Here is a 144179-nt window from a genome sequence, read left to right as displayed (position 1 = left end):
GCTGCGTCTCCCAGCACAGTCTCAAAGACATGGAGGAAATTCTAGGAGACAGGCAGTTACTCTAGGAGAGTTGGACAGGGCTGTAGAAGGTCCTTAACCCACCAGCAGGACCGGTATCTGCTCCTTTCGGCAAGGAGGAACCTGGATGAGCACTGCCAGAGCCCTACAAAATGACTTCCAGCAGGCCACTGGTGTGAATGTCTCTGACCAAACAATCAGAAACAGACTTCATGAGGGTGGCCTGAGGGCCTGATGTGCTCTAGTGGGCCCTGTGCTCACTGCCTGGCACCGTGGAGCTCAATTGACATTTGCCATAGAATACCAGAATTGGCAGGTCTACCACTGGTGCCCTGTGCTTTTCACAGATGAGAGCAAGTTCACCTTGAGCACATGTGACAGACGTGAAAGGGTCTGGAGAAACTGTGGAGAACATTATGCTGCCTGTAACATCATTCAGCATGACCGGTTTGATGGTAGGTCAGTGATGGTCTGGGGAGGCATATCCATGGAGGGACGCACGGACCTCTGCAAGCAAGACAATGGCACCTTGACTGCCGTTAGGTATCGGGATGAAATCCTTGGACCCATTGTCAGACCCTATGCAGTGGGTCCTGGGTTCCTCTTTGTGCACGACAATGCCCGGCCTCATGTGGAGAGAGAATGCAGGCAGTTCCTGGAGGATGAAGGAATTGATACCATTGACTGGCCCCCACACTCACCTGACCTAAATCCAATAGAACACCTCTGGGACATTATTTTTCGGCCCATCCAACGCCACTAGGTTGCACCTCAGACTGTCCTGGAGCTCAGTGATGCCCTGGTCCAGATCTGGGAGGAGATCCCCCAGGACACCATCCATTGTCTCATTAGGAGCATGCCACGACGTTGTCAGGCATACATACAAGCACGTGGGGGCCATACAAACTACTGAGTACGATTTTGAGTTGCTGCAATGAAATTTCAGCAATGTGGACTTGCCTGCTACATGATTTTTTCACTTTCATTTTAAGGGTGTCTTTGAATTCAGCCCTCTGTAGGTCAATAATTTTCATTTCCATCAAATGATGTGGCATCCTTTCGTTCCTAACACATTACCCAGTCCATATCAGTATAGATACCCAGCATAATATTTTCCCCATTGAGATTTGATGCGTTTTCAATGTGCTCCTTTAATATATTTGAGCAGTTTATATTTTCTATGATAGATCAACTTGCAGTCTAAAATAAACAGTACATAAAAATACTATACCAGTGGTGGGCAACCTTTTTTTGCACTAAGGCCACTGACGACTGCTTTAACTCGAACAAGGCGGCACCATTATGAAGTCATTAACAACATATATATGCATGCTTTTATTAATTATTTATTATTAAATTTTATACTGACCCCAAAGTGTGTAAAAGTGTAAGAATAATCCATATCACAAATTCTGTAATTTTCAATTACTTTTTTTTGAGTCTGTTTGTTGGTTGACAATTCATTAAAACTTGGCTCAAAAGTTGTTGTTCTTAAACGTAGCTGGCCTTCCAAAGGGTCATCTGTCAGGACTGTGCGGTATCGATTTTTAATGTACTTCATATAAGAGAATGTACATTCACAAATGTACGTGCTACCAAAGCGTGTTCGCGCAGAATGGGGTAGATGTGAGCATCACACCAAAATTAAATAATTTTTGGGATAGCTTGTGTTGAGCATTTGGATCTTCACTAAGTTCCAACAATTCCGTTTGGAACTTCTCTGGCACATTGTCAGGTTCCATCAGGTGTGGCTCTTAAACCAGCCATAAATCACTGTCATTGACGTGGATATCGGAGAATCGAGCCTCAAGTTCAGCGACTAGTGAACCGAGCACTTCACAGAACTCATCAAAATGTATTTTTACAGATGGGTTGTTACTGGCAAAATTACTCAGACATGGAAAGAATTCGGAGAGCTGCTGCTTTCAACTTGCGCTGAAAAATTTTTTATACTCCACCAGAGGTCACAGACACTTTGATTTCTGCCTTGGTGTTGCTTATTCAGACTGTTGAGTTCACTCAAAAGATCACTGAGAAAAGCCAGGTTCATGTAAAAGTTGATGTCATCGAGTTTACAAACCATTCCTTTGGATGCATAGAACTCTTTGATAGTGCCTTGCAATTCATAAATTCTATTTATAACAGATCCTCTTGACAACCAACGAGCGTTTGAGTAATATAAAATGTCCTCTTTATCAGTTGAATCATCATTTTGGAGGAGTTCTCTAAACTGGCGATGACTGAGGGCTCGAGCTCGAATGAAATTCACAATACCAACGGCGTCTTCCAATGTGTTGTTCAAGGTTGCAGACTTGGCACATAGAGCTTGTTGGTGTATAATACAATGCAGTGACAATAATGTGGGAGATTCCGGATATTGAGAGTGAATTCGTTGTTTAAGTAGAGTCACAAAACCGCCCGTTGTTCCTACCATTGCAGGAGCGCCATCTGCACACACAGCAACAAGTCTCTTTAGATCCAATTTCTTCTCTACATAAGTGTTATTAAATCCTGTGAGAATATCTTGTGCCTTTGGTGTTGATTTGAGACTGATTAGGGACAACAACATTGTTCTGATGAAAATAAGCAGTTGTGCCGTATCTGTTGTATCGCAGGATTCATCCAACGCTACAGAATACAAAGTATTGGACTCTTGACATATTTTGTTCAGTTGATTTTTTAAGTTTTGTTATTGTTTTTTTATTTATTTTTTTTATTTTTTTTTTATTGTTTTTTCGGTGTTTTGTTATTGGACTTCTGTGCTCGTCACGGATTGTCCATAACGAACACCATGTTCAAGCATAGGGGTGTTCATATGTGCACTTGGCACCAGGACACCCTTGGCCTCAGTTCGATGATCGACTTTGTGGTCGTGTCGTCGGACTTGCAGCCACATGTCTTGGACACTCGGGTGAAGAGAGGGGCAGAGCTGTCAACTGATCACCACCTGGTGGTGAGTTGGCTTCGATGGTGGGGGAGGATGCTGGTCAGGCGTGGTAGGCCCAAACGTGTTGTGAGGGTCTGCTGGGAACGTCTGGCAGAGCCCCCTGTCAGAAGTAGCTTCAACTTCCACCTCCGGCAGAACTTCGACCACATCCCGAGGGAGGTGGGGGACATTGAGTCCGAATGGGCCATGTTCCGTGCCTCTATTGTTGAGGCAGCTGACCAGAGCTGTGGCCGTAAGGTGGTCGGTGCCTGTCGTGGCGGCAATCCCCGAACCCGTTGGTGGACACCGGCGGTGAAGGATGCCATCAAGCTGAAGAAGGAGTCCTACAGGACCCTTCTGTCCTGTGCGACCCTGGGGGCAGCTGATAGGTACCGGCAGGCCAAGCGGAATGCGGCTTTGGTGGTTGCTGAGGCAAAAACTCGGGCGTGGGAGAAGTTTGGGGAGGCCATGGAGAACAACTTTCGGACGGCTTCGAGGAGATTCTGGTCCACCATCCGGCGTCTCAGGAAGGGGAAGCAGTGCAGTGTCAACACTGTATATGGTGGGGATGGTGCGCTGCTAACCTCGACTCGGGACGTTGTGGGTCGGTGGGGGGAGTACTTCGAAGACCTCCTCAATCCCATTAACATGCCTTCCAATGAGGAAGCAGAGCCTGGGGACTCGGAGGTGGGCTCCCCCATCTCTGGGACTGAGGTCACCGAGGTGGTCAAAAAACTCCTTGGTGGCAGGGCCCCGGGGGTGGATGAGATACGCCCGGAGTTCCTCAAGGCTCTGGATGTTGTAGGACTGTCTTGGTTGACACGCCTCTGCAACATCGCATGGACATCAGGGACAGTGCCTCTGGATTGGCAGACCGGGGTGGTAGTCCCCCTCTTTAAGAAGGGGGATCGGAGGGTGTGTTCCAACTACAGAGGGATCACACTCCTCAGCCTCCCTGGAAAAGTCTATTCAGGGGTCCTGGAGAGGAGGGTCCGTCGGATAGTCGAGCCTCGGATTCAGGAGGAACAGTGTGGTTTTCGTCCTGGTTGCGGAACAGTGGACCAGCTCTATACCCTTAGCAGGGTCCTGGAGGGTGCATGGGAGTTTGCCCAACCAGTCTACATGTGTTTTGTGGACTTGGAAAAGGCATTCGACCGTGTCCCTTGGGGAATCCTGTGGGGGGTACTCCGAGAGTATGGAGTACCGGACCCCCTGATAAGGGCTGTTCGGTCCCTGTACAACCGGTGTCAGAGCTTGGTCCGCACTGCCGGCAGTAAGTCGAACCCGTTTCCAGTGAGAGTTGGACTCCACCAGGGCTGCCCTTTGTCACCGATTCTGTTCATAACTTTTATGGACAGAATTTCTAGGCGCAGCCAGGGCGTTGAGGGGGTCCGGTTTGGTGGGCTCAGGATTGGGTCACTGCTTTTTGCAGATGATGTTGTCCTGTTTGCTTCATCAGGCCGTGATCTTCAGCTCTCTCTGGATCGGTTCGCAGCCGAGTGTGAAGCGGCTGGGATGAGAATCAGCACCTCCAAATCCGAGACCATGGTCCTCAGCTGGAAAAGGGTGGAGTGCCCTCTCAGGGTTGGTAGCGAGATCCTGCCCCAAGTGGAGGAGTTCAAGTATCTCAGGGTCTTGTTCATGAGTGAGGGAAGAATGGAGCGTAAGATCGACAGGCGGATCGGTGCGGCATCTGCAGTAATGCGGGCGCTGCATCGGTCTGTCGTGGTGGAAAAGGAGCTGAGCCGCAAGGCGAAGCTCTCAATTTACCAGTCGATCTATGTTCCTACCCTCACCTATGGTCATGAGCTATGGGTAGTGACCGAAAGAACGAGATCGCGAATACAAGCGGCTGAAATGAGTTTCCTCCGCAGGGTGTCTGGGCTTTCCCTTAAAGATAGGGTGAGAAGCTCAGTCATCCGGGAGGGGCTCAGAGTAGAGCCGCTGCTCCTCCGCATCGAGGGGAGTCAGATGAGGTGGCTCGGGCATCTGATCAGGGTGTCTCCTGGACGCCTCCCTGGTGAGGTGTTCCGGGCACGTCTAACCGGGAGGAGGCCCCGGGGAAGACCCAGGACACGTTGGAGGGACTATGTCTCTCGACTGGCCTGGGAACGCCTTGGGATTCTCCTGGAAGAGCTAGAAGAAGTGGCCGGGGAGAGGGAAGTCTGGGCATCTCTGCTCAAGCTGCTGCCCCCGCGACCCGACCTCGGATAAGCGGGAGACAATGGATGGATGGATGGATGGATGATTTTTTAAGTCAACCGCGATCTCACCTTGGAGCCTCACAACTGTCCTTCGTGATAGTGGTAAATCTTTAAATTTTTGAAGTTGAGATGGTTCGAGACACTGAACAATTTCAAGCATGCATGATTTGAATAGCTCTACATCAGTATGTGGTTTTCCAGCGGCACCCAATTTGAAGGCGACTCAAAACGTTGCCTCAACTTCCGGATCGTGAGAGGATGATTTGAATTTGGCGAACATGGATGTTTCTTTTGTATGGCTCTTGTTCAAGGAATCATACGCTTGCTTTCTGGCCTCATCTTTTAAATTGATGTACTTCATGTGTGACTTACAACTCTCATAGTGCTGTTTTGCATTTGATCTCTTTAATGTTCTTATTTGCGTCTTGCATCTTAGGCACATCATGGAGTTTCCTTGGTTTGACATGAAGAAATCCAACTCCCATTCACTGTTGAACTGTCAATTTTCATCGTCTACATGTCTGGATTTCTTTGACGGTGGTAACTGCATTATATGGCCAGTAAAACACAACGATAATCATCAGATGAGGAAATGATGGATCTGACTACTTTCGTTGAAATTTAAGCATGCTGAACTTTAACCCTTTTCGGTGCCATTTGATTGGCCACTTTAGTTACTGTGGGAAATAATTACAGAGGTACTCACGAAAATCTACAGTGCGCGTGCACCCTGTCTGCAGTAAATATCTAGCTTGACTGCTATTGGCATAACTTGCATTCAGTTTGGCTGTATTTCGTTAGCTGTCATTGACCATTCCGTCAGGTATGAACATGGAGACCAAACAAATCTTCGTTTACGTTGTTTGTTTCGTTGAACATTTTCGGCTAGTGTGAACAAGCCAAAAGGCCGCAATCACTTGTTTCACTGATACCTTCATGACGGCCACAAAAAAAAAAAAAAGACCTCGAAGGCCGCACTTGCCCACCTCTGTACTATACTGTATGCATAAAATGTACGCATTTATATATACAAATGTAGTATTAGGTGAGAAAACACATCAGGTATGTTTGCTTTCCATGTTAAAAACTGGTTCTTGACAAAATGGGGAAGAGCTGGGACACTTCAGTCACATTTTTTTTTATCATCATAGGAACATACTAAAACAGACTGTTAATATTAAGCAAGGTATATACAAAGGTAGTGCAGCTGAAGCATCTCTTTTACAAAAATCAATTTAAGATAAATAACTTTTGAGCTTTGTTTTTTTCAACATGTACAAAGACAGATTTTTTTAAATAACATTTTGGCAAATTCAACACTTAATCCAACATGTGTAAACAGAAGCTGCATTGTGCAGCACCAATTTTTAAATTAGAACCCAGCTATTATAATGCATCCAGATGGAATATGCCCACTTACTGCACACAGTCAGAGGCACGTCCTTTCTGCTGGTAATCCACAATACATCGAATCAGTTGGTCATTTTCATCAAGTAACTGTAAGGAAAAATACAAAATTTGACTTGTGGCAGGTACTGTACAATTTTCTTCAGCCAAAATGAAAATATTTTCTGCCTGATGTATGCTGCAAGTATGATATACAGTACTGAACTGCCAGGCACATGTGCACTTATTCACTATAACCAGTCCATCAATTATGAAATTTACTAACATTTCTTCCACTTTTTAAACGCAATATATTTAATAATTTCAAAAAATGACATAGAATAATTATTCTACCCTCCCTGACAACCAGAACTGGTTTAACCTCCTTAGCATTACATTTTTTCTTAAAAAAACTGTAAAAAGTGTTGCATTTTTTAGCTTGAAAAATTACATATTTATTAAATCTCATCTTTATACTGTAAAACATATAAAACACTAAAGATACAAAGTCAGAAGTGTAAAGAGTATAATAATGATAAAATAAAAAATAATGGTAATACTGTATATACTGTCAAAATGCATCGTTTGTGTGGTATATCTTGAAGCACAGTGAAATACACAATCCAGCGTAACAGTTGGGATGTGATTCTTTGCAGATTTTCTTTCCACACTGTTCATTTCAATTTCATTGCCTGAAGACAGATTCAATTTTTCTTCATTGCTCAGATCAATGTCAAGAGCATGCAACACCTGGGCTGCAGAAAAACGTTTCTTATGAGATGGCATTATGAGGCTAGGAGAAGACATGTCTGCACCGTTGCCTGGGTAACACTTGAGCCTGTTGCTTACACAAGACACACCCATATAATTTCCTGAGCAACGCTCCACACTAACGCTGTTGGCACTTTTACAGCTCAATTGAACCTTGGAGCTAACGCTTATGAGAGACGCATCTATCAGGTGCCCGTGTGGTGCTCGGGACTAACGCTTTTAGCACAGAGTTTACAGCCTGAATGACACTCTGGTTTAATGCTAAGGAGTTTAAGTATGTTTAATAATGGTATTTAACAAATTACACCAAATATATTTGGTTAGAATGACAGTGTCATGAGACTGTAATTATGACATTTATACTACCCAGTCAAAAGTTTTTAGGACATCCCAATTTTTTTGTTGAAATTTAAACAGTTCCAAATCCAGTGGCAAACCTTAAATGCTACAAAAGGGAAGCAGTGAACTGCCAGAAATTTAAAAAAAAAGTTTAGGTTACCAAAAACAGAAAAATTATGTAATTTCCATATTTATGCAAAAAGGCCTTTTTCAGGTGACAAGTGATGGATTAACAACCTGTTTTTTTGCAGCAATGAAACTTAATTAAGACTTGAAAGATGATGCAAACAGTTCCTAAAGTCTATATAAAAGCAGTGTTGAAACAAACTGTGTGGCTACAAACTCTAAAGCATTATTTGGACAATACTGCACTATATACTGCTACTATTATGTCACGAAAAAGGCAATTAACAAACAAAGAAAGACCATTATAACTATTAAGTATAGATGTTACGGCCAAAACCCGAAGTTCAGCCAGTTCCCGAATTGACCGGCCATTTCGCATTTTGGCCGCGAGGTGTGGCCAAAGTCCGAAGTACTAGAAATGACCAGCATATATGCTACTTTGGCCAGCCATTTCACGAAGTGGCGAGAACTCCCTGGTCAAAATCCGATGTGCTGATGTAAGACTGTCCGCTCAAGGTGCGAAGATGCTTAAAAATTTTCAGATGCAGATTCAGAAGTGAGTTTTCCATTCGGCACGAGAAACTGCTCAAGGCGGGTCATGTTCAGCAAAGCGGACGCCACTTGAGACAGCCTTCCCCTCGCCCAAACACTAACCTTAAGGTCAATAAAATAGGTCCCTGATGTTAAGTCACTATTTTATTGCTAAAATGATAACAGAAATGTGAAATCTACTTATATACCTGATCTTAATTATTGTGAAACAACCAAGTGGCGTCCGCTTTCTGAACATGAGCTGCCAAGGCTACACTCAACACAATTGCACTACTAAGTGCGCAACAAATCGCTGCTCATGCCTTTTTCCTTCCGACTTTGGCCGATCGCCCCATGCCATTTTGCAAACTGGCTGGCCAAATCCTGAAATCAAGGAAAAGATCGGACATTGGCCGGTCAATTTACAGCGACATTGGCCATTTCCCGATTTGGCCGGACATTTCCCGCTTTGGCCAATTTCGGGTTTTGGCCGTAACATAGACATTTCTTATAGAAAAAGTGCACAGAAAGCCAAAGGTCCACTGAGTACAAATTTCTACACCATCAAATGGAACTTGAAACTAAAGGGAAACTCTGACAGGAACAGGTCAGACAGACCCAAAGCCACAACAAAATCAGAAGACAGGTTTCAGAGAGTCAGCAGGGTTATTTTCAGTTTTTGATAACCTTAAAAAAAAAAAAAACAAACTAGTAGTTTACTACTTACCTTTGTAACATTTCAGGAAAAATGGGAGAGTCCTAAAACTTTTGACCAGTAGTATACATATACAGTGGTGTGAAAAACTATTTGCCCCCTTCCTGATTTCTTATTCTTTTGCATGTTTGTCACACAAAATGTTTCTGATCATCAAACACATTTAACCATTAGTCAAATATAACACAAGTAAACACAAAATGCAGTTTGTAAATGGTGGTTTTTATTATTTAGGGAGAAAAAAAAATCCAAACCTACATGGCCCTGTGTGAAAAAGTAATTGCCCCCTGAACCTAATAACTGGTTGGGCCACCCTTAGCAGCAATAACTGCAATCAAGCGTTTGCGATAACTTGCAATGAGTCTTTTACAGCGCTCTGGAGGAATTTTGGCCCACTCATCTTTGCAAAATTGTTGTAATTCAGCTTTATTTGAGGGTTTTCTAGCATGAACCGCCTTTTTAAGGTCATGCCATAGCATCTCAATTGGATTCAGGTCAGGACTTTGACTAGGCCACTCCAAAGTCTTCATTTTGTTTTTCTTCAGCCATTCAGAGGTGGATTTGCTGGTGTGTTTTGGGTCATTGTCCTGTTGCAGCACCCAAGATCGCTTCAGCTTAAGTTGACAAACAGATGGCCGGACATTCTCCTTCAGGATTTTTTGGTAGACAGTAGAATTCATGGTTCCATCTATCACAGCAAGCCTTCCAGGTCCTGAAGCAGCAAAACAACCCCAGACCATCACACTACCACCACCATATTTTACTGTTGGTATGATGTTCTTTTTCTGAAATGCTGTGTTCCTTTTACGCCAGATGTAACGGGACATTTGCCTTCCAAAAAGTTCAACTTTTGACTCATCAGTCCACAAGGTATTTTCCCAAAAGTCTTGGCAATCATTGAGATGTTTCTTAGCAAAATTGAGACGAGCCCTAATGTTCTTTTTGCTTAACAGTGGTTTGCGTCTTGGAAATCTGCCATGCAGGCCGTTTTTGCCCAGTCTCTTTCTTATGGTGGAGTCGTGAACACTGACCTTAATTGAGGCAAGTGAGGCCTGCAGTTCTTTAAACGTTGTCCTGGGGTCTTTTGTGACCTCTCGGATGAGTCGTCTCTGCGCTCTTGGGGTAATTTTGGTCGGCCAGCCACCCCTGGGAAGGTTCACCACTGTTCCATGTTTTTGCCATTTGTGGATAATGGCTCTCACTGTGGTTCGCTGGAGTCCCAAAGCTTTAGAAATGGCTTTATAACCTTTACCAGACTGATAGATCTCAATTACTTCTGTTCTCATTTGTTCCTGAATTTCTTTGGATCTTGGCATGATGTCTAGCTTTTGAGGTGCTTTTGGTCTACTTCTCTGTGTCAGGCAGCTCCTATTTAAGTGATTTCTTGATTGAAACAGGTGTGGCAGTAATCAGGCCTGGGGGTGGCTACGGAAATTGAACTCAGGTGTGATACACCACAGTTAGGTTATATTTTAACAAGGGGGCAATTACTTTTCACACAGGGCCATGTAGGTTTGGATTTTTTTTCTCCCTAAATAATAAACACCATCATTTAAAAACTGCATTTGTGTTTACTTGTGTTATATTTGACTAATGGTTAAATGTGTTTGATGATCAGAAACATTTTGTGTGACAAACATGCAAAAGAATAAGAAATCAGGAAGGGGGCAAATAGTTTTTCACACCACTGTAGCTATCTATTACCTTGGAAACCTGAATTAGATTAATTGAATTCGATGATCTAGTTACATATGTATATTAGGACTATCAGACTTAGCGCCACTATTCAAATACAATTTAAATTAAAAAAAAAAAAAAAAACTCATTTGAAGGCAAAAGCACACGATTGTATAAGAAGGGCTGTTTAACCCCATCTACTTTTGGCATTGAGTTATATCAGATGTGCTATGCAAAGCTGAAGTATTTTATAGATGTTTTATGCTTCATTTCTATAATCAGCCTTTTCATAATTTTGAATAGTGAGCTTGTTATCTTCATTATTAAACTTGCAGCTAACCCCTTCACAACAGTTTTTTTTTTTAATAATATTACTCTGCATGTTGATAACCAGGCATATTCAGAGACATTTTTCTAAATACTTCTGATGGCCTAAAAGTATCATTTTGCATCTGATTCTGATCCCATTTACTCTAAAAACATGAGAGTCCTGAATACTGTTTAATACTAAGATCTTCTCATTAAAGCAGATATAAATTATTCTGATTTTCCTTTTACTACATTTCTTTAAAATACCCACTTTAACAAGCCTCAAGTGTCAGCCAACATAACATGTCCCAGAATTACTCTGTCTTACGTGGCTGCTAGACAGACACCTAATGCCTACAAAAATGAGATGCAATCAAAAATACTGTGGTCACCTTTACTAAAATATGGCTCCGTCTACAAAGTAGAAAAACATAAGTATTGCGATGATCCAACTTTTTCAGGTAAGACCACATGTATTAACTGACTTTTTACTCTGAATACCAAGAGTGGACAAATCCAAAATAATACAAAGTCCACATTCCACCTATCTGCACCCTTACTTTGCTCACTACTTTCACCCCGTCGCTGCCTTACTAACTAACCCGTATTCCTCCTGGACTAAAGGTGTTGTGCATTTTATTATTTAAAAAAAAAAAAAAAAAAATCTGGTGCAATTTCCCCCCTAAGTCTTGTTCTTTTAGGTTGATGTGAACAAGCCAAACACACTAGTGACAAAAGAATATACCAAGACCTTTTAGAAAGGGTGGTCTTGGTGTGGTACCATGTAAATACTGGAGCTGTTCACATACACTATGAATGTGATCCACGTTCATACCCACATTCATCCATTTCAAGAATGTGATTGTTTCATTAAAGGGTTGCTGTAAGTCAGTCAATGCCAGCATCATAACAGACATGACAAAATTAAGGCTTGTACAAAAAAGTGGTACACCACAGAGCAGGTTCGCATATCCCTTTGTAGCTGTTATACAGCTTAAGTAAAACCAAGGAAGATCTGTTTAAATGGAATTTTTATGAAGGAAGGTCAGCAGTCTGACAGTCAGTATTTAAGAAAGTCATTAACAGTTTAAGTAAGGTAAGAGACAGTATGTGAAAATTGCTTGTCCTTAAATATAGGGAAACAAAAAATGCAAATTATCAAACAGTAGAAGAGTACTGACCGCTCCACATTCAAAATGCTTGTACTTAAGTTTGGCTGAATATACCGTGCACTCCATAATGTTTGAGACAAGGACATATTTTTTCTTGATATACCCCTCTGTTCCACTGTTTAAAATTAAAAAAAAATAAAATCATACCATGTAGAAATGACAACACTTTTTATACATGGTCTCTTCATTTCAGCGCACCAAAATGTTTAGGGCATAGCAATGGTGGGTATATTAAAGCACTCCTATTTAGTTCTTTGTTGCATGTTCCTTGCATGCAAAGACTGCTTGAAGACTGTGATTCATAGACATCACCAGATATGGAGCATCTTCTCTGGTGATGCTCTGCCAGGCCTCTAATGCAGCCATCGTCAGCTCCTGCTTGTTTCTTAAATTTTAACTTTAGCATATGAAATACATGCTCAACTGGATTTAAATTGGTAGACTGGCTTGGCCATTCAAGAATTTTCCATTTTTCGGCTTTGAAAAACTCCCAACTTGCCTTAGCAGTATGTCTTGGATTATTATCTTGTTTTCAGATGAAGCTCAATCCAAAGGGTTTGGAGGCACTAACTGGAACTTGACCAAAAAAAAAAAAAAAGATGTTTTTATACACTTCAGAATTGATTGTGCAACTACCATTAGCAGTTATACCATCGATAAATACAAGTATGCCAGTACCTGTGGCAGTCATAAATATCCAAGCAATAATTCCCCCACTACCATGATTAAATGATGAGGTGGTATGCTTTGAATCTTGGTTAGTTCCTTTTCACCTCTGCACTTTGCTGTCAATCTGATACAGGTTCATCTCTGTCTAGTCTGTCCACAAGACCTTCTTCCAGAATTCCGTAGGCTCTTTAAATATTTTTTTGCAAACTTTAATCTGGCCAGTCTCTTTTTGTTGCTATCTAGCGGTCTGTATCTTGCAGTGTGGCCTCTGAATTTTCCTGTTAATGAAGTCTTCTGCACACAGACATACACAGACACACACCTGCCTCCTGATCTGCCAGACAGGTGTTTGGGCTTTTTTTTTTTTTTTTTTTTTTTTAACTGTAGTGAGGATTCTTCTGTCCTAAGCAGTGAAGGTCTTGCTTGACCTGCCAGTTCCTTTGCGATTACGGAGCTCACCAATGTGTTCTTTCTTCTTAATGATGTTTCAGACAGTAGATTTAGGTAATCCTAAGGTTTTACTGATGTCTTTAATAGTTTTATTCTTCTTTTTCCTGTCACATAATGACACATCATTTCCTCATATTGAACAATGAAAACTATAGACCACAAAGGGTAGAAGCAACAAGCCTCGGTATCTTATGCCTGCACTAATGAGTAATCACAAACACCTGTGATGCCAATTGCCCCAAAAATTGTGTCCTGAAATTGGGGACTATGTATCATTTCTACACAATGTGACCTAAATGTATGCAAATACACTTAGTCTGCAATGTTCATTTTAATCATGTCTGAATTATTTGATTTGTAACCTTAAACTGTGGAACAGAAGGATAAACCAAGGTAAAATCTGTTTTTGTCCCAAACTTTATATGAGGCACTGTACCTGTAACTTAGGTGCTAACTCTCCCACTCATTAAGTCTTCAGTTGTTGCACTGATTACAAGTAGCTGTTTTCCACAGCATCTAAATACAGCAAAAATTACATAAAATCTTGAAAAACAACCTCATTCATATATATCAAGCACAAGTGACTATTATAATTATATCACAATCGGTGAAAACCCCCTAAAAACGTGTGTGCTTTATAGCACACTGTGAACTTTCCAGTGGTGGACAATGATCTGACAAAGGGATGGTGCAATTTTTTGTGACGTGGAAATGTTTCTCTTGTTATTAGCTTAGTCTTAGCTGAATATATTAAATTGCTATTTATTTAAAAAAAATGAATATAGAAATACATGAAAATGCACAGCAAAGCAGCCTTTATCAGCAAAGCAGAAAAAGGTCAAGAGGTTTACTTCCATGCTGAAAAAGAAAGAAGATTAAAGACCCAGCATTTAAGCTGTATAGCATTCATCAGGGGTGCAGCTGAAATGGAAAGAGCAGGTCACTGTGCTGCTGCTTTGCAGTAAGGAGACTGTGGAGGATTGTGGGTTCGCTTCCTGGTTCCTCCCTGTGTGGATAGCGCTTTGAGTACTGAGAAAAGCGCTATATAAATGTAATGAATTATTATTTATTATTATTATTAGGTGTGAAAAAGCTGCCATTTGTGAAGAGGGAGGGAAACATTAAAAAGTTAGTTGTTCATTAAGATCTGGAGAACATTACATCTTTTGAATACATGGTTGTTAAAATCACTGGAAAGGCTTTGCTGCACATTATATTAATCTACAGACCTCCTAAGCTTCAGCTGGATTTTTTCTCTCAACTTTATGAAATACTCACTTTTGTCTGTAGAATGTCTACTGCTGTTATTTTACTTGGCGACCTTAATATTCATGTGGATTCTGACGGTCCATCTGCTTGCGAGCTACGTTCAGTACTGGATTGTTTCTGCTTTGTGCAGCATGTTGGTTTTTCAACCCATGCTAAAGGCCATATTCTGGATCTTGTATGTTCCACTGGTCTGCAGAATGTCTGTACATCCGGTACTGTTATTGGTATCTCCGATTACAAGCTGATTGAATTTAGCTTCACTTATCCCCTCCCTAAAATAAGTCTAAAATCTAAATTAATCTATCGTAATATCAAGAACATTGATCAGTTATCCTTCTCTATGTCTGTTGGTGCTTCTAGTCTCCATGATGTTTCTGGGTTGTCTTGCCCTATGCAGACTTTATCTCTATATAATTCCACATTGTCACAAATTTTGGATCATTATGCACCTATTAAATCCTTGGTTGTTCCTACTACCCGGTCATCTCTATGGTTTACAGCAGAATTGCATACCATGAAACAAACTGGTCGCTGCTTGGAAAGGTTCTGGAAGAAGACTGGTCTGGCTGTTCACGCCCTGGCTTACACCGAACACCTGAAGGAATACAGATGTGCCTTATCGGCGGCACGTTCAAAGTACTATTCCTCACTTTTTGACTTTGGTACTTGTCGCCCTAGATCTCTTTTTAGTACAGTTAACAGACTTTGTCAACCTGCTGTTAAAAATCATTATTTCTCTGTTGAGCACTGTAATCTATTTTTGGACTATTTTCAGTCAAAAATTATGACCATATATCAAAGTTTCTCTACTAACCATTCCTCATCTCTGTTGACTGATTATACTTCTAAATCTACAGTTTATCTAAATTTAACCCCACTACACCAACTTATATTGCTGATGTAATATCTAAATTAAATCAATCTACCTGTCACTTAGATCCTGCCCCTACTTTACCGATTAAGGCTTGCACTGACAAACTTTCTGCCCCCATTTCTCACTTTATCAACTGTAGTTTCCACACCTGTGTTGTTCCAAGTGATCTAAAAACTGCTGCTGTAACTCCTGTTTAAAAAAAAAAAAAACCTGTCTCAGATCCCTTACAGCTAAAATTTTATAGCCCAATTTCTAATCTTTCATTTATGACTAAGATCTTAGAAAAGGTTGTTGCTTCTCAACTCAATGATTATTTAAATTTGCATAACCTGCTTGAGCCTTTTCAATCTGGATTCAGAGCCCTACATAGCACTGAAACTGCTTTACTTAAGGTAGCCAATTTCTTACTTATAACCGCTGATTCTGGGATGGCCGCTATTCTAGTTCTTTTGACTTGAGCGCAGCGTTTGATACAGTTAACCATAACATTTTACTGTCCCGACTTTCAGCTATTGGTTATCTCTGGTGCTGCTATTTCTTGGTTCACATCATACCTCGGTGATCGACAGTACTATGTCTTCATTAGGGAATACAAATCTGCCACTACTTCATTCACACAAGGTGTCCCTCAAGGGTCAGTTCTCGGTCCAATCCTCTTCAACATCTATATGCTCCCATTACGTGAGATTATTCGTCAGCTGTAGTAAATTCTAATACACCTGTATCTAGGGTTGCCACCCGTCCTTTAAAATACGGAATTGTCCCGTATTTGAGAATGAAATTGCGCGTCCCGTTTTGAATCAATACGGGACGGGTTTTGTCCCGTATTTTTTTTATCATTTTTTTTAAAGCAGCGTCTCATGCAAATCATCCCACACGCATTTTATGAAGATGCCTCCTTTCCTACTTTTGATTGGGTAATACTTGATGTCATCGTTAGTTTGATTGGTCTTTTTAACTGTCCAGTGAGGAGGGCGGGTCTTTTAAGTAGAGTCTGCAAAGTGTTGGCAGAGAGTAATATTAAAAAAATGGCAGATGCTTCTCCAGGTAACCCCCCGCGTCTTAAAGTTTCAGAGCTTAAACGCAAGCGGCTGCAAAAATACCGCAGAGAGTAGGAGGAAACAAATACTTGGCTGCAGAGTGTTAGCGGAAATTGTTATCAAGCCAACTGCACAATTTGTCGGAGAGCGTTCTCTGTGGCTCATGGTGGTCTGTCAGACGTGCGACAACATGCCTCCGGAGAGCAGCATTCCCGCAATGACAGAGCTCACAAAAATCAAAGCACAGTCAGACAGTTCTTCGTACCCCAAGTCTCTCCCGAAGCAGACATGGTAATGACAGTATAATAATTATCAACAATATTAATTAATTAATTAATTAATTGATTGCTAAATAATGTTAAAAATGTGACCCAGTCTGTGAAAACCTAGCTGGAGTCATTTTTTTTGTAATTTACTGTTTTCTACATGAAAATAAAGAACAGTCTGTGAAAATAATAAAAATATATGTATTTAATATTAACTGAGTAAAACCATGTCAACAACTGAAATCACAGTGAAATGAATGGCTAAAATCAAACTTTATCTCAGAATTAGATTTGGCCTGGTTTTCACACACTGGGTCACAAATTGTAATTTGTAAAAATTCTGTAAATACAATGTAAGTGGATCACATTCCAATGTAATATTATGATTTGTTTGTTAAGGTTAAGTCAGACACATAAGCATTAATTTATTACATGAAACATTACATTTAATACATTAATAAACAACATAATGCCCATGTAAAGAAAATAAACTAGTAAATTGCAACTTTCCATATTTTAAAATTAGAAATAGGCTATATAAAAACTTTACTAGCTAATGTTTGTAGCTAGTTTATGTATGTGCTGTTTCCATGTTTGGATAGGTGTTACTGCAAATAATGACAAATATTTTAGCCAAAATCTGTTATCAATACCACCCTTTAAAATTAGGTTCATTAGTATTTTCTCTTCTCCTCTAGGTTACAGCAGCTGAGTTGACACAGGTGTACCACACTATTAAACACAACATCAGCTATATCAGTGCTGACTGTGGACACAAGCTCAACCAAAAGATTCTGCATGACTCCAAAATCATAAAGAAAATGTCTGTTGGGAGAACAAAGGCTGAAGCAATGGCCAAAGATGTCCTTGCTCCAAAAGCAGTGGCTGATGTTGTAGATGTCTTAAAGTCAGACAAACCCCTCCCATTCTCCATACAGATAGATGCATCAAATAAAGGGAACAGGAAGATGTTTCCCCTTGCAGTACAATACTTCAGGCCAGAAACGGGGATCTGTAACAAAATGCTTGATTTTGGAGAAAATGCCGATGAGTCTGCTGCTGGTATTATAGGTTTTATAGAACAATCCCTTGATAAATTTGGCTTATCATTAAGTCAAGTTACTGCATATAGTGCAGACAATACTAATGTTAATTATGGAATCCACAACTCTGTCTTCACTAACCTAAAGAAAAAGCAAAAAGATCTGCTGCAAGGGAACTGCCATGCCCATATTGTGCACAACACGGTGAAGCATGCTCTCGACCAGCTCACTGTAGATGTGGAAAATGTTGTGCTGAAGGTCTATGGCTACTTTTCCACATCTGCCAAACGAAGGGAATCCCTTAAAGACTTTTGCCAGTTTTGTGATGTGGAGTTCCATGAGATTCTACGACATGTTTCAACAAGGTGGCTGTCTCTCAATCCAGCCATCTCCCATCTTTTGCAAACCTGGACTGCTCTCAGGTCTTATTTCATCAGCCTCGGAGAAGAGTGTCCCAGACAGATCAGATCTTTGTTAAAGCTCAGTGAAGCCTCAACTGAGGAAGATCCGGATGATGTGGAAGTTTATCTCCTGTTCTCCAATAACATCCTCTCCCTATTTGAGGAAGTGGTCAAGAAGCTGGAAAGTGATTCAACCACCTGTGTTGAGATATATTCCATTATGTCTACCTTCAAGCAAAAACTCACACAGAGAAGAGATGACCAATTTTATGGCTACTTAACAAAAGTAAAGCTGCAAAATATTCTCCCACATGAAGCAGACAGGGCAAGGGCAGATTTTACAGCATTTTTTCAACACAGCAATCTCAAACATTGAGAAATGGTTTGACTTTTTTGTGGACAACTGGCTGTTCTTCCTGCAACCTCTCTCTCTGCAACATGGCATGCTTTCCTACAGTGACACTAAGAGGATCACTAAGCTCAACCTTATCCAAAATGTGAACATGGATGACCTCTATGAAGAATGCACCACAGCAATAACCATTCTGAAGAGGCTCAAAGATGATGTAGAGGATGAATGGAAGTCCAAAGATGTGGCTGCCAGGTGGGTGGCTCTCTTTCAAATAGCTGACCTGCCTAACATGCTGTACATAATCAGCCACATCTTGAGCATCTCAGCATCAACTGGCTATGTGGAAAGAATCTTTTCCATAATGACCAATAAATGGAGTGACAGCAGGGACAGGTGCTCTGTGGAGCTCATTAGGAGTGAGCTCTTGATCACCCTCAACTTTAAACAGTCCTGTTCAGAGTTTTACTCTAGCTGTTTAAAAGACAAACAGCTACTCAGTGCTGCACGGAGTGACAAGAAGTACACTTACAAAAGAAAGTAGACCTGACATGCTCCAGTACTGCACACTTATAGTTCTGGTCTACTGGTGTTCAAGAAAGGTTCCTTTGCAGTTTTGTGCACTTTCTATATTTTTCCAATTGTATTTCTGAATATAAAATATTTAACTTAGAGTTAATAAGTTGTGAATCTGTAAATTTAATAAGTTATTAAAATGTGGTTCACATATCACAAGGTCATCCAAAGCCTGTTTTTGTGGTTACTGTCACACATTGTTTGACCTATTTTGGCCTATGTTAATTATTGTCAGCTATGCCTATGTGTTCAGCTACGATTATCATTAGAGAAGTCTGTTGAGTTGTAAAAGAGAAAGACTGACTGCATTTCAATAAAAGACAGTTTATTTTAATGTCCAAGTGTTCATACTTTCCTGAAAACATATTTTAAGTTGCGATTTACCACCACTGGCATGCCATTGGGCCTGTGATCACTGTGGTCTTGGCCCCCAAGGGATGTGGCCCCCGCTGCAGTATGCGTCCCTTATTTTTTTGTATTAAAAGTGGTAACCCTACCTGTATCTCGCTCTGGGTGTACAACATGGAATGCACTACTTAATAAAAATCACTATGATGAAAAACAGATCATTAGAATAGTCTCATCAATGAATGACCTATAGTAATTATGTAAGCTGGGAGTACTCTACATAGAGAAATAAAGAGACAAGTCTAGTGTGTATTGCAATTGTTAACGGTTTACATCGCTTTGCTCACGATCGTGTTTCACACCATAAAAATTAATTGTTTTAAAGAGAAGCCAGACGTAAGTAGTTTATTGCATGTCTTAAGTACACACATCTGATACCATACAACTAAAATCAACTGAAGAATTTACAGCCCAGCACAGGCAAAGGTAATTTTAATTGTATTTCATTTCACATTTCTTACTAAGGTTCATCCAAACAAAACCTCGAACGTCAAACCTACCTGTTGTATTATATTCTGGTTGATCTGGACATTTTCTCGCAACCTCTCAGGTACAAAAACCACAGACATCTCACATTTCTCCCCAGTTGCCTATTACGAGGAAATACAAACACAGCACGCAGCCATGCTCCTTACGTCACAACTAAGACGCAACCAACTCGAGAATGGGGGGGGGGCCGAGTTAGAGTTTCCAGAAAAGTTTAAAGTTAAAAACACAATCAAAATGTGTTTTGTTAAATTAACATATATTTAGTTAATGATATAATCAACATTATACCTAAGGAAAATACACAAGTACGCAAACATCTGGAGTATAAGATATTTTCCATTTAAACTAAATATTCGTTTAGTCCAGCAGTGGATAGTATTGGTTTAATTGGGCCCTCATAGGAACAGATGTTAATAAGGTCGGTATTGTTAGTGTGCAGATTTTACAAGAAGTTTGTTCTTGCGGGTGCTAGTCAACATGTTGCACGTCGCCTGTTCCCGGTACCATGGTACTTATACAGAATAAACATTATTTGATTTATTTACCACCATTTCATACTTCACGCTATACAGGAAATATGAATTATTGTACACAGACGAGAAAAATAAACAGAACGGACCTCACCGGTATAATTACTTCACGCTATGCAGGAAATATGAATTATTGCACACAGACAAGAAAAATAAACAGAGCGGACCTCACCGGTATAATTATGTGAATGTACTGGAAAAACAACGGCCGGGCCCTGGCACTACAGTATATGTTTGGACGTTTATGGTTTTCTTTTGAAAAAATGACTTCGTCTCAAACAAACATGAGGGCACCGGCTGAAATGTCTGAGGTGTCTATAAACAGTGCGCAACCATCTGATCAGTATGTATATACTGTATATCGGCTACACAATTTGTGAAATGATGGGGTGATGCGGGTTCATTTTCAGTAGGCCTACCTGTATGTTTCTGTAGACTTCAAGACTGCGAATTCTTCTTTATACCTTCTCTTACCTGGGATGAATAAACATTTCAGTCGTTTTACCAAACGATTCGTCTACCACACTCGTTAATATTGACTTACTATAAGTAAACCAACTCTTTTTTCTCGCTTTTCAACACAACAGGGACACGACTGCCCTCTAATGGCTGTGTGTTATGTGCAGAACGTCCTGGATCCTTGAAAAAACATAACTTCATATTAGGCAGGCGTTGTGTTGATGACATGATGTCAAGAAACAACCGTGTTGCACAGGTTTTCAGCAATTAAGCTGGAGACGTAATTTTTGATCTAGGTGTTTTCCTCTGAAGATTGATGATGGTTTCTGGTAGTATTTGTCAATCTACACTTTTTGAATCCTCTGAGACAGTCTTTAAGCAAATCGTGTCCGTAAGCCTCCTTATTCCCTTCACAGGATACTATCTCAAGTTATCTACATAAATCCGGGAGGATTTGTTTATATAAATTATCCTGGAAGTGAAAGTGAACCCTGTAGTCGGTCTCAGGGCAGGATTTCTATAGCTTGACGGCTTAGTGCTGGCTTATATGGTGGGTTTTGGGGCGGTCTATGATGCTCAAAGTAAAATGCCAAGTCATCTGAATTGAACCGGTACATCACATATGTGATCTACTCCAGAAATACTGTTGGGTCTTCTCGGCCACCTTTGCATTTCAGGACAGTGACAGATCTTCTGAGTGGGTTTGTGCACTCACTCCATCCACCGTTACTAACTGCCAGCCTGTACATGTTGGAGATGTCTCTAGAAAGTTAATTAATGGAGCTCTAAAAATTTCTGGAGCGCACGCATTTTCCATTTATAGATGGAAAAAGACAAAGCTTGCTGTGTGAAGTACTTGTCCTTTACGTCTACATTTGTGATATGGAAGACATGGCTGCTTAAAAAAGGAAAGGAGAAGATAAAAATGACAGGCCTATGAAAGGGTAAGAACAACGCCCACACCTCGGCACCACCTGTATACTGGGGAGCAATTACAGTCCAACTGCTGAGGCGGTGCCTTTCCAAATATGTTAGAATGAAAGGTTAAACTCCTTGGACCTAATTTGTTAAGCTTGCATACACACAAAAAAGAGGCTCATAATGTGCGTATGCAACAGGAACCGCCCAGAGATCGGGAATAACTCAACCAAATGGCACACAAAGTGCTACAGCCATGTTTAGTATGGTGTGGAGGCATAGTAGATTACATTAGATTAATTTTATTAATCCCAAGGGAAACTTCAGATGCATACACCAGCAGAAACAGATTATTTTGTAATATCCGAACAATATTTAACATAACAAATGCCCTGGGAAGAAGCATTGAAATGTCTGTTGGCAGTGGGCAGAAAAGCTCCCCCAGAGGTGCTTCTTAGTACACCGTGGTGGAATAAACCTGTGGCTAAAAGTTCTCCATACAAGCAGTTCTTGGAGGGGATTTTTCACAATGGCATCCAGTTTTGCCACCATCGTCTTTTCTACAACAGCTTCCAGTGAGTCCTGGGTTCGTCCCATGATGGTGCAGGCTTTCCTGATAAGTTTATTCAGGCATTGTGCTTCTTTTGTGCTCAAGTTGTTTCCCCAGGAAACCACAGCTTAGAACACCACACTGGCTACTATGGACTTAGAATATTTTCAGTAGCTTGCTGCACATATCAAAACATCTGAATCTCCTTAGCAAGTCTGTTCTGGCCCTTCTTATACTGCGCCACTGTGTTGTCAGACCAGTCCAGTTTGCCGTTTATATGGATTCCTACGCACTTTGAGGTCTGCACCACTTCCAAGTCCTCCCTGTGTATGGTGACAGGTCTCAGTGGGTCCTTGACACACCTTAAGTCTATCACCGGCTCTTTTGTCTTGCTGTTGTTGAATTGCAAGTTGTCCCTACAGCATAAGACATAGCCCTCCACAACATTCCTATACTCTGACTCGTCTACATTAGTGTAGGGTCACCAATTTGTTTAAGCGATGTCAGAATCAACTGGATGATCGCGAGTTAACGGAAGGTTACTTCTAGCAAGATGGATCGTGTCACACATCGGCAAGGAGCATGGCAGAAATTGAGTCCTTTTTTCGGCAACAGGGTAATTTCAAAAGGGCTTTGGCCACCACGGTCGCCAGATCTGACACCACCAGACTTCTTCCTTTGGGGTATGCTCAAAGGAAACGTCTATTGCAACAAGCCTTGCCCTGTGCAAAATTTGAAGGAAAACATTCAAAGTGAAATTGCTGCTGCCCCCCACCCCCAATTGTTTGCTGATACATTCAGGAACATGGAGCGCCGCCTCGAAATGTGTCTGGCAGAAAACAGAAACCACTTCCAGCATCGCACATAATGCAATCGATTACAAATACGTCAAGGTATAGAGCGTATTTTTTGGTTAACGTTGCTTCAGTCTGACGGAATATTCTGGGTCTCTTTTGAGCGAATCTCCCTATATTTACGCACATTTAGAAGAAGATTTAGATTTTTAAAATAAAGTGAGAAGAAATGTGCATATACCAGGTTTTATAAATCTGATTTTAATTTTTGGCATACACGTGTCTTCATGCTCTAAATTACGCAATGTTTTATAAATAAGGCCACTAGTCACTGTAAATCTTATCTAAGAACATGCCCTGCTGCAAGCACTTAGGGATACATTTAGCTGGAGGCTGATCGCTTTGTGCGTGCAATGTTTAAGTCCATGGGAAGGCCTATAATAGTAATGATCATCCAAGTATTTAGCAGTCATTTGAAGCCATAGCCAAATAATAATGACAATTATAATTACATAATCAAAATGTACAGGAAATGGGAATTGTAAAAATAAAAATGAAGATGTGTACTGAATGTGTAATGCAAAACCAAAAATATCATTGAAATGTCTACTTGACTACAGAACTAGGGCAGGAAAAGACCAACTAATCAAGTAAGAGGTTTAATTTGAGGCTGCAAACATTACTTCAAACTGAATGGACATTCAACAATGAGCAGATGATAACAAACGTCAGGATGTGAAAATAACAGTATCGTCTCTAAGCACAGGATCATTAGCAGGCAATGACTTACAGTCATGAAAGTTTGGGAACCCCTCTCAGCCTGCATAATAATTTACTTAAAAAAAAATATATAACTGGTATGACTTACATTTCCTAGGAACATCCGAGTACTGGGGTGTTTTCCAAACAAAGATTTTTAGTGAAGCAGTATTTAGTTGTATGAAATTAAATCAAATGTGAAAAAATGGCTGTGCGAAAATTTGGGTACCCTTGTAATTTTGCTGATTTGAATGCATGCAACTGCTCAATACTGATTACTTGCAACACCAAATTGGTTGGATTAGCTCGTTAAGCCTTGAACTTCATAGACAGGTGTGTCCAATCATGAGAAAAGGTATTTAAGGTGGTCAATTACAAGTTGTGCTTCCCTTTGACTCTCCAAAGATCTGAAAACAAAGATTGTTCAGTATCATGGTTTAGGGGAAGGCTACAAAAAGCTCTCAGAGGTTTAAACTGGCAGTTTCAACTGTAAGGAATGTAATCAGGAAATGGAAGGCCACAGGCACAGTTGCTGTAAAACCCAGGTCTGGAAGGCCAAGAAAAATACAGGAGCAGCATATGCGCAGGATTGTGAGAATGGTTACAAACAACCCACAGATTACCTCCAAAGACCTGCAAGAACATCTTGCTGCAGATGGTGTATCTGTACATCATTCTACAATTCAGCGTAATTTGCACAAAGAACATCTGTATGGCAGGGTGATGAGAAAGAAGCCCTTTCTGCACTCACACCACAAACAGAGTCTTGTTGTATGGAAATGCTCATTTAGACAAACCACATAAGTTTTGGAACAAAGTGCTTTGGACTGATGAAACAAAAATTGAGTTATTTGGTCATAACAAAAAGTGCTTTGCATGGCGGAAGAACAACATTGCATTCCAAGAAAAACACCTGCTACCTACTGTCAAATTTGGTGGAAGTTCCATCATACTGTGGGGCTGTGTGGCTAGTTCAGGGACTGGGGCCCTTGTTAAAGTCAAGGGTCAGATGAATTCAACCCAATATCAACAAATTCTTCAGGATAATGTTCAAGCATCAGTCACAAAGTTGAAGTTGCGCAGGGATTGGACAGTCCAACAAGACAATGACCCAAAACAGTTCAAAATCTACAAAGGCATTCATGCAGAAGGAGAAGTTCAATGCTCTGGAATGGCCGTCGCAGTCCCGACTTGAATATCATCGAAAATCTAGGATGATTTGAAGCAGGCTGTCCATGCTCAGCAGCCATCAAATTTAACTGGAGAGATTTTGTATGGAAGAATAGTCAAAAATACCTCCATCCAGAATCCAGACACTCATCAAAGGCTATAGGAGGCGTCTAGAGGCTGTTATATTTCCTAAATGAGGCTCAACTAAGTATTGATGTAATATCTCTGTTGGGGTGCCCATATTTATGCACCTGTATAATTTTGGTCTGATGCATATTGCATATTTCCTGTTAATCCAATAAACTTAACGTCACTGCTGAAATACTACTGTTTCCATAAGGCATATCATATATTAAAAGGAATTTGCTACTTTGAAAGCTCAGCCAATGATAAACAAAAATCCAAAGAATTAAAAGGGGCATCCAAACTTTTTCATAAGACTGTAAATAAACCAAGAAATTTCAGTAGAAATAAACAAAACCTTAAGTAAATAAAATCAGAACATTCAGTTATAGTTCAGTCAAAAGAATGAAAAAAAAAACACTATATTTAACTGACATTAAATGACAACAACAATGAAAATTAAATGTATCCTAAAATCATTCAAATTTGTATTTGGTTGCAACTGTTCATATTAAGAAGAAATGGAAATACAAAAAAAAAAACATAACATTTTCCAAAAAAAAAGAGCTGAAACAGAGTAATGTTTATAAATAAAGTGCATTTTCATCTCACAATTTATTTTCCAAATATGGCTTGGGACAGAAGAACTGGTGTGGAGAAAACTGTCATTCCAAAATAGGCCATCTCTAAAATTTGTCATGCACCTGTGAAAGCCACCACCTTCCTTAACCCCTCTTCCCTTCTGTGTAAAACAGACCAATTAATTGTCCAGGCAGAATAAAAGCAAAAGCTGGATAGGGGGGGTCGGGAGAGACAAAAAAAAACCCCCACAATTGTTGTTTCTTGCTCTTACTGTAACTTCCATAGGTGAACAACTACATTCTCCACCATTTTGATTACATGTTCCAGGTTCTGTCTTTCTAGATCACCCCACCATTACTTTACAAATGTCATTAAGAGTCAAGCTGGGACAGTTATTCAATAAAATGTAACCATGTGTAACCTCAACAGACATTTGGTTTTTAGATGTATGAGGCAGCATTACACTGCCAACTGAACCACTCATTATCTGTACAAGCATAATGACAGAAACACAGTACCTCAGTCAGTTTACTTATTATAACCAGGTGAAAGGTTTGGTTTTGACGGATCATCTTTCAAACAAAGCCTTGTTCCTCAAGTTTGAGGTAAAAGAGGTATAATCTACTAGGAAAAGAACCAAGATAGACTGGCAATAAACAAATAAAAATGCCTTAAGATTGGCTGGAAAACACAACAGGAAACATTTTTCACTTTTCGGCAACTGATAATATGGATCCATGAGGTGGCAGCACTATCTACCGCATCACCATGCTTTCCTCTGCATTTAACATCAAATAGGTAAAATGAAAAGAAACAAGGAAGCAAATATTTGAACAACTGTTTATTTGCAGCATTGAATAAAAACCTCTGTCTGGCAAGAGACACAAAGTACACCATGCTGTCAAGTTTCTTGGGATTGAAAAATACCAACAAAACTGGCTATTATCCCATATAATACAAGAAAAAAAATATGTATACCTCACTAGCATACAGCATTTTGGTATTTACATTTTTTTATATTAGCATGGGATATTTCAGTAATATTGTACATTGTTATTGCGACAAAAATACAGCAAATGCTTCTTATCCAGAAAACCTCAAAGTTGTTCAGTATCATGATTTCTTGTGGTTCCTCACAAGTACTGACTGTTAACATGCAGGCTTTATTTTGTGTGCTTACTACAAGCTCCTGCCAAACTGTATACTTTTATTACACTACTGGATATTTACTACTAGCTGCCCTATTTTTTCACTTTAGTTTTGTCTTCTTATGAAGGAAAATTTTCTTGTAGTGCTTTGAGAAAATGCCTAGTTAAGTCTGCATTTACTGAACTAGCAGTACACATTTAAAATGTGCAGGCAACCACAATAGATTATCCTCTGCTCTTCCTACTACTGATCCAACATAATGAGGATATCAATATACACTAGACAAACTAAAAACATTTCGTTTGTTTAAATAAATCTTTGGATCCCTTTATTTCTGTGGCCTCTTTGACCAATGACCACACTACAAATATCTATCCACTTCTAAATAAATCTCTTCATAGACGTGAACACCTTCTTCACAGGTAGTCTAGACCACCAATGTTTATCCTCTATTTTTTTTTTTTTTTTAACAACAAGGTATAATAAAATATTAGGGGACTTCTTTAAAGTAAATACCGAATGACTACTTAATACATCTATGTAAATTTTAAACAGACAAAAATCACCATAGTGCTGTATTCTAAAATACAAGGCAGAAGGAACCTTTTTGTTTTGTAGCTGTGATCCCATTAAGTTAATGTAGTATTGTCCTGAACAGTAAAGCTATTGGTACTTTTTTTAATTTAATTTACTGTTAGCTGAAGACCTTTACATTTTAGTGATTTCCTGAACTATCCTTTATTTGGAAAGCATCCTGTCATGTGCCGTAGAGGGTACTGTACTTGAAAACTATCCGCATAAGAAAGATTACCAATCTGCATAAGCAACTGACCCCAATTTAAATAATGTTTAAGTACCAGACACATACTGGAAAGGTAACAGACATTTTTAGTTTTCCATCCTACAATATTTAATGGCTTAACACCCACACTGGAAATTATAGTTTCCACTGACCACCATATGACAGTACAGTTTTCTCCACTGCCTGAAGATAAATGCATTATATTTTAAGCATGTGCCATTCATTCAACAAAAAGGATAACATGGTAAAACGTTTAGAACACAAAGGCAGTGACAGCACTGTTGTTGAATGATAACTTGGTAGAAATAATTGAATATTGAAAACAAACCATTCAGGTTAACATTTAAAATTAATCCTATAAAGAAACTTAAAACATATACAAGCGACATTGAAAGAAAATAAAGGCTTAAAAAAGAAAATATACAGCCTATTCTTCTTCCACTTGTATCACATTAAAAGCTAACAGCTTGCATGTTTTAGCACAAAGTAAGTTGCATTATACTGAACAAGGCAATCAAAGTAAACTTAGACAGCATCTAGAGAGAAAGCAACAAATTTGAATAGAATATCCATAATCAACTTTAAATTATAATCTGTTACTTTGGTGCATTTCCTATTAATTCAAATTGGTTTTGAAATATTTAATAAAAGCTCAAAACTGACCCTTTTGACATTCCAGTATTTCTACTGCTTGCAGATAGGAGGAAAAAAAAAAAAAAAAAAAACACACACACACACACATTGGCTTAACTTCTTGAATCACAGGATTCCATTGTTGCAGGTATTCAACAGATCTCTTTTATAAATTAAGTATAGATTAATATTTCACTATGTTTAGTGAGAAAATGAGACCTAAATTAAGTTCAGTGATCTGTTTGACACTATTATAAACTATGATTGAGCTGTTAAGTGCTGAAAAAAACGACAGTTAAGAAAAATATAGCTAGGACAGAATGATTCATTTTCTAATATCCTTTCAAAATGTGAAGACCAACTATTCTGGAAAAAACAAAACCTTGCATTGCATTTCAATAAACTACAGAGAATAGGTTGGATTAAAATTGTAAATTAAATGAGTAAGGAAAAAAAAAAAAAAAAAAAGGCCACAAGACAAAATACCAGGTACTTGATCTTTGCTTAACTGGAGGGGGGTTCCCACAGATAGTATACCTTCACATTCTTTTGCTTCTTGTTATGAAGTATATATATTATCTCTCACCCATTTAACTTTTTCTATGTAGCACCTTTTCAGGCTATTTGTTTATCCCCGTTGAGGAATGGACCAATTTACTCCAAAACCTACTTATATATGAGAACCAAGCTATTTTTGTTTAAGTGGCTCAATAAATAAAGTAGGGCATTAAAAGTTGTCCTTGAAGTAAATATGGTACTATAAAGTTTGTCATAAAAAAAGTCAGTTATAGAAAACTGTATTTGGAACCCCAACGGCTATATACAGAAATTTGGCGCTCTTAAGGTACATTACAGGATATATCCAAAAATAAAGCTATTTCAGTGATCAAATTACTTTCATCACAGTATCAACGGCCTTCTGCATACATTTCTTTATAATTAATTTTATCAAATACATTTCAGTAAGAAAAACCTTTCAATATTGTTGAAAAAAATACTGAATAGTTCTGTTGTAGTTCTGAATCTATACATAAGAAATTTACCTGTCCTTCTGCTGTTATTTCAAACACATACCTTAACATTTCAAAGATTGCCATAAAAAAATAGCAAGGAAAAACCTAACTGCATAATATCTTTCAAGCAGTCTACCCCAGTGCTGGTGACAAATATACAGCAAATACATTGCTTCATTCATATTGTCAAAGAAGTTGAAAACTAAAACAAAATTCTCTGGACCATGAAGAACTAAACTCATTTCTGGAGAATCTTCTTGAAGTACTATGCAGCAACTTTGTTATCCTTCTGCAAAAGAAAAACATAAAACAAAATTAATAAGAACTGTCAACATGATTTGAAGATTTTTTTCAACATGAATATATACAACACATTTTAAATACATGCACATTTTAGAATCTTAAATGATTCTTCATGCATTTATTGTTGGCCCTAAATATATATTGCATCTGGCTTACCATATTTACAGAACTTTTCACACAAGCACCCAAACCCAGGTTGTAACAATTTGTAATCTCTTCTCAACACAGGTAGTAACAATTATATTTTCAGTCAAATTATAATAGATAGAACTAAGAGTATTATTTGAATCATAGAAACAGACTAGTTTTTCAGAATCTAAACAAATCATGCATTCAAGACAAAGATACCACTCTGAAAAGGGACTGCATTACTAGACCGTGTGAAGCTGCCAAAAGCAGCATGTTTTTTAATGTGCATTTTCCCTTTACTATAACTTCTCAGGAAACATCAACATTTAAAATTGTGTTTTGAAAAAATGTTTTTCAACATACTGTTAAAATTCTGCCATGTCATCTTTAGTAAATATGACATACATTTAAATGAGCAGTCACAATTATCACATGGTAAAAGTAATCCATTCTGAGTATCAGAGAAGAAAAGAAAACCTTAAATATTTAGCCACATGCTGTTTTTGTTTTTTTTTTTTTAAAGTGGGAGTGAACACATATTATAAACTAAAAAATCCTCACTGATTTCCAAAGTGGGCAGATGCTAGCTTAAAAGGCTTCTAAAAAAACAAAAATGGTGGAGTAATGTGTCTTAAACCTAAAAATGACAACATTCTAAAAAGCTTCTTTGCCCTAAGAAGTCACTGAGCATCTTTTTGACAAAAGGTGTTCTGGTAGAGGAAACCAAGCAAGCATGTCTGAGATGTGCATAAATATCCACTGCTTCAGGGATACTACACTGATTTGATCACAATTCAAAACTAGGCTCAGAAAAGGTAATTTCCAAATACTAACATACTTCTAAGATGAAACTTGAATGTGTAAAAAGATCTTGATTATCTAGATACAGTATTTGCATTAAAATGCAGAAAGCAATAAAAGCCCAACAAGCCACCCCCCTTAAAAAAGTAAAAAGTAAAAAACCTTGGCAAATCTGAAATGATGTTGTATGCCCAAAAGCCCTCCAAAAAAAAAAAATACCAAAAAGGAGAAAGAAAGTGATCCCCTAATGTGATGTTGATGCAGTTAAGTTTATTTCTATAGCTAAGAACATTGGCACCCTAGTAAGAAATGAGGCATTGTGTATAAAACCTTGCTCAAAATTTCATACTAGATCTAATCATGATCTAATAATTCATGATCTAATCACCATATAAATTTGGCCATGTTGCACAGTGACATTTTTGCTACAAACCATCAAACACAGAAAAAGAAAGTTCAGTGAATGTGACTTGGAAGTATTACTGATTGAAGTGAAGAACAGCAATTTTTTGGGGGCTGGTCTCACTGCATGAGTATTGCATGAAAGGAAAAACCAAGAGTGTCAGCAAGTGACAGCAGCTGAGTGGACGGAGCAATAGCAATGAGCCTTTATTGCAGTGCCAAGACTACTGCCAGACTATCTGCGAGATATTAAGAACATTCTTATTGAACTTGTAAAAAAAATTAAACTATTTTGCCAAATGAATGTCAATATTGCAATACATACAAGTTTCTTTACATTCAACATATACAGTGGGGGCAAAAAAGTATTTAGTCAGCCACCAATTGTGCAAGTTCTCCCTCTTAAAAAGATGAGAGGCCTGTAATTTTCATCATAGGTATACCTAAACTATGAGAGACAAAATGAGAAAAAAAATTCCAGAAAATCACATTGTCTGATTTCTGAATAATTTATTTGCAAATTATGATGGAAAAAAAGTATTTGGTCAATTACAAAAGTTCATCTCAATACTTTGTTATATACCCTTTGTTGGCAATGACAGAGGTCAAACGTTTTCTGTAAGTCTTCACAAGGTTTTCACACACTGCTGCTGGTATTTTGGCCCATTTCTCCATGCAGATCTCCTCTAGAGCAGTGATGTTTTGGGGCTGTTGCTGGGCAACACGGACTTTCAACTCCCTCCAAAGATTTTCTATGGGGTTGAGATCTGGAGACTGGCTAGGCCAATCCAGGACCTTGAAATGCTTCTTACGAAGCCACTCCTTCGTTACCCGGGCGGTGTATTTGGGATCATTGTCATGCTGAAAGACCCAGCCACATTTCATCTTCAATGCCCTTGCTGATGGAAGGAGGTTTTCACTCAATCTGACGATACATGGCCCCATTCATTCTTTTTTTTTTTTTACACGGATCAGTCGTCCTGGTCCCTTTGCAGAAAAACAGCCCCAAAGCACGATGTTTCCACCCCCATGCTTTACAGTAGATATGGTGTTCTTTGAATGCAACTCAGCATTCTTTCTCCTCCAAACATGACGAGTAGAGTTTTTTCATCTGACCATATGACATTCTCCCAATCCTCTTCTGGATCATCCAAATGCTCTCTAGCAAACTTCAGACGGGCCTGCACATGTACTGGCTTAAGCAGGGGGACACGTCTGGCACTGCAGGATTTGAGTCCCTGGCGGCGTAGTGTGTTACTGATGGTAGCCTTTGTTACTTTGGTCCCAGCTCTCTGCAGGTCATTCACTAGGTCCCCCCGTGTGGTTCTGAGATTTTTGCTCACCGTTCTTGTGATCATTTTGACCCCATAGGGTGAGATCTTGCGTGGAGCTCCAGATCGAGGGAGATTATCAGTGGTCTTGTATGTCTTCCATTTTCTAATAATTGCTCCCACAGTTGATTTCTTCACACCAAGCTGCTTACCTATTACAGATTCAGTCTCCCCAGCCTGGTGCAGGTCTACAATTTTGTTTCTGGTGTCCTTTGACAGCTCTTTGGTCTTGGCCATAGTGGAGTTTGGAGTGTGACTGTTTGAGGTTGTGGACTGGTGTCTTTTATATTGATAACGAGTTCAAAAAGGTGCCATTAATACAGGTAACGAGTGGAGGACAGAGGAGCCTCTTACAGAAGAAGATACAGGTCTGTGAGAGCCAGAAATCTTTCTTGTTTGTAGGTGACCAAATACTTATTTTCCACCATAATTTGCAAATATATTCTATAAAATCAGACAATGTGATTTTCTGGATTTTTTTTCTCATTTTGTCTCTCATAGTTGAGGTATACCTATGATGAAAACTACAGGCCTATCATCTTTTTTTAAGTGGGAGAACTTGCACAATTGGTGGCTGACTAAATACTTTTTTGCCCCACTGTACAACCCAAACATCTCTGAATTGCTACTCCATTGATATTCTAAGGGACAGGGTCTGCACTACATGTCTCTGCATTACGTTGTGCAGTACTGCACAAGCCATCAAAATGTGGCAAATATTTGTAGGGCTGTATAGCCATGGGCTACCCAACAAGTCCAAACACTGCCATATGTTTTTCAATAAACCAATGGCCTGTTCTATCACCGACCATGTCTGAGAGTGCCCACATTATACAGTGGGGCAAAAAAGTATTTAGTCAGCCAAAGACGCAAACGAAGTGCATGTGTGTACTGTGTAATATTAACAAAAACAGCAGCTTATTACTGAAAACGGCAAATATAGGAGTGAGTGGGGATCGAACTGGGACTTTTGATTACACTTGGTTTGCGTCTGTACTTGTGCTGTTACTTAGAGAGTCAGATTGAGGGGAGGGGTGATGTTAGAGTGCGTGAACTTATTCAGTGCAGCAGGAACAACGCACATGTTGATCTTTTTTTTTCTTTCAGTACATGTGGCATCCCTGTTTATTTATATATCTCTGCCTGTCTCTCTATTACGCAGTGCTCTGTCTGTGTGTTATGGATCTTAAAAATAAGTTATAAGGACAGTTGTTCATGTTAATTGCAGTTTCAACTGTTAAAAAAATATTTTAAAAGGAGCATCCTACATGAAAATATAACGATCTCATTAACTGACAGTGTATACCAATTTATAAATTTTATGTCCGTTTGAGGTTAAAAAGAAAAAAAAAAAAAGCAACACTTTATCTGTTGTATCATTCTTGAAGCTTTTGTGAAAGTGTTTATTTGATCTTTGGAACTCAGGCTTTACACATTCTATAGTTTATGCCCACTACATTTTGTAACATTTATTACTAAAATATGAAAAAGTTTCTGTTTTAACAATGTGTTTACACAGATTACTGTAGAAACGGAACACACATGAAATGCGTGTGTTCCAAATAACGATCTATTATTTCCACTCCAAAACTCCACTTCACTCCCAGATAATCAATCAAGGCATGAGCTGGGAAAAGTTTGCGCACGTTCTAAGTCGGTTAGGGGATGGAATAGCCAGCTGCTGGCAGCTTGTCTTTTATCAGCACATTTAGAGGACAAAGGATGCTGGCAGAGAGGTGTGAACTGATTTAAGAAGCGATTTAAGGTGGGCCGGATCTACGAGTTTTTTCGTAGGCTCTGGTAATTCTAGTGTTAAAGAAACCTCAAACTCAGATAAACAGACTTGAGCTAGAAGAACTTTAGCGGCATCAGTGAGTCATCTGAAAAACAGCTAATGGTGAGGTGCGAAGGAATTTAATGTGGCCCGGCATTACGACTTTTTTTGTCTTCTTCAGAGATTCTAGTGTTACTATACAAAGATTGGTTGGTGTTTTCCACTACTTGGCTATCAATACAATTTACTTCCCGTACTTGGCTATTTTAGCATGAAAGCTTCTGTTAGTACCATGTACCAGGGTCATTAGTTAGGAGTTTTTTAGTGCAGCTTCAAGACTTTTGGATATGAGAAGAAAAGGACTTATCTGACAGATATGTTACATGTAAAACTAAGCTTAATGTTACACTGAACCTATATCAGGATCGCCTCTAAATAGCTTGAATGGAAAAACACATTAAAATATTTTTTAAAAAGTGTCCTAAACAAATCATTTGGCACTCCTCTTAAGTTACTTCGTGATGGTTGGTAAAGGAATAAACATACAATTTATATTGTAATTAATTTTGGTTCAAACTACTTATATTCATTCACTCAGTTTCTGAACACATTTATTTCACATTAGGCTTACAAGAAGTTTACAAAATTAAATGTATAACCAAAGTCCATAGGTCAAAAATAAATCTAAACAGAATGGTCTAATAGTCAAATTAACTGAGACAAATTCACCCTGTATTCGAAGTCTGTGAATTCTCTCCCACCACGACCTCCTCGGAAACCACCTCTAAAACCACTGCCACGTGATGCACCAAAACTGCCTCGACCTCCACCGCGACCTCTGCCACCACGAAAGCCCATTCCTCCTCTGCCACGAAATCCTCCACGGCCACGATTATGACGAATAGGAATTCCAAAGGTCTCTGCATTCATTCTTCTTTCCTCCGCCCACGTTTGCCTTCGCTCTCTGAAAGGATGTAAAAAAAAAAAAATGTATAAATTATTACTTCAATGTGGACTTTTGCAAACAATTGCTTAGAAAAGTAACACAGACTACTAACAAATTTAAAGCTTTGCATAAATGCAGACAGTTCACATTGCATTTTTGCGTAAACAAACAACTATGTCTTAATTTTTTGCAAGAAAAACTAGCATGTCTGCATTCTCTTCTGTGAAGCATGCTTTTGTTAGACTGCAAATCTGTCATGACATACTAAATACAAGTAATGAAGTACAACTGCAAGTATGATTGTGCAGAACGGTTTGTGCAATTAAGTACTGAAAAGTTATAGCACCTTGCATTATATAGTATATGTAAAATAATATTGAACATAATAACAGGACCTTTGAGTGGAGGGAAGAGGGAAGGAAAAGACTGTGCTGTCATTATGGACATTATTTGTATATTATAAAAGAAAATCTTGAGACTAGACTATTGCCAAGAGATTTTTTCAAGTCTGCCCTCCTCTCAGCCATTTTCAACCATGCCCACAGTCCTCTCACCTCTCATTCATGACACAGTTCCTGCGCTCTCAGCTCTAATAATTATTTATAATTTTCCTCACTTTAAGTTCCCAATAAAAGAAGACTTATGTCCAAATCTTATTGAAGAATTTCATCCTGAAGGGTTCTCAACAGAAGAAATGAGTACACAAGCAATCCTAGCACTGAGAAACAATGAACGAATAAACGCGAAAGTTGTCGATCGGTTACATGGCAAATTGATTAAATGCGTATCATTAGACTATACTGAAACAGCTGGTGGTGATGTTACGGAAGATGAAAACTTCACCTTACAATATTCCGTAGAATATCTACAACCATTAACACCATCCCGTCTTCCACCTGCCGAATTACAGTTGAAAGGAGGATGTATCGTAATGTTATTGCGTAATTTATGTCTGAGTGATGGGCTATGCAGTAGGACAAGACTAGATGTATTCAAAATTGGTCGAACAATTCTGACATGTAAAATTTTAACGGGCGAAAAGAAAGGTAATATAGTACATCTTTCGCAGATAACAGACACCAAAGAAGATCTTGATATGCCATTCGCATTTAAAACATTTACAATTTCCTATTAGAAAAGTTGATTCAAAAAAATGTTTTTACTGAAGTTTTACAGTAAAAGTGTAAGTTTAAAAAGTATTTGCATGTTAATTTCAAAGGCAAACAGAACGAAAACAACGCAACATGAAACAATTTTCTTTCAATTTATCACATTTTACTATTTTTTACTATGGTTAATTACTCGCTGTAATGTAAAATAGTTCTATTATGCATAAGTAACAATTCCCATGAAAACAATCTGTTTAAATTGTACATCCGCTTCCCCATACACGAGCAGCAGATCCGTGAAGTGGCTAGTGCGTAGCCACTAGTTATGTGCACTATAGGGGTGCACATAACTTTTTTAATGAGTTACTCAAGTGAGTACCATCAGATGGAGTTTGGTACGCAATTCAATTCAAATAACTTTATTGGCATGACCATAAACAGTTTTGCCAAAGAAATTGAAAAAATTGAAATAAAACAATTTCTATAACAGATTTAACAGTAAGGTAAAGAATTAGGGTAAAAAATACAGATACAACAAAAATAATAATAAAATAAAAACATAGCAGCAGCTTAAAAAGAGGTAAGAATCAGAAATACCTGATCACTCTATACAGAGTAAGGTTTTAATAAGTGCAACCTTCCTCACTGTCCTCCTCGCTGTCTACCTCACAGTCCTCTACTTCAGCTTCCTACATGGTAGATGATGATGCTGCAGATGCATCTCCCTCTCCTTGGTTAAGCCTCTGCTTAGCGGTCTCCATCCACAGGTCAACTGCAGGTTTTGGGTCAAATGTCTCTGTGGTCTTCTTTAACTGGTGGATGTGCATTAGGACCACGAGGCGAGCATGTGACAGACAAGATCTGTGCTTGTTTTTTTATTATATTAAGATTTGAGAATCCCCTCTCACAGGCTGCACAGGCAGTGTAAGAGACAGTTTAACCAATTTGACAATGTTAGAGTAAAGATCTGGATTGCTTGTATTTATTATCTGGACCAAGTCATACACAGAGGATGCTGCCAAGCTTTTCCCTGTATTGCTTTAAGCGCATCCATTCTGGGACAGTTGTGTCTTTGTCAAGACTCAGTGTGGCTTCATAATTCTGAAGAATGGTACAAACTGTTGTGTTGACAAAACAATGTAAATCTTGTATCTCCTGAGGCCAAGGAGGAACTGAGGCCCCTGTATATATACATATACACACACACACATACAGTCATATGAAAAAGTTTGGGAACTCCTCTAAATTCTTTGGATTTTTGTTTATCATTGGCTGAGCTTTCAAAGTAGCAACTTCCTTTTAATATGTGACATGCCTTATGGAAACAGTATTTCAGCAGTGACATTAAGTTTATTGGATTAACAGAAAATATGCAATATGCATCATAACAAAATTATACAGGTGCATATATTTGGGCACCCCAACAGAGATATTACATCAATACTTAGTTGAGCCTCCTTTTGCAAATATAACAGCCTCTAGACGCCTCCTATAGCCTTTGATGAGTGTTTGAATTCTGGATGGAGGTATTTTTGACCATTCTTCCACACAAAATCTCTCCAGTTCAGTTAAATTTGATGGCTGCTGAGCATGGACAGCCTGCTTCAAATTATCCCATAGACTTTCAATGATATTCAAGTCAGGGGACTGTGACGGCCATTCCAGAACATTGTAATTCTCCTTCTGCATGAATGCCTTTGTAGATATCGAACTGTGTTTTGGGTCATTGTTTTGTTGGAATATCCGTAACTTCAACTTTGTGACTGATGTTTGAACATTATCCTCAAGAATTTGTTGATATTGGGTTGAATTCATCCGACCCTCGACTTTAACAAGGGCCCCAGTCCCTGAACTAGCCCCACAGCATGATGGAACCTCCACCAAATTTGACAGTAGGTAGCAGATGTTTTTCTTGGAATGCGGTGTTCTTCTTCCACCATGCAAAACGCTTTTTGTTATGACCAAATAACTCAATTTTTGTCTCATCAGTCCAAAGCACTTTGTTCCAAAATGAATCTGGCTTGTCTAAATGAGCATTTGCATACAACTGTTTGTGGCGTGAGTGCAGAAAGGGCTTCTTTCTCATCACCCTGCCATACCGGTGTTCATTGTGCAAATTGCGCTGAATTGTAGAACGATGTACAGATACACCATCTGCTGCAAGATGTTCTTGCAGGTCTTTGGAGGTGATCTGTGGGTTGTCTGTAACCATTCTCACAATCGTGGGCATATGCCACTCCTGTATTTTTCTTTGCCTGCCAGACCTGGGCTTAACAGCAACTGTGCCTGTGGCCTTCCATTTCCTGATTACATTCCTTACAGTTGAAACCGACAGATAGCTTTTTGTAGCCTTCCCCTAAACCATGATACTGAACAATCTTTGTTTTCAGATCTTTTGAGAGTTGCTTTGAGGATCCCATGCTGTCACTCTTCAGAGGAGAGTCAAAGGGAAGCACAACTTGCAATTGACCACCTTAAATACCTTTTCTCATGATTGGACACAGTTCAAGGCTTAACGAGCAAATCCAACCAATTTGGTGTTGCAAGTAATCAGTATTGAGCAGATACATACATTCAAATCAGCAAAATTACAAGGGGACCAAAATTTCTGCACAGCCATTTGTTCACTTTTGATTTAATTTCATACCACTAAATACTGCTTCACTAAAAATCTATGTTTGGAAAACACCCCAGTACTCGGATGTTCCTAGGAAATGAAAGACATACCACTGTCATCTTTTTTGTTGAAAGTAGAGCAAATTAAAATGCAGGCTGAGAGGGGTTCCCAAACTTTTTCATATGACTACATACATCCATCCATTCATCTATATTATGTATGTATGTATGTATCTATATACCGTATTTTTCGCTCCATAAGACGCACTTTTTTTCCCCCAAAAAGAAGGGTGGAAATTTCTGTGCGTCTTATGGAGCGAATATTGCACCACAGACCCTGATGTGCATTACCTGACAAAAGTCGACATCCAGGGGTAGAGGGTGACAATCAGCTGTTAATGGTGACAAAACTCAGTTACTTCACAGGCATTCCCTCTCTGCTTGGAGGAATGTTAGACTCATTGACTCGCCATCTAATCGTTGTGTGTGCGTGAGTTACAAAATATAAACAAAGGCAAGATGGCATCGACATCTCACGAGGGAGCGAAGTGAGTGCAGAAAACAAAATACTCAGCAGACGATGTTTTACGCATTATCTCTGAGTCGGATTCTGATTTTGTTGAGCGTGATCAAGAGATCGAGCAAGAGAGTGAGGAACTGGCATCAGCTGATTGGACACCAGCCGATACTACCTCAGTTGAGTGCATTCGCGTAGCCGATGCACATACGGCAAGGTTCGTGCGGGTGAAATACCCAGACATTGATCCGTGGGAGCAAAACTGGCTACCGGACTTCACAAGACAGCATATCCTGTTGTTGGACTCGACAGATTACCAGCCGCTGGTCTACTTCAGGCTGTTCTTTCCTGAAGCTGCCTTTCAGCTACTGTCAGACGAGACAAACAGGTATGCAGAGCAATTTTTTGAATCGCGGGCTGCTCTTGCACCGCATTCTCGTTTTTCGAAGTGGAAACCCACAACAAAAGACGAGATGAAGGGCTGTGAGGCATTATAAATAGAGATGGGACTAGACTGGCAATATAACTTCAGGGAGCATTGGTCCAAATGCGCTTTGTCCCCTGGTGGTTTTGGACAGGTTATGCCGCATGAGGATAGGTATGTGCTGCTGCAAAGTGATTGTGAGAAACTGAGCTTCAGAAATTCTGACATTAGCGAGAAGGAGTTCTTGGGGTTTCCAGAAAACTAGAAGAGTGCTTGAAATTTAAGTCTCTCCTCATTTGTTAATGACGGTTCTTAATACCGCTGTTGAATATACACGGTTGAATATTGACTTTACATGGTTGAAATACTATTCTGCTATATTTTACTGAATATTTTTTTTTCTTGTTTTCCTCCTCTAAACCTAAAGGAGCGAAAAATACGGTATCTATCTATATATGCACACACACAGAGAGAGAGAGAGACAGAGACAGAGAGAGACAGACAGACAGACAGATGTTTTTAATTTTTTTCCCAAAAAAATAGAAGTCTAACTGCACCAGTGATGATTGTTTTGAGATGGTGTAAGTGCAAGAGAATAAATGTTTCCAAAAAAGGGGACACCATATGTTAAACAGTAAAATTTTGCAATGATGAGAAATGAAATCTAAATTTGGTACAATGATAGCTGACAGATTGGAGAAGAAAAGAAAATTGCAGGGTTGTGTATCATAAAATGTCTTGGTTAGGTACTGTACTGTTTGATTTAGTGGAAACAAAAGTTTTTATTCAAATAAAGACTTTCTTCTAAAAATTTGGAGTGTTATACTCACCAACAGTCATTTGAAGCTATTTTATGACATAGGCAGAATTACAGCCATTTATTTTTGGGTACGTAACCTAGGTGCAATAATGGCAAAAACCCTTGGGGCATGAAGGGGTTAAAAAATAATTCAATTAATCATCTAAACATTTTATTTTATTGGCAAATGTAGCTAACAGCTACATTACAGGTAGGTTCAAGGCAAGATTCAACTCTGGATAAGATGTCAGTGCATCACAAGGAGCACATACATAATCTGCCTGCATCAGGCTATTGCCAAACGGCTACTCAAAATGTAGAAAAACATACAAATACAACTGAAAATTAGCATCACCATCAGGAAAACCTGTAACCACCGAGCCAATAATGAATACAAAAGGAAAACAACAGAATGCTAGTGCTGTGAATCATCAGTGAAAGTTAAAAAGGGGTCTTTTAGTGGTGGGTGTAGGTGAAAAAATTGAGCATTGCTATGAGCATGAGATTGCTCAGTGGTAGGAGTATCGGTCTAGAGAAGCTTGTTTCTGCCTAATCTCTGTTTCAGTTAGAATAGGCTTCTTGTCTTCACTATACAGTACTGCAGATAAGCGGGATAAACAAACATATTGTAATAGAACATCCAGAAGCAGTGGTTGAACTAGATAAGAATAAAGAACAGATGCAAATGTAGAAAGTGATTGCCCAAAACTTGCATATCGAGTTACTTGATTCTAAAGCTGTCCAGTTTAGGTGCTGATGTGTAACTGAGTGTGCCCTTTGACAGTCAACAGATCATGCATGGTAGGTATCCTCGCTATGTATGAAAACCATTTCACCTATCTCCTCTCAGTCTGTACAAACAGTGTTACAACTATAAGGCCTTATAATATTTCGGAACTTCTCATTGTGTCATTAAATGCAAACCCTGATACTTGGTACAGCAACCTCCTTTCACCTCCTATCCATCTTTTTTGAATAAAGAGGGACTTGGAACAATAGTAAATATAGATTACTCTATAAAGAAACAAATCACCAGCCAACCAACATGTTTCTGAGGACCATTCAAAATTTATTGAAAAGGTACTGGCTACCATTTCCAAAACAGATTACAAGATCAACAGTATTCAAGTTTGGATAGTAGAGAGGAGTTAAAAGTCTCTGACACAGTTAAAGTACATGGCTGCTTCAACTCCTGGGGGTCACAGGTATAGTATCTCACCAGGCTTAAAAGCAGTAAAAGTGATGAGACTGAGAGGAGAAAGTTCAGAGGATGGCAAATCAGAGGATATTACCTCCAATTCTAGGCTGGTTCAAGCTGGTGGGTGGCTCTTGTGAGCCCTTCTCCACTAGAGGATTATAATAAAAAGCTGCCAGAGTTTTAAAAAGTGCGGTGAAAAAAATTGTGAGCTTTGAAAGAAAAAAAAGAAAAGAAAAAAAAAAATGTGGTAACCTAAGAAAAATATAGATTTAGTTGGCAGTGTGGCTCTTGTTGAAATGCGTCTTCGATAGTTAAAATGCATAGCTAGTTTGCAATGCATGTTTAAGATTTTTCCCTTCTTTGCTGCCCAATTACCTTCTCAGCTGCTTGTCCCCTCCACAGTATTTGTGCTGTGACTGTGTGCAAGCTCATTCAGCAGCTGTTCTGACTGTCCGGGGTTTAACTCTTTAAGGGCTAATTATTATTATTTTCAGTTTTGGCTGAAGGAAAAGCATACAAAATAATGCTTTCACACAAAAAACTAAATATTTATTTATGGCAAATGTCTGTGTTTTATGTTCCATGAGCCTCTGAATTCACATTCCTATTACACAGCATAGTCCTGCAAGGTATGGTAATGTTAGAAGCAGCCAATGGTGTGCATTGGGGCATTACTCAGCTTACGGTATGTGGTACACTGGTGCCAGTGTTTCAGGTGTCTGTTCCTGCATACAATAACCGCTGTAGCGGCTGGCAGGAGCCAGCGGCCGGGCGAAGGCATTCAGCGGAGGACATCTTCTAACAGCCATCTTCAATCAGCAGTCTTTGTGCAGCTAGCAGAAGCCATCTTCACATAGGTGTCGTTGGCTGTCTTTAATCATCCATCTTCGCACTGCCATCGGTCACAACATGCAGCAACAGACATCTGAAACAGTGGCACCAGTGTAACACTTGCTGCAAACTCCTAGCAATCAGAGACAAACCATAACATAACAGTGAGTTTTGTCAGCTGATTACAGCCCTCTACCCCTGGATGTCGCCATTCGCCTCATCCCTATGTATCGACATAAGTTGACACCCGCCCTGAAAGAGTTAATTGAAAAAGGGAGGATTTGTGAATGGGGCTGAGAGAAGGGTATTTAAACCAATACCAATGCTATGAAGTGCCTATATAATAAAAGTACTATGTGACAGAGACTTCTTGGTTTTAAATATAATTGCCAAGAACATTTAAATATAGTGGTACTCAAGTCTTTCTAGTATCATTTACAGTAATGAATATATTATGCACACACAAAATAAGACAAATAGGATCTTCAGACACATTTACTGATTTTTGATGAAATATTGCTTTAACAACTGTACCAACGCTTAGATGGTGGCAAGCTACACACTCCAGACTCTCAATGTCTATAAGGAAAGTAAACCAAAACTTGGCTCCTCAAAAGTACTTTTTCAGAGCTCACAAATAATGCCACATGACCAAGGTGTGAACCTTAAGCTCAGTATTATGCATTAAAATAAATATATAAAACAACAGAAGCAACTTGGGTTCAAGAGTGAAGAACATTTAAAGAGATTTAAAAAAAAAAAAAAACATGGAGAAAAAAAGGTTAATTTCCTAAAACAGTAAGGGGAAAGAAAACTGATAATGAATGTGTACAGAACAACATTAACAAGCTTACCTTGCATCATCACATGAGATGTTGTCAAAAAAGGATTTTGATTTATCATAGTAACAGTTAGGTCCAAGTGGGTCATCTTCATCAGCATTTCCTTCACTGTTCTGTGTTTCAACTCCAGAATCTCCTTTATCTTCACCATTCACTGCCTTATCTGCTTTCTCAGGTTTGTCATCTAATTAAAAAAAAAAAAGGACATCAGATACAATAGCAATAGATATCAGCTTGTCATGATCATACGTTTTACAATAGATGAGCAAATGAGAGATGAGGTTTATAATGGACTGGGATATTGTCACACGGAGTATGAAAGAAATGCAAAAATACTGCATTTTATACATTTATGTAAAGATCACATTAACAGAAATGGACAAACTTACTCATTTGTAAAATTAACAGAAAATTGAAAACATGTTGAACAAGTCTATATATACTACAATTTACTCCCTTTCTGGTAGATCAAAATTCATCCTCTGCATACATGGCTAGACAGCATAGTGCCCTATTGTCTTATGACATTGTTTTTCATCTTTACTGTTTTTACCCTTTATCTGATACTGCTAGAATCTATGCAGGAATTTTTAAATGCATGATAAAGCTGTGTGAATGTTGGCAAATGGGATTTTTCCTTCACAAGAAATTCAGTCACTGCTTGTTGCTGAAATGACAAGTTCTTGTCAGCTGCTTTTTCACACTAAAATGTGACATGTAGTTAAACACATTAAATACTTATCAGGTATAATTCAACAAATTACCTTTGCATTAACACATTTGATTTTAATGCAACTTAGCATGATTTACACCTACCTTCCACCTAAATATTTAAATTTTGTTATCAAGAAATTTTAATCAAAATCAAGTCAAATATCATTCAATATAGTTTCACCTTACAAAAAACAAAAAATGAAGTGTTTTAAAGAATTAATGTACAATATTAATATTAGCTACACAGACACATAAATGCATTACTGCTTAAAAGTACATATGACAAAGTTTTACCGTCCAAAAAATTAGAGATTTAACTTACACAAATTAAATAGGGAAAAATGACTAAAAAACTTAAAGAAAAAAAGATTGTGGTGGGTAATAGCATAACACAGCATAGAGAGAGAGAGAGACTTCAAAAAAATCTACAGTATTGCTCATAGACACCTCATGTGTACTACTAGCAAGAGCAATAATTTACTGGGCTATTTTTAAAAATAATTACACATTTTTTTTCTCACTAAAATCTGTCATTGGGGTCATTTTAGCATTTGTATGACTGCCTTAACATATACCACAGTGTTTGAAAAATACTGTTAATATTGAATGAAGCAGCTCATTGGGTCTTTTATCTTACCATTATACCATATACAGTGGTGTGAAAAACTATTTGCCCTCTTCCTGATTTCTTATTCTTTTGCATGTTTGTCACACAAAATGTTTCTGATCATCAAACACATTTAACCATTAGTCAAATATAACACAAGTAAACACAAAATGCAGTTTGTAAATGGTGGTTTTTATTATTTAGGGAGAAAAAAAAATCCAAACCTACATGGCCCTGTGTGAAAAAGTAATTGCCCCCTGAACCTAATAACTGGTTGGGCCACCCTTAGCAGCAATAACTGCAATCAAGCATTTGCGATAACTTGCAATGAGTCTTTTACAGCGCTCTGGAGGAATTTTGGCCCACTCATCTTTGCAAAATTGTTGTAATTCAGCTTTATTTGAGGGTTTTCTAGCATGAACCACCTTTTTAAGGTCATGCCATAGCATCTCAATTGGATTCAGGTCAGGACTTTGACTAGGCCACTCCAAAGTCTTCATTTTGTTTTTCTTCAGCCATTCAGAGGTGGATTTGCTGGTGTGTTTTGGGTCATTGTCCTGTTGCAGCACCCAAGATCGCTTCAGCTTGAGTTGACAAACAGATGGCCGGACATTCTCCTTCAGGATTTTTTGGTAGACAGTAGAATTCATGGTTCCATCTATCACAGCAAGCCTTCCAGGTCCTGAAGCAGCAAAACAACCCCAGACCATCACACTACCACCACCATATTTTACTGTTGGTATGATGTTCTTTTTCTGAAATGCTGTGTTCCTTTTACGCCAGATGTAACGGGACATTTGCCTTCCAAAAAGTTCAACTTTTGTCTCATCAGTCCACAAGGTATTTTCCCAAAAGTCTTGGCAATCATTGAGATGTTTCTTAGCAAAATTCAGACGAGCCCTAATGTTCTTTTTGCTTAACAGTGGTTTGAGTCTTGGAAATCTGCCATGCAGGCCGTTTTTGCCCAGTCTCTTTCTTATGGTGGAGTCGTGAACACTGACCTTAATTGAGGCAAGTGAGGCCTGCAGTTCTTTAGACGTTGTCCTGGGGTCTTTTGTGACTTCTCGGATGAGTCGTCTCTGCGCTCTTGGGGTAATTTTGGTCGGCCGGCCACTCCTGGGAAGGTTCACCACTGTTCCATGTTTTTGCCATTTGTGGATAATGGCTCTCACTGTGGTTCGCTGGAGTCCCAAAGCTTTAGAAATGGCTTTATAACCTTTACCAGACTGATAGATCTCAATTACTTCTGTTCTCATTTGTTCCTGAATTTCTTTGGATCTTGGCATGATGTCTAGCTTTTGAGGTGCTTTTGGTCTACTTCTCTGTGTCAGGCAGCTCCTATTTAAGTGATTTCTTGATTGAAACAGGTGTGGCAGTAATCAGGCCTGGGGGTGGCTACGGAAATTGAACTCAGGTGTGATACACCACAGTTAGGTTATTTTTTAACAAGGGGGCAATTATTTTTTCACACAGGGCCATGTAGGTTTGGATTTTTTTTCTCCCTAAATAATAAAAACCATCATTTAAAAACTGCATTTTGTGTTTACTTGTGTTATATTTGACTAATGGTTAAATGTGTTCGATGATCAGAAACATTTTGTGTGACAAACATGCAAAAGAATAAGAAATCAGGAAGGGGGCAAATAGTTTTTCACACCACTGTAAAAGGCAATTCAAGTGTAAACAAGTACAGCAATATATGTAGCTTTTTATTACTTAAAATTGTAAATCATCAATAAATTTTACTGAAATAGACCTCACACTGTACATGGAGTTATTTGTTAAGGAATAAAAGGAACAAAATCAGTTAGGCACCTTTCAGCTTTAATTTACTCTGGAACTCTCTGTCAATTTCTTCTTTGTTGAACTGGGCATTAGCACTTTCAAAATCAAAGTCTTTCTCAAACTTCATTGGACCATCTCTTCGAACACCAAATCTACCTCTTCCGCGGTGCCCACCACGTCCACGTCTAGCTGCATTGGGACCTAGTTTAAAATTCAAATAAACATAAGAATTTTTAAAGATGGACATAAATGGGTATGCAAATTAACAAAAAATAGCAAGAATGCCAGATTTTCATAATTGTGAAAAAAAATAAAAAAGCAAACACATTAAAGTAAATACCATTTTAAAAAGGCATGGTAAAAAATAACATTTGCAGTGCTACTTAGAATAAGGAAAATAATAACATAAGCATTTAAACTGATAATCTGTTTTTGCATATTTACATTCCCAGCCAATAAAAACAAGTGAATTGGAAGTCAAGTCCAGTCCATTTGGGGAGCATGCACTGCTACAGTGAGTGGCATTACAGCACCCACTACACGACAAAACAACTCGGGATCCCAGATAGCAACCCCCCAGGCAGACACGTGGTCCAGTCCCACCCTCCAGAAATGCCCCTCCATCTGCTGCAGCCAGGTGTTATGTGGGCGACCCCTTGACCTGGTCCAGCCACTCGGGTCCCCAACAATAAGGATCTTACGAGCTGAAAAACGCCACATGGCCATAGTGCCGTAACTGACGCTCCCTCACAATGCAGGTAATGTGCCTCATTCGGGACTCCATGAGCAACAGCTCATTCGACACAAAGTCAAACCAACAGTACCCAAGGATTTTCCGGAGAGACATAGTACCAAAGGAGTCCAGTCTTTGTCTCAGGTCACTGGACAGCGTCCATGTCTCACAACAATATAGCAAAACAGGTAGCACCAGGTCTCTAAAGACTTGGACCTTCGTCCTTTCGAATAGATATCGGGAGTGCTGCACCCCCCTTTCCAGCAACCTCATGACTCTGTGAATGGCACTACATATGATTTTTTTTTTTTTACTTTTTCTTGTCAAATGATCAGACAATTGATAAAGGCAAAACTTCAGTTTGACGGGGATGTCCTACAATTTCACACTGAAAACTAATCCTCTGATAACACAACATGCTCCATATAGTGTATATGAATAGTACCATCTATGAGCCCTGCCTGTGATGTATAAACAATCCTGATTAAAAAAAAACAAACCTCAAACAAGGTATTTAAAAAGACACTTGTAAACTAAAATTTAAAACAAAAAAATAACCTATTGCAATATAATGATCAATCCTTTAAATTCATGTTTGTCAAACTGAACAGAACTCACTGCTTTGAAAAAGTACAATATACATTAAGCATTTACATTCCGATTCAACTTACAACTTGGAAATTTACTTTAATATTTAAATCAATCAATCAAAAGCAATAAATTGATTTTCTTTTTCATATAAAATACCTGACTGACGTTTGCTTGACTCACGATTTTCATTCCTGACTGGTTCCGTTTCAGATTTTCCCAGCTTCTGGGTCTCAGCTACAAGAACATAAGAATAAAAATGTGTTAAAATTTTCTTAGAAGCAGCCCCCAAAAAAGTGCATTTATACAGTATATGACATTTGTTTTATATTCAATTTTTAACAAACACACATTTTAAAAGTATGACAATCATTTTGTGAACCAGAAAATGGCTGCTGAACATCTGGCAGTTGGAGTGTGAAAACCTGAATAAAAACAGCACCTGAACTTATAAAGAAATGCAGGCAAATTTCTTGAATAATATTATGAAACTGATTACAAAGAGCAGTTGTACCAAGAGATTATGTTGCACCCCTAAAAATAGTTTCTTTACACTTTTTTCTTATATTTTAACAGTCTACAAAACCCAGCCACAGTGGATGCAAAAGCCAGTGTGTTTCTTCGTGCCGGTCCCAAGCCCACATAAATGGGGAGGGTAACGTCAGGAAGGGCATCCGTTGTAAAACTTTGCTAAATTTCCATACTGGATCAGTTGAGCCCCAGGTTAACAATGACCGCCACCAGTACTGTTAGCCAACAGGGTGCTGGCGGAAATTGGGCTACTGTTGGCCGAAGAACATGGAGGAGAAGAAGAGGGGGGTATGACGTGTTCGGAGGCAGGAGGAGAGGAGGAAAGTAAAGAGTGGAACTGAGGGTAGGAACTTTGAATGTTGGCAGTATGACTGGTAAGCGGATAGAGTTAGCAGATATGATGGAGATAAGGAAGGTTGATATATTGTGCATGCAACAGACTAAATGGAAGGGGAGTAAGTAAGGCCAGGTGGATTGGAATTGTTCTATCATGGTGTGGATGGGAGGAGAAATGGGGTAGGAGTTATTCTGAAGGAACAGTATGTCAAGAGTGTTTTGGAGGTGAAAAGAGTGTCAGGCAGAGTAATGATTATGAAGCTGGAAATTGGAGGTATGATGATGAATATTGTTAGTGTATATGCACCGCATGTTGGGTGTGCAATGGGTGAGAAAGAAGATTTTTGGAGTGAGTTGGATGAAGTGATGAACAGTGTACCCAAGGGACAGAAAGTGGTGATTGGAGAGGATTTCAATGGGCATGTTGGTAAAGGAGACGAGGAGGCGATGGGTATGGTGTCAAAGAGAGGAATGAAGGTCAGAGGATAGTGGATTTTGCCAAAAGGATGGACATGGCTGTGGTGAATACGTATTTTAAGAAGGAGGAACATAGGGTAATGTACAAGAGTGGAGGAAGATGCACATAGGTAGATTACATCCTATGCAGAAGAGTTGATCTGAAGGAGATTGAAGACTGCAACGTGGTGGCAGGGGAAAGTGTAGTTAAGCAGCATAGGATGGAGGTCTGTAGGATGACGTTGGAGATCAAGAAGAGAAAGACAGTGAGGGTAGAGCCAAGGATCAAACGGTGGAAGTTGAAAAAGGAAGACTGCAAGGCTGAGTTTAGGGAGAAGGTAAGACAGGCACTGGGTGGCACTGAAGAGTTACCAGATAGCTGGGAAACTACAGCAGATGTAGTAAGGGTGACAGCAAGAAGGGTGCGTGGCGTGACATCTGGAAAGAGTAAGGAGGAAAAGGAAACCTGGTGGTGGAATGAGGAAATACAGGAGAGTATACAGAGGAAGAAGATGGCAAAGAAGAAGAGTGATAGTCAGTGAGATGCAGAAAGTAGATAAGAGTAGAAGGAGATAAGGCACAAGGTAAATAGAGAGGTGGCAAAGGCTAAAGAAAAGGCATATGATGAGTTGTATGAGAGGTTGGACACTAAGGAGGGAGAAAAGGACCTGTACCGATTGGCTAGACAGAGGGACCGAGCTGGGAAAGATGTGCAGCCGGTTAGGGTGATAAAGGATAAAGATGGAAACGTACTCACAAGAGAGGAGTGTGTGTTGAGCAGATGGAAAGAGTACTTTGAGAGGCTGATGAATGAAGAGAACAAGAGAGAGAAGAGGTTGGATGATGTGGAGATAGTGAATCAGGAAGAGCAATGGATTAGCAAGGAGGAAGTAAGGACAGCTATGAAGAGGATGAAAAATGGAAAGGCTGTTGGTCCACATGACATACCTATGGAAGCATGGAGGTGTTTAGGAGAGATGGCAGTGAAGTTTTTAACCAGATTGTTTAATGGAATCTTGGGAAGTGAGAGGATGCCTGAGGAGTGGAGAACAAGTGTACTGGTGCCGATATTTAAGAATAAGGGGGATGTGCAGGACTGCAGTAACTACAGGGGAATAAAATTGATGAGCCACAGCATGAAGTTATGGGAAAGAGTAGTGGAAGCTAGGTTAAGAAGTGATGTGATGATTATAATATTAATAATGCATTTTATTTATAGGGGCACTTTACATTAGCAATAAATCTCAAAGTGCAAAATAAGTTTAAACAAAGGCAAGGCAAGATAAAAACAGAGATAAAACAACAATAATTATGGCATTCTTGTTAATAAGCTTTCCTAAATAGAAAACTCTTTAGCTGTTTTTTTAAAACAGCCCACAATCTGCTGTGTTCTTAGGCTCTCTGGTAGGGCATTCCAGAGCCGTGGAGCAACGGCTGCAAAGGCTCGGTCTCCCATTGTATGAAGTTTGGTCACAGGGGGGCGAAGGCAGTAGGTATTTGTAAAATGGAGGTTTCTTGTAGTGGATTGTAATAAAAGGAGTTCTTTAAGATATTGTGGAGCATTTCTCTGGATACACTGGTGAGTAAACAGTTTGTATTCGATACGGAGATGGACAGGGAGCCAATGAAGTGATCGAAGGATTTGTGAAATGTGTTCATATTTCCGCATCCTCATTAGGATTCTTGCAGCATTATTTTGCATTTGTTGTAGCTTTTGAAGGCTTTTGTTGGGTATCCCGATGAGGAGTGCATTACAATAGTCCAGCCTGGATGAGACAAAGGCATGAACCAGCTTTTCAGCATCATGGAGGGAGAGGTAGGGACGGAGTTTTGATTAGTGAGCAGCAGTATGGTTTCATGCCAAGAAAGAGCACCACAGATGCAATGTTTGCTCTGAGGATGTTGATGGAGAAGTTTAGAGAAGGCCAGAAGGAGTTGCATTGCGTCTTTGTGGACCTGGAGAAAGCATATGACAGGGTGCCTCGAGAGGAGCTGTGGTATTGTATGAGGAAGTCGGGTGTGGCAGAGAAGTATGTAAGAGTTGTACAGGATATGTACGAGGGAAGCATGACAGTGGTGAGGTCTGCGGTAGGAGTGACGGATGCATTCAAGTTGGAGATGGGATTACATCAGGGATCGGCTCTGAGCCCTTTCTTATTTGCAATGGTGATGGACAGGTTGACAGGCGAGATTAGACAGGAGTTCCCGTGGACTATGCTGTTTGCTGATGACATTGTGATCTGTAGCGATAGTAGGGAGCAGGTTGAGGAGACCATGGAGAGGTGGAGATATGCTCTAGAGAGGAGAGGAATGAAGGTCAGTAGGAACAAGACAAAATACGTGTGTGTAAATGAGAGGGAGGTCAGTGGAATGGTGAGAATGCAGGGAGTAGAATTGGTGAGGGTGGATGAGTTTAAAATACTTGGGATCAACAGTACAGAGTAATGGGGATTGTGGAAGAGAGGTGAAAAAGAGTGCAGGCAGGGTGGAATGGGTGGAGAAGAGTGTCAGGAGTAATTTGTGACAGACGGATATCAGCAAGAGTGAAAGGGAAGGTCTATAGGACGATAGTGAGACCAGCTATGCTATATGGGTTGGAGATGGTGGCACTGACAAGAAAGCAGGAGACAGAGCTGGAGGTGGCAGAGTTAAAGATGCCAAGATCTGCACTGCGTGAGACGAGGATGGATAGGATTAGAAATGAGTACATTAGAGGGTCAGCTCCAGTTGGACAGTTGGGAGACAAAGTCAGAGAGGCGAGATTGCGTTGGTTTCGACATGTGCAGAGGAGAGATGCTGGGTATATTGGGAGAAGGATGCTAAGGATAGAGCTGCCAGGGAAGAGGAAAAGATGAAGGCCTAAGCGAAGGTTTATGGATGTGGTGAGAGAGGACATGCAGGTGATGGGTGTAACACAGCAAGATGTAGAGGACAGAAAGATATGGAAGAAGTTGATCCTCTGTGGCAACCCCTAATGGGAACAGCCGAAAGAAGAAGAAAAAGAAGATTAACAGTCTACAATCAGAAGATGCTTTGCTGATATGTACTCCTGATTCATGGATTACACTCTGTTGATTCTAAAAGGTACGGAGTTTTTGTCAAGAAAGAATAACATAACATAGATATACTTCACGCAAGAGGGTGTAGCACTATTATTAAACAAATTAAATATTAAAGAACAAGTTTGAAAAAATGCAGTATAAACTTTCACAGAAGTTGTTCAATTTTATTCTTACATTGTAGACTTGTTTTCTGAAAACAACATTCAAATGATATGTGAAACAGAAGATTTGTAATTGTCAGTCGATGTTTCAAATTTCTTTTCAAATGTTTAAAAAAAAAAAATCAAAAAGTTAATGAGCACACAAAGTTGTAAATGATACCTAGTTAGATCAGTTTTTGGGCCACATTACAAGTGTTTGTTCTGACCAGTTTCACAATTAGTGAATCATTTTACTGCTAATTTACTGCTATTTTATTAAGTAACTGCAGTAGTGTGAAATGTACATTTCTAGGAAATACTGCAAAAATGCAAAGATTTCTGCATGCTTAAATCGTTTGTCGTTATCCTATTAATTCACCTTTTGTCAGTGGGGATTGCTTAATTTACTGCAAGCAAACAATGCCAATTAATGAGAAGCAGAGGAGAAACCAAGGCAAATGAACTAAAAAGCCACAGCTTCTTATACCTACTTCTTTCATTAGTAAATAACAGCATAAATATAAGGTATCCAGAAGGTTGCCGGTTCAAATCCCTATCACTGCCAAAAGAGACTCTGCTGGGCCCTTGAGCAAGACCCTTAACTTGTAATTGCTCCAGGGGCGCTGTACAATGGCTGAACCTGTGCTCCGACCCCAAGGGGTATGCGAAAACTAACAAATTCCTAATACAAGAAACTGCATAAGGCAAAATAAAGAACAAAAAAAATATATATATATTAAGAATGAAAAGCATGATGAATATGGTCATGAAAATGTTGAAGGGCCAACAATAATAAAAAAAAAAAAAGTATCAACCAAGTAAACAAAATGACTACTAAACTAAAAAAACTTTTATAATAAATGAATTGACACCAAACTAAAGAAACTGGGATATAACAGCTTGTTTAATTAATGTAGGGGTTTGACAAAAACAGTTGGGGCCCCTAGATTGAAATTGAGAACCACTAAGTTTACTGATGAACTGCTAGTTTCTTTGTCACTTGCACCTCATTGTTACTCAGCAGCTCGTTAAGTGAACAATAAATTAAAAACAGTGAATGCAATTGTTTCAAACAAAAAGCAGCAAACAAGGGTTAGCAACATTTGACTTAACTTCTTTGGCAATCACAAAAATGTTGCCCGGGTAATAACTGCTTCAGTTATAATAACTGGATTTAAATTAAGAAATGGAGTTGGAACAAAGACCTGCAACTACCGCAGCCTGCTAGGATTGCATGTGAGGATTCCCCACTGTAGCATGTGCTGCAGAATGAGCATATACTACCACCAATATACTACTGTACATTAGGGTTAGACAAATTGTAAAATTCTCAGGTTGATCTGCGGTTTCCTTAAGCTCTGCCAATTGATAACTATCTCCACATTTGGAGGCATTGTTATTTTAAAACAAACAAGCAAACAATGCGGTTGTGCAATTTCTGGTATGGCCACATGGTGTCCTCATTGTTGCACTGTAACAAGGTATGAAAGTACCTCATTTAATATAGAATAGAAGCGATATAGACTGATTGGTGGCCAAGAAGGAATCAACTTTGGCAATTAGGGAACACTTTGGCTTAAAAGCAAATGAGTGTGATGAGCCAAAAAATAAATGTATTTATATGTCGACCAAGAAGGAAGGTTGTTACAAACCAAAAAAAAAAAAATCAAAAATGGCAAACTTGCATTGTAATCTGCATGTAGGGTCAGAGTGTTCTATTCTATAATTAATGTATGGATTCTGTCAGCCCACTGGACATAAACTAAAATGTCCATGCGTAAAAAGATCTGATGTAAACAAACAGCCACATTGGTAACAAGCTCAAAACAACCAAATAATGTAATAAAAGCTAATTCACGTTGTGCAAACTAATCCAGTTCTCTTAAAAACCTAGTCTCGAACCATTAGCATTATGTTATACAACAAATAAAAAGTAAAATTATTTCTTTAGACACCCGTCATATTTACTATGCAACAATATTAACTCCAAAAAGGTACGGTGGTCATCAGTATTTTCATAATGGATATACAAAGCTGGTTATGTTCACATGATAGCTAAAAGCAAGTTAATTCTGATTTTTTATATCTATCAGTTTTTCTTTTTGATTTCATTTTTCAAAATTATTTTGCCAGTGACACAAATAGATCATAAGTGTGTACAGATTTTTGTCCTAAATGTGCACTGCATACTCTTCAATCCAAAGATGTTCTTGATGAATTTAAGTGATATATACATTGTTACACAGAAAATTTTAAACACACAGAACAAAAAGGAGACATTTCCTTACAGCAAGACCACCATTTTCTGTTTGTCCCATTTTTCCAAGGAACTAGACTTGCATGTAAACATCTTCAAGTGCTGTTTTTTTTTTGTTGATGGTGGTGGTGGTGGTGGGGGGGCTAACTCATCTGGATGAAGTCATCAAATGTAAGGGGAAAAAAAATCAGTCTTCATCTTCTGTTACCTTGCTCTGAATCACTTTCAGAAACACTCAGTGTTTACTTAGAACATGTACCTGCGGCCACCATCATACATTCTGGTTCCTGCTCCCTCTTGTGGGCACTAGCTGACACATAAGCAGATGAGTGCTGTGGCAAATAACATTTTTTTCAAATTTTAATGTATTTAACTACAGATTTTAGTACTTCTTAAATCTATTGTACAAGGGGGGCTCCGCCCCTTGCCCGCTTCGCTCGCCTACCCCCAGCGTTGGGTATCCTGAAATACATTAGTCGAGGTCGTTCGTCTTGGAGCCGTGCCCGCTTTGCTTGTGGCATTTCAGACGCGCGTTGTAGGCGCCTGCGGTCATTGATTTTATCCAGGTGGGCTCGTATTTTTATATCCGTCAGTCGAGCTCGTTCGTTTTGAACCCGTGCCTGGTTTGCTTATGCAGTTTCAGACGCGCGTTGTAAGCGTCTGCGTTCGTTGATCTTATCCAGGTGGGCTCGTGTTTGTATCGTGGATATGTATTGTGTTTGCTTTCGGTGTAAAGCGTTCAGCGGTTTGTACAATCCAAAGCAGCACATTATTCCTAACTTCACTCCACAGTAGTGCCACTCACAATATGGCGGTGACGCCTGCGCCTTCTGCAGTAGTGCCACTCACAATATGGCAGAGACGCCTGCGCCTTCTGCAGTAGTGCCACTCACAATATGGCAGAGACGCCTGCGCCTTCACTCATTGTGGACCTGTGGGGCCTCCGTAGCTTCTTCCGTTTGAATCTGGGCTGCAGTAGCTTCTTCCGTTTGAATCTGGGCTGCAGCGCAGAATCCTTTTTTTTGTGAGGCTGTGTCGGTAGTCGTTAGCTATGGGCGCATTGTTGCTTCATTTCTCATCCACGTCAGTTGAGCTCTTTCATTTTTGGGCCGTGACTCCTTCGTGCACGGTGGATACGACTTCGTTTGTGGTTTATGAGACGTGCGCTGTACGCGCCTGCGCAGTACGTCTCATGGTCCCATTGCCGTGTACCTGCGTCCATGCCATCTGGTTTACCATTCTCAGTTAGTAATTTAATACTTCTTAAATCTATTGTATAATACACCACACTTTTTTCTGACCCATGTTTCTCTGTCAGACATCTTAAGTTTCAAATTGTAAGGAATATGGTGATATAACAGACCTGCAAAGTCACATGCTTGCTATCTTTAAAAGTAAATATTGCTATTTTAAAAATTGATTTTGTAAATCATAGTGCAATGGCCCAGGGGAGCTGGGAAAGTTCTACCTCTCCCGATGCTGACTATGCAAGTTTGGGCAATGCTGTCAATGCAAGCAAAAAAGACTTGTGTCACCAACTATCAATTATTACTGCTCTTGGATTTGGAAAAAGTACAAAATATAAACAAGGCAGTGAAAGATGGACATAAACAATCTGTGTGTCACATTATTTAAATGAATAAATGTTAATAAATTGTTTTTAAACATTTTCTGTAAAGTGTCAATTTAAAGCACAATAGGTATTTTTGTTGCTAAACCATACACATCTCAACTCCTCACAAATGACAAATTTGCCTAAACAGAAGATGATCAAATAAAGGACAACTTGGAATTATTTTACAGTTGTGCTTGAAAGTTTGTGAACCCTTTAGAATTTTCTACATTTCTGTATAAATAGGACCTAAAACATCATCAGATTTTCACTCAAGTCCTAGAAGTAGATAAAGAGAAACCAGTTAAACAAATGAGACAAAATTATAATACTTGGTCATTTATCGATTAAGGAAAATGATTGAATACTACATATTTGTGAGTGGCAAAAGTATGTGAACCTTTGCTTTCAGTATCTGGTGTGACCCCCTCTTTGCAGCAATAACTGCAACTAAACATTTCCGGTAACTGTTGATCAGTCCCGCACACCGGCTTGGAGAAATTTTAGCCCATTCCTCCGTACAGAACAGCTTCAACTCTGGGATGTTGGTGGGTTTCCTCACATTAACTGCTCGCTTCAAAGTCCTTCCACAACATTTCGATTGGATTAAGGTCAGGACTTTGACTTGGCCATTTCAAAACATTAACTTTATTGTTCTTTAACCATTCTTTGGTAGAACGACTTGTGTGCTTAGGGTCATTGTCTTGCTGCATGACCCACCTTCCCTTGAGATTCAGTTCCTGGATAGATGTCCTGACATTTTCCTTTAGAATTCTCTGATATAATTCAGAATTCATTGTTCCATCAATGAAGGCAAGCCATCTTGGCCCAGATGCAGCAAAACAGGCTCAAACCATGATACTACCACCACCATGTTTCACAGATGGGATAAGGTTCTTATGCTGGAATGCAGTGTTTTCCTTTCTCCAAACATAACGCTTTCATTTAAACTAAAAAGTTCTATTTTGGTCTCATCCGTCCACAAAACATTCTACCAATAGCCTTCTGGTTTGTCCACATGATCTTTAGCAAACTGCAGACGAGCAGCAATGCTTTTTTGGAGAGCATTGGCTTTCTCCTTGCAACAACGCCATACATACCATTGTTGTTCAGTGTTATCCTGATGGTGGACTCATGAACATGAACATTAGCCAATGTGAGAGAGGTCTTCAGTTGCTTAGAAGTTACCTTGGGGTCCTTTGTGACCTCGCCGACTATTACACGCCTTGCTCTTGGAGTGATCTTTGTTAGTCGATTTGTGTACTCCATTTGTACACAATCTGTCCGACTGTGGATTGGTGGAGTCCAAACTCTTTAGAGATGGTTTTGTAACCTTTTCCAGCCTGATGAGCATCAACAACTTTTTCTGAGGTCTCTCAGAAATCTCCTTTGTTCATTCCATGATACACTTTCACAAACGTGTTGTGAAGAGCAGACTTTGATAGATCCCTGTTCTTTAAATAACACAGCGTGCCCACTCACACTTGATTATCATCCCATTGATTGAAAATACCTGACTCAAATTTCACCTTCAAACTGCTAATCCTAGAGGTTCACATACTTTTGCCACTCACAAATATGTAATATTCGATCATTTTCCTTAATAAATAAATGACCAAGTATAATATTTTTGTCTCATTTGTTTAACTGGTTTCTGTTTATCTACTTTTAGGACTTGAGCGAAAATCTGATGTTTTAGGTCATATTTATGTAGAAATATAGAAAATTCTAAAGGGTTCACAAACTTTCAAGCACAACTGTACATACCTCTTGGTTGTATCAATCCATGTCAAATTCCATTTGGGGCACGGCTGTGGCCACTGCTCTTTTTAATAATACAAGCTTATACAATAAACAATCTGGATAGAAATATAAAGAAGAAGCTGGTTAAGCTTGCAGATAATACCACCACCAAACTAGGTGGAATGGCAGATAATGTATAATCCGCAATTAGAGGGACATGAACAGAATACAGGCCTGGGCAGGTGAAACTGAATGTACATAAATGTAAGGTATTACATGTAAGAAGGACACAATAAAAGGTCTGAAATGTTAAAGTACACATTTAAGAACCTCATTCTCATAGTGGACTTGTCACTATGTACATCTTAATGTACAGAAACCATTAAGAAGGCTAATAATGTTAGGTTGTATAACATGATGTGTAGAGTACAAGTCAAAGAAGGATGTGCTAAACTTCCCTAACACACAGGTGAGGCCTTGCCTAAAGTAACACATGCAACTCCAGGTCTCCAGGCTACAAAAAAAAAAAAGACAGCAGAGTTACATTAAAAAATCCAGAGAAGAGAAATTAGAACAATTCTAGGATTGCAAAATATGGGTTAAGTTCAGTTTAAGCAAATTAAGAGATGACATGCCTGAAGTTTTAAAATTATAAAATTAACAAGTACTAGGGGCTGTTACTTCCCCAGCACAATACACTTCCCAAATCCACTGGTTTATTGATGGTTTGCTTAATTGAAAGAAACTGTACTATGGTGTTAAAGGCAGCACCAGTGGCGAGACACCACCTCACTACTGCTAACTGCTTTTCGACGAGTTTACATTTTTGAAATCTGATGTCTTTTCTGCTTAGCAGATACTGCAAATATAGACCCCTGTGATCCAACGCATATGGAGACCAGAACCCCAAACGCAGTCATTGATCATTCCGGGTAGAATTCTATCTCCCCATTAGACTTCATTCACACATCCAGACAGTCTACAGTACACTGTGGCTTTGGCGAGAGCTGCAACAATTGTAGTATTATAGAACATACTCTGCCTCTCTTAACTTCTCGTAATATGCTATAGACTGCGCCTTCAATACACCTTCATTACCATTCAAAATTTAAAAGTCACAAATGTAAAAAAGCAAGTGTACAAAATAGCGCACGTACTATACTGAAAACGACTACAAGGATAGTTACCAGATTGCTAATTTGCATTTTGCGGGCAAAACGTACTTGGATTTGTATGTCTGATAAAGAGGTATTTAAAGTTTGTAGTGTAAATGCAATGTGTGTATACAGTCAGGATACAACTGCCAATTGTACACAGGGTATTTATAACACATTTACTCACTGCAAAGAAACATACATCTACGAACCAAGTATTCAATTGTTAATGATTTTGTCAATTGACACAAACCTAATGTAAACTATATTAAGATAATTATGGTAAAACAGAATGATGGTCAGGAAAGAACACAGATGCCTGTACAGGGGAAAAAAAGTGAAGCATAAATACCATTTTCCTCCATGCACATTAATGAAGTTCCCAATAGCTTGTGAATCTTGTTGGCTCACTACAACTCTTCCAATATGGTTACTTATAACAAAATTTAATAAAACAGTCGTCACTGTTACCAAAAAAGTCAGATGGTATGCTCTGTGGTGTTAGATTTATACAGATTCCTCATGGTTCTTTTTCATAATACAGATTGCAGGCAGCAGACGGACTATTTTAAATCGACTGATGTAGTCAAGCAACCTAAAACTCACTTTGTTCCAATACTATGATTGCCACCTTGTGCTCCACTTGACTCATGCTTATGTATCACAGATGGCCCACAAACTACACTTTCAGAAACATTCATTTTAGATTTCTAATGCTAAACTAAAACACAGACAGCACTTTATTTACCTAAATTAACCCCTTAATAAACCATCATTTATCATCACTCACCAAAAACACATGTATGATATTTAATTAACTGATGCTGTAAAGCCAGACATTTTTTGCCTTCTCATCCCTTCACAATAATCAGTGACAGCACTGCTGCTACTGTGAGATAAAGGTCATGAAGCCTTGCAATAATTTAAAACATTTCATCAACATGCATTGCTAATTTGAGTTAACTTTAATATTTCAATAGTTAGTAGATTAACCTGCTTAATAATTTTGTGCATTGTGACCGCAGAGGCATTATTGCTTTCATGTTTGGAGTAGATATCAAGTAGACAGCCATACAACAAAAATGGCATGTTTTACAAATGAGAGTATTAACAAATGTAGTAGGGGAAAGCACATTAAATAAAAATGTGTCAAATTAGATGGATACAAGAGTTTCAAAGTTAAGTTTTAGTGCAATATTGACAGTAATAAGCATTCACTTATTACTAATATTAAATGTAATTTTGGGGGAATTTTTTGCCCCTACTTTACCATGTTTGGTGCAAAACGGAATAACTTCACTACATTTGGGCCCTTTGCCTCAGAGAAATATGATGTTGTTAACTGTCCTGCAACAGAAATTTCCATAGAGCAACAAACATCTGTGTCATGGAAGTATAACCTATTCAAAGTTACTTTTTCTCTTGCCAATTTTGACACTTGGATAGGTCCCAGGACCAAATAACTAATCTAAAAAAGGTTGGTCCTGGAAAATAAATAGATAAACTAGAGTTATAAAGCTTATTATTTAAATTTAAAAAGATGCATACTTACCTCTTCTTTGTTCTTGAATTTCAGTGGGTTTATGGTTTGTTGATGGTGCTGGCCTGGCTGGTGCAGGACTCCTCCTTCCAGCAGGCACTGATGGCACTGGGACAGTCACAGGTGCAGTCTGTACTGCCTGCTCCAAAGTTGGGCTTTTACGTAAGGGGTCTAACTGGGGACTTGAGCGACCTAAAACAAGGGACAGTCAGAGGTGGTATTGAACACATAAATTCTAGGTTAAGTATAACTTAACCTAACAGTAATTTACTTGTCAAAAAGTACACATGACTAATGTATCCTAATATTAGATGTTGACTTGGCAATTAATTAACATTCAACTGTAAATAACACACACTACTTCAACTGGCAAGTATCAGTTAAGCAGGTAAAACACATAATTAAATACCCTACAAAACAACTCAAAAACAGAAAGGTGGTAGGTTACCAAACCTATTCCTAAAACTAAAAAAAGTCCAGTCAACAGTTACCTCCAGTCACTGGAATCAAAATACTAGAATACTAGCTGTGCTACCAATCAAAGACTGGTTTTGTTTTACCAAATTTAAGAATTAAGCTTGAAATATTTTGCTAATATATTATTCATTCTATTGCTTCTTAATATTTTAAATAAGTAATTTGTTATAAATAAAAATTTATAACTTAATAAAAACTTACAGCTCTATTATAAACAACTAATTTGTAAAAATCCTTGAAAATGTCTCCTAACAATCAAGCTTCTCCTAATTAAGTTCACACTGCACATTATGAGAACCATAAAAATAAGGTTCTCTACCAACAACTACTATTCCAGTTTATGTAATCCTCACCAAACCTCATCTTGACCAATAAATCCAGGGCAAACAACATTTTTTTTTTTTTTTTTAATATGACAATGGCAGATGCAGAGACGAGATGGCAAAATGACGCAAAAATAAAATTACATGTAGAACGTTAAACAAAAAAGAAAAAATGTTTATTTATTATATATATATATATATATATATATATATATATATATATATATATATATATATATATATATATATATATATAGTTTGAGCACAAAGTAAAAAATACGGATATAAAGTTAAATTTTAAATGTTGAAATAGCTGAAAGCAAAACTATTAGATTATATTTTTATTTAATAGGTTAAAAAGATTAACTGAGAATGCAATATAGTTAAAAAATGATTACATTTAAAAATATTTTAAAAAATTAGAAATTTAGATTTTAAAAAGTGTGTGAAGCTTTAAAATATTAATTAACAATTTTTAAAAGAAAAGTTAATAAAAGGTTCATAATAAAATTACTATTAAATAGTACATTTTTATAAAAAAAATGTTAAATTAAATGAACACAAATACTTTCGGAGGTCAGCAGGTGCTCTGAGGACCTTTATGAAGTCAAAGGTGTTTTACTTTTCAATTGTAAATTGAACAATTCTACATAGGCAATTGGCAAGATTTCCACAGTAGGGTTTCAGGACTGATGACGAAAGGAGCCCAAAGACACAATAAAAGGCAAATAATATTTAAAAGAAACATTTGCTTAAATAATAGAACATGCATAAATAATCTAAAGAATGATTTATGACAAATACTTACAACTATACAGAACAGCTGTTTCTAGAAACACTATTATACTTTTTATTCTTGTGCGTGCATGTATATGAATTTTTAAGAATTATAAAAAATAAATTTTCACAATAAATCATTTTAATAATAAATGGAATTACAGCATTAGGTACTTACCTACACCCACAGCTCCAAACTGTTGTTGAGTCACTAAAGGGCTAGGGCTAAACTGGCTATAAGCAGGCATTCTATTGAGGGGAGCATAAGTGCCAACCGAGTGGAATGATGAGGTGGTAGAAGATCCAAGTGAAGACTAGAATAAAAAGAGTTAATTTGACTTTTTTTTTTTTTTTTTTTTTTTAAAGTAATATTACAATTCACAAAACATAAAAAATGAAATCATTCAACTGAGGGTTAAAATATATAAAGTGGGAAAAGAAAAAACAATTTAATACATGTTTCAACCAATAAAGGAAAAGACAGATTTTCTTCTGAATTAATATTTACAGGTGCTGGTCAATAAATTAGAATATAATGACAAAGTTGATTTATTTCAGTAATTCCATTCAAAAAGTGAAACTTGTATATTAGATTCATTCATTACACAAAGACTGATGTATTTCAAATGTTTATTTCTTTTAATGTTGATGATTATAACTGACAACTAATAACTGTCAACTTTGTCATGATATTCTAATTTTATGACCAGCACCTGTATTCAAGCTCTTGATAATATTTTGATGATTCATGGGTATAGGTTTTCTAAAATGAATTACATTCTGTGGCACTGCATTTCATAGAGACTTGTTTTTTTAAATAAAACCATGACTGATCTAGTTTTTACCTTGTGAAAACATAACTCACAACTTGAATTCAAATTAAATCTGCTAGTTTTGAGTTTCTAATATTTTCAGTGCATTTCTGCATATCATACTAAACAATACAGAATATGTTAATTCTTATTTTACATACATGTACCATTACAGCAAAATGTCACAACATGACCACTTGTAATGGACAGCTATACTTACAAATATTTGCCATTACAAACCTAATCCATAGGGAGAAAATACAGTGCCCAAATAATAAGGTTTTTTTATTTATTATATACACAAAAACACACAATCTCATAAAAAGTAAATACACAAAAGTTGGGGGAACTCAAAGTTAGATTTTGGCAAATGGTTCACCTAAGACACTAAACAAATTGGGGGGGGGGGGGGGGCGGCTTTGGAGTTCACAACTTGCTTAATATACACTTTTTAAACTGCTATGCTGTGTTCCTTTGACGCCAGATGTAACGGGACATTTGCTTTCCAAAAAGTTCAACTTTTGTCTCATCAGTCCACAAGGTATTTTCCCAAAAGTCTTGGCAATCATTGAGATGTTTCTTAGCAAAATTGAGACGAGCCCTAATGTTCTTTTTGCTTAACAGTGGTTTGCGTCTTGGACATCTGCCATGCAGGCCGTTTTTGCCCAGTCTCTTTCTTATGGTGGAGTCGTGAACACTGGCCTTAATTGAGGCAAGTGAGGCCTGCAGTTCTTTAGACGTTGTCCTGGGGTCTTTTGTGACCTCTCGGATGAGTCGTGTCTGCGCTCTTGGGGTAATTTTGGTCGGCCGGCCACTCCTGGGAAGGTTCACCACTGTTCCATGTTTTTGCCATTTGTGGATAATGGCTCTCACTGTGGTTCGCTGGAGTCCCAAAGCTTTAGAAATGGCTTTATAACCTTTACCAGACTGATAGATCTCAATTACTTCTGTTCTCATTTGTTCCTGAATTTCTTTGGATCTTGGCATGATGTCTAGCTTTTGAGGTGCTTTTGGTCTACTTCTCTGTGTCAGGCAGCTCATATTTAAGTGATTTCTTGATTGAAACAGGTGTGGCAGTAATCAGGCCTGGGGGTGGCTACGGAAATTAAACTCGGGTGTGATACACCACAGTTAGGTTATTTTTTAACAAGGGGGCAATTATTTTTTCACACAGTGCCATGTAGGTTTGGATTTTTTTTCTCCCTAAATAATAAAAACCATCATTTAAAAACTGCATTTTGTGTTTCCTTGTGTTATATTTGACTAATGGTTAAATGTGTTTGATGATCAGAAACATTTTGTGTGACAAACATGCAAAAGAATAAGAAATCAGGAAGGGGGCAAATAGTTTTTCACACCACTGTATGTATGTATGTATGTATATATATGTATATATATATATATATATATATATATATATATATATATATATATATATATATATATATATATATATATATATATATACACACAGTGGAACCTCTAGATACGAGTTTAATTCGTTCCAGCACTGAGCTTGTATAGCGAATTTCTCGTATCTAGAACAAACGTCCCCATTGAAACTAATGGAAATCCAGTTAATCCGTTCCGCATCCCAAATATATTAACATAAAAATCAATTTTCCTAACAAATAACACTGATAAATTATATATACTGTAGTCTACCTTTAATAAATAACACTGGTAAATAATATAACTGATTATTAAAAGAATCAAAACAGGTGTCCAAAGTGCAGTAGAGCATTCAATAAATCTTTAAATAAATAATCCTTAAAACAGTTGTGAAGTGGAGGTTTAAAGTACATAAGAATAACAATCCTTTAACACGAGGTTAAAATGTCAACAGGAAGCAGTCTTCAAAAAACAGATGACAATCCCCGGTGCTTCTTCTCTGTTAGCGTCTCACCTGCTTCTCCCATGCGGGCTCTGCAACAGGCGAGACACTTAATGCAGCTGACCTTCTCTACACCGTCCTGCTTCAGCTGTTTGGCTCGCCTGTTCAGCTACACGCGAGCCTGTACTCGCTCGCTCTCTCGCACCGACTTCCTACTGCTGCGGATTCCTGCCTCCTCCTGCAACCTCCGTTCTCTCTCCTCTCCTTTCTTTTCTTTTACTTCTTCTCCCCCTTAACCGGCTCGCGCTTCTCTATATATGCGGGGAAGACATGGCAGCTGCTAGGGTTACCACTTTTAATACAAAAAAATAAGGGACGCATACGTATTGATTCAAAACGGGACGCGCAATTTCATTCTCAAATACTGGACGATTCCGTATTTTAAAGGACGGGTGGCAACCCTGCCCAGCCCATCAGCCACAGGACAAATCATGGATGTGGGCAGTTTCCCACCTGTGCACTTAGGTGAGAAATGCAGACACCGCAGATCGCCCTGCGGCTCGCTACAGCTAACACGCCCCCTCGCTAAGCCGCGAGCTATACCCACAGCCTGGCTCGTGGCTCGTTACGTGAGCCAATGCTCGTATTTAGATCTGAATTTTTCGCTCATACTTTCCTCGTATTTTGAATTTCTCGTATACAGAGGTGATCGTATCTCGAGGTTCCACTGTGTGTGTATATATATATTATATATATATATTATATATATATATATATATATATATATATATATATATATATATATATATATACACACACACACACACACACACACAATCAAGGTTTATAATGCTTACAGCAGCAAGTGCTCATGCAATTGTTATAAATATTGCTTACTGTACTCACATCATCATGCCTTGAATCACAGAAATTTCTAAAAAGCTTTTCATAGTTAATACTTATGCCTTATATGCCACAATTATTTACTTTATTAAATATTATTTTTAAGGCTACTGACTAGAGTGTGAAGGACAATTTGTTGTTTCTGCATCAGAGGGCTCAACAACAAAGGATGTTAATGTTCACTAAACACACAAATTACAGTAAATCTTAGACATATACCTTCAATTACATAGACCATGCCCCTCTTTCTCACAGATCTCTACTTAGGCTCATGTGTTCATATTGCCCGATAATGGAAAATACATTCTTAACACTAGAATCTCTGAAATGTGTCAATCAGCACAAGAGCAAGCAGCCTGCTATCCCATCCACAACTGAGACGGATGAAGTCAAGTCAGCTGCAAAATTCTCAGAACTGGGAGTAAGGTGTCTGGGATTGTATAGGGTAAACAATATATTGTTATTTACAACAACAATCTGTGTAAATTTAGGATGACAGGAAAAGTGAGGCAAGAAATGTTGAACACATACCTAAAACAAACTATTTTCATGTTATAGTAATGATTGACAAAATCTTGAAGTGTATAATGTGTGAAGACTGAAGTCCAAATTTCAAATAACCACTTTCTTAAAAGCGTATAACAAAAACAAGTGCGCTTTTATTTAAGAATATAACCGAAGAAAAAAAGTGTTCAATTTACATATTACTCGCAATGTGTAAAAACTGAAGCCCAACTATCAATCGATATGAAGTAGACACGTCTGCTTGGCTGGGGCAGAGGTAATGACTGCTCTCTCATAATCAAGAGGTTGCAGGTTTGATCCTGGGTCCACCTCGCATTTACCATTTTGAGTAGTGAGCTGCTATAATTGTTACTATTACAGTATATAATAAAAACACACATTTGATTTGAGTCTATAACCGCCAGTGTAAATTTATGGTACTTGTAAAAGTTAGCGCTGAAGGGATAAAATCAGACACACAAATGTAGTTCAATCATTTCTCCTTGGTGTTTTGTTGAGCAAACAGACACCACAGTGTCTATTGTGGATGTTACTTTTCCACGCACACAGACATTCACACCAACATGCGATTTTGAAAGATTTTTTATTCAATGGTCCAAAAATAAGACTGAATAAAAAAAAATCCTTCAAATGATATGTTGATATGAATGTCCATGTGCAAGGAAAAGTAACATCTCTTACAAGTACAATAAATTTACACAGGATGTTACAGACTCGCATCAAATGCATGTTTTTGCTATATGATGATAACAACAACAATAGCAGCTCACTACTCAAAGCGCTAAATACAGAGAAGTCGCAGGATCTGAACCTATTACCTCACCATTACTAAAACAGTAGCTTATCCACTGCACCACCTGCACAGATCCATGAGAGCAGCATTACCACTATGAAAACTGGTTGAAAATTAAACATATGTATCCAAATGTCTTTTATTATGTACCGAATGATAGTTGGGCTTCAGCAATATGTGAATTGAGCAATTTCTTTTTTTTCGGTTTTATTCTTGAATAAAAGCATGCAGTGGAACCTCAGGTCACGATTGTAATTCATTCCAAAACTCTGGTCGTAACCCGATTTGGTCGTGACCCGAAGTAATTTCCCGCATAGGATTGTATGTAAATACGATTAATCCGTTCCAGACCGTACAAACTGTATGTAAATATATTTTTTTAAAAGATTTTTAAGCACAAAAATAGTTAATTGTATTTAAAAATCTTTAAAAACATATTTTTACATAAACGTACGTACCAGATGGGAAACTGCCTTGTCCGTCACCAGAGTGTGTGATTGTGACCAGATGCAAAAGTTTGGCGAAATTTTTGGTCATAACCCGATTTGATTGATTGATTGATTTAGATAGAGATAGATAGAGATAGATAGAGATAGAGATAGAGATAGATAGAGATAGATAGAGATAGATACTTTATTAATCCCAATGGGAAATTGTTCGTGGTTCGAGACGTTCATGACCCAAGGTTCCACTATACTTGTTTTGAGTTGATGAAAGTGTATCTTGGATATTTGTGCTTCGCACATCATACACTTCAGGTCAAAATTATGTCATTACTATAAAATATGAATACATTTTCTGTTTTAGCCATGTGTTCAGCATTTCTTACCTCGCATTTCCTCTGTCATTCTATATTTACACAGATCGTTGTGGACACAGAACACACATGAAATGTACGCATTTCAAATCACAATATTTAATTACCTATATAATTCTGCATCGCCAGATAAACACTTCCAACACAGACATCAGTTGTGATGATTGCAGTAGGGCGATGCCTTCATCTGACTTTATGGGGGGGTGGGGTGGTAGCACGCCGTGTTCTGCTAATCTACACATTTGCAAAAGAAAAGTGGACTAAGCACAGTGATAAGGAGCATTCTTGGCGTACGTCAAGAAAATTTAAGGAGGTCAGGGACAACAAAAAAAAATCATAAGCTTCAGCGATTCTAGTGTTAAAGATAGTTTATAGATATTTTGACTTTTGTGGCCTATTCGTTTTCCATTTTTAACATTTTGAAACACACAGGAATAAAAAGTTATTCCTTAATCTGGCAAGAAATCCTCAGATAAGAAAAGTAAGATTTACTAAATTCTTGACTCCATGAACTTTCCCATTGGGATTAATAAAGTATCTATCTATCTATCTATCTTAGAATCTAATTTTTGCTGCAGGGAATTTGAGCTTTGCCCAACAGTGATAGATACAAGAAAGAACCAACCATAGAAGACACTATGCTGGAAAAATAAGATAGGAGATAAGGACAGCATCATTCACCTTAAATGATACAAACGTATTTCAAGTATCTCAATACTCTACAACAAGACTGTGCATACTTAAGCTATAGTACATAATACACATGCATACTATCTAATTTTAACTCTGGGTAATTCCTTGAGATATAGGCCATTAAGTTAAGAATTATACAACTAAGTAAAATTAGAATTACACAAATTTTAACCTTCTTAGTAAGTCACTCAGGCTGTAAAAACAATGCTAAATGTGTTAGTCCCAAGTGTCACTCGGGAAATAGTATAGACGAGTCTCACATAAGACCTGAGATTTATTTGTGCTGTAAATGTGCAAACAGTGTTAGTGGCGAGTGTTACTTTGGCAACAGTATAGGCATGTCTTGCATAAGCATCAGGCCCAACCGTTACCAGGGCAATGGTGTAGAGGTGTCTTCTTCTAGCCTCATAATGGCGTCTCACAAGAACGGCCTCTCATTAGCAGTGATGATGAAGTGAATCGGTCTTCAGACAGTGAAACTGAAATAGTCAGTAAAACCAAGAGAGGTTCTGGGAACCCGAAAGTGACGCTCACATCACTCACACAAGTGCAGTGTGCTGTTCATATTATTCTCAGTCATCATCATTACTAAGGAGGATAAAGATAAAATATAATAGGGCTTTTTCCATTTTTAAAAGAAAAACACTGCACCTTTTCATTTAACAAAATATTACATGTTCCATTTAATTGAATAAATAAAAGCTGTCCAACCAAAAAGATGTGATTCAGTTCAAAACATTTTTATGAAGTGTACTTTTAATGAAAAGTTGAGCAATATACACACTAATGACAAACACATTATAGTAAGAAAATAAATATTCAATTTAGACAAAAAACAAATGCTATCCATATTACTAACCGAGAATGCTAAACCGGATGGACGCAGGGACATCCGGCCATGGGCCGTAGCCGCAAAAAGACATACTGCGCAGGCGCACCAAGAAATGAGGCTCCGCGAGAGGCGGACGCGACCACAGAAAAAAGGATTCAAACGCAGGCGACGCACAGCGCCACACAAAACCCATTGCACACGAAACTAGCACACAAAAAAAAGAAGCCGCTCGCGTCCACCTGCAATCCAAACCCCCCCCCCACAGGCACCGGACGGAACACACACAAAGAGGACAATTCAACAAGCCCCTGGGACACAAAAAAAAGAACCCAAAACCACCCCACCCACCCTACAAGCAACGGACGGGACACACACAAAGAGGAGGATTCAACAAGCCCCTGGCACACAAAAAGAAAGAAGAAGCTCGCGCACCACCAATCCCCCCCCCTCCCGCTCAGACACCGAAAAAGCACACGGCGCCGCACGAATCACAATGCACACGAAACGGGACCCACACAAACAGGAGGATTTAACAAGCTCCTAACGCAACAAAAAAAAGAAGCCGTGACCGCCACGCCAGGCCCATTAGAGACGAGACATGGCACAAGAAACGTTCACAACAACGACGAATCAGACCCACAAACAGAATAACATCAATAAGAAGTGACACCCAAAACCCCATTTCTAAAGGAACCGTCCATATTAAACATACGTCATCTCAACACCTTCACACTAGGCAGCATAGGTGGATCTCCTTACAATAAAGCACTATTAACCGTTCAACTGCAGAAAAGGCTCCATATTAACAGTGAGTGCGATCCTCCTTATTACTTATCCATATTTCGCATGCTGAGGAACAAACAAGTCATGAATACACGCTCACGGGTACAAAACGATTCGGCTCGGATAACAGGACCAAACACACGAACCCGCAGGAAAAAAAAAATACACAGCGGCTCATCTGCATTACATCCTACAATACTTCATTTGATTTTGCATCTACCGGAGTAAATATCATGTCACCAAAAGGCAATGACCCATACTGCTTTCGCGTATGTGGACAAATATCACATTGCATTGGAACAGTGCACCCTGAAACAAATCAAGAACGCAAATATGCACAAATCACGTCGGCACCCACAAAGCTATTCTGAAACCGCGAAAGAAAAAATGTCTCGGCTCCAAAAACACGTCACTCCTTATTCCAAATACCGGTCCCAATCACATAAACATTGGTATCCACTATGACAATTCACAGTAACAATGCACGTGACATCCGTCTTGCCACACTATTAATTATAGATGAATGTACAATGGCATCCAGTCACTTACTCAACACCATTGATAAACTTCTACAAACGTTGATGAATAAGAATATTCCCTTTGCGAGAAAGGTACTTTTATTAGGAGAAGATTTTAGACAATGCTTAACTATTACTCCACTTACAATCCGCTCAGCTATTGTTCAGTCCACCTTAAAATACGCGACGACGTCATATAAACAACACGAGACCGAACTACAATACATATACAGGCGCGAGACCTGATTGGTGATAATACGAAGAAACGAACAGTCCGCATAGTAACAGTGAGTTCGATCCTACTTATTACTTATCCATATTCCTAACGATAAAGATCAAACAAGTCATCAATTAACGATCACGGATACAAAACTAGACGGCTCGAGTAACGGGACCACAAACACGAACCCGCATCAAACAAAAAAATTCACCTCGGCGCGCTTCTAAAACCGCGGAACAAAAAATGTTACGCGAACAATTAGCTTGGCTTTCTAAAGATACACTTGGTACAAAACATGCGATTTCCAGATCACGAATATAACAATTGGTTATTACAACTAGAACACTGTACCCTCACCAATACAGATGGACTTCACCCAGATATTATTACAATTCCTCAACCCAAAATCTGCGACGACTTACTTACGGAGATATTTGGAACAGCGGTCTCATTAGACAAAATGCCCCTTTTAACACAACGCAATATATTATGTCCAAAAAAAAAAAAAAAAGGGTTTATCCAATGGCACACGTTTAGTCGTCAACACCATGACACACAATGTTATTCAAGCAACAGTTCTTACAAGATCACATGCTAACAATACTGTTCTCATTCCTAGAATTGACCTTACGAGTTCTGACCTAGAATTACCTTTTACATTGAAACGCAGACAGTTCCCCATTAAACCTGCATTTGCCATGACCATCAACAAATCACAAGGACAAACCATGGACAAGGTTGGCATCTACCTCTCTGAGCCCGTTTTTGGACATGGACAACTTTATGTTGCCTTCTCACGTGTTCGACGTTCATCTGACGTTAAAGTTAAAGTTATAAATGCTCCATGCCAAGGAAGACTCATTCAAGGACAGGACACCATCTTTACTACTAATGTTGTGTACAAAGAAATATTCCACTAAACCATTACTCTGTGCCAAACACTGTATTTTTGGCTTTCTATATGCATCATCCACACCTGCACACTATTCTATATCTAATTCATACATCTCACTCTTTGTCATGCCCCAACGCCAGGGGTTGGCGAGCGAAGCGAGCAGGGGGCGGAGCCCCCTAGTACAATTTATAAAATATAAAAAGGTCCTAAATTCCATCAAAAAAGTCAGCTATATAACACAAAAAACAATAAAGTCCTTGTATGTCACAGGTGAAAATGTGATGGTAATCTAAAATACTTCAATGTTAGATACTGCATTAGGTGTAATGCATTGCTGACTGGAAACATAGAAAAACCATGAAATCAAACATTATTATATATTCCATATAAATGAAATTCAAATATGAGTATGATAGCTCTACTTTGTAGTGTCTGTAAAAGGCAAACTGAACCCAAACCCTACACTTAAAACAATAAGATTATTATCAGAATTACTGAAGTTGTTCATGTGCTAGCTGCTGTAATCACTCTTAAATTTTATTTGAAGAAATCAACATTCCATAAAATTACATCAAACAAACCATAACTCAACCCTCACCCATGAAAAATAGGAGAGGGACTACAACATGAAGAAATCTTTAAATATAAAAAAGGAGAAGGTCCTCTTTCCCATATATACATGCTTATTTCTAAGATGTGATAAATTACATCTTGCCATATTTAAAAAAAGTTTTGAACAGTTCCTCTAAGTGAGAATTTAATTTTATCCAATTTCAAATAGTATAGAACATCAGTTACTCACTGACTTGCAACAGTTGGGCTGGGATTCTTCTAGTTGAGAAAGAGAAGCCTGTGTGTTAGTAGTGTGGTATAAGCAATTACAACCAATCTGTCCTACTCCACTTTAAGCCCATCCTGAAGTACACCAAACAAGGTTGTTAATGGGTAAGGAGGGATTGTGACACCGAGGTTGTCTGAGAGGCAGTCAAAGATTTTTGTCCAGAATGATAATTTTGTATACGCATAAAACATGTGGCCCAGTGAGGCTGGAGCTAGACTGCAACATTCACATGTTGATTCTTGCCCTGAATACATTTTGGACAATTTTAAAAAAAATGAACGTACTCAAAAAGATTTTAAGTTTGATGAATGAATGCTTTGAGCATATGGAGCTGGTGTGTATTCCATACACGGCTGCCTTTCACTCCTTTTCAGAGATGTTAAGTGAAGGACTCTTTCCCCAACATACCCCCATGATCTTGAGAAGGAATAGACTTTTAAAAATGTTTTTATTATATTGTTGAGATGCTGTCATAGTCTTCGAGACTGACCAGTATTGCCTCTGGAATAGAAATGGGTTCCTTTTAGCAAAGTTTCTGATTTGAAAGTAGTGGAAAAATTATGCTGATGGGAAGTTAACTCTTTTAGGGCCAAATGTCGACATCCAGGGATAGAGGGCGACAATCAGCTGTTAATGGCGACAAATCTCACTGTCACGTCACAGGCATTCCCTCTGTGCTTGGAGGAATGCTAGACTCGTTGACTCGGCAACTAAACCTTGCGTCTGCGTGAGTTGCGAAATGTAAACAATGGCAAGATGGCATCGACATGTGAAAAGGGAGCGAAGGAAGTGCAGAAAAGAAAACACTCGGCAGACGATGTTTTGCGCATTATTGTGGAGTCGGACTCTTGATTTTTCAGAATCGGATTTTATTGGCAGTGATCAGGAGATCGAGCAAGAGAGTGAGAAGCCGGCATCACCTGATCAGACACCAGCCGATGCCGCACCAGCGGATCTGCTGCCAGTTGAGTGCCTTCGCGCAGCCGATGCATCTACGGCAAGGTTCGCATGAGATAAATACACAGACATTGATCCGCTGAGAGCCGATCTGGATACCGGAGTTTACAAGACGGCATGGCTTGCTGTTGGACACGACAGATCACCAGCTGCTGTACTTCAGGCTGCTCTCTCCTGATGCTGCTTTTTAGCTACTGTCAGATGAGACAAACAGGTAGACAGAGAATTTTTTTTGAATTGCGGGGTGCGTTTGCATCGCATTCTCATTTTTCAAAGAGGAAACCCACAACAAAAGACGAGATGAAGCGCGCTGAGGCATTACAAATAGAGATGGGACAGAACTGGTGATATAACTTCAGGTCATGCAGCGTGGCGATAGGTACGTGCTGCTGCAAAGTTTTATTCGCTTCAAATCCCATGGGGTGAACCAGGCTATAATGCCATACATAAAGTTCATAAAGTTTCAGAAGATGAAAAGAGGTGACAATACGGTTTTCATGCAGGCAGAAAACTTGGTGGCAGTGGCATGGCACGATGGCAAATGGGTGACTTGTCTCTCTACAGTACACACTAACAATATATGTTAGAAAGTGCAGCAACAGACAATTGAAAAATAGGCACCAAAGCAACACATATCGTAAGGAGTACAATGTGGCAATGACTGAAATTGGCTGTTTTGAGCGAGATCAGACTTTGCAGGACTTTGCTGTGTAAAATGTATGTGAAATCATAGAGTATGCAGGCTCATACAACATGTAAGACAGTAACATTTGTCAAAAGTAAATATTTTTTGTTGATTTGATATGTTAGACAATTGCTTTGTGTTCTTTTTTTAAAAAAATGTTAGTTTTTGGAAAAATATTCAGCCCTGGGAGAAAATTAACAAAAAAAAAATTAGCCCTAAAAGAGTTAAATGTAAAGCGTAATTGTTCATAAGATGCAGAGAGATTATCTATATACAAATATGTGTGTGTTTAAATCCTGCATATTAGTGCTGGGCGGTATGACCAAAATTCTGTATCATGGTATTTTTCAAAATTATATCGGTATTTTTTTCCCATGCACGAGTGGATGTTAACCAAATTTTCCACTGCAATTACTGGCTAAGAAACCTATTCCACTGTCATGAGAATGGTACACTGTACAAAAAAAAAAAAACATTTTAATGTGCACACAAGTATTAATACAGGTTTGCATGGCCCCATAAAGTGATAGTTTTCAAGGGGGTGGCACTAATGAAAAGAAGGAATCACATTGCATGACAGCTGCAGTCAAAATATAGAACCTTTTTATTGAACAAATTTGAATAAAATTTTGACAACATATTTTGAACCATTTAATTTAGGCATTTAGACTTAGTAAAATATCCAGAGGTGCTTGTCAAAAGTTGTACTGCACTGAACAGGTCTTAGAAAAGGAATAAATAGTAAATATTTTTTGTAAACCAACTAGACTTTCTGTTAATGTTAACAATCTCTGTCCACTGACACGTTAATGTGACTTTTTAAACAACTTTACCATCATTAAACTGCATAATATTTAAACTAATAAATAATAACAATAAAATAAATAATAGTGCAACTTCCAGTAATAATATTACTTCAAGCCCATGTACATTACACAGTATTCACCAAATAAAAATGAAATAAAATAAGTGCAACTTGGTGATGATATCTTTACCAACTGAACTATTATTAAGGCAAATTGCATTAATATGGACCTTGCTTCAAGCTAAGCTATATACATAAATAATAAAACTGCAACATGCATTTATAATGCTATTTGTGGTATAGCCCTACGGAATCATATTAGGGCCACAGGGAAGGAAAAAAAAAAATTACGGACATGGAAGAAAAAAAAACTATATGCCGAGAATAAAGTCGACATGTTGACTTTATTCTCGACATTTCCACTTTAATCTCGCCGTTTATGTCGAGATTACAGTCGACATTTCCACTTTAATTACAAAATAAACTGAGATTAAAGTAGAATGTCGTAAACTAAACTTCATCCTAAAATCAATGTTCAATGTACCAGATTTTCTCAAACCCTGTCATAAGTTAATGTAGGACATTAAATGCTTTGTGTTAAGTGTTCCCCGACCCAGTTGTTAATCTCTATGCGCTTCGTAACTCTTAAAGGGCAGATGTCGACAGGAGTGGTTGAGGGCACATGTCGACAAAAGTCGACATCCTGGAATAGAGGGCGACAATCAGCTGTTAATGGCGACAAAACTCACTGTCATGTCACAGGCATTCCCTCTCTGCTTGGAGGAATGTTAGACTCATTGACTCGGCAACTAATCCTTGCGAGTGCGTGAGCTGCGAAATGCAAACAAATGTAAACAAAGGCAAGATGGAATCGACATCTTGCAAGGGAGCAAAGTGAGCGCAGAAAAGAAAATACTCAAGACGACGATGTTTTGCACATTATCTAGTCGGACTCTGATTTTTCAGAATCTGATTTTGTTGACAGTGATCAGGAAATCGAGCAGGAGAGTGAGGAGCCAGCGTCAGCTGATCAGATACCAGCCAATGCCGCCCCAGCTGATCGTCTGCCAGCTTAGCGCATTCGCGCAGCCAATGCACCTACGGCAAGGTTCGCGTGGAAGGAATATCCAGACATTGATCCATGGGAGCCAAACTGGCTACCAGACTTCACAAGACGGCATGGCTTGCTGTTGGATACGACAGATTACCAGCCACTAGACTACTTCAATCTGTTTTTTCCTGAGGCTGCTTTTCAGCTACTGTCAGACGAGACAAACAGGTATGCAGAGCAATTTTTTTGAATTGCGGGGTGCGCTTGCACCGCATTCTCGTTTTTCAAAGCAGAAACCCACAACAAAAGATGAGATGAAGGGCTCTGTGGCATTACAAATAGAGATGGGACCAGACTGGCGATATAACTTCAGGGAACATTAGTCCAAATGTGCTTTGTCCCCTGGTGGCTTTGGACAGGTTATGCTGCGTGATAGGTACATGCTCCTGCAAAGTTTTATTCACTTCTGTGATAACCAGAAGCAAATCCCAAGGGGTGAGCCAGGCTATAACCCCATGTATAAAGTTCAGCCCCTGCTTGACATTGTGGAACCAACATATAAACAATTTCATCAGCCTGGCCGTGATTTGTCTCTGGATGAATCTATGATAAAATACAAGGGATGCCTTTTTTTCCCGCCAATATATGCCAGGCAAGCCCACAAAGTATGGCATAAAGGATTTTGTACTGGCAGAAGCAAACACTGGTTTCTGCCTGAAAGTAATTACATATTGTAACAAGAATGAGTCGGAGACATCATAAAGAGTTGGGGCAGCCACCTGTATAATATTTTTTCAGCAACAAAATTGCTTTTTTCAGTAGCACGATGCGCTTAGGTCACAGTCCAGAACAGAACTGCCTGTACTGAGGCAAGATGGCAGTTTTAAAGGCCTGGAAGGGAAATGACGTCATCGGTGCAGGAACTGGGAGTGGCGTCCTCGTGCCCGGAAATGTCATCCTTGGGCCCGGCAACAGGCAGGACTTCCCGGGAAAGGTCTGCAAGGGACTGAGAGAGAGAGTCAGTACACTCCGCCGCCCCCTGGCCTGGCGTGGAATTACTAGTGTTTAGGCCCTTCAGCTGTTTCCCATGTGCATGTGTGTGACAATATACAGGAAAGTATTCCTTTCAAAGAGAAAACTGTCCCTTGACAAGTCAGGTTGTGCGGGAGCTGCTTCGGCTATGAACATTTGGGTCATGTTGTGTACATGGACAATTTTTATGCATTACCAGAATTGTTCATGGAGCTACAGAGCAGGGGAACTGGAGCTTGTGGCACAGTGAGGGTGAACAGGAGACACATGCCTTCACAGTTGAAGCCAGACAGGCTGAAGTTGAAAAGAGGTGACAATCTGGTTTTCATGCGGGTGAATAACTTGGTGGCATCGGCATGGCACGATGTCAAACTGGTGACTTGTCTCTCTACAGTACACACTAACAATATATGTGAGAAAGTTACTCGTCAAAAGGGAAACCCAGAAGGTAGGAAGCTGGACAAGCTAGTTGCACTTGAGGAGTATAACTGTAAAATGGCTGGAGTTGATCGACTGGATCAGATGCTGGGGGTCATACTCTTACGGCCCCAAGTCCACCAAGTGGTACCACGCTGTGTACCATCGCATGCATGAGATTGCAGTTACAAATAGCTACAGTGCATCCAGAAAGTATTCACAGCGCATCACTTTTTCCACATTTTGTTATGTTACAGCCTTATTCCAAAATGGATTAAATTCATTTTTTTCCCTCAGAATTCTACACACAACACCCCAGATTGACAACATGAAAAAAGTTTACTTGAGATTTTTGCAAATTCATTAAAAATAAAAAAAATGAGAAAGTACACGTGCATAAGTATTCACAGCCTTTGCCATGAAGCTCAAAATTGAGCTCAGGTGCATCCTGTTTCCCCTGATCATCCTTGAGATGTTTCTGCAGCTTAATTGGAGTCCACCTGTGGTAAATTCAGTTGATTGGACATGATTTGGAAAGGCACACACCTGTCTATATAAGGTCCCACAGTTGACAGTTCATGTCAGAGCACAATCCAAGCATGAAGTCAAAGGAATTGTCTGTAGACCTTTGAGACAGGATTGTCTCGAGGCACAGATCTGGGGAAGGTTACAGAAAAATTTCTGCTGCTTTGAAGGTCCCAATGAGCACAGTGGCCTCCGTCATCCATAAGTCGAAGAAGTTCAAAACTACCAGGACTCTTCCTAGAGCTGGCCGGCCATCTAAACTGAACGATCAGGGGAGAAGGGCCTTAGTCAGGGAGGTGACCAAGAACCCAATGGTCACTCTGTCAGAGCTCCAGAGGTCCTCTGTGGAGAGAGAACCTTCCAGAAGGTCAACCATCTCTGCAGCAATCCACCAATCAGGCCTGTATGGTAGAGTGGCCAGACAGAAGCCACTCCTTAGTACAAGGCACATGTCAGCCCGCCTGGAGTTTGCCAAAAGGCTCCTGAAGGATTCTCAGACCATGAGAAAGAAAATTCTCTGGTCTGATGAGACAAAGATTGAACTCTCTGGTGTGAATGCCAGGCGTCACGTTTGGAGGAAATCAGGCACCGCTCATCACCAGGCCAATACCATCCCTACAGTGAAGCATGGCGGTGGCAGCATCATGCCATGGGGATGTTTTTCAGCAGCAGGGACTGGGAGACTAGTCAGGATAAAGGGAATGATGACTGCAGCAATGTACAGAGAGACATCCTGGATGAAAACCTGCTCCAGAGCACTCTTGACCTCAGAGTGGGACGACGGTTCATCTTTCAGCAGGACAACGACCCTAAGCACACAGCCAAGATATCAAAGGAGTGGCTTCAGGACAACTCTGTAAATGTCCTTGAGTGGCCCAGCCAGAGCCCAGACTTGAATCCGATTGAACATCTCTGGAGAGATCTTAAAATGGCTGTGCACCAACGCTTCCTATCCAACCTGATGGAGCTTGAGAGGTGCTGCAAAGAGGAATGGGCGAAACTGGCCAAGGATAGGTGTGCCAAGCTTTCCGCAAGAAGGTGGTAGACAGCTTGCTGGCAGAGTATGTTGCAGTGCCTTTGGCAAAGCGAGGAAGGCCATCACAAAGAGCAGGGCCAGACAGGCTGACTGACTGAGCGCCACTTTCCTGCAACATATGAGGACAAAAAATACAAACCTGACTGTGCTGTGTGCAGCAACAGACAATTGAAAAGGAGGCACCAGTGCAACACATTGTAAGCAGTGCAATCTGGCAATGCATGCAATTGGCTGCTTTGAGCGATATCATACTTTGCAAGACTTTGCTGTGTAACATGTACAGTATGTGAAATCATATAGCAGGCAGGCTCATACAACATGCAAGTAACATTTGTCAAAAATAAATATTTTTTGTTGATTTCATGTTAAACCATTGCTTAGTATTCTTTTTTTTTTTCTTTTTTTTTTTTTTTTAAAAAAGGTTTTGGAAAAATATTCAGCCCTGGGAGAAAACAAAAAAAAACAAAAATTAGCCCTAAAAGAGTTAAACTGACTTCCTCTATACTAAGAGGAGGCGCAGGCAGCGATTGCCGCACAGAATACATTCACTCCATGATATTCCTGCTCTCTGAAAATTTAGAATGCTAAGATAAATACTTGATATAATTTTCAGGATGAAATGCATTAAAGCAGGTATTAAACATGCACGGTAGTGTGGAGGTAGTGCTGCTCCCTCGCAGTAAGGGGTCCCCAGGTGTATGTTCAGTGTAGAGAAGGTGTGACAAGGCTCCAAAGAACTGGATGTATGAATGGGTATCACACAGGTTTAACTTAAATATTGTGTAAATGTTAGGTTCGTGATCTGGTGGTCGAAGACACGAACACAGAATTCAATGGATGTTCAACTGAGCGGGCTTTCTTTATTGCATGTGTGACGTCTCTGTCTGACTACCAAACCCCCAGTTCTTATCCTTCCTTTTTCTTTCTTCACATAACCAATCACCACACGATAAACGTCTTTGTGAAATTAAAACTAGTCATAAACTTAGACCACAGAGTGTTCAGAACGTTAAAAAAAAAAAAATCTTCGTTATACATGTTTAACTATGCCATCCATTCAGGGTTACGCCCATCCCAGCAAGCATTGTGTGTGAGGCAGCACATCGCAGGGTGAACACGAGCAATACATACACTAGCCGGGTTAATATAGCATAAAAAAACCCAGACATCCTACATGACTTTGAAAGGAAACTGAAGCATGCCCAGTAAACCCACCAGAAAAACATGCAAATTCAAAGCAGGGAACACCCGGGACCCCATTGCTGCGAGGCAGCAGTGCAACCTCCACGCCACCGTGCCCTCACATGATTAATACATGCTTTAATGCATTTCAGCATGAAAATGATATCAAGTATTTACCTTAGTATTCAAATTGTTCGGGGAGCAGGAATATCATGAAATGAATGTATTCTGTGGGCTGTCTGTGCCTCCTCTTAGTGCAAGAGGAAGTCAGTTTAAGAAGCACGTAGCGATTAACATGGCTCCGGGAACACTTAAAACAAAGCATTTAATGTGGTACATAAAACTTATGACGGGGTTTGAGAAAATCTGGCAAATATTCATTTTAAGATGAAGTTTAGTTTACGATGTTCTACTTTAATAACAAATTACGAGAATAAAGTCAACATGTCGACTTTATTCTCGTCATAAGCGTCGAGATTAAAGTGGAAATGTCGAGAATAAAGTCAACATGTCGTCACACTATTACACATTACCCAGGTACATTACACAGTATTGAAAAAAATTAAAACAAGTACAACTTGGCTTGCAGTATTATCCAGTAGTGCAGGAACAATATTCACACATTTGAACATAATGGTCCACATTCAACCTTTTAAATCCCAAGTATCTCCAGACAACAGACGTGACTCCTTTTTCTAGCAAAAGTTCTTCTGTGTCATCATGTTCAACTATATCGTCTGCTACAGCTTCAGTATCGGAATGTTCTCTGTCCATTTTCACTGCGCAATACCTCCACTACCACATGTACTCCGTTGCATGTGTGTTTAGCGGTGTAGCAGTGAAAAAGGTCCCCCTTAAACAGTTTCCCGCTGTGCCACGTTTTGAACGCTGTTTAAACTGGTGTTGCAGTATAAGAAAAATCCATATCATAACAAAAATAAACAACAGTTTCCGGTATGAACCGGTATACCGCTCAGTAGGGCTGCAACTAATGATTATTTTGGTAGTCGACTAATTTCTCAATTTTTTTTTCCCCCGATTAGTCATGATTATTTCATGCCTGACTATTTTGAAGCCTGCAACCTGTGGTTGCACATCCTGTTCTGGGCTTCAGTGCATATCTTACCTCATCTGCTCACGTCTGTCCACCTGTGAATGTCACCCTGATGTCTCTGCATTAACACAATTAAAATTAACAATAATCAAATTAGAACCACCACCAGGGGAACATATGAAATTGAAAATAATCAGATGTTTTTATATTAGTGTAACCATCACAATAAAAAATACATTAAACAATACAAACTAAAATGCACGTAGTCTTTAAACAAAAAAAGTGCATTCATATTTTAGTAATAAATGCCAAAATGTTGACAAACTATATAATGTGTAAAGCCTGAAGTGCAAAGATCAAAAACACTTTCACAAAAGGTTCAAAGATGATACAATAGCTTCCATGATGCAGCAGTAGGAATTGCTGACTTATAATCAAGAATCCCACAGTTCGATCCTGACTGCCTCATATATTTACCGTTTTGAGTAGTGAGTTGCTCTTATTGTTAATATTATACAATAAACACATACATTTGATTTGCATCTCTAACAGCCACTGTAAATGTACTGTATAATACTTGTAAAAGTTACCTTTTTTTTTTTTCCACTTTTATTCTCTCAGTCACGATCACGATACATACTACTGAAGCAGTCAAAAGTTTGTTTTCGACAGAATCATATTGCTGTTTTTAATGTTTGTTGACTTTAGAATAAAACTACTATGCCAATGGGTCATGTGGATAAGAGTTTCAACTAGAAATTTTTCACTATTGGGAGGCATTGGAAGCAGATTGGGTTGGAGTAGATGGGGCTCTCCTCTGGCAACAAAAAATAATTGCAGAAATACATGTAAATTTAAATTGTAACATAAGTATCTTAATACATAATTCGCCAGCTTCCTCACTCACGTCTGTCCGAAGCCGAATGCGCAGTCGCCTTCTGCGCAGCTGCCCAAAAAACCTTACGAGACCAACATCACGGCAGGCGGCGGATTTACGGCCGCAAAAATTCAAAGAGAAAGGCGACTTCGACTGACATCCAACCCCAACATCGTGGCAGGCGGCGGATTTATGGCCGCAAAAATTCAAAGGGAAAGGTGACTTCGATTAAAGCTCTAGAGGCCTGAAAGGCAATTTCGACTACAGCTCGAGGCCCAATTACGCATTGTGATTCAATTACGCATTCATTCAATAAACTTATATCAGGTTTATGGTGCTTATATTTATTACTATTCCACTCGTGCCCGTTTCATCTTACGTTGTCGAAACGGGCTCTTTGTCTAGTATCCACATAAAAGGCAAAAAAATTTTAACTTCACAAACACAAAATGCCGGCACTTAAAAACCATACAATTTTTTAAATTAAAATAGTTTTCCTAACTCATTCTAAGAAGTTGAAGGTCGGATAAATTGTTGAAATGGTGTAGGAACTATGGGAAGGCATATTTTGGGCATCACATTACTGCCAAAAGACATTGAGTGGTTTCAAGACATAAATCTGACCAAAGTTTTAGACAAAACCATGTTGCGTATGGCTGCAGTTGATAAAATCTTACCAAGCCTCAGTCGCTAGAGCTGTCAAACCTTAAGTGCATGGCATGCATGTATTTTGAGTAGTGCAATGTTAGGTTCACTCTGACAGTCAGTTAATGTAAATAAAGTCAGAAGAAAAGGTGCATCGCAATGAACATAAACAAAACATGAACTACAGAAAACCCGGTAGCAGTGTGCCCCCTTTAAAACATCAGACATTAAATACATGAGTTGAATTCACTTCAAGATTAGATGTTACAATATCTTTAATAAAAAAAGCCATTGTGTGTCACATCTCCTTTTATTTAGTTTTTTCCATTCCACAGAATTTTGTTATGGTACAGGTAAACTTCGGCCAATTATGAAGGAAGTAAACAAAAGATCTACAAAGTACATACATTTTACATTAAGAACACGTGTACACCGAAACTTTTGGCCAAACTTATTAACTGTGAGCTGTGTGCGGTCTTACATTAAGTTCTTAGATTAACTAAAGTACTTAAGTCTCTTGTACTTTAGTTTAAAGCTTTATTCTCTCATCTGTAAACACCACACTTAGATGACAATGTGTCAAACCTATCTTAAAATGTATTCATTTTTTTATTTCATAAATAATTACTCAAGTTACTATTAAAAAAGGTACAATTTTACATATTCAATTTCCCCATTTGTGAAATGCAAAAGGGCTAACAGGAGTTATTTAATACGAAATGTAAAACTTACAGTGTCACGTTTCAGGAAAAACTTTAGTATGTTTGAGAAATCATGAGAAACAAATTTTTTTTTCTGTAAAAGGTTCCACTAAGAGTGCCAAGTAAAAAAAAACATAAGTCTGTTTTCCTATTGACAGCATCAGACTGAACATGCAGACAAACTGAAATGTCCCTTTGCATGATGTATAATTAGTTTACAAAGTAGACAGTCATGCAGCTACAAGATCTCGACAGTGCAATATGAACAGTACAGTGCTACTCCTTCACTGGACAATCTATATATCTACAGCTAAATAAATAAAGTTAGGCACACCATTGAACTTCTAACAGTCAACCACTATTTTTTATTATTAATCAATTGTTTCAATTATCATCTATATACAAAATTATTTTATACACAAAGAACTGGTAAGCATAGACTGATAGGAAGGACATAGGTCTACATGTCAAGTTTAAAGCAAACAGCACTATTTGAGGTGACATAACCTCTATGGCTAAAAACATTGATACCTGGGAAGCAGGGAGTGATGAGACCCACAGAATTCTAGAGGGCAGGCAAGCCTTAAGTTGTCCAACGCTACACAAGCATGGTATTGTTCATACTTGTGTGTATACTTTACATAAATATGGAAGATTCCAAGAGGGGGGAAGTGCGAGATATCATCACAGTGAGAACAGGTTCGGCTTCACTGTGTTGTGAATTGCCTGATGCTGTTGTGGAAAAGGGGGGGGGGGGGGGGGGGGGGGAGACGGCGCAGAAGATGGTATGCAAGACCTTTAAAATGTATTGTGTCATTACGTTGGGGAATATGCAATGATTGAATATAAAAGCACCACAAATGCATTTGTATGTTGCCATTTTGCTTCACCACATCAAACCATTCATCAAACATTGAAGCATGCACATCAATCCCAGAGGATCCTCAAAGCAGCTTTCTGTCACATGTAGATAGTAAATAGTGACTGATGCCATGTTCCAACTTTATCACCCTGCGTCCCCCGACTTTCTGCTGGTACTGCAATTCGCGCACGTTAATTTCCGAGGACGTGCTAAGAGGATGCGTCAAATGAACGCTGGGAACACGTCGCAGCCATGATGCATGCGCATATGTGTTCTGAGCGTGAAGTATAAATGAGCCCTAACAGAAAAACAACAAAGCCACATATGACTAGTAGAATACTGACAAATGCCCAAGCCAAAAGAGCACAACATTCATGTGATGCCAGTGGGGATAGTGTTGAATTTTAAGTGAAACCAAGTTGTCCTATCCTGGACATATGATCCTCTTCAGTCCAGGGATGCAGACACAACTAAGTGCAAATATAACACTTCACAATAAAATTCTAACATGTATCCACAGAACAGCTAACACTAACACCAACAAAAATACACAATGTTTAAGTTTCAATATTTCTTACAATATTTGTTTTTATGACTGACTGTTCAGTAACATTCGGATTTGTGGAAAGAAACTGTTTCTAACCTTACTGGGACAAATGCCATATGGCAGGAATGAGAAAAGCAACTGTGCAAGATAGAATACCTTAATACCCGGGGCCACTATACAGAACTCTTGCCTGCTTATCCCTACTACAAAAAGAAGGTCTACTGACCCCAGGAAATGATGGCAGTGCTAGGCTTGTAATGACTTAAGGTTATACAAAGCCATCTCTATGTCAGAGGAGAAATGAAATGTGGAGTCAGACAGAGACTAACTGAAAGTGCTTAACTTTTGGGGGTTTGGAGAAAGACAAACTCAAAAGGCAGTGTTGTGGTACATATTAGCTGAGCAGGCAAGTCACTCCACATTAGACATGTCATCAGAACCTGTTAAGGTAAGCCCAGAGAGACTATTTGAGTTCCATTTCATTCTGTTTATGTGGTATTTTGTGATGTTCTTTTGTTTAATCCTCACTACTATTTATGATGTATAAAACACATTTATCATAGTCTTCCTGGTGTTTTATTTTGCAAAGCACTCAGAATTATTTCTTATATATATATATATATATATATATATATATATATATAATGCTTCTGCTTTATCTCAATTTAAAGCGATTTGGAATAGGAATGTAAAGTGTCTAAGCAAGTACCCTTTGAAGTGAAAAAAATTGCTGCTCACCTGTACAATTGCTGGATCCTGTGGGAGTGAACACTGAGGTTTTGGCGGTTCACAAACTGTGAGATCTTTGATATCACTTCCTCGGAAAATGATGTATTCAAATACTTCATCTCGAGGAGGAATGGGTCTGTCTGTTGGTCGGTCCTCAGTACCAAAAGAGCGAACTACATGGGGGGAGAGGGCGAAAAAACACATCATCATGATTATAAAGTATAAAACGAAGTGCTATACATAACAGTCAAAAAACCTAAGAGACACGGTAGGGTTACACAAAATATACCACTGAGAACAATGTCAGTGGCTAAAATATAACTTTATCCCAAAAATAGGATCTCTCACCCATATGCATTGTTCAACACAATAAAAACATGAATGGTAAAAGAGGAGAATCTTATTTGCTGAGGCCTGAAAATGTTATATTTTGATGTAATTTTAGCAAACATTATTTCCTACCTATTATATGTGACTTAACTCAATAAATATTAATTACGGAATGACAACATCCTTGTTATCTAACAGCTAAAAAGGATTACAAAAAACAGTTGGATTAAGGAAACAGATTGGGACATTAACCTGGCATGATTTCTTGCTCTTGGAAATGAGAGTTCATATAGATAAACTTATTCAATAAAAACATTTAAAATAATTTGCTGAAAATATTTAACTGCAAGGGATACAATGTTTTAACATGAATGCTTTATTTCCCTGCAACCTAGCAACAAAATTCAGCGCCTTAAGTATGCAAATGAACATCCAAGTAATCCTGATGTATTCTGGAAACAAGTTCTTTGGACTGATGAAGTCAAAAAAACTCTTTGACCACAATGTGGAAAGGTAGGTTTGGAGAAAAACAGGGTGCTAAATTCCAGGAAAAGAATAAGTCTCCAACTATTAAGCATGTGAGTGGATCAATCATGTTTTAGGCTTGTGTTGAAAGGGAATACATCACTGGCAGTGGAAAGAAAGGATTAAAATAAATACAGAGGAACCTCGGGTCACGAACGTCTGGGACCACATACAAATCAGGTGCTGACCAAAAAGTTTGCCAAACTTTTGCCTCTGTTCACGACCACACACTCGGGTGACAAACAAGCCAGTTTCCCTTCCGGTCCGTACATGCCGATGATTTCCGCACTTGTTCAGTCTCTCCCTGTGTGTGCGTGCGTGAGTGAGTGAGTATATATATATTTACATACAGCTCGTACGGTCCGGAATGGATTAATTGTATTTACATACAATCCTATGGGGGAAATTACTTCGGGTCACGACCAAATCGGGTTGCGACCAGGGATTTGGAACGAATTACGGTCGGGACCCGAGGTTCCACTGTACCAGCAAATTCTGGAAGCAAACATCATATCTGCAAAAAAGCAGAAGTTAAAAAGTTGAGGGATCCTACATCAAGATAATGATCTGAAACACACCTCAAAATCTACAATGGAATAGCTCAAGAGGTGCAAGCTGACGGTTTTCTCATGACCCTCATTCAACCCAAAATTCATTGAAACGATCTCAAAAGAGCAGTGCACGGAAGACTACCCAGGAACCTTGCAGAATTAGAAGAATTTGCAAGGATGAATGGGCAAAAATACCCCAAGGAAGAACTGAAAGACTCTTAGCTGGCTACAAAAAGTGTTTTCAAGCCAAGGTACTTGCCAAAGTGGGTCTTACTAAGCACTGACCAAGTCAGGAGCTCAGACGTCTTGCTTCAGGCCCTTTTAATTTTTTGGGGTATTTTATACCTGTGAATAATGAAAATAAAAATGTAATCTTTCTTAAAATATTAAGGAAATGTGTAATCTTTTACTTTATGCCTTTTGGTGATCAGTGCATCTTCTACTCACTTAACTAATCACAGTAACAGACAATTCAGGTAAGGGTGCCCAAACTTTTGTATGCCACTGTAGTTGCATAATAGGCTTGGTAGAGCACTGCCAGAGAAGATGCTAAACACCATGCACAGAATTCACACTAAAACATGGCGTACAGACCAAAGTGGAAATATGCTTACGCACAAAAAAATTTAGATGCACAAAACCATGCATAAGCCAACTTTCACACACTTCCGCTACATAAATTCCGGTCAGCGTGAAAAGTAACGCTCGTGCATACACCTGTCGCCCCATCCTGATTCCTCACAGAATTTAGCCTATTTTAATATGCAAATCAATATAAACAGCCCTTTCTGTTCAGTTTGGTTAAAAGACAATGGAAAAAGCAAATGAAAAAAATAATTTCAGTGAATGCAAAGTTGAAGCAAGGAAAAAATGTACCATTTGTTAGCTTAAGCAGTTGTATAAACAACAAAAGGAAGTCGATCAAGTGATACAGAATGCAGAGAAACAAAAGTTCAAGTTCAGAAAGTAGCACAGTGCCAGAAATTAAAAAAAAAAAAAAAGAAGAAGTGGTCAGATATCAACGTCGCTGTAAAAAGAAGAGTTGTTGCCCACTGTCTGAGTGTCATACGTAAGTGTATTAGGGTAGAGAGGAAAAAAAAAAAAAAAAATCGGGACATAGTGGGGATGGGGGGTGGGGGAAGGTCAAAATGTCCAGTTCAATCTCGTAGTTTATTTTGTCATTAAAGTAGAACGTTGTTGGAAACTTAATCTTAAGATCAATGTTTAATTTACTAGAGTTTCTCAGATACCATCACAATTAAAGTTATTTTAAATGCTTCGTATTGTATGCGTTCTAAGTGCACTGTGTGTGAATCACTACGTGCTTAAACAGGCTTTCTCTTACGCCGACAGGACACAGAATACATTACATTCATGTTATTACAGCAGTCTGAACAATTTAAATACTAGGATGTACACTATTATTTTCATGATGAAATGCATTAAAGCATGTTTTAAACAAGGGGGCACGGTGGCACAGTGGTAGATATCCAGAGATTGTTCCTGTCTCTTTCAAACGTACTAACCATCAATTCCTGTCGTTCCTTTTCTAAGTAACCAATCATCACACAAAGTTCAGTAATAAATGTCAGGCCATCTGTAAGCTTAGAAAGCCGATTCTTCAAAACTTTTAAGGAACATTGAACTATCTTCATAGTACATGCTTAAATATTCCATCCATCTGTCCATCCAGGGTTGCACCAATCCCAGCAAACATACAGTGTGAAGAAAGACCAAACCTGAACGGGGCACCAGCTCATCAAACGTTTAATTACTAACAGTATACATTATTTAAACGAAGTTAATAATTAATCTGTATAATGTAATAAACATACTTTAATGCATTTCACCTTAATGATATGAAGATGGCGCTTGGAAATCTAAATCGACTTAGAAGCCAGTCGTCATCATCTGTAAATATGCGCTCTCTTCTATTGAATTGAATTCCTTTATTATTATTGTATGGTACAATGAGATTCAACATGCAAATCCTCCATAAACTTATTTTCCTATAAAATGATAAATACTAATGATAAAATAATAACAACGACTATATGATAAAAACAATGAAAAATACACAATATGAAAACATAAGTACAATATAGTACAGATAGTGCAAATGGTTCATAAAGTGGCTCAGGTTGTGCAATATTACAATTGTAGTGTAAGTTTACAGTGAGGTAAGTGTACTTATAAGTACAAACAGTTCTATCAGGAGCACTTGATGGACTGATTGTGTGCGTTTATGGGATGAAACGGTGTCTGAGCCACAAGGTTCGTGCAGGAAAGACTCTGAAGCGTTTGCTTTATGGGCGAAGTTCAAATAGACACTGCGTATGGCTGAGGCACCCAGTGGTGCACTGAAAGTAATAATGATAAAGCAGCTGTGGTATTTGGAATAGTTTAGCCATTCCGTGTACCATTATATTGTTACAGAAGGATTACAATCAGATGCCTTAAATTTATAAAAGATATGCGGTTATTTTCAGTGAATTTGATAAAGCTGCATCAGGGATGTCAATCTAAACAATAAAGGGAAACCACACAGGAACAACAGCACTGTTTTGATGCTGGGTGCCGTCATTTTGCATAACCGAGCCCAAAAATTGGATTGAGCTGGCAGTATAATGTGTGTGGCTTTACGCCAAGCTTAGTTTTTATACGCACCATACGCACATTTTATACATGAGGCTCCCGTTGATGTCTATAAATCGCAGATTTCAGTCATTGCTTACAAGGGATATGCAACAAAGTACTACATATGACTGCTTTAATATACCTACCATTACTTTGATCCCAAAAATTACGGTGCCCTAAAATGGGGGGAACCATGTACAGCAAGTGTAATTTGTACATGGTGTTACTGAAATGTATGCAAGCACCCTTAAATTAAAGTCTGCAATGTACACCTTAACCATGACCCAATTATGTGATTTATAACATTAAACAGTGGAGCATAGGGGTAAATCAAGTAAATGGGTGTCTTTGTACCAACAATTATGGAGGTCATTGCATTCAGACTTCGATTTAACGATTCTGGGCATTATATGTATACATTTTGGTACATTCCTTTTTTTATACTTAATTATTATAGTAACGGTATTAAACACGTTAATTAGTTTTCAGTGCAGGGAAACCAAATCAGTGCTACAAGACCCACACAACATTGTCATAAGTGGGGGGAAAAAAAAAACTGTTCATTAGGATTAAGGCTCCTTTTCACGGCCAATTTTATGGGTCACTGTCCTAAGGAGGCTCATGAAGAATTCAGGTATGTTAGAATGTTTAAGCATAAGTTTAATATGTCACTGTGCTATCTTATAAAAACCTGATTTTTTTACTCATATGTGGTACAGCAGACACATAGCTAGATTAAGCACTGCCAAGCAAGCAATATGACAAAAAGTAGGGCTGCAACTATTAGTCAACGTAATCGACAACGTCGACTACATAAAATTGTCGACATATCATAAACAGAACCTTCAATAGAGGCTTCAGTCACAAATAACTGCATTGGTTTTTGTAACTGCAATGCACTACATGAACGTCTTGGGGCAGTATCATTTGTTATTGTTTGTCAAGACTGCACACAGTCCTACCAATGAAGAAGAACATCTGAGGAGAAGAAGAATGTAGAGGAAAATAAACGTGGTTGCAATGGTGAGTAGGATAGAGGGGGAAGGAGATGGAAAAAAAATTGAGACAGAAACTTTCTAAAGTGTGGGAGCACTTCACCAAAAAAGAAAAAAAAAGTTGAATGCAGATTATGCAAAGCGAAGTTTTTTTTTTTCACAGCAGCACCACCGCGATGCATGAGCATCAGAAACGCAAGCATCCTGGAGCTGTGATGCTGCCATCTCTTGAGAGGGAAGTTTTAGCGAGTAAAGTTAGTGTCACGTGTTAACGTTGATGTTTGTACTATAATGTGTATATCAAGGTTTTGACAATGATAGTTAACCTTTAAACCGACACATACTTGGGGGTTAATGCACCCCTGGATGCCAAATACTTTTTAGCTGCACTTTTTAAGTAAACGTCACAATTCACAAAGAAAATGTGAAATTTTAATGGAACACCTATTTTTTTTCATGCAAAGAGCATCACAATTACTACAGCACTGATCATTTTACACACTGCAAATGAACTGTAAAAACTATTTATAAAAAAAAAAAAAAAAAAAAAAAAAAAAACTACTGCAATAATCTATTATATGTTCAAGGTGCAACTGAAGCCATTAATGAAATTCAGTAAAACATCGAGCCAACTGCGCTTGAACTGGCTGCACGCAGGCACAAAGAGGTAATTGCTGACGCTTGCAGGCCAGTCTAGTGTAGTGGCTGAATCCCGGGGACAGTGATGCTGCAAGGCGCCAGTGATCATGAGCTGGCTGCTCAACGAATAAAAGCACTGACTGATCAGCTCCGGCATGCTGGCAAATTGCTTTGTGAAGCGACTATAGCCGGGTGCAGCATTCAATGAATGAACATCTAGCCCCCTGTGTGCTGGCAAATTGCACTGAGAGACGACTTTAGCCAGTTGCGGAGTTCAATGAATGTACGTTGCCGCATATACTCTGCTTCGGCGTGCTCCCAAATTTGCACTGGAAACCGACTCTACCCAGTTGCGCCGTTCAACGAATGTACTTTTCCAAATATACTCGGCTCCGGCATGCTGGCAAATTGCGGTGATAAATGGCGGTTTAAGGGTTAAGTGATTATAATTTCAGTTACATTTGCTAGCGTGTTTGGAGCTATAGTAAATGAGTGAATAGGAGTAGCTGAGCCATCCTAGTTATTTTCTTTTCTTGTATAATATTTGAGTTCATATGAATAGTAAACCATCTCTAATTTACATTAGGTAACTTGCGTTTTAGAGTATATCAGTAATTAGTTTGTTACATATTTTAGTCCATTATTTTTTTATTTTGGCATAATATAGTACATGATTTGATAAACTACAACACTTTTCCTTCAGAGTGTTATGATTAAAACATTTTTGTCTGCAAAATCATTCTTGTGTATTCCTGAGCATCAGCAGCTGGGAAAATTGTCTCAAAGAAGAGAGCCAGCCTCACACCAGAGCATGTCAAAATGCTCACGTTCCTGCACTGCAATCAGGAATACATGAACTGAATTTTTTATAAACTGTACATTGTTTTATTTTATTTGAATTGAAGCTTTATTTAAACTTTTGGACTTTAAGACACACCAGTGGCCATTTTTGGTTAAGTTAATTGCACTTTTTTTGTTTAAAGACTATGTGCACTTTAGTTTGTATTGTTTCATGTACCCTAGGTTCTTGTCTATAAGCCGGACTCATGTATAAGCCGGAGACGAAAAATCATACGAATTTTTAAAATAAAATCGTATCATAGATAAGCCGGACTCATGGATAAGCCGAACGTACTATAACCTATAACTAATAGAAGGGAGGGAGGTCAGTGGTCTCACTCGCACCCATTTAATTTCTTTAAGGGGGGAGAGAGTGTGAGATATTGGTGTCTCTCTCACTCCCCGCATGGTGCGGTTGGACGGCCGGAGCGCGTTCTTTCTGCTCTGGGCGTCGCCGAGTCAACACGCACGCGTACCGGTCATTTAAATTGTGATTTTATATGTAAGCATATTTAAATATATATCGCGGATTTTTTGCTGGTTCGCGGATTTCTGCGGACAATGGGTCTTTTAACTTCTGGTACATGCTTCCTCAGTTGGTTTGCCCAGTTGATTTCATGTAAGGGACGCTATTGGCAGATGGCTGAGAAGCTAGATTGCTTACTTTTCTCTCACTCTTGCGCTGACTACCTGTGATCCTGACGTATGGGGATCGAGCAGGGGGGCTGTTTGCACACCTAGACGATACGGACGCTCGTCTAAAAATGCTGAAAGATTATCTTCACGTTGCTATCTTTTGTAAAGCTGATTCCTGAAAAGACATGCTGCACAGTGCTTCGCATACTTAAAAGCTCGAAGGGCACGTATTGATTTTTGACTGAAAATCTCTCTCTCTCTCACCTCCCATCCCCCCCCGCCCCCCCCCCCCCCGACTGAGGGGGTGTGAGCTGCCGCCTTCAACAGCTTTGTGCCGCGGTGCTTCGCATAACTAAAAGCCAAACAGCACCACTGATTTGATTGATATGAGATTGTTTTCTCTATCTATGTGACATTCTGTGCTCCTGACACACACACCTTTGAAGAGGAAGATATGTTTGCACTCTTTTAATTGTGAGACAGAACTGTCATCTCTGTCTTGTCATGGAGCACAGTTTAAACTTTTGAAAAGAGACAAATGTTTGTTTGCAGTGTTTGAATAACGTTCCTGTCTCTCTACAACCTCCTGTGTTTCTGCGCAAATCTGTGACCCAAGCATGACAATATAAAAATAACCATATAAACATATGGTTTCTACTTCGCAGATATTCTTATTTCGCGGGTGGCTCTGGAACGCAACCACCGGGATGGAGGAGGGATTACTGTATAAGCCGGACTTATGTATAAGCCGATATTCTATTTTTTCATTTTCACAACTTTTTTTCTTAGATAAGCTGCGGCTTATAGACAAGAACTTAGGGTATTTCTTTTTTATTGTGATGGTCACACTAAAATAAAACATCTGATTATTTTCAAATTTATATGTTTCACTGGTTATTTTAATTTGATTATTATTAATTTTAGTCGTGTTAATGCAGAAAAATCAGGGTGACATTCACAGGTGGACAGACTTGAGCAGATGAGGTAAGGCACTGGAGCCCAGAACAGGATATGCAATCACAGGTTGCAGGCATCAAAATAGTCAGGCATGAAAAAATCGTAACTAATCGAGAGGGGAAAAAGAAAAAAAAAAAAAAAGAATAATTAGTCGACTACCAAAATAATCATTAGTTGCAGCCCTAACAAAAAGACAGACTAGGACAACAAGACAGTGTGCAGCCAGACTGAGATGCTGTACTCATGTGCTATTTCTATCTGTTAAGTCAGCATGGAATTGTATCCTTGTTTAAGCATCATTGCCTTCTTTGGAAATGCATATCCATCTGAAATGGACTCTGCACATTAAGAGTATAAAGCCTTGTAACATTGCTTGGCACACCTTTGAAGCCAACGAACGGACAGAAGACGTCACCACTTGTTCCTGAGAATGCTTCCTGCATCTACAATGACGACACCGACAGACTCCACTCCTTGGGCCCCCACTCCCAACCGGGTCTTGTCACTGGCTTCATTAGTCTTGTACTATCTGCAGTGTAAGCCAACATTAAACAAACGTATTTTTCCTGTATGATTATTATTTCTCCTGTATGACTAGGGAGCAGTATTGTCTTTTATGTTATATCTACAGTATATATTGATTCGGGTCAAGTAACACGCCTCAGTCACAAAAAAAACTCATTCCCAGGGAGTAAGCGCTCCCGGCTGGCCATAGTAAGTCAGCGAGAGGGTGAGAATAGACAGCAAAGTAGAAGAGCAGAGAAGAGGCAGACATGTCAATGGAAATCTCTTTTTTTTTTTTTTTTTTTTTTTTTAAAAAAACTAAATTTGAGGTTTAGCTGCATGATAATGTTAATATCTTGGCATTCATAATAAAAAGCCTGTCGGCACCTGTGGATTCACTCAGAAAAGTTGTTCCAGTGTGGCTTATTGGATAGTCATAGTTTCAAGTCAGGGTCTGCAATCTGTCTACTTTTTTTCTCCTTTACAGATGCAGTAACATTAATAAAGGTGGCCTGAATACTTTTAATTACACCTCATTGTTTTAGAAATTATGTGTCAAACTGGCAGCCACATAAGATAGAAACTAATTTTAGGACACAGCATGTGTGATTTTTAAAGTAAGGATTTTAAAGCATTGTAACAACTCATAGTTCTTATTTTCCTTTTTGTTTTCCATTTGCTTTAATATGAAGGTCTTGGCATTAAACAACACTCCAAGGTCTCAGTTTTAAGAGTAAAAAGGAGAGAATCAGATGCAAAAATGATACTTTCAGGGCACCAGAAAAGTGTTTAGAAAAACTGCTCCAAGTACACTTGGGATACAAGTAAACAAAAAACTACTAAACAAGATAATCATTCAAAATTCCGAACTGTCTGATCGCTGAAATGCAAACACAGATCTGCAAAATATTGCAGCTTTGCAAAGTGTGTCTGAAGTAACTCAATGCCAAAATTAGTTCAGGTAAAACAACTGTACTTTTGAAATTGAATGTCAGCTTTTGTCTTCAAAGACCTTTTTTAAAATAAATTCAAATTATATTCTAGTGACATTCTGACAGCCCTACTATGCACCAAATGAATGTGCATGTGAATGTACACTTTGTTTTATGTGAAAGAAATTACACAAATGGTTGTGTTGTGTGTGCACATCTGTACATTGCTTTTCCTGGAAAGTAAGTTGCTATCCTAACAGTGTTAGGACACCATTGAGGAAATGGAACCTGAATCTGCAGACTGCAGTCATTCATCAGATTCAGCTGACCTTTGTGTGTGTGTGTGTGTGTGTGTATATGTTTATATGTTCAGTGCCATTTCTGTATCCATAAAACAGTCTTTAACCTTGTCAGACCAGTGTACAGGTTAGAATGTTGATTCCTGCTTTGGCATTTCTTCCTGTCGCACCTCCGACTGTGCTCTTGGGTCAGCTTGAGGCTGCCATTTATAGCTGTTTTGTCCCCTACTCCAGCACATCTCCTAATAGGGGAGCAGTGGCACAGTAAGGAACGTCTCCCCGCAACCTCCTGTGGGTGCCTTCAGAGGGGTGTTCACCCCCAAATGTCGTTCAATCTCCAAAGCCACAGCCAGTAGCAGGCTCTCTCTGTTTACGCTCCCAGTTACTTTACAGATTTCCGTAAGTTTGACACCATCTGGTCAGCACCATGGAGCAGTTAAACTACTACTGCTTTGGTAACAAAGCCCCTGTATCCGACCTTTATGAGATCGGACCCTTGCCTTCCAGCCAGCATCCATTGCACCCTGCTGCCAACTCTGTACCTGAAAGGTTGTCTTTTTTGGGTTGCCATCATGCCCTCTTACTCATGGTAGGTTGTACCATGAGGACCCTTCTTTCCACTGCAGACCACATATCACCTGGCTGGAGAGTGGTTGGTACGATCTCTCTCAGGAAGTCCAACAGCCTTCCGAGGTCCACCAGCATCTGCCATGCTTTGTCCAGTCCGAGAACGGTGTCTCTCTTCTGTGCTGGTGCTTGTGACATACTGCACAACATTCTTCAATTATGTGGATAAACTGACTTATACATACAGTGCCACAGGGCAAAATTTGCAGACTGATAAACTACCATTTTGAAATGAACTTATGGAATGATAAAACCTTGAATCACTTGCATATCCTTTCATGTTATCTTAAGAATAAAGCAATTAACACTTCTGTAATATACTCAGAAATAAAATACTTTAGTTTAATGACTTCAATGAAAGCAAGGAGTGCTGTTGGAATGGTGATCAATACCATCCATCCATTTATTTTGCAAATGGCTTAGTACAATTTAGGATCACAAAGACTGGAGCATATCTTTGTAGCACAAGAAGCAGGAAAAAAATAAATAAAATAAACCTTGTGTAGAACATACACACACATACACACACATACATACAAGTAAGAGCAAACCATTACCTTAAGCAATTCAGGACATTACTCATTAAATACTCATTAAGCATGCAACTGCCAGCGCATACCTATCACTGCCTTCCAACTTTTTTTTTTTCTTCTTTAAATTAGAATACTGTACATGCCTTTACCTACCAGAACTTTGTTTAGTGTACCATCAATCTATATCAAATAAACCTGCTTCAATTAGCAAATAAAAAAAAAAAAATTACAAAATCAACCCCAAAGGTTATTAGAAGTGAAACTATTCACTACCTAAGGACACATCAGCCTTAAGACAACACAGAAAGAATCCATTTCAGTTTTAAATTTCTCCAAGAACAGTCTTTAACCTGCTTAAGCTTCGTCAACCATAATTCTATGAATTTTAATTTACTAAAAGATGTTAATTGAATTACAAAGAAGAAATAAGGGCATTTAGTAATGCAAAGAAAACTCCATGTTAATATACTGAATTAGGTTAAAAAAAATGGCTGGGGGGGGGGGGGGGGGATTGGGGGCTGAGAGAAGACTTAATTTAAATCTGAATGAGAATGTATAGTGCAGAATATTACAGGCAGTCCCCGGGTTACGTACGAGATAGGGACTGTAGGTTTGTACTTAAGTTGAATTTGTATGTAAGTCAGAACAGGTACATTATTTTAATAAATGCTATTTTTGACCGACTGTAACCAAGTGCTCTGCCAATGAATGATGGAGTTTCACCTCTCTCCGACCTTTTTATTATTTCTACTTTATTTTCAATGGTGATGGTTTTTCTCTTTACTGTATCACCAGCACTTGCATCAGATGTGTTTCAGAGAGATTCTTGAAGGGTGAAGACAAAAGGTTAAGAAGAGCTCTTCTGCACAGCACTGTACATGTTATCACAGCAGGAAGGCACCAGTCATCAACATGTCTGATGTACTGACAAGAGACAACTTCCTGCTATGTGCGTAACAGTACAAGGAGGCTTCCTATCGAGAACGAATGGGAGCGGCGAGGGGTGTTTCATCACCAGCCCACCTCACAGTCACCTCCACTACAGTATGCTGTAGAACGAACACGGTGTGGCCAAAGGCGAGTAGTGAATCGCCCAACCCCAATTCAACAGCCATCCGAGGCACACTACAATGCTACCCCCACCGCCCCATTTAGCCACAACTGGGTCACCGCTTGCAGCATTACCAGCCATGTGTGCTGGGCGGGCAGTGAAACGCCCCCCTCTGCTCCATCCAGCCTGCGTCCAGTCAGGAGCAGTAACTGCGGCGGCATAGTGGGCGGGCAGCAAACCATCGTCCTGCACACGAGCGAAAGCTGTGGCCCCGGTGACTATGGACCACGGGTCACCGCTTGCCGCGCGAGGGATACTACACTGCGAGAGCAGCAAAATCGCCCCCCTCTGGCCAACGCTTGCAGCATCCTCAGGCCGACGATGACGGAGAAGCAGTTACTGAGGCGCATGCGTCGCAGCTGCGTCCTCGTCCGTAAGTCGTAGGTCGGATGTCCGTAACCTGGGGACTACCTGTACACACTTTTACATACTTTTTCCCCCAGGTATTTTCCATATGAAAAAGATTTTCCTATATTTAAAGCATCCTTTATTAAAATCATAGCTTAAAATAGTTTTCTATATAATGGTGAGATTAAGTAACACTAATATTTTAAAATATCAGTATATTAATAATTGGTCAATATTTAAATTGTCCAGATTTTTATAGATGAAGCATCATACATGAAAACATCCATAGATTAAAACTGATTGTTTTACTGTTTTTTTTTTGTTTTTTTTTTTTTTTTACATTAAGCAAAATATTATAAATGAAAACAAATTTATAAACAACATGACTGCATTAATGTGTGAACTGCTAATGACTTATAAATACTTAACCTACATTTCCTGTTAAAGTAGCATTTGTTTTCACAGGAAGAACTAACAAATAAATAAAAGCAAGTAAAATGCATATTTAATATTAAAAAGCGAAATGCCTAATTAGCAACACAAAAAGCAGATTTACTAAAAAAAAAAAAAAAACCATGAAAACTTAAATATAAACTATCTATCTATTATAAAAAGAAATCCTGTTCCCTGTGCTGATAATCTACGATACGTGATCTTTCTCGGAAGATAATTTAAAGACCCGCGAGACGAAAGAGACCTGCCACGGTGCGTCTCACAGGAACATAGAACAAGAGTCTTGCAAGACACACCCTACTTACAAGCAATATCAAAAAAAACAAATCAGTAGTGTAAAGGCAGTCATGCAGCACACACAGCTCCAGGGCTCTCAGTGCATATAAAGTGTATAAGATCAATACGGTAGAAATGAATAGGGTAGAAATGAAACGTCGACGATTAAACGAAGAAGAAAAAAAGCACGGAGAAAAGAGAAGAAAATGCGTTGGATAGAAAAAAAAGAGTAAAAAAAGAATAATCGAGGTGCAAATTCAGAAAATAAGGAAAGTAATTATCAGCCCGGAACAAGTGGAATTGAAAAAAAAAAAAAAAAAAAAAAACACGGCCAATCTGGCTCAGAATTAAATGACAGTGAGTAAAAGACAAAGTAGAACTTCATAGAGATGTTTACAAACGTTGATGCTAAACACATGCAGAGCAGGTTAGAGACTATGAAACCAGGGAAATTAGAAAGGCTCAAAAAAATAAATAAATAAATAAAAAAAGTTGGCGCTATACACGTGGAGAAAGTTATAGGATATGAAAGTAGGAAAATTAGAAAATATTAAAAAAGAAAGTAAAGATCGCAGTAGAGCAAACAAACAAACTGCCTCATTTAAATATGCACCAGTCTAACTTTGGTTTTGCATAATAATTACTACACTATTGCACCTTAACACTCAATTTTACTTTATTTACATAATTTTACTTATTTATTATGTTCTACTATACTATTATCTTTCAATTTATGACTTTTTGTTAATCTAACTGATATTCTTCTAACTTTGCAGTTTTTGATAAGCGGATCAGGATGCATTTCACTGCGTGTTGTCCTGTATAACTATGCATGTGACAAATAAAGAATCTTGAGAATTTCAAAAACGGAGTTTACCGCACATGCATTTATTGCTTACTTTGTTAATGTATGTATATTTATCTGTCTGTTTATTTAAAAACCTAAATTTACCCCAGGAGTCAAAAACATTCTGTCTAGCCCTTGTACAAAAACCTAGAGAAAAGCTGGGGTATCACTTTGGTAAACCCATGTACTTTTGGAACTGTGAGAGGAAAATAGCACGACTTTACAGACAGGAGTCCAATGCAGAACTCTACTTACTTTGTTACTTTGTAAAAAAAAATTATTAAATGCTGATGATGTAGATCGTTTTGTCTATGCTGAAATTCCAAACAGAGAAACCTATCCTGACCTCATTAAAAAGATTCAGCATACTGGGACTCACATTACAAATATTGTTTTTACAGAAGTTCTGAAATAAAAGTGAAACTAATGAAATAGCAACAATTCAAAGAAAAAAAAATCTTAAAAGTGTGTATCCGGAAAACCAAATACAGGGGTTGGCGAGAGAAACGAGCAGGGGGCGAAGCCCCCTAGTTAAATATAGAGAAAAATGTACAATGTGCTGTAAATTCATGCTTTACACTGAATGCCAATATAAATGGTGCATTCAGAAATTACCATAAAGTTGTAATTTATACCAGTGCCAATACTAAATTGTCAAGTTATTTCCCCTCTTCTTAAATCCCCTTTTTCAAGAGGGTACATACCTTTTATAGTACTGTTTTAATGTGTGCCCAAGTGGGCCTTGTCACAAGTTTGTGATTCTCTCTGGTTAAGTTCATGTCTTGCACCTGATTTTGCAAAGACAGGCGCCAGTCCCAAACAAACCTCAATTAAACCAAACAGTATGTGTTGTGTTTCCAAACAATGATCAATTTCATTTTGATTAAAATATTAGTTAAAAAAAGAAAATGGCCTGAAAAAGATTTCAATTTCAGCTTGTGCATTAACAAAAGCATATACAGTATACTTTAACATTAAATTATATTTTTTTTTTTTCTGTCAATACATAATATTCAAGCCAACGTATTAAGACAATCCAGATATACGTAGAAGGTCTTGTGTCTTCCATTGCATTGACTATCCATATTACTAACCGAGAATGCTAAACCGGATGGACGCAGGGACATCCGGCCATGGGCCGTAGCCGCAAAAAGACGTACTGTGCAGGTGCCCCAAGAAATGAGGGGCCGCGAGAGGCGGATGAGGGGCCGTGAGAGGCGGACAAGACCACAGAAAAAAAGGAGTGAGCACAGAAAAAAGGAGTCAAAGAAATGAGGCGCAGCGAGCACAGAAAAAAGTAGTCAAACGCAGGCGCCGCACGAAACCCATTGCACACGAAACTAACACACAAAAAAAAAGAAGACGCTCATGCACAACAGCAAGGCACCCCCCCCCCCCACCGGCACCGGACGGGACACACACCAAGAGGGGGATTCAACAAGCCCCTGGAACACAAAACCACCCCACACACCCTACAAGCAACGGACGGGACACACACAAAGAGGGGGATTCAACAAGCCCCTGGAACACAAAAAGAAAGAAGACGCTCGCGCAACAACAATCCTCACCCCCTGAACACACATCAATAAGAAGTGACACCCAAAGCCACATATTCTAAAGGAAACGTCAACACCTTCACACTAGGCAGCATAGGTGTCAGCATAGGTGGATCTCCTTACAATAAAGCACTATTAACCGTTCAACTGCAGAAAAGGCTACATATTAACAGTGAATGCGATCCTCCTTATTACTTATCCATATTTCGCATGCTGAGAAACAAACAAGTCATGAATACACGGTCATGGGTACAAAACGATTCGGATAGGATAACGGGAACAAACACACGAACACGAATGAAACAACAAAATACACGGCGGCGCATACAACGCGCTTCGGAAACTCCGGGAGAAAAAATGTCTCGGATCAAAAAACGCAAAGCTCAAGTAACACCGTTACAGAGACGTGCCCAAATGGACAGACACAATGAACGTAGACGCATACAGCGCGCGTCTCAAAGTGCTGCATCGAAACAAGCACGATTTCAAAACGAAAGAGCTCGCGTCTCAGACATACAAAAAAGGGAGCGAAGAGACAGAATAAATGAACGCAGACGTCTACAACGAGCATATGAACTGCCAGAAAACAAGAAAGCAAGACTCCAAAAGCAGAAAGCTCAAATGACCGACATACAAAAACGGACAAGGCTCGATACAAACAATGCACGACGTAGACTGAAACGGACTTTGCGCAAAGCGGAGGCGAATCAATTAAAACAAAAAAATAGCGCGTCACAAATAATGGACATGCAACAACGCAGCACTCAAACGCCACAAGCAAAACATGCCCGTCGCGGACATCAACGCCAGACACATGCTAAACGCTTACGACAACGCCTTCAATAATGAGTCCACTATTGAGGAAAATTCATTGGGATTAATGAATGTCATTTGCAATCATTGTCATTCACTTAACTTCCCAGAAGAAACAACTGGCAATACAAATAATGAATTTACACGTTGTTGTCAAAAGGGGCAGATTAGACTGACTCCTTTACATTCATATCCTGAATATCTACAGAAGCTTCTAACTAACGATGTGCCTGAAAGTAAAAACTTTATGAACTGCATTAGATCCTACAATAGTTCATTTGCTTTTGCATCTACCGGAGTACATATCAGGCCACCAAAAGGCAATGGCCCATACTGCTTTCGCATATGTGGACAAATATTGCATCGCATTGGAACAGTGCACCCTGAAACAAATCAACAACGCAAATATGCACAAATCTACATCCTAGATCCAGATGAGGCAATCTATCAACGAATGAACCTTCCTGAAAACAAACAAACAAACAATGCACAGAGCTTATAATGAGAAACATCACTCATGTCATAAACAATCACCCATTAGCTAAGTCTATAAAAATGCTACATGAAGTTGAAAAGGAGGCCAATACAAAAGCAAATGCAGAAGGTATAGCAGCAACTACAATTGCTTTAGTCTTGATAAAGGACAAAGAACAAGATCCAAGACGATACAATCTTCCCGTCATTAATTAAGTGGCAATTGTCTTTCAAAGTAAAGATGGGGAACCTCCATTTCACCGAGATATTGTTCTACATTTATGTCCTGATAAAAACAACACACCTACATTCCAACGCATAGACATTTGCTTTCCGCTTCTTGATACTTTAACATACCCCATATTATTTCCAACTGGACAGGAAGGATGGAGTGCTACAATTTCAAGATTTAAAAAACATCAGGCACAGAAACGATCACGTGTATCCATGAAAGAATATTTCTCCTACAGACTCTCAGTAAGGGACGACTTTAATCCATTACTCAATGCAGGAAAGCTGACTCAACAATACATCATTGACGTTTATGTTCGAGCGCAATCAAATGATCTGCAGTGGATAAAAAACAACCAGCCTTCACTTAGAGCCGATAAATACAAATCACTGATGGACTACATTAATCGTGATGCTGACGTCATGGAGCACCCTGCTGGAAAACCTGTTATTCTACCATCATCCCTTCAAGGCAGCCCACGCAATATGCAACAACATTACCAAGATGCCATGGCTATCGTAAGAAAATTTGGAAAACCTGATCTGTTTATCACTATGACCTGCAATCCTAAATGGACAGAAATTACAACTAATCTTAAGCCCTGGCAGAGAGTCGAACATCGTCCTGATTTAGTTGCAAGAGTCTTTAGACTTAAACTGAATAACCTGCTACAAGATATCAAACAAAAATCTCTATTTGGAACTGTCACAGCCATTATCCACGTTATCGAGTTTCAGAAGAGAGGTTTACCACACGCCCATATATTAATAATACTTGATGAGGATTCAAAAATACGCACTGAATCTGACATTGATAAAATAGTCAAAGCTGAAATTCCAGACCGTGACACCTCTCCACGCCTCTTTCAAATTGTTATAAAAAATATGATTCATTCACCATGTGGCGCTACAAATCCAAACAGTCCATGTATGCTTAATGGCAAATGTTCAAAAGGCTTCCCCAAAGACTTCCAAGACGTTACACTTGGTAATATAAATGGATACCCTAAATATAGAAGACGAAAGACAAGTCAATTACAAATTCGTCCAGGTAATTCAATTGACAATAGCTGGGTCGTACCATACAATCCTTATTTATGTTTACGTTACAACTGCCATATAAATGTGGAGATCTGCACTACAGTAAAAAGCGTTAAATATCTATTCAAATACGTATACAAGGGACACGATTGTGCTAATGTCTCCATATCTGAAACGAATGCTCACGATGAAACTCGAATGTAGTGCTCCAGAGGCCATTTGGAGAATATTTTGCTTTCCTATGCACCATCAGAGCCACACAATATGTCGCTTGCCAGTTCATTTGGAGCACGAACAAACTGTCTGTTTTCATGCAGGTGATGAGCTACAAGCGGCAAAGAGAGCAGCCACAAAAGATACTAAACTAACCGCGTGGTTTAAACTCAATCAAAACGATCCCAACGCTCACCGTTGGAAATATTGGGAAATTCCTCTTCACTATGTTTGGATTGACAATGGCACTTTCTGGAGAAAACGACATCACCACGGTGATAATGTCATAGGCCGAATGTACACTGTCAGTATTAAAGAACCTGAAAGGTTTTACCTTAGATTACTTCTTCAACATGAAACCGGAGCTACATCATTTCACGACATTAAAACTGTACGAGATGGAATGTCTGACAGAGTTTGATGGTGCAGCCAACAGGCGGTAAATGACAAAGGATATTTATTAGATGATACAATTTGGCAAAAAACTCTACACGATGCGATATCCTATTCAATGCCATGTCAAGTTCGACAACTATTTGCTTATATCTGTGCCTTCTCCTCCCCATCACATCCTTTCACCCTCTGGAATACAAACAAAATGGGAATGATTGAAGATATTTGCCACAAGCTTCATGAGACAAATGATTCCTGCATCGACTGTGAAGCCTATGCACTAAACGACATTCGCTTAGCTCTTATGCTCCTTGGGTATACATTGGATAACTTCCATTTACCAAATGTTCCGGATTCCTTACCGGATATAAATTCCACAACTATTGATCTCCAACAAGAAGAACGAATTGCACAAACTATGCTTTCCTCTTTAAATGAATTACAATCTGCTGCTTTTCACAAAATTATTCATGCCACGGAGGACAACAGCCCTATACCCAAATGCTTCTTTCTTGACGGCCCTGGAGGAAGCGGAAAAACATACCTTTATGAAACACTTATACATTTCTTTGCTGCAAGACAACAGTTGATTATCGCATCTGCTACAACCGGAGTGGCAGCAAATTTGTTAATAAATGGTCGTACATGTCACTCCTTATTCAAAATACCGGTCCCAATCACAGAGACATCGGTATCCACTATGAACATTCACAGTAGCAATGCCCGAGACATCCGTCTTGCGAAACTGATAATTATTGATGAATGTACAATGGCATCCAGTCACTTACTCAACACCATTGATAAACTTCTACAAACGTTGATGAATAATAATATTCCCTTTGGAGGAAAAGTACTTTTATTAGGAGGAGATTTTAGACAATGCTTGGCTATTGTTCCACATGCCATGCGCTCAGCTATTGTTCAGTCCACCTTAAAATACGCAGACAATTGGCATTGCTTTCAAACAATACAGTTAGTACAAAACATGCGATGTCCAGATCCAGAATATAACAATTGGTTATTACAACTGGGAAATGGTACACTCACCAATACAGATGGACTTCACCCAGATATTATTACAATTCCCCAATCCTTTATCTGCGACGACTTAGTTACGGAGATATTTGGAACAGCAATCACATTAGACCAAATACCCCTTTTAACACAACGCACTATATTATGTCCAAAAAATATTAATGTTAATCACATTAATAACCAGGTCATTTCATTACTTACTGGAGAGACAAAGCTCTTTCTAAGCTCTGACAAAGTTGACTCTGATGACGACAATGAACATCTGAATTTCCCCTTAGAATATTTGAACACTATTAACCCAGCCGGATTACCACAACACAACCTTACCCTTAAAAACGGAACAATAATCATGCTATTAAGAAACCTTAATACTAAACAGGGTTTATGCAGTGGCACACGGTTAGTCGTCAACACCATGACACACAATGTTATTCAAGCAACAGTTCTTACAGGATCACATGCTAACAATACTGTTCTCATTCCTAGAATTGACCTTACGAGTTCTAACCTAGAATTACCTTTTACATTGAAACGCCGACAGTTCCCCATTAAACCTGCATTTGCCATGACCATCAACAAATCACAAGGACAAACCATGGTCAAGGTTGGCATCTACCTCTCTGAACCCGTTTTTGGACATGGACAACTTTATGTTGCCTTCTCACGTGTTCGACGTTCATCTGACGTTAAAGTTAAAATTATAAATGATCCATGCCAAAGACGACTCATTCAAGGACAAGACACCATCTTTACTACTAAAGTTGTATACAAAGAAATATTCCAATAAAACATTACTCTATGCCAAACACTCTATTTTTTATTTCTATAGGCATCATCCAAACCTGCACACTATTCTATATCTAATTCATACATCTCACTCTTTGTCATGCCCCAACGCCAGGGGTTGGCGAGCGAAGCGAGCAGGGGGCGGAGCCCCCTAGTACTAATAAGAGAACACACCGATCAGCTACAACATTAAAACCGCTGACAGTAACTGACATTGATTATCTTGTTACAATTGAACCTGACAACGATGTGGGATATTAGGCAGTAAGTGAACATTTAGTTATTGAAGACTAGGGGGCTCCGCCCCCTGCTCGCTTCGCTCGCCAACCCCTGGTGTTGGGAATGACAAAGAGCGTGATGTATGAATGAGATATAGAATAGTGTGACGGTGTAGATGATGCAAATAGAAAGCAAACAATAAAGTGTGTGGCACAGTGTAAAGGTTTATTGGAAAATTTCTTTGTACACGCCGTTTAAGTGTAAAAGGTAATTCCAGGTCAGAACTTGAAAGGTCAATGAAGATGGTCATTATCGTGATCAGAGTCAACTTTGTCAAAGCTTAGAAAGAGTTGTGTCTCTCCAGGAAGTAATGGAATGACTTGGGTATTTATGTTTTCCACATTAATATTTTTTGGACATAATATAGTGCGTTGTTTTAAAAGGGGCATTTGGTCTAATGAGATTGCTGTTCCAAATCTCTCTGTAACTAAGTCGTCGCAGATAAAGGCTTGAGGAATTGTAATAATATGTGGCTGAAGTCCATCTGTATTGGTGAGTGTACCATCTCTCAGTTGTAATAAGCAATTGTTATGATCTGGTTCTGGACATCGTATCTTTTTTACTAACTGTATCTTTTGAAAGCAATGCCAATTGTCTGCGTATTTTAAGGTGCACTGAACAATAGCTGAGTGCATGGCATCTGGAAGAATAGCTAATCACTGTTTAAAATCTCCTCCTAATAAAAGTACCTTTCCTCCAAATCGAATATTATTATTCATAAACGTTTGTAGAAGTTTATGAATGGTGTTGAGTAAGTGACTTCATGCCATTGTACATTCATCAATGAACAACATTTTTTGAAGACGGATGTCACGTGCAGTGCCACCGTTAATGTTCATAGTGGATACCGATTTGTAGGATCTAATGCAGTTGATAAGGATTTCACTTTCAGGTACATCGTCAGTTAGAATCTTCTGTAGATATTCAGTATATGAATGTAAAGAAGGCAGTCTAATTTGACCCTTTTGACAACAACGTCTAAATGTATTACTTGTATTGCCAGTTGTTTCTTCAGGGAAGTGAACTGAATGACAATGATTGCAAATGACATTCATTAATCCGAATGAATTTTCCCGGTGTATGTTTTGCTTGTGCCGTTTGAGAGGCGCGTTGTTGCATATGTAGTATTTGGGACGTGTTGTTTTGGAGCTGTAATCGATTTGCCTGTGCTGTGTGAGACGCCCGTTGTAGCCTTCCTTGCCGTTAACGTATGTCTGAGACGGGAGGTGTTTTGTTTTGAATCCGTGCCTGTTGCGATGCAGCACTTTGATTGATAGTTTGCGTCATGTGGATCCAGGATGTAGATTTGTGCATATTTGCGTTGTTGATTTGTTTCAGGGTGCACTGTTCCAATGCGATGCAGTATTTGTGCACATATGGGAAAGCAGTATGGGCCATTGCCTTTTGGTGGCCTGATATTTACTAAAAGCAAATGAACTATTGTAGGATCTAACGCAGTTCATAAAGTTTTTACTTTTAGGTACATCGTTAGTTAGAAGCTTTAGTTGAGCTTTGCGTTTTTGGAGTCGAGACATTTTTTCTTTTAGAAATATGGATAAGTAATAAGGAGTATTGCACTCACTGTTAATATGGAGACTTTTCTGCGGTTGAACGGTTAATAGTGCCTTATTGTAATGAGATCCACCTATGCTGCATAGCCGTCTATTTTGTTGTTTCTTTCGTGTTCGTGTGTTTGTTCCTGTTATCCTTTCCTTTTCGTTTTGTACCCGTGACCGTGTATTCATGACTTGTTTCTTTCTCAGCATCCGAAATATGGATAAGTAATAAGGAGGGTCGCAGTCACTGTTAATATGTTTCCTTTTCTGCAGTTGAACGGTTAATAGTGCTTTATTGTAAGGAGATCCACCAATGCTGACACCTATGCTGTCTAGTGTGAAGGTGCTGACGTTCACTTTAGAATATGTGGCTTTGGGTGTGACTTCTTATGGATGTGGGTGGGGGGGGGGGGGGGGGGGGGGGGGGGATTGTTGAGGATTGTTGTTGCGCGAGCGTCTTCTTTCTTTTTGTGTTCCTGTGTCTTGTTGAATCCCCCTCTTTGTGTGTGTCCCGTCCCTCGCTTGTAGGGTCTGTGGGGTGGTTTTGTGTTCTTTTTTTTGTGTTCCATGGGCTTGTTGAATCCCCCTCTTGGTGTGTGTCCCGTCCGGTGCCTGTAGGGGGGGGGGGGGTGCCTTGCTGTTGTGCGCGAGCCTCTTTTTTTTTTTTTTTTTTTTTTCGGGTCTAGTTTCGTGTGCAATGTGTTTCGTGCTTTTCCTGCGTTTGACTTTGCGCCTCATTTCTCCTTTTTGTATGTGCTCACTCCTTTTTTCTGTGGTCTTGTCCGCCACTCGCGGCCCCTCATCCGCCTTTGTCGCCCTCTTTTCTCCGCCTTTCTCCGACTCTCGCGGACTCTTTTTGCGCCTGCGCCTCTCGCGGCCCCTCATCCGCCTCTCTCGCCCTCTTTTGTCCGCCTTTCTCGGCTCCTCAGCCGACTCTCGCGGACTCTTTTTGCGCCTGCGCAGTACGTCTTTTTGCAGCTACGGCCCATGGCCGGATGTGCCTGCGTCCATCATCCGGTTTAGCATTCTCGGTTAGTAATATGGATATGTTGGGAGGCAGGAAAAATTCTCAAGCTTAAGTATGTGAGCGACTTTGGCAAGGGACAAATTGTGATAGCACGTCTTGTAGGGAGTTCCCAGTATACAGTGGCTAGTACCTACCAAAAGTGGTCCAAGGAAGAACAATTGGTCAACCACAGACAGAGTCATGAGCACCCAAGGTTCACGGATGCGCACGGGGAGCTAAGGCTAGCCTGTCTGGCCTGATCCCACAGAGGAGCTACTGCAGCACAAATTGCAGAAACTTAAAGTTGGAAATGAACTCTGTCCACTGCTAAAAGCACCTACAATAGGCACATGAGCGACAGAATTGGACCATGGACCAATGGAAGGTAGTGGCCTGGAATGATGAATTATACTTTTTAGATTAGTTGGACGGCCGAGTGCATGGGTTTCATTTAACTGGGGAAACAGAGGGGCAGCAGGATACAGTATGACATGAAGGGTAACTGGTGGATGCAGTGGGATGCTCTGGGCAACATTCTGCTGGGGAACCTTGGGTCCTGGAATTCATTTGGATGCTACTTTAAATGTACCACCTACCTAATGATTGTTGAAGACCACATACACCCCTTCATGATAATGATTTCCTATAATGGCACTGGCCGCATGCCCTGTCACAATGAGAAAGTTGTTCAAGAATGATTTGATGAACACAGCAAAGAGCCTCCAAACTCACCAGATCTCAATCTGACCGAATATCTGTGAGAAGCGCTGGAAAAACAAGACTGATCCAGGGAGGCTGCACCTTGCAACGCAGGGGACTTAAAGGATCTGCTAACATCTTGGTGCCACATACCACAGGACACCTTCAGAGGTCATATGCAGTTCATACTCTGGCAGGTCACAGATGTGCAGGCAGTACGAAGGGAGCCTGAACAATATTAGGCAGGTTGTTTTAATATTGTAATTGATATGTTTATAGTATTGGTGTAGCATTCTTTCCTCAAGTCAGTAAGCCTACGCAAACACTAGAAAACTGTAGAATAAAAAAAAATGAAGCAATATGGAATATCTCTATGGTGGAGTGACATACTTAGCAATCAACAACCACCAAGGATAAACAATTATTGGCAGACAAATTCAGAATAGTATTAAAAAAAATCACTATGAAATTACCCACAACTTCTGCAGTATAGGGCTAAAGTTAAAACAATCTACTGTTTACACAAATTTTCAAAAATGATAAATGCTACTACAAGCTACTCATTTGTCATGGTACAGTATACAAAAGACTGCAAGTAAAAAAGGAAGATATGAAAGTTTGGGTTTTGATATAGGCTGTGTCATTGTACTGTCACATCCATAAATAAATGCTCCTCTGACAACATATGCATCAAATTGTCCCTGCACAACTAATACCAGTTAATTTGAATAATGGCACACAACATAACTATATATTCATTTTATTTCCATAGGAGTTGAGGGTACAATTTTCAAAAATTCATTCTTATTCCACTCTTTGCAAAAGAATGGAGCTTTTGGATGTTGAGTATCAACTATAGAACTTCCCTTTTAGTTTGTATTTTACCAAAATAATAATGCACTGTAAATCTTAAATAAGATCACTTTCAGCTAATCTGACCGTGATTTTAGGTTAAAAATAAAAGTCAAGGTTTTAGACCATGTTACTACACAATGTGATGCATGAATATAAATTTGAATGCATTCTTCATAATCACAACAAAAAGTGAAATAAATGATTTAACAGAACAAACAAATATACAAAATAAGAACATACAACTTAGCTGAAAGCTAGCAAAGTTTAAAAAAATAAAAAAACTTTGCTAGAGTGTAACAACTCAAAGCACTTTTATAATTAACACAAAATAAGGAAAACTTAAAGGAATGTTGAGTATCACACCTTAATCAATCAATAGAAATTAATTAGCATATTATCATGTGCTAATAAGCTAGCAAAGAGAAAGATTAAATTATCTTGGATAAGCTGCCATTTCTGTATCATTATCACATACTGCATATACCTATCATACACATTTATATTTCCTATAAAAAAGACATTTCGACTTAAAAACCTTTGGATTTTTTGTTTTGGAATAATTAATATTCTATACTTAGAATCCAAAGAAACATTTCTATAATAAGCACCTCTGAAATGTGTATTTTTTTATAACACTTAAATCACTATACACTAATAAATGACTGAGGGATAAAGTGTAAAGAAAAAAGGTCTGAATGCAAGATAGGCTGGAGTGGGGTGTGGGGGAATTACAATATGGTACCCTATGTGAAGCCTATGCAAACCACTATCATTTCATAATATGCACTAGAATTCAGTTTATAGATATATACAGTTAGGTTCATAAATATTTGGACAGAGACAACTTTTTTCTAATTTTGGTCCTGTACATTACCACAATGAATTTTAAATGAAACAACTCAGATGCAGTTGAAGTGCAGACTTTCAGCTTTAATTCAGTGGGGTGAACAAAACGATTGCATAAAAATGTGAGGCAACTAAAGCATTTTTTTAACACAATCCCGTCATTTCAGGGGCTCAAAAGTAATTGGACAATTGACTCAAAGGCTATTTCATTGGCAGGTGTGGGCAAGTCCGTTGTTATGTCATTATCAGTTAAGCAGATAAAAAGCCTGAAGTTGATTTGAGGTGTAGTGCTTGCATGTGGAAGATGTTGCTGTGAACAGACAACATGCGGTCAAAGGAAATCTCCATGCAAGTGAAAGAAGCTATCCTTAAGCTGCGAAAACTGAAAAAAAACATTCGAGAAATTGCTATAATATTACGAGTGGCAAAATGTACAGTTTGATACATCCTGAGAAATAAAGCAAGCACTGGTGAACTCAGCAATGCAAAAAGACCTGGACATCCACGGAAGACAACAGTGGTGGATGATCGCAGAATCATTTCCATGGTGAAGAGAAACCCCTTCACAACAGCCAACCAAGTGAACAACACTCTCCAGGGGGTAGGCATATTGATATCCAAGTCTACCATAAAGAGAAGACTGCATGAAAGTAAATACAGAGGGTGCACTGCAAGGTGCAAGCCACTCATAAGCCTTAAGAATAGAAAGGCTAGATTGGACTTTGCTGAAGAACATCTAAAAAAGCCAGCACAGTTCTGGAAAAACATTCTTTGGACAGATGAAACTAAGATCAACCTCTACCAGAATGATGGCAAGAAAAAAGTATGCAGGAGGTGTGGAACAGCTCATTATCCAAAGCATACCATATCATCTGTAAAACACAGTGGAGGCAGTGTGATGGCTTGGGCGTGCATGGCTGCCTGTGGCACTGGGACACTAGTGTTTATTGATGATGTGACACAGGACAGAAGCAGCCGAATGAATTCTGAGGTGTTCAGAGACATACTGTCTGCTCAAATCCAGCTAAATGCAGTCAAATTGATTGGGTGGCGTTTCATGATACAGATGGACAATGACGCAAAACATACAGCCAAAGCAACCTAGGAGTTTATTTAAGCAAAGAAGTGGAAAATTCTTGAATGGCCAAGTCAGTCACCTGATCTTAACCCAATTGAGCATGCATTTCACTTGTTGAAGACTAAACTTCGAACAGAAAGGCCCACAAACAAACAGCAACTGAAAGCTGCTGCAGTAAAGGCCTGGCAGTAGAGGTGGGCGGTATGACCAAAATTCTGTATCACGGTATTTTTCTAAATTCTGCCGGTTTCACGGCATCAGACGGTATTTTTTTCCCCATGCATGAGTAGATGTTAACCACATTTTCCACTGCAATTATTGCAGTAGACTGGCTAAGAATAACCTATTAGACTGTTATGAGAATTGTACATCGTACAAAAAGACATTTTAATGTGCATACAAGTATTAATCCAGGGTTGCATGGCCCCATAAAGTGATAGTTTTCAAGGGGGTGGCACTAAAGAGAAGGAATAACATTGCATGACAGATGCAGTCAAAATATAGAACCTTTAATTGAACAAATTTTGCAAAAGCTTAAATTATGATTTTGACAACATATTTTCAACCATCCAAAGAGGCATTTAGACTTAGTAAAATATCCAGAGGTGTTTGTCAAAAGTTGGATTGCACTGAACACGTCTTAGAAAAGGAATAAATAGTAAATATTTTTTGTAAACCAACTACACTTTCTGTTAATGTTATCAATCTCTGTCCACTGACACGTTAAAGTGACTTTTTAAACAATTTTACCATCATTAAACTGCATAATATTTAAACTAATAAATAATAACAATAAAATATATAATAGTATTACTGATAGTTGCACCATTACTTCAAGGCTTCAAGCCCAGGTGCATTACACAGTATTCACCAAATTAAAATAAAATAAAACAAGTGCAACTTGGTGACGACATCTTACCAACTGTACCATCATTTAGGCAAACTGCATTAATATGGACCTTGCTTCAAGCTAAGCTATATACATAAATAATAAAAACTGCAACTTGCATTTATAATGCTGTTTGTGGTATAGCCCTATGGAAGCGCATTAGGGCCACTGTGAAGAAAAAAAAATATGGACACGGAAGAAAAAAAAACAAACTATATGTCGAGAATAAATTCGACATGTTGACTATGTCAAGATTAAAGTCGACATTTCCACTTTATTCTCATAGTTTATTTTTTAATTAAAGTAGAATGTTGTAAACTAAACTTCATCCTAAAATCAATGTTTAATTTACTAGATTTTCTCAAACCCCGTCACAAGTTAATACAGCACATCAAACACTTTGTGTTAAGTGTTCCCCGACCCAGTCGTTAATCACTACGCTTCTTAAACTGACTTCCTCCGCACTAAGAGCAGGCGCCTACATCAATTACCGCACAGAATCCATTCACTTCATGATATTCCTGCTCTCTACCAAAACCCCAGTTCCTATCTTTCCTTTTTCTTTCTCCACATAACCAATCACCACACGATAAATGTCTTTGTGAAATTAAAACTAGTTATTAACTTAGCCGACAGAGTGTTCAGAACTTTAAAAATATCTTCCGTTATACATCGCAGGATGAATACAAGCAAAACATACACTAGCAAGTACAAAAACAAGTACAACTTGTTTGTTACTTGTTTCAACTAAAGTATCTCCAGGCGACGGACGTGACTCCTTTTTTTCGGCAAAAGTTCTTCTGTTCCTCATGTTCTACTTTACTTTTAGTTCAGTTTCGGAATGCTCTCTGTCTATTTTCACCGCGCGGCATACCTATGCTACCGCCCACTATTTGGTGGTGTAGCAGTGAAAAAGAGCCCTAGTGCAACAAATGTGTTTAGCGGTGTAGCAGTGAAAAAGGTCCCCACTTGAACAGTTTCCCGCTGCGCCACGTTCCGAACGTCATTTAGGCAATTTAAACCGGTGTTGCGGTATAAGAAAAATCCATATCATAAAAAAAAAAAAAAACGGTTTTCGGTATGAACCAGTATACCGCCCATCACTACCTGGCAGAGCATTAAAAAGTAGGAAACCCAGCATCTGGTGATGTCCATGAGTTCAAGACTTCAGGCTGTCATTGCCAGCAAAGAGTTTTCAACCAAGTATTAGAAATGAACATTTTATTTACAGTTATTTAATTTGTCCAATTACTTTTGAGCCCCTGAAATGAAGGGATTGTGTTAAAAAAAATGCTTTAGTTGCCTCACATTGTTATGCAATCGTTTTGTTCACCCCACTGAATTAAATCTGAAAGTCTGCACTTTAACTGCATCCGTTTTTTAAAATTCATTGTGGTAATGTACAGAACCAAAATTAGAAAAAATATTTATGGACCCAACTGCATATGTTCTATTTAAGATTAGGTGCCTGCCAAAAAAGAGGGTCACAGATAAGCTATTTTGACATATGTTTATGAATATTTGAAATCTTCTACAGAAGTCAAAGAATTACCTTAAAAAAAAAAAACTAAAAAAAAAAAAAAAAAACCACTTGAATTTGCTTTAACATGTATTACTTCTGTGAACTACTCTCATTTTCTGCAAGCATTAATATAGCAATATTTCAGCCAAAAATACAGTCTATCAGTTGTATGCTCACAACATTCAAAGCATGACATGGGGATTAGGGGGCAGGAGTAATCTTTTTTATGGGTGTTTTAATTAGCAATAAAAATATCAATCAGCCTTAAATCAAAATTTGCCATTTTCTGCTTGTAATTTTGTAGTCACCTTATAACCGTACGAAAGGGCTGCCAGGTTCATGAAGTTGAGTATTTTAAACTGAGGGTGTGAAAACTGCTGAAGAAAACGAAGAAGAAAAGAGCTGCTGTTTGGAAGCATTTTAAAGTGTCAGAACCTGTAAAATTTGCAATGAAAAAGTCATGGTGGATTTAAAGCAAAGACGCTTATAAAGACTAATTTGATTAGATACTTGTGAGTGGGTACAGATCTCAGCTGAACACGCCAAATTTCAACAATGTAGTGAAAGCAGTAAAACCGCTCAAGGATCCAAATCTGCTTCAGGAAGCAGTAATGCTACTGTGGAGAACAAGCAGAAATAGTACTGGAATAGGTAACAATCAAAATGTATTACTAATAAAATAATGGAGTTTAACGTTATAGACAACAAAAGGTATTTAGAACAGCAGAATGCATGGGATCCCATAATTGAACACTTGGAGGCACAGTATACTCTGTCAACTAAGTAGATTCTTTTCAGATGTAGCATTACCCGAGATGTTACTGCAAGAGGTAATATAACCTCTATAAACTTTTAGAAGTTACATCTGGAACTCTGATTTTAATATTGTTTCCTGAATGTTCAGTGAATCCAACCAATTGAAGAGCACAGTAACAGAAACTTTATATTTCTGTTCTCCGTGAAAATAGATTACATTTTTTACTCAAACATTACAACAACACAGGGTAAAAGACTGAATGTGTGTGTGTATTTTTATATATATATATATATATATATATATATATATATATATATATATATATATACACACACACACACTAGGGGGCTCTGCCCCCTGCTCGCTTCGCTCGCCCACCCCTGTGTTTGGTTTACCAGATCTACAATTTAAAGAGATTGTTATTTTCATGGGAATTGTTACATATGCATTAATTTCACTTTTACTTTAAAAACTTTTGTGAAAACAATACTTGTCCTTTATTTCCGGCCCCCTGCATGGTTACATCTCTTTCTCACTAGACGTATAACGCTGCTTGCGCTGTGAAGGGGGAGGCGGCTGAACGCACGCTAAGGATATGCCGTCGGATCATCTGCTGTCTTTCTGCTGCGGACGTGCTGCCTGTTCTGCTTGTCACATGTCGTTATTTTAAGAGCTGGGAGCACATGATGCGTGCCTGCCAAAAGCAATCCAACAACTGCTAGGTTAGATGTCTGAGGACTTGTTTTAAATGACGGCTCACTGCCTTGTCTTGCGTGACGTTGTAAAAACAATAATTGTCCATTATTTCTGGCCCCGGGCGTGGTTAAATCTCTTTCTTGCAGGACGTATAATGCTGCTCGCGTTGTGGGGGGGGGGGGGCAGCTGTTGTCACGCTGCCCGATCATTTTAAAGCCTATACAGCCGGTCCTTTTTGCCACTTCGTGTCTCTGCTGCTCACGTTGTGATCGCTTCTCTGTGATCATAAATATACACCTGACCGAATTGTGTTTTCTTTTAAATTAAACTTGTCATTGCTTTAACTGTTGCGGAACCACAGATTCTCATAGCGTATGGTCCATTATTGTGTAAATCTACGTTTTGTGCATTGAACGATGCAAAGGCGAAAAGACTTTGTTTTTTTCCTCTTTACCTTTTATTTCTGAACTCGCTTTGTCCTCCTATTTTTTTCAATTACACCTGGTCCTGATGATTAATTTCCTTTTGTTTGCGCGAATGCGATCTTTAGTCGTTGACGTTTCATTTATAATGTATTGTCCTTTATACACTTTATACACACTAAGACCCCTGGATCTGTGAGTGCTGCGTGCCTTTACACTACTGATTTTTTTGCTGGCCGTGCTCGGATATTGCTTGTAAGTAGGGGGTGTCTTGCAAGAATCTCATGTTCTATATCTGCTGCCATTCTCTTTTGTCTTGCGGGTCTTTTATTTGTCTTCCATGATCTTAACGTGAAGATCATGTATCATCTCCTAGTCATTCCCTCCCACAGGATTTTTTTAATATATATTCTTCTTGGGGTACGCCTTTAAAATGAACAATACCTTTCTGCATTTAAACTGCTTCAACATTTGTGATGTTGCTCAATTACTAAATTGTGATGCACTCCTTCCCTGATCAAACATACAAAAAAGAAACCTGCACACATGACAAAGTGACAACAATAAAACAAGGCAGAAATGGAGTCTCCAGTGTGCACCCTTTTTCACCACTAGTGTTTATTTGGTCTAGATTTGTTTTAAATGAAATGTCTGGTGTTTTCAATTCAAAATGATTTCATCACAATCATTGTATATATACACGTTTGACACATAAAACTGTTCGAAAATGAAGCACATAATTTATATATATATATATTTTTTTTTAAATAACTATCCAGCTCTTGCATGTTATATTGGAGCCAAAGGGTATTGGTGTCCCTTTTAAAAGAAAAACCTTAAAATTTGGTCCTATTTTATCAAAGTAAGGAGACATTCCTTGTTCATTTGTCTGCTTGCAGTGGCCATCATGGGTGGAGTTATGACAACCCAATACCCCAAAAAAAATAAAAATTAAAAAAAAAATTAAAAAATGAAATGTGCAGTGTGCGTGAATGAACCACCACAAATTATTTATTGATGTTTTTAATACAACATGAGGCACTCTTGCCAAGGATTTGGTAATAAAAGAACTGAGCACAATGTTTTTGAGCGACAACATTCACAGACATTGATATCAATCAATACAGAAGTACATAGGGAAAATATAAAAACAGCATGTAGAATGTGGTGCTGTGAGTCAGGAATGACAGCTTTGCATTACCACTCTGCCTGCGATAAAGTATCTGTACTGAACTTACTAAAGTGCAGACTGTTTTAACTTGGGTGAACTGGAACTGCTAAACCAGCCCTTGTGCATTTGTGTGTGTGTGTGTTCACGTGTGACAGATTGGCACCCTGCCAGGCCTTGTTCCTGCCTTGAACCAGATGCTTGCTGGCATAGGTTCCAGCCACCCCGTGATCCTGCCCTGGATAATCAGGTTAGGAAAACAAATGATGATTGTTATTATTACTACTATTATTGTGCCCATAGTAAAAATATGAACAGAGCAATGGATGGAAGATATGGAGGACAGCAAATTATAATATTGGCCTGCAAAGCTGCATAGTGATAGTGCAGCACTACTGTAGAAAAGGAATGGTGCCCTGTGCACGGTTTGCTCCTGCTTTGCTTCCTATGCAAGCTGCCCAACCCAACCCCTCACCACGACCCTGGTCTAGAATAAACAGGATTGAAAATGTTAAGTAAAAAATAAAAAAAATCAATAGTTAATAACCATGGCATGTAGTTTAATTATAAAAACACTACTTTAACAAGAACATAAGGCTTGTATATGGCTGGTTAAGAAGGAACTTAGTGTGTATTATAAAAACAGCTACAGAATAAAGAAAACCGGAAGCCAATAGTTCTGGTAACATTAAATCGTTGATCAGTATAAGTCCTTAAAAAAAAAAAAAAATTTTTTTGATCACAGCATCCCTATATTGTTAACCACAAAACATAACATTCGCAAAATAGCTTGATTCAATTTTGAGATGAATAATGTCTCACTAGTTCTTTCCACAATTGAGTTTACTAATTTGTCGTTTAAATCCCTTTCCTCTAAAGAACATATTTAACAGAACAGAACTTAACCCCGTTATTTTAATCAACCTAACTTTGATTACCAGGTTTATTGCTAACTAGCAGCAACACACAGCATCACCCAGAAAGCAAGTTTAAGGGACAACTGTCCAAATTCTACTTGGTAGAACAAGTCAATTTGCACACTGCACTCATTTAAGGAGTTTATAGTTTTGACAAAAATAATAACTGATAAAAATAAAAATGTTTCTCAGACGATTATTATGGGTGACAAATCATATTGCTCAAATACAGGATGGTGCATAAAAAGGATGGCCCTTAAAAATCACCATATTAAAAAGGAAACCTCATAAGTTACCCCACAGTCAAAACTGTAGGCTCTTAATAGTTTGTCTCTCCCTGACAAAACGGGATGTGTATGCCAAATTTTGTTGAAACTGGAACAAGGGTGTAGAAACAACAGCTGATGGCATGACCATTAATCCCCCTTAGATGCTCGGAGAAGCTACGAAACAAGTTCTTTACAAGAAGGGAGACATCAAAAGCTTGCGTCAAACGTCAAGCGGACTCGCTCTCTGCATTCTCTCACTACGTGGCTTTATCATGAACCCATAGAAATTCTGTACCCTTTCATTTGGGGTACAATTTAACAGAGTAAAATAAAAAAATCTCCTAGCCTCACGCTCCTCATATTTTAACATTAGCGCCATTTCCAATTCTACAAATCGTTCCAGAAAAGCTTGATTTATTAACAACTCAGGATGCGGCCTAGTTTTAAACCCCTCCAATGAGTAAACAAAAAGAGATCGGCGCGCGCCTGCAGAGCTGCTCGCAAGATGAAGATAACGATATATCAAGTAAATACGGAACATCAACGCAAAAAGTGACCTACAGTACATGATTTCTTTCACGTTTTACGCACAAACAATCCTCAACGGTTATGGCGCTTTCGAGGTTTCAAAATATGGTCTTCAACTGCACATTTCCACGCGTGCAGTGCGCAGTGCAATTGAGAAGCCATCATTCTTTCTACCGTAGTTGTCTTGTTAATAACGGGTAACACCCAAAATAAATTATAAGCAAAGTGCGGATAGACACCAAGAACTTAACACTGCCCCGGGCAGACTTCTTATTTTGCAACGTTCTGCTTTGTTCGTTCTGGAATCTTTTCACACGGACTGCAAGCGTGCAACCAAAGCAGTCGGAGTCCCTACTCCCCTATTTCTCTCACTTTCCATCAAGCTCCCGACTTACCTTTCGCGAGCGCGACAGTGGAATTCTCGGTGTCGATCGTGTACAAAATCCCTTCGTAACGAATCTCGGCCTTTGAAATGAGGCTGATTTTACTGCCGATGTATGGGGTCCCCCCGCTCATGATGACTCCAGACGCTCCACACAGTTCCTTTGAGAGTATTGGAAATAAACTAAAATGGAGTCGGTGCTCAATACGGCAGCAAACACCAGTCACTCTTTCTCCCTTTTTCTTTTTCGTTGCTTCTCTTAAAGCGAGTTCCCAGGTGCTGCTTTTAGCTGCTACAACAATATGGCGGCCTTCATTTTCCTTCGCATTAACAGCGGAGAGTTGCGAACGAATAGCGACATCTCGCGAGATTATAACGGCGAGTTTGTGACTAGCCTGTCAGACAATAACAAAAACAAATGTGACGTAGACGGATACCTGCTGCGTCAGCTGTTTGGAACAGCAGTTGTCCGTGTTTTATACGGCATCCTTGCTTAATGGAGCTCCAAGAATGAGAGCGTGGATTTCATAAGAAAAAAACTGAAGACACACATTCGAATGAAACAGCTTTTCCTTAGCAGTGACAACGTAAATTAGCATTCCATTTCTTATCAGAATAAAGTAGGTCAGAAAAGAACGAGTTACTTTAATGGCCCTGCAAGTGTTTTCGTGCCATTCTAATCGTAATCTTGTTTCTGGCAATATGTGGGGTCGCTGTTGTTTGCAAAAAGGGACATAATAGTTCGGTGTAATTTGCGAAATGCGAACATACTATACATTGTTGATTATTTTATGTGCAACCAACATACATCACCCATACTTTCCAATACAATAGCTGAATGTGAGAATAGCGCATGAAACAGTAAAATAATAACACGTTTTATTTATATAGCACATGCTCAACGCGCTTCACAGAAATTCGAATTGAACAGCAGAGTATATACGACACTTGAAACAACATATAAAACGCATACACGTGGAACGTTAAATAAAGATAAATACAGGAAAACTCTGAAATAGAATAACACACAATAATAAACCTGTACAAAAGTACAGATATACAAAATCCTACAAGAAAACCCCAAAGAAATAACATAATTTGTGATACAAACACAAATCATCTTGAACACCTGGACAGAAAGGGTATACTGAAAGAAGAATCAGAATATCAGGCAAGTTAAATGCCTTCTTGAATAAATGAGTTTTAAGTTTGTTTGTTTTTTTTTTTAATGACGCAGCTGATCTAATACATTTAGGGAGGTTGTTCCAAAATCTAGGTGCAATAGAAGGCTTTTTCAGCACAGGTTAGTTTGAATTACAACAAGATTGCCAAAATTGGTGTACCTTAGTGGTCAAACAGGAATATAGTGATGGTGGAGGTAACTGGCCTAATTTTCTGGTGCAAGTAGGGTTTTTAAAGTTTTATAGGATAGCAATAGAATTTTATATTCAGTCCAAGGAGCCGATGAAGGCCAACCAGCATGGGTGCTAGGTGCTCACTATTGTTGGTCGCTGTGAGGACTATTTTAGCAGAGTTTAGAACCAACTGCAGCTGTGATAAAAAAATTTGAAGGGGCATCTGCCAGTAATGAGTTACAGCTGTTGATGAGGGATGGAATAAAAACATGGGCTAGTTTCTCAGCATTAGAAAATGGAGAGGAATAAACGAGCATGGAGGTGGAAATCAGAAAGGTTCAGTTTTAAAACCATCACCCACAGCAGTAGCTCTAGTTGAGCTGCGTGACGCATGCTTAAGACTTTTCAATTTGTTCCTGTGTTTTATTTATTGATGATCACTCTAAATTTAGTCAAAACAACAGTCAAGTTCAATTAAAGCAACCTAGTAAAAATTGCAATTTAAAAATTTCATTTTTACAAGTGTCTTACTGTCTCTGTAGAATTTGCATGTTCCGCTTGGGACTATCACCAAGTATCTCAGTTTTTGTCTCATGTCCCAATGATGTGAATGTTAGATTAACTGTCAAATGTATATGGGCCTAGTGTGACTGTAGGGTTGAGTGTGCCCTGCAATGGTAGCCAGTATAAGCTACATCTCCTCATTGGTTTAGAAATCTGCATGAAGGGAAGATCAATAGTAGTGTAAAAACAAATATGCATAGTAATTACATTTCCAACCCATAGTTAAAGTGCCAAAGCAGAAATGTGAAATTATAGCAATAACAAAAATGTGGCTAAATAACAAAGATGTGGATGAGTACAAAAGAGATGGTTACACATTTTTAGGAAGGATAGACAGAACAGAAAAGGTGGGGGTTGCAGTTTATGTCAAATAGAATTCAAATGTATGTCTTCTTCAATTGGATGATGAGTCACATCTTGGTGAGGATGTCTGGATTTGGCTTGGATGTATTAGGGATAGAGGCCTTATTGTAGCAGTGTGCTATAGACCTGTCAATGCAGACATTAATTTCAATATTCACTTTTTCTATATTAAAAGGCAAGATTAAAGTTGTATATTATTATAATGGGGGACTTTAATTACCTAACTTTTAACTGGGCTAGTCTTATAAATATTGGAGCACAAGTGCAGCAGATTTTAGACATGATCAATGACATTTTTTACTACAGTATGTTAAAGCACCAATAATAATAATAATAATTCTTTGCACCAATGTGACAGGAAGCTTGCCTAGATTTTATATTTTGCAATAACCAGGATAGAATTTAGGGTGAAGAGATGATTGAAGCACTAGGGTCAAGTGACCTAAATATAATACAATTTTTACTGTTTTGGAAAGGCTAAAATTGTTAAGTTTAACTTTGGGAGGCAAATTTTGAGCAGACATGGCAAAGTCTAAAAGAGATAAACTGGGATGAGGTTTTAGGTGTGGAGACAGCTGAGGAGCAGTGAAACAGGTTTAAAAACATTTTACATGTGAAGCAGGACAGATTTACCCCAAAATCTGGAATTAGTAAGAAATCAATAACAACTCTGCAGTGAGTAAATAAGGAGATTAAAAAAAAAAGTTGCAATGAAAAAAAAACAGCTTTAACGCTTAATAATTCCAATGCTAACCGTTAGGCCTATGAGAACATGAGAGTAACCATTAACAAGGATATTAGGGAAGCTAAAGGCAGTTACAGAAATGAATATTGCAACTGACAGACTGAGGAGATCGTTCCTCTCCCACACTATGTGACTCTTCAATTCCACCTTAAACGGTAACATTATACAATGTTATTGACTGTTATACCTGCCTCACACTCTCCACCTTGCACTTTTTAACTTGCACTGTGTTTTTATCACTCTTTAATTAATATTGTTTTTATCAGTATGCTGCTGCTGGAGTATGTGAATTTCCCCTTGGAGATTAATAAAGTATCTATCTATCTATCTATCTATCTATCTATCTATCTATCTATCTATCTATCTATCTATCTATCTATCTATCTATCTATCTATCTATCTATTGCAGATAAGATGAAAGGTTACCCAAAGAGATTCTTTCATTAATTTAGTAGTAAAAGAGTAGTAAAGGAGGAGGTCCATGGTGCAGTGTGGTAGTTCATTTTAATTTGAGATAAAACTTAACCACAATAAAAAAAGAATCATTCTTGTTAGAATAAGCCCATGCATTTTTCTATCCATTTTCAAAGCAGTTTTAACAAGTTGTATAACAGAGATGCATCCTTTTTTTGTTTATGCTTTGTGTTCTTCTAAATTTAACTGAAGTGGAACAAAATTTGAAGCATGTTGAAATGGAAAATAAATTCCAAATTGACAAAATGGTTATGTTTATTTACAAGTAGTGAATGAACAGTTTATGAATGACCAAATACAAACAATGAATTTAGAAGACCCGATCAGCCTTGATGTAATTGTATTAGATTTGCTGTAAACAGGGGGCTGTGTGACAACAATCAGTAAGTACAGTATTTATTTCATATTTACTACATTGGAAATATACATATACTAACTGGGCAGCACGGTGGCCTCATAGTAAGGAGACCTGGGTTTGCTTCCTGGGTCCTCCCTGCATAGAGTTTGCATGTTCTCCCTGTGTCTGAATGGGTTTCCTCCGGGTGCTCCGGTTTCCTCCCACAGTCCAAAGATATGCAGGTTAGGTGCATTGGCGATCCTAAATTGTCCCTAGTGTGTGTGTGTGTGTGTTCCCTGCGGTGGGCTGGCGCCCTGCCCTGGAATTTGTTCCTGCCTTGCGCCCTGTGCTGGCTGGGATTGGCTCCAGCAGACCCCCATGATCCTGTGTTAGGATATAGCGGATTGGATAATGACTGACTGACATATACTAACCTAATTCCCATTAGAATGAGATCAAGAACAAGATAATAGACGGCCAAAATGGTCTTAAGTAACTAAGATAAATTAAGACAATGACAGAAATCAACACTTTTGAAGCAAAAGCCAGAGTGAAAATTATATAAAGTATACATCTCAGTATTTTAATTATTCAGAGAGCTGTAATATCACGAATGTAATGGATTCTGTGTCTTGTCGGAGAAAAAGAAAGCCCGTTTAAGAAGCAGATAGTGATTCACACACAGAGCACATAGAAGATCAAATACAGAACAAAGCATTTAATGTGCTACTTTAGTTACAATGGGATTTGAGAAACTAGTAAATTAAATGATTTTAAGATGACGTTTATGATATTCTACTTTAATGGCAAAATAAACTACGTGATTAAAGTGGAAATTTTGAGATTAAAGTTGACATTTCGTGCTTTTTTTCCACTGTGTGCCTATTTTTTTTGTCTGTACCCTAATAAGCTTTCATATGACACTAAGACAGTGGGCTACGACTCGCCTTTTCACGGCGACTTTGATATGTGATTTCTTTTTTATTTCGGACACTGTGCGACTTTGTGAACTTGACCTTTCGAGTTTCTCCGAAACTCTGTCACTTGACCAACTTCATTTTGTTGATTATACCACTGTTTATACCAACAAATAGTATGTTTTTCCTTTGCCTCCATTTGGTATTCGCTGAAATTCTTATATTTTCCCCCATGCTTTTCCCATTGTCTTTTCACAGAAGGCTGAGCTTAAGGGCTATTTATATTGATTTGCATATTCAAAGAGGCATAATTTTGGGAGGAGTTGGGGCGGGACAGAAGGCGCGTGCACGTGCGTTACTTTTCACACTGATCAGAATTTATGTAGCAGAAGAACGTGGAAGTTTGCATACGTACAGATTCCTGCATCTGGATTTTTCTGTGCGTACGCACATTCCTGCTTTTGTGCTTACGCCATGTTATAGTGTGAGTTCTATGCACGGCGTTATGCATGAGGCCCCAGGAGATTGTGAGGAAGGGCAAGTCAAAGCCCAGTGATAAATGTTCTAAACATCATGCAATAAGCATGTTACACAGTAAGCCTGATCCTGCAGAGGACAACCAATTTCTTTGCCCTTGGTTTACTGTTTACCAGATGCAACAGAGCAGCTACAGAGCTGTCCTTGCACCACTGCCATCAGAGATGGCAAGTCACAGATGACCCAGATCACAATAGTATACAGTACGTATTTTCCCCATATTCATTATAGCGAACTGTACATTATAAAAGAATTATTTTTATAGTCCCATGAACTTTGTTACAACAGAATTCCACCTATGTCTCTTTTTCTACTGTCAGGAGAAAGCTAAATTTGCATTTACAAGAAGGATTAGCATTAGTACTTTTGCTTTGTTTTTTTACCCTGATTCTTGCATTGCATATCTGATTAGTTGTTTGGTATTCTCTACTTTCTCTCTTTCAGTATTCCGACCTCTTGCCTGTTCCTCATTTTGAGTTTGATTGCACCCAACTCTCCATCTTCCTGTCCCACATCTGCTTCTGATTATACCAAAGTAACTACTGTTGGCATCTCAGAGGACATCATGAAACTATGTGGCTGTATGGCTAGAGCTCCACCTAGCAGCCATCAGTTTTCTGGCACCACATAGTAGGAGTACGCAGTATGGCCAAAAATCCATATCATTGTATAATTAAAAATTCTGATGGTTTTGATAGATACCCAGTATAAGGTGTTTGTATATGCCTTCCTGACTGAAATGTATTTTTAAATATGACAAATGTATTACTAATTAATTGTGCACATGGGTGTGCCTGTTATTTTTCACACTGCTTGATAAATTTGATGGCAGGTATTCAGCTCTCTTAAACCTATAAAAGTGAGTTTCTTTTTCCTGTGCTTATCTGGCCAAACTCAGCACAAGAAAGAGCTTCTTCCATCCAGACAGGGACAACAAGTCCTGTTTTTCAGTCAGTTGCGATGACGCCAGTCTCCCAAATGGAAGCAAAGATTGCTTGCAATGCCAGGAGGACAGCCTTACCACCAGCCTGGAGAAGTTCTCCCCAGATACCACAGATCCCTGTAGTCTTCCCTACCCTCAGCTGGTTCACCACCCATGCAATCTCAGAGAGATTGGATGGTTCACAGCTAATTGGTGGATCTGCCTCAAGAACCGTGCACCCAGAGATGTCCAATGTCCTAGCTGGAGAATCAGCTTTAAACATCTGCTCAAAGTTGCCAGTCCAGTGGGTCAAAATTGCAACATCATCAGTAAGGACCATTCCATCACCATTCCATCTGACTGCTACTCTCTATGGAACAGATTCAGATGTGCGTAATGCTTTGATTCCTCTGTAAGCAGGATGTGGATCACTAGACCATAGATGGTGTGTCACTTGCTCACAGATTCCTCTAAGAAATTTTATTTTTTATTTGCCCTCAGAGCCCTCACAGTCATCCTTCTCAGTTCCCAATGCAGACCAGAGTTGTCATCAAGCCGTGGGCTACAACTCCTCTTGATGATATCCAGGGTGCCCTGCAAGATAAAACACCTCCCTCTGGGAACACCAGCTACACCAACACAACCACATCATATTAGGATCAGCAGTCACACCCTAGTCTGCAAGTTCCTCACACAAACTGCATGCAAACCCATTAGAAACAGCCTGATCTTGGAGTCTGGCCAGGTCCAGCCTCATTCTCTTAGTAGGTGTTAGCCTACTGGACCTAATCTGGGTCTTTAGAGTAGCAACAAATGTCTGTGGTCAGAATTCACAAACTGGGCACTTCTGTAGACAATGCAGTTCTGTAGGAGCTTCCCATGTCTGCCCATAAGTATGTGATTGATCTCCATCACCGCACCACAAGCATTGGTGTACCAAGTCCCAACAATGCGGCTCATGGCGCTGGAACCAGGATCCAGCAATCCACAGCCCCTGACTTTTTGCAAAGTCAAGGAACATGGAACCACTTTCACCACAGTCACCAGACCCTTGGGGCCTGACACAATCCTTAAACCTGTCAGTGCCTGTGGTTGCACTGAAGTCATCCATGACCAGAGAAGTGTCACCTCACGGATACCCGTCATCCACCGAGTGAAGTTGCAAATAAAATGTCTCCCTCACTGAGACATCACTTACCATGGTTGGAGCATACACTGAGACCACAGACAAAGTACCCAAGCCCAAATACAAAGACATTATAATACAGTAACATAAAGTTACATTTTCCATTTCCTTTTGTATGTGCAAATTTTCATGTTTTGTGTTTTACGCCTAAATATGCCTAGAAGCTTTCCACTGATTTTTACCATACTGGTAAAAAATTTTTTTCTTAAATCCATGCCAGAATTAATAATTTCATCCAGTATACTGGATCAACCAGTTTATTGTCCATCCCTACTATAGAGGCATACATGCAAAAGCCAGATTTTATGTTCTCCAGAGTATGGCAGATAGGGCACAATAACTTGTGCCAGGGCTTTGAAACACACTCTGGTGCCATGTGGGACTCAATTCAAATTATTTGGAGTCTCAAGGTTTTTATACAACCCTATTTGGTATTGGTAGAACCTCCTGGTGACTACAAATGATGAGGTTACATGGCATTCTTTTGCACAATTTTGTGCTTTTTGCTGTAATTTCTGGTGTTATCCTGGTCCAATCATCTTTACATCTGGTGCCCAAAATGGGACAGAACAATGAAACGACACAAATGATACTATCATTTTTCTTTACTAGAGTATGCAGCAGTCAGTATTCCTTGATTCCTGTAAGAACAATGAAAATATCACTTCTTTGCTGAGCTACATTCACAGAAGGAGTTACCCTTCATGACAAGGGGATAGTGGCAAGGAGATTGATGACAAATCTTTGTCAGAAATATTTGAAACTAGAGATGGAAATGGCATTGTATGAATACTTTATGAAAGAAAAGTTAAATGGTTGTGTCAGACATTTTTTTAAAACTTTAACTGTGCTTTAAGGATTAGCTATAGTGATTCCCGGATTGGATTTGTTCTCTTGAGTATTAAAGCAAAAGAATTAAAAGCCCCTGCAGAATTAGTAATGCAGTAGAAGATGGTCTTGCCCTATCATTATGAAAGATTCACCTCCTGGACCCAGAAATATAAAACAAAGTTGCAGATGAAACCACTCCTGTAGTCAGGAGCAGCTGTAGTCACACCAACCACCTTTGTAGATGGTCATGGAAACAGATGAATTCTTCAAATTCACAGCTGAGTTCCAATAAAGAATTCAGTGCTCTGGAGTTAGCCATGCTATTGGAAGAAGAGTAGTGCCATTGGCAGAAGAAATGTGATACAAGCTGAGAAAAAGGAGACTATGTCTCTAGCAAGAGAAGTGTGCAGCATGATGCAACTCATAATGACTGTGATACTGCTATACTGCTAAATAAGAAATAGAACTGCATGAGGATATTTTTACAGCTACTCTATCTATTGAGGCTTTATTCCAGATAAAAGTAAAGACAGATTCCCCAAGACTGGAAACCATAAAGGCTCTAAACAAGTCAAGTAAACCAATGGCATTGGCTGTTTCTCATGGAGAAGAGGGTAGGTATTGCGTTAAGTGGAGAACTATACATTTTTGTATAGTCAGTTAACTTTGCATTAAAAGAAAAGCTGCAAATCACAGACCAATGCTGTCATAATAAAGCAGGAAGTTAATAAAAATATGATTCCAAAGGTATCTTTGCTGGAATTTAACCTCATCAGTTACCATCAATGCCCTGTGGAAGATATTAAATGATAGCAAGCCACAGGCCATAGTGCCATTACCTCAAAGGACAAAGACCAAAAGAGCATTATAACTAGCTTCTCCTATCAGCAGCAGATGATGGCAGGCTGTATTCTTTAGCTCCGTCTCAGACTTTGAGTGGGGTATCCTTCATCTGGGAGTCAGAATGGTAAAGAAGAAGAGTATGCATTTCCAGGGTCATCTAGACATCCTCTTCTAGCATCCACATTAACATGCTGTAGGGGAATCTAATGCCCCAGGGAAGCTGGATTCTGATTGCAGCAGGAATGAAAATAAGGATCATTGAGACAGTGGGCCCATAGGAGGCTATGTAATGGAAATTTGCTATTATTAGCCAGTATGCTATAGTTTACAAGCAATTGGGTAACACCAATAAAGACAACATCTGCTATGTGTATTTTAAAGATCCGTTCGTAACCTACTGATCTCTAAAGCAGATTGATTTTATATTTGAGTGCCAGAGTTTAATTCAGAAACACCAGAAAAACTTCATATTTCTAACAAAAATGATTATCAGCAATCAAACTATGGGAAACTTCAAACTAAGGACATTGCTAACAACAAGAAAAGTACTTTAAGATACAAAATAGTGGCACCCATGAGAATGAAAATTTGGATTCACAAAAACAATAATATAACAATAATTTGAACACCTTCAGAATCAAACTAGAAGCATAACATATGTGCAGAAGTATGAACTAGGGAATCCATTCCTGGGCGGGTTTATCTATTCCTGGGAGTTCAGGAATCCCGCATTTCATTCCCGGGAATCCCGGGGATGACACAGTGCACAGGCATCTCACATGTGAACGGTTTTAGAACGACCGACACTCATTTTTAATAAAACTACTGCAATATGTTGACACAAATAAAAGACTAACCGTATCTACAAGCAGTTCATGCTGTCATAGAAGTACATGTATCTTTAGTTGTGGTAATAAGAGCATAGAGAGCACAATATCCTCACAGGTGGCTCAGTGGTAGTGCTGCTGCTTTGCAGTAAGGAGACTGTGGAAGATTGTGGGTTCACTTCCCGGGTTCCTCCCTGTGTGGATAGCGCTTTGAGTACTGAGAAAAGTGCTATATAAATGTAATGAATTATCATTAACGTGTCCAGCGTGCTGTCGTCCATGCGAGAGCGCACCTACATGCAGAAGTACGCTCTGTCTCCACTGAATTAGGCGGCACAATCATCAGATACTGATACACTTGTTCTAAACAACGCCTGCGCTTACTGTTGCGCTGAAACACCGCCATTTCAGCTTTTACTAATGCATCCAGTTTCTTGTCATCATTCTGTGATGGCAAGTTTCTTGGCACAGATAATGCGGATGCAACAGACTGACGCATTGAAATTTCAAGTTGCTGTTCAAAGCTGTTGTCTGATGAAGTGCAAGCTGCAGCAATGGCGCCACCTTAATTATTTTCAACTATAACTCTGTTATTTCTTGATCGATTTTTACACTTTTACACGCTATATATGCGAGCTTGGCCGTTCCCGTTTTCCCGGGAATTACAGTAGTTTCATTCCCGGGGATGCGGGAATGAAAAATGTCCGGGAATCCCGGGCTCCCGGTAATCGGGACTACACATTCCTAAACCCCTTTGTAAATTATAGCATATCTAAGGATTGTTTGGGAGAATATTAGACAAAAGATTCATGACTTCACACTCAAGTATGGATGATCAAGATACCACTACATAAATTGACAGGAAGTTTAATAAGCATCCCTCAGCTTTTCTTGTTTGGGAGTGTAAGTTGTTCTAGAAGGAAAAGTATTGCTATCTGACGCTGCTATTAGGCTCCATGCTCAATTAAGTACATTTGGTGTTGTTTTGTATCTTTTCTGATTTATTGTTTTCATTTTTCCTACTGCATTATTTGCGAGCAATATTTAATTGTCTTCAAAGATCCAAGAGTGCCACCAAATTATGCTGTCTTTTCTCCTTTGGGTACTTGGCAGTTCACCAGAGAAAAAGGCAGATGACTGCCATCTGCTGTATTCAAGTATGACACAGAAATTGGAGATTTGGATTTTACCACCATTCCAGGTACACTCTTACGGCTCTTCAATTTGTTTCCAAAATACCCTTTCCATTAACCACTCCTGCATCTCCCTTTAGTTGCCCAAACAACCCCCCTCCTTCTGCCAAGTGCATTCAACATGACATGCCACACTGTTTTTGATACTATACTGTGACAGGACCCGGCCGGGACAGCCTTGTGTATATGTTCCAGGGGAGCAGCTATGGAGATCTCACTACCTCCCCCAGGACGCTTGATGACAGCCTCCCTGGCTGACAATGGTGCCTCAGTTTCCCGCAGGGTTTCCTGGGAGATGGAGTTCTCCACAACCCTGTGGGGAGCTGGGGTGGCCCCCAGGGGGTGCTGCATGGAGCCAGGAACCCACCTGGACATCTCTGCAGCCCCACCCGGAAGTGCAATTAGCCACAGGTGATCAAGCACCTGGAGCAATTCTGGGTGGGCTATAAAAAGGGCCAGCATCCACCACTCATTAGCCAGAATCGGGAGGAAGAGGACAAGGTTGCCTGGGAGGAGTGGTGGTGCCAAGGTGGGAGAAGAGAAAGGATTGTTGTTGTGTGGAAAGAGTGCTTTTGGGACTGTGTATTGCCAGTGGGTCACGGGGAAGACGTGCGCCCACGGGTGAAGAAGAAAATAAAAAGTCCTTGTTTTATACGTGCCTCTGTGTCCTTCTGTGCCGGGTCGGGCACCTGCATAGCGCCTTTTCTACAATACATACATTACACATTCAACTTGCCTCCCAAAAATGGTCATGGTTGAATTTAGATCCATATGCGCAAACCTGATCATGATCATACTTCATACTTTTCAAAAACAATAGCAAAATATTCAGAAACCAAAATTATTAAAGAAAAGAAATAGACAACAACATTTATTATATAGCACGTTTTCATACAAATGATGTAGCTCAAACTGCTTTACAGGATGAAGAAAAAAAAGAAGAAAAAACATAAAAAGAAAATTAGGTAATTCTAATTAACATAGAATAAAAGTAAGGTCCAATGGCCAGGGAGGACAGACAAAACAAAAAATAAATCTGCAGGGGTTCCAGGCCATGAGACCACCCAGCCCCCACTTGGCATTCTACCTAACATAAATGATAAGGAAAATTCTGGATTCTGTTTTTCTTGCTTCTGCTTTTGTAATTACTATTTTCTGGATTGTGGGTGAACTTGTTTGATTTGAATTGCCTTTTAGCAAATAGTTTTTACTTTTATTTTTTCTTTTTGATGCTTTATTTATAAAGAATCTGAATTGACCCTGTCCCTATCATGTCTGTTGTATCTAATTTTGAGTAATTTATTTGTACATGTGTTTGTTTTATGTATTATGTACAGTGCATCCGGAAAGTATTCACAGCGCATCACTTTTTCCACATTTTGTTATGTTACAGCCTTATTCCAAAATGGATTAAATTCATTTTTTTCCTCAGAATTCTACACACAGCACCCCATAATGACAATGTGAAAAAAGTTTACTTGAGGTTTTTGCAAATTTATTAAAAATAAAAAAACTGAGAAAGCACATCTACATAAGTATTCACAGCCTTTGCTCAATACTTTGTCGATGCACCTTTGGCAGCAATTACAGCCTCAAGTCTTTTTGAATATGATGCCACAAGCTTGGCACACCTATCCTTGGCCAGTTTCGCCCATTCCTCTTTGCAGCACCTCTCAAGCTCCATCAGGTTGGATGGGAAGCGTCGGTGCACAGCCATTTTAAGATCTCTCCAGAGATGTTCAATCGGATTCAAGTCTGGGCTTTGGCTGGGCCACTCATGGACATTCACAGAGTTGTCCTGAAACCACTCCTTTGATATCTTGGCTGTGTGCTTAGGGTCGTTGTCTTGCTGAAAGATGAACCGTCGCCCCAGTCTGAAGTCAAGAGTGCTCTGGAGCAGGTTTTCATTCAGGATGTCTCTGTACATTGCTGCAGTCATCTTTCCCTTTATCCTGACTAGTCTCCCAGTCCCTGCCACTGAAAAACATCCCCACAGCATGATGCTGTCACCACCATGCTTCACTGTAGGGATGGTATTGGCCTGGTGATGAGCGGTGCCTGGTTTCCTCCAAACGTGACACATGGCATTCACACCAGAGAGTTCAATCTTTGTCTCATCAGACCAGAGAATTTTCTTCAGGTGCCTTTTGGCAAAGTCCAGGCGGGCTGCCATGTGCCTTTTTACTAAGGAGTGGCTTCCATCTAGCCACTCCACCATATAGGCCTGATTGGTGGATTGCTGCAGAGATGGTTTTCCTTCTGGAAGGTTCTCCTCTCTCCACAGAGGACCTCTGGAGCTCTGACAGAGTGACCATCGGGTTCTTGGTCACCTCCCTGACTAAGAACCTTCTCCCTCGATCGCTCAGTTTAGATGGCCGGCTAGCTCTAGGAAGAGTCCTGGTGGTTTCGAACTTCTTCCACTTACGGATGATGGAGGCCACTGTGCTCATTGGGACCTTCAAAGCAGCAGAAATTTTTCTGTAACCTTCCCCAGATTTGTGCCTCGAGACAATCCTGTCTCGGAGGTCTACAGACAATTCCTTTGACGTCATGCTTGGTTTGTGCTCTGACATGAACTGTCAATTGTGGGACCGTATATAGAGAGGTGTGTGCCTTTCCAAATCATGTCCAATCAACTGAATTTACCACAGGTGGACTCCAATTAAGCTGCAGAAACATCTCAAGGATGATCAGGGGAAACAGGATGCACCTGAGCTCAATTTTGAGCTTCATGGCAAAGGCTGTGAATACTTATGTACATGTACTTTCTCAATTTTTTTATTTTTAATAAATTTGCAAAAACCTCAAGTAAACTTTTTTTCACATTGTCATTATCGGGTGTTGTGTGTAGAATTCTGAGGAAAAAAATGAATTTAATCCATTTTGGAATAAGGCTGTAATATAATAAAATGTGGAAAAGTGATGCGCTGTGAATACTTTCCGGATGCACTGTATAGTTTTTTTGTGTATTTATTCGTAAGTGGTATGGACCTAGGTTATATCCCATGTATTTTGTGGGTGGTTCCCCAAGGGTGGGGCCACCTGCCCATCACCACCAGGAATGACACTCCCCCAAATCATTGACTCAGGCTAAGAAATCTGTAGCCTCAATCAGTTTCTTAGCGGAATTGATGGCAATAGGCCGACACGCCAGGCCCCATAATATGAATGAACATGATTATCTACTACCACCAGCAAGTCCTTCAAAAACTGCAGCTCAATCACCACATCACAGCTGTGAAGTAAACTTTTTTTTTATTTTGACAGCAATTTATTCTGCCATGACTGGGGAGTTCCACAAGAAGAAAAGTTCCAAAAAGCACTTTCAAAGATAGCCCTCTGGGGAGAGGGGATACCATTAAACCCTGACAAAATACAAGAAAGGGCCTTGGAAAAATCTTTATAAATAAAAGTGTAACCTGGGCTAGGTTAAAAAATAAATAAATAAATAAAAGGAATATCCAAGTGCGAGTTTGTGTTAATAAAGTTTATTGACTGAAATGGGATACAAGTTGTGGGGGTTGGGTAAGGTTAAGTTTGATATGTAAGTGTCCTCTGATTGACATATACACAGTCCAGGTAAGATAATTGTGAGATGGGATTGGAGGAAAGTAAAGAAAAAAGAGAGAGGAGAGGGACAGTTGAGGCAGAACGCCTAAACGAGACGGAAAAAGAAAGGAAACAATTTTAGCAAACTGCTAAAACATAAAAGGAGAAGACGGGAGAAGAGAAAGATTTAGCAACACGCTAAACTGATTAGAGAGAAAGAAGCGATAGAAGAACGCTAAATGGAATGTGAAATATATTGTGTATTGAAAAGCTGCAACAAGTGAGAAAGAACAGTCTAGCAAAACTCTGATGCGCAAAGCAACGCACAGAGGTGATAGATATTTCAGAGAGGAGAAAGCAAGTGGGGAACACTGTAAGGGGCACCATCAAACAGAGGATGTCTATAACCAATGGAAAGGACAAGTAAGTGTGCCACTGCAGGATGCAAAGAGAGTCGAGAGAGGAGAGGGACTGACACGTGGTGGACAGAGTGATTTGGTGACCTGAAGAAGAGAAAGACGGCAGGACATGAGTTCAGCACTGGCGAACAGCGAGTGAGGAGGTTGTTCAAGAGAGAGGGAGACGAGAGGCCCAAAGGAGGTACCCGAGGATAAAGGAGAGTACATTCAAACAAGGTCTCTGTGTTTTTTTTTTTGTTTGTTTTAAGTGGCTTTAGTTAAATCCTCAACTGAAGGGGCCAGTTCTGTTTTGTTTGTTTGGCCACCACACACCCGAGCTATGGTTTGGGGCCCCCAACATAGTGAATAAACTTAACTGACTGTGGTAATTAATAAGGTTGAGCTCACCAGTAGTATCGGACTGACGATATATGTATAGCTGTAAATAATTTAGTGTTTGTGTTTTATTATGTATTGTATATATTTGTAAAATGCCAAGTTTGGAAACCTGTTCATTTTGCATTTAAGTAAAGAGAGTTTTTTTTTTACTTAAAATTTGAGTAACTGTGATTTGGTTATGTGTTCAAAGGCTGAAGGTGGCATATATTATATACATGCCAACAATAGAGGTGGCGACACCATAATAAAGAGCTCAGGGCCTTGCACACTGATTAAAGGAAGGGTGGTGCAAGGGGGTTACAAAAGGTTTATTTTACCAAAAGGCTTTGCAATGCACATAGCTTCAAAGAGCAGCAAGGAATTACCTAAAAAGGTAAGGCAATCACAGTAAACAAAGTCCCAGTACAGAATCCAGAGGCATAGTCAAAAACAGAGCAGAGGTTTGAAATTCATTAAACACAATTCCAACAAAGAATCCAAAGATGTCATTGAGAAACAGAGCACAGGTTCAAAAATCCAGAAGACACAAAAAAAATAGCACAAGGCACAGAAATCACAAAAAAACTCTTCACTCCCTAGTGTGTTCGAAATGAACCTCCAGGAACTATGGAAGGCTCTCCCATAAATAGGATGGAGGGTTGTTCCTGTCAGCGATTGGCAGGTGGCCATGCCCCTTGGGGAACCACCCACAAAACACATGGGGCACAACTTTGGTCAATACCACTTACGAATAAATACACAGAAAAATATACATAATACATAAAAGAAACATTAATACAAATAAATGATACAAAATTAGACACAACAGACCAGAAACATGATATTGACCCCAAAAATAAGGAGCTGACAAAAACCTATAAACATTTCAAAATATATACCAAAAGCCTACACAAGGAGAATGATGACTGCAATCCTTTGGTTTTTAAAAACAGATCAAGCCAGGAATCATTATAAAAAAATATTATTTATTTACAAAAAATAGAAAAATAAAAAGGAAAGCTCAAAAGAGTAAACAGAGGCACAGAGGAGTTGCCGAAAAGGCAATACAGAGCATACAAAGTCCCAATACACAGTCAAGTAATCAGAATCCTTCAAAACAAGCAAAACATAAAAAAACAAATCCAAACAGAAAAAGCAATACTCACAAAACCACTTTAAATGACAAATTGTTCCCATTTCTAAGCCCTCTCTGCCAGTTCAAACAGTATGAGGGAAGACTCAGAAGTGCTAATGTCACAATATGGAACACAAGTAAATTAAAGACCTAGTACATAATTAACCAATAATAAACTACATTGACCAAAATAACATAAAATATGAAAAATAATAATACAAAGACAACAAAAGCAACAATAAAACATCTAAACATACATTAATACATAACACATTTCCTTCATAACCTTACCCATGTAAACCCCTAGCCTTTTCCCAGTCCCTCAACAAACAATTCCCAACATGGATTATATCCATCCATCCATTATCCACCGCTTATCCGAGGTCGGGTCGCGGGGGCAGCAGCCTAAGCAGGGAAGCCCAGACCTCCCTCTCCTCGGCCACCTCCTCCAGCTCCTTTGGGAGGACCCTGAGGCGTTCCAAGGCCAGCCGGGAGATATAATCCCTCCAGCATGTCCTGGGTCTGCCCCGTGGCCTTCTCCCAGTGGGGCATGCCTGGAACACCCCCCAGGGAGGTGTCCAGGGGGCATCCTAACCAGATGCCCGAACCACCTCAACTGACTCGCGACTCTACTCCAAGTCTCTCCTGGATAACTGAACTCCTCACCCTATCTGTAAGGGAAAGTCCAGACACCCTGCGGAGAAAACTCATTTCGGCCGCTTGTATCTGCGATCTTGCTCTTTCGGACACAACCCAAAGCTCGTGGCCATAGGTGAGGGTAGGAATATACATCGACTGGTAAATCGTCAGCCTCGCCTTTTGGCTCAGCTCTCTCTTCACCACGACGGACCGTTGCAGAGCCCCAATTACTGCGGATGCCTCACCAATCCGTCTGTCAACCTCCCGCTCCATTCTTCTCTCACTCGTGAACAAGACCACGAGATACTTGAACTCCTCCACTTGAGGCAGTACTGTGTTCCCAACCCAGAGAGAGCATTCCACCCTTTTCCGGCTGAGAAGCATGGCCTCAGATTTAGAGGTGCTGACTCTCATCCCCACTGCTTCGCACTCGGCTGCGAACCACTCCATTGAGAGCTGGAGGTCACTGTCTGATGAAGCCAACAGAACCACGTCATCCGCAAATAGCAGAGACAAGATTCTGAGGTCACCGAACAAGACCCCCTCCGCTCCTTGGCTGCGCCTAGAAATTCTGTCCATATAACTTATGAACAGAATTGGTGACAAAGGGCAGCCCTGGCGGAGTCCAACCTCAACAGGAAACGAGTCCGACTTATTACCGGCAAGGCGGACCAAGCTCCTGCTCCTCCTGTACAGGGACTGAATGGCTCGTAACAACGAGCCTTGTACCCTGTACTCTTGGAGCACACCCCACAGGATGCTTCAAGGGACACGGTCGAATGCCTTCTCCAAATCCACAAAACACATGTGGACTGGTTGGGCAAACTCCCATGACCCCTCCAGGATCCTGGCCAGTGTGTAGGGCTGGTCCAGTGTTCCACAATGGAATCCGCATTGTTCCTCTTGAATCCGAGATTCAACCATCGTCCAAACTCTCTTCTCCAGCACCCCTGAATAGACCTTACCGGGAAGCTGAGGAGTGTGATCCCCCTATAGTTGGAGCATATCCTCCGGTCACCCTTCTTAAAAAGGGGAACCACCACCCCGGTTTGCCAATCCAGAGGCACTGCCCCTGATGTCCATGCAATGTTGCAGAGACGTGTCAACCAGGACAGCCCCATAACATCCAGAGCCTTGAGGAACCCAGGGTGAACCTCGTCCACCCCAGGGGCCCTGCCACCTCGGAGCTTTTTAACTACCTCGGCGACCTCAGCCCCTGTTGTGGATGGGCCCCCCTCGGAGTCCTCCAGCTCTGCTTCCTTTAAGGAAGACATGCTTTTGGGATTGAGAAGATCCTCGAAGTCTCCTTTCCACTGGTCAATAACGTCTGCAGTTGAAGTCAGCAGGGCCCAATCTCCACTATACACAGTGTTGGTGGAGCACCGCTTTCCCCTACTGAGGCGCCTGACAGTTTGCCAGAACCTTCTCGGTGCCGACCGAACGTTTGCCATGGCTTCCCCAAACTCCTCCCATGCCCGAGTTTTTGCCTCTGCAACAGCCGATGCCACCACACGCTTGGCCCGTCAGTACCCCTCAGCTGCATCTGGAGTCCCACTGGTCAACCAGACCCAATAGGACTCTTTCTTCAGCTTGATGGCCTCTCGAACCTTAGGTGTCCACCACTGGGTTCGTGGATTGCAGCCACGAGAGGCACCAACAACCTTGCAGTCACAGCTCCGTTCTGCTGCTTCGTCAATGGAGGCTCGGAACATGGCCCATTCAGACTCAATGTCCTTCGCCTCCCTCAGAATGAGGTTGAAGTTCTGTCAGAGGTGGCAGTTAAAGATCTTTCTGACTGGTTCCTCCGCCAGATGTTCCCAGCAGACTCTCATTGTTCGTTTGGGTCTGCCTGGTCTGTCCGGCAGCCTCTCCTGCCATCTGATCCAACTTACCACCAGGTGGTGATCAGTTGACAGCTCAGCCCCTCTCTTCACCTGAGTGTCCAAGACATAAGGTCGCAGATCTGATGACACGATTACAAAGTCAATCATCGAGCTGCGACCTTGGGCATCCTGGCGCCAAGTGCACTTATGGACACCCTCATGCTCTAACATGGTGTTCGTTATGGACAATCCATGGCCAGCACAGAAGTCCAACAACTGAACACCACTCGAGTTTAGATCAGGGAGGCCGTTCCTCCCAATCACACCTTTCCAGGTTTCACTGTTGTTGCCGACGTGAGCGTTTAAGTCTCCCAGCAGGACAATAGAGTCCCCAGGAGCTGCGCCTCGCAGCGCCTCTTCCAGGTACTCAAAGAAGGCTGGGTACTCTGAACTGCTGTTCAGCGCATAAGCGCAAACAACCGTCAGAGTCCTTCCCCCAACTCGAAGGCATAGGGAAACAACCCTCTCATCCAACAGGGAGAACCCCAACGTACAGGCCTCAAGCCGGGGGGCCATTAGCAAGCCCACCTCTGCCCGATGCCTCTCACCCACAGCAACTCCAGAGTGGAACAAAGTCCAGCCTCTCTCAAGAGGAATGGTTCCAGAGCCCAGAGGTGAGGTGAGCCCCTATCTAGCCGGTACCTCTCAATCTCTCGCACCAGTTCAGGCTCCTTCCCCGCCAGAGAGGTAACATTCCATGTCCCAAAAGCCAGTTTCGGCAACCAAGGGTCGGAACGCCAGAGTTCCCGCCTTCGGCTACCACCCATATCACATTGCACCCGACCCCTATGGCCTGTCTTGCAGGTGGTGGGCCCACAAAAGAGCAGAACCACATTGCTCCTTTTGGCTGAGCCCGGCTGGGCCCCGTGGTCGAAGGTCCATCCACCAGGCGCTCGCCAATGAGCCCCCCCCCCACCCGGGCCTGGCTCCAGGGTGGGGCCCCAGGTACCCTTTCCCAGGCAAGGGAAACGCAGATCCTTGATTTAACTCCATATGGGGTCTCAGGATCGAGTTAGTCTGGATCTTCACCTCAGACCTGTTTGCCTTGGGAAGCCCTACCAGGAGCATGTAGTTCCCGACAACATAGCTCCGAGGATCACTGGACCACCTTCTGCCACAGCAAGGCTTCGATCCAAGAAGGGCAACATGGATTATAAAAATTCATAATCTTTTTTTTCCACCTGTTGAGTCAAAACTTCTAACTGTTAAACATTCCTACACATTAGGAACATGATATGTCATGTCCTCTTTTATGAATGTAGCATATTCACCCCCCTATACCTTATGTTCCATCATATCTTTACCTCTTAACCAGAATCTTAAAAGATATGTTGTTTTGTAACCAGGTTTCTTGTACAAATTATGTCAGTGGGATTATTCAATTCTAAATAAAACTTTTTAATTCTTGTCCATTTGCTATCAAGCTTCAGGCATTCCATTAAAGAATGCAATGTTGGTTATTAAATTTAAAGGTGTTTTGCTTTCTAAACTTTCACCTTCCACTTATTTCCCATTTCCTTTACTATCTCTTTCCAGTCTTCTCATAGCAGAAGCTCATTTATTTGCTCAGCAGTAACACCAGCAAATCCCAATATATAGTTGCAGCAGCCAGCACAATTATTAATCTATCTGACTTTCTTTCCACCTTAGCAGCCCATTTCACAAATACATATAGAAAAGCCAGAAAATTCAATTTTATAACAATCAAGACATCACTTGATTCTTCACGTGGTGTATTTTTTTTTTGGCTAAATTTATTTGCCAAATTCCAGAATTTTCTTTGCTTATATTTGACCACTTTTCAACACCATTCACAGGGTTCATTATTTTATTATCTTATTATTTTAAAATTGCTGAAGATTATATTTTAAGCTTAAACACTGTTAATGACTGTATTTTTAGCAGATAGAATTTAAACTTTAGCTGCAATAGATATATCTACTTTTTAACTCTCAAACGCCGCTGCAGGGGGGTCTTGTTTTGTTTTGGACGTGCTCTGTCTCTCGGTATGTCAGAGGACTGGGACATTGTGAAGTGGGGTCTAGCCTCATGTGGGGAGGTAAAATGGGGGGGTGGGGGGATAAGGGGGGAGAGAAGGAGAGCAGGCTATATCTAATCTATCCAACAATAGGCTGTATGGCAATAACTTGTGGGGAAATTGGAAATTAAGATTAAAACTGCCTCACTACCAGTTAAGACTATAAAATGACATTAAAAATTCAGAATCAATGGCTCCATGATGGGACAGTTAATTTTGTGAGCTGGAATGTTAAAGGCCTGAATCATGAATTAAAGAGAAAGAAAGTATGCTCTCACCTAACAGGCTTAAACGCTAAAATAGTATTTTTACAGGAGACCCACATACTAAGCAAGGATCTATTCCGGCTACAAAAAGACTGGACTGGCCAAATGTTTCATTCTAGCTTTACAAAGAAAACTAGAGGTGTGGGAATTCTCATACATAGAACAGTCCCATTTGTAGCATCAGATGTAGTATCGGATCCTGAAGGGAGATATGTGATGGTCATGGCAACTTATTTAATTGTAAAATGATTTTGATAAATGTTTATGCACCCAATGTCGATGATAAGGAATTCATGCAAAGTCTATTTGCATCCATTCCCAATGTGAACACTCATAAAATTATAATGGCCGGGGACTTTAATTGTGTTTTTAATCCACTCTTAGATAGGACTCCTGCCACAGGGGGGACAACATCTAACACTGCAAAGACAATTACACAGTTTGTAACTGACCATAACTTATCAGACCCCTGGAGGTTTCTAAACCCAAACTCAAGAACATATTCGTTCTACTCACCAGTGCATCATTGCTACTCAAGAATCGATTATTTCTTTATAGATAATAATTTCTTGCCTACGATTGCACCTCTAGTTTTGGAGCAAAATCATTATGCCCCCCACACTCACCTCGCAGATGGCGCCTTAACCCACATCTACTAACAGACGAGAACTGTACAGAATTTATATCCAAACAAATTAGCTTCTTCTAGAGACAAACACACCTTCAGAGATCTCTACAGAAACACTCTGGGAAACTCTAAAGGCCTTCTTAAGAGGACAGATTATTTCATATCAGAGCTAAAAATCAAAATTACTAGAATATATGAAGAACAAGCCAGGCGTCCAAGTGAGGCTCTTCATAGGAAAAGGCAGGCTCTGCATACAGAACTCAACATCTTGACAACTAAAGAAACTGAACAACTTATTTATAAATCAAGATATCATTACTACGAACACGGAGAGAAAGCTAATAAGCTTTTAGCTCAACAAATCCACAAGCAAGAAGTTCGCAATGCAATCCCAGTAATCACCAACACTAATGGAGATGAAATCATTGACCATAAAATATAATGCACACATTTAGAGACTACTACAAAACCTTATATTCTACTGAGTTTAAAGAAGACAACACACAATCTAATGCATTTCTGGATACATTACAGATACCACAAATAGATACTTTTAGTGCTGAGGAACTGGATAAACCTCTGACCCTATCAGAATTACTAGATGCTATAAAGTCACTTCAAGGTGGGAAATCAGCAGGTTCTGATGGCTACCCTATAGAATTTTATAAGAAATTCTCCACTCAGCTAGCTCCCCTCTTATTGGCAACATTTACAGAAGCTAGAGACAATCAAATTCTACCTCAAACTTTTCATCAAGCATTAATCACCGTCTTTCCTAAACAAAATAAGGACTTGTTACAATGTACATCATACAGACCAATTTCACTCCTGAATAATGATGTTAAGATACTCTCAAAAATCATAGCTAGAAGGATGGAGAAACTGCTGCCTTCGGTAATATCACAGGATCAAACTGGATTTATTAAAGGCCAACACTTATCTTCCAATCTTCGACGCCTGTTTAATGTAATATATTCACCAGCAAAGTCAAACACCCCAGAGATATTATTATCATTGGATGCAGAAAAAGCATTTGATATGATTGAAAGGAACTATCTTTTCACTGTATTGGAGAAATCTGGGTTTGGCCCGAATATTTGTGCATGGATCAAACTACTGTATACCAGTCCAGAAGCCTCAGTCTTTATTAACAAAATTTGTTCAGACTACTTTAAACAAGAACGTGGCACCAGACAAGGATGCCCTTTGTCACCACTGCTGTTTGCAATCACCATTGAACCACTGGTCGGTCCACTGTCGAAATTCTTATCAGATAAAGGGGATTATCCAAGAAGGACTGGAACAGAAAATTTCTGTATATGCAGATGATATGGTTTTATATATATATCACACCCAGAAAACACTGTGCCTGCAGTTTTAACAGCACTTTCAGATTTTCAAAAGATTTCTGGTCTCAGAATTAATTTGAATAAAAGTATACTCTTTCCAGTGAATTTACAAGCATATAATATCAGATTGGACACCCTACCTTTTACCATAGCAGATCAGTTTAAATACTTAGGGGTAAATATCACAAGTAAACATAAAGCTCTTTATCAACAAAATTTCTCCATCTGTATGGAAAAAATTAAGCAAGACTTGCATAGATGGTCAACCCTTCATCTCACTCTAGCCAAAAGAATTAACGTTGTTAAGATGAATATCCTTCCTAAGCTTCTTTTTTATTTCAAAATATCCCAATATATATCAATAAATAATTTCTTAAGCAATTAGATTCAACCATAACCTCATTTATTTGGAACTCAAAACATTCACGTATCCGAAGACCGACTCTACAAAGA

General features: G+C 39.3%; 2 protein-coding genes across 3 annotated transcripts in view; both read right to left on the bottom strand.

Moving 5' to 3' along the window:
- ss18l2 (ss18, like 2) overlaps positions 1 to 20171 on the bottom strand; it is a 45232-nt gene extending 25061 nt beyond the window's left edge. Inside the window, exons 1-2 of the mRNA XM_028810091.2 lie at positions 20020 to 20171; positions 6569 to 6645 (exon numbers count right to left, since the gene is read on the bottom strand). Of these exons, the coding sequence (XP_028665924.1) occupies positions 6569 to 6645; positions 20020 to 20088 (146 nt within the window). The 5' untranslated portion in view covers positions 20089 to 20171. The remainder of the gene's footprint in view (positions 1 to 6568; positions 6646 to 20019) is intronic.
- A 6550-nt stretch (positions 20172 to 26721) lies between these two features.
- Positions 26722 to 120723, bottom strand: LOC114658063 (protein LSM14 homolog A-like). Of its 2 annotated transcripts, none has more exons than XM_028810087.2 (9): positions 120383 to 120723; positions 85928 to 86091; positions 62526 to 62661; positions 60783 to 60962; positions 48099 to 48176; positions 46649 to 46819; positions 43525 to 43696; positions 34960 to 35194; positions 26722 to 29779 (listed from the first exon to the last, which is right to left on the bottom strand). In XM_028810087.2, the coding sequence occupies exons 1-9, from the start codon at positions 120501 to 120503 to the stop codon at positions 29756 to 29758; spliced, it is 1281 nt and encodes a 426-aa protein (XP_028665920.1). In that variant the 5' UTR covers positions 120504 to 120723; the 3' UTR covers positions 26722 to 29755. The 2 variants fall into 2 exon arrangements, with proteins under 2 accessions (XP_028665920.1, XP_028665921.1); XM_028810088.2 differs by having other exon boundaries at positions 48108 to 48176; positions 120383 to 120642.
- Between the last annotated feature and the right edge of the window lie 23456 nt (positions 120724 to 144179).

The sequence above is a fragment of the Erpetoichthys calabaricus genome, chromosome 9 (genome assembly GCF_900747795.2).
Source record: "Erpetoichthys calabaricus chromosome 9, fErpCal1.3, whole genome shotgun sequence".
Taxonomy (NCBI): Eukaryota; Metazoa; Chordata; class Cladistia; order Polypteriformes; family Polypteridae; genus Erpetoichthys; species Erpetoichthys calabaricus.
Note: the sequence above shows the minus strand (reverse complement) of the source record. Positions and strands in the feature narration are given on the sequence as shown.

Coding starts and splice junctions, on each gene's coding strand:
- LOC114658063 (XM_028810087.2), bottom strand. CDS start 120,503: ATGAGCGGGGGGACCCCATACATCGGCAGTAAAATCAGCCTCATTTCA. Junction 48,177..60,782: donor AATTCAAGAACAAAGAAGAG/GTAAGTATGCAT, acceptor ATGTTCTTGTAG/CTGAGACCCAGAAGCTGGGA. Junction 46,820..48,098: donor GTCAAGCAAACGTCAGTCAG/GTATTTTATATG, acceptor ATTTTAAACTAG/GTCCCAATGCAGCTAGACGT.